Source organism: Schistocerca piceifrons, chromosome 11, assembly GCF_021461385.2.
Source record: "Schistocerca piceifrons isolate TAMUIC-IGC-003096 chromosome 11, iqSchPice1.1, whole genome shotgun sequence".
Taxonomy (NCBI): Eukaryota; Metazoa; Arthropoda; class Insecta; order Orthoptera; family Acrididae; genus Schistocerca; species Schistocerca piceifrons.
Window position 1 is genome coordinate 167,441,642 of NC_060148.1, and position 144,179 is coordinate 167,585,820.

Consider the following 144,179-nt stretch of genomic DNA (forward strand, 5'->3'; position numbering starts at 1 on the left):
TCCATTCGTCCCTCCATTCACGCCTGTCGCGACACCACTGGAGGCTGGCTGCACGATGTTGGGGCGTGAGCGGAAGACGGCCTAACGGTGTGCGGGACCGTAGCCCAGCTTCATGGAGACGGTTGCGAATGGTCCTCGCCGATACTCCAGGAGCAACAGTGTCCCTAATTTGCTGGGAAGTGGCGGTGCGGTCTCCTACGGCACTGCGTAGGATCCTACGGTCTTGGCGTGCATCCGTGCGTCGCTGCGGTCCGGTCCCAGGTCGACGGGCACGTGCACCATCCGCCGACCACTGGCGACAACATCGATGTACTGTGGAGACCTCACGCCCCACGTGTTGAGCAATTCGGCGGTACGTCCACCCGGCCTCCCGCATGCCCACTATACGCCCTCGCTCAAAGTCCGTCAACTGCACATACGTTTCACGTCCACGCTGTCGCGGCATGCTACCAGTGTTAAAGACTGCGATGGAGCTCCGTATGCCACGGCAAACTGGCTGACACTGACGGCGGCGGTGCACAAATGCAGCGCAGCTAGCGCCATTCGACGGCCAACACCGCGGTTCCTGGTGTGTCCGCTGTGCCGTGCGTGTGATCATTGCTTGTACAGCCCTCTCGCAGTGTCCGGAGCAAGTATGGTGGGTCTGACACACCGGTGTCAATGTGTTCTTTTTTCAATTTCCAGGAGTGTATTAGAACGTTGTATCTTTGTAATTGCGTAGAGTAGTATTTTGGTTATTATTTTCTTTCCATTGTCTTGTACCCTTATCTGATTTCTGCCACCACAAGAATTGTTCTACTTCTTGTTGTTCTTGCGTTTGGAAAGTATTATAACTAAAATGCCTTCTTGGCCTGCACTAAAGGGTGTTCAAACTTGATCGTTAGTTCTTTCCTGCCGATCGCAGAACACATCACAGCGGTGGGACCAGAATATTTGTACAGTGTTTGAGTTGGAGGACACTGAAACAGAGGTCGGCGATACTGTCGTTCAGTTCTGCGCACGCCACCTTTTAGTCATTCTGTAAACATGAGTAGCCTGTGGTCTTTTCCGAGCCACAAAGGATTTCTCGCTCCACAAGCGACTCCCGATATATTTGAGCTAGGAAAGCACTTAACTGCGCTGCATATTTAGTGTAAAATCCAGCTGGAGTTTCGCCACAGCCTGTGTTGACACCTTGTTGCCTTAAAGTAATCTTAAATGGTTTCGAACATCCGGGGTGCTAATAAGGATACATCTCGTTTGAGACACTGTGCGGTGGTCAAACACAGCTACGATCATATTCTCTCACATGAACACGGTTTTTAAATGCAGAATTTAAACTTCAGCTTTCTGTAAATAAGGATCAAGTATCAGAGCTTTCTTCCACACTAGCCACACCGTCCGCATTAGGACAATAAACTGTCGTAACTGTGTTACACATGTGCCTCGCTAATATTTCCACAGTGTGAGAAGTCTACTGCGAAACCGTACCATGTTTTCATGGAACCAACCATGTCATTGCCTACGAAGATAATACGTTATTATATTTTGACTAACGTTCAGTCTTGATCACACCATTTATGTTTCAATGATATAGGTAACCGGTTTCAGTTATTTTTACATAACCATCATCAGACCCATGGCTCCCTTAGGATGGTAGGCGGAGCTCTACTCAGCTGCTACGAAGTCAACTTCCGCCTACCATCCTAAGGGAGCCATGGGTCTGATGATCGTTATGTAAAAATAACCGAAACCGGTTACCTATATCATTGAAACACAAATGGTGTGATCAAGACTGAACTTTAGTCAAAATATAATAATCTATTGATCACTGTATTCCAAAAATGTTTACCAAAATAATACATTATTCTTGAGACGCAGTTTGAAACAGGAACAATTGCCTGTAGAACCACGTTGACTATCTGTGGGAACATCTTCCACAGATATAATATCTGTCAAATTATTGAAAATTTTGAATATTTTTTTCAGAAAATATAATAGGACAAATCTGTGTGAGTACATTTCTAGACATTAAATTAAAAATTACTTGCGTCATGTATACAATTTCTATTTAATTCTTGAAAAAACTGGTGTAATACCGTTTTACTCTAACAGTTTGAGAGGTTTTTACTCCACAAAGTTGCAAATGTTAAAGACACATCTCTTCCTCTGGCCAGGATTAGTGAATTGTTTGTCATCGACCACTGCGTACCTCAGGTGGTTTCCACAAAAATAGGAAGAGTGTGTGAAGAATTTTACGAATTAGACACATGAGTGTAATACGGGACTGTTTACAGTCCGATTTAGGAAATACATGCGTATAAGAGTTTTTTCCGGTAATAAATGACAAAGAAAATGAGTAACATTTTGATACGTCCATAATTTCCTCTTTTATTTCACTTCAGCTTGATCCAATACTTTAAAAACAAAATAGCAGTCTGAAAATCCAAGCGTAAGCCAAATGCTCTGCAGTGTTTGGGACGGCAGAACATCGATTGAAACTTCCTGGCAGATTAAAACTGTGTGAAGGACCGAGACTCGAACTCGGGGCCTTTGCCTTTGGTGGACAAGTGCTCTACCATCTGAGCTGCAGAGTGAAAATCTCATTCTGTGAACATCGATTGTTGGAGCTGAACCATCGACCGCAACGCCTGGCATCCCCACACTAGAGACACACTCGCACCTCCTGCTCACTGCACGTCCACTAAGGCGGCAGAAGGGACGGAACAGCGATGTGTACGTATACAGATGGCGGTGGTAGTGCGTGCTCAAGGTATACAAGGGCAATGCATTGGCAGAAGTATCATTTGTACTCAGGTCATTCGTGTGGAATGGTTTCCCCACATGTCTGCACGCCGAGAATTGACAGACCCTGAACATCTACATCTACATCTAGATGACTACTCCGCAATTCAAATTTAAGTGATTGGCAGAGGGTTCATCGAACCACAATCATACTATCTCTCTACCATTCCACTCCCGAACAGCGCGCGGGAAAAACGAACACCCAAACCTTTCTGTCCGAGCTCTGATTTCTCTTATTTTGTTTTCATGATCATTCCTAACTATGTAGGTTGCGCTCAACAAAGTATTTTCGCATTCGGAAGAGAGAGTTGGTGACTGAAATTTCGTAAATAGATCTCGCCGCGACGAAAAACGTCTTTGCTTTAATGACTTCCATCCCAACTCGCGTATCATATCTGCCACACTCTCTCCCCTATTACGTGATAATACAAAACGAGCTACCCTTTTTTGCACCCTTTCGATGACGTCAGTCAATCCCACCTGGTAAGGATCCCACACCGCGCAGCAATATTCTAACAGAGGACGAACGAGTGTAGTGTAAGCTGTCTCTTTAGTGGACTTGTTGCATCTTCCAAGTGTCCTGCCAATGAAACGCAACCTTTGGCTCGCCTTCCCCACAATATTATCTATGTGGTCTTTCCAACTGAAGTTGTTGGTAATTTTAACACCCAGGTACTTAGTTGAATTGACAGCCTCGAGAGTTGTACTATTTATCGAGTAATCGAATTCCAACGGATTTCTTTTGGAACTCGTGTGGATCACCTCACACTTTTCGTTATTTAACGTCAACTGCCACCTGCCACACCATACAGAAATCTTTTCTAAATCGCTTTGCAACTGATACTGGTCTTCGGACGACCTTACTAGACGGTAAATTACAGCATCATCTGCGAACAACCTAAGAGAAGTGCTCAGATTGTCACCCAGGTCATTTATATAGATCAGGAACAGCAGAGGTCCCAGGACGCTTCCCTGGGGAACACCTGATATCACTTCAGTTTTACTCGATGATTTGCCGTCTATTACTACGAACTGCGACCTTCCTGACAGGAAATCACGAATCCAGTCGCACAACTGAGACGACACCCCGTAGGCCCGCAGCCTGATTAGAAGTCGCTTGTGAGGAACGGTGTCAAAAGCTTCCCGGAAATCTAGAAATACGGAATCAACTTGAGATCCCCTGTCGACAGCGGCCAACGCGGAATGGTAGTTGGAATGTCCCGAGCGTCAAGCTCCATTTCGGAAATTTTTGGTCAGTTCAAGATACTGGCAATCCACAGTGTCAGCAGTGAGCCTAGAACACCAAATTTCGGGCCTCACCTCTCACCACGGCCAACGCAGTGGCCGACAGCCTTCACTTAACGACCGAGAGCAGCGCCGTTTGCTTACATTTGAAGGTGCTAGCAGGCAAGCAACAGTGTTTGAAATAACCGCAGAAATCAATGTTGGACATATGACGAAGGTATCCGATGGGACAGTGCAGCGAAATTTGGCGTTATTGGGCTATGGCAGCAGACGACCGACACGAATGCCTTTGCTAACAGCTCGACATCACCTGCAGCGCCTCTCTTGTCCTTGTGACCATATCGGTTGGACCTTAGATGACTGGAAACCCGTGGCCTGGTCCGATGTCTCCCGATTTCTGTTCTTAAGAGTCGACAGTAGGGTTAGAGTGTGGTGCAGATCCAACGGGGCAGTGGACCCAAGTTACAAGCGATGGTGACTCCGTAATGGTGTATTGGGTTGGTTGGTTGGTTTGTTTGGGGAAGGAGACCAGACAGCGAGGTCATCGGTCTCATCGGATTAGGGAAGGACGGGGAAGGAAGTCGGCCGTGCCCTTTGAAAGGAACCTTCCCGGCATTTGCCTGGAGCAATTTAGGGAAATCACCGGAAACCTAAATCGGGATGGCCGGACGCGGGATTGAACCGTCGTCCTCGCGAATGCGAGTCCAGTGTCTAACCACTGCGCCACCTCGCTCGGTGTCGTGGTGTGTGTTGTATGGGATGAACCGAGTCTTCTGGTCGAACTGAACAGATCATTAACTGGAAATGGTAATTTTTGGCTACATGGAGACTATTTGCAGCCACTCCTGGACTTTATGTTCCCAAACAACAACGGAATTTTTATGGCTGACAGTGCGCCACGTAACCGGTTCGAAGAACTTTCTGGAGAATGCGAGCGAATAAGTTGGAGAGTTATATCGCCGACGTGACTCCTAACGAATGTTTATGGGACATACTTGAGAGATCAGTCCGTTCACAAAATTCTGCACTGGCAACAAGTTCGTAGTTACGGACGGCTGTGGAGGCAGCAGGCTCAAATGGCTCTGAGCACTATGGGACTTAAGTTCTGAAGTCATCAGTCCCCTAGAACTTAGAACTACTTAAACCTAACTAACCTATGGACATCACACACATCCATGCCCGAGGCAGGATTCGAACCTGCGACCGTAGCGGTCTCGCGGTTCCAGACTGTAGCGCCTAGAACCGCACGGCCATCCCGGCCGGCAAGGCAGCATGCCTCAATATTTCTGTGGGGAACTTCCAACGGTTTGTTGACTCCTTCCCACGTTGAGTGCTGCGCTAAGCCGGGCAAAAGATCGCACACGATGTTAGGAGGTGTGTCGTGGCTTTGGTCACCTCAGTGTATTAAAATCTTCTGAGGTGGCAAAATCGTTCATCCAAAATTGTCCAATTGGTCGTATGGCTCTGGTCAACTCGGATTTTCTTCGGACTGGCAATCTTTCGTCTGTCGTAGTCCTGCAGACCACTTTCTTAGCCGGCCATTGTGGCCGTGCGGTTCTAGGCGCTTCGGTCTGGAAACGCGTGACCGCTACGGTCGCAGGTTCGAATCCTGCCTTGGCCATGGATGTGCGTGATGTCCTTAGGTTAGTTAGGTTTAATTAGTTCTAAGTTCTAGGCGACTGATGACCTCAGAACTTAAGTCCCATAGTGCTCAGCGCCATTTTTGAACCACTTTCTTATTAATCTCATCCACGTCAGAGCAATCACTTATCACATACGCCACATAAGGGATGGAAATGGGAAACACCCCTAGCCTCTGAATAATTTATGAAAGCATCAGAGTACGTTGCACTATTCCCGCCGAGACTGAGTACTTCTGTTTGTTTCTGTACTTGGACAAAGTCGACCAAAAACTATTAGCAGGACCAAAAACTATTATGCAGAGTAAGGTGGCAAATTTTTCACCTCAAACAACTTTTTGCTCGTTAAGGATATTTGTAATCTCCATGTATACCATTTTTTTTCATAGTGTAAAGACGATATCGATTTTGATCTGGTGATCACACATGTCACCTGGGAGATGTAAATGTACTGATTATTTCAATATCGTCTGCCGTAAGCCACATCGCGCTCTGGTAGCTATGCCACTACGCTGTGTCTACCCTCTGAAATTTCTGGTTCTCTATTAGAGTGGTGCAAACGTGTGAAGCAAGCAGGCAGCCAGCCAGCCATGCCACAATGCACTCGTGCTTCCTACAGCCAACTGAGCGAGGCTGAAAGGTTTGAGACTGTGGCCTTCCGAGTGGCAGTGGGTTCCTTTCGGAGAATTACGACGAAGGTTGATTGTGCTGCATCAGATATCCAACGATGCTGGGATCAGTGGTTCCATGAACATTCTCATCTGTAAATGAGGTTCTGGACTTCACTGCAGCGTAGACACCCTCCAGGTTCGTCGTAAAGGCAGCAGTGGTCGGACGTACAGCTACTGCATCACAGATAAGAGTGCATGAGAGCCCAAACGTGTCAACACAAATTGTTGCGAACTGTTTGCTAGAAGTACGGCTGCAGGCATGCACACATCTCGCCCGTCTTCTGCTCATGCCAAAGCATCGAGGTGCAGGCCTAGACTGGTGCCGTCAGAGGAACATTTGGCTGATGGAAAGGCACACTATGCTATTCAGCGATGAAGACAGACTGTGTCTGCATGCAAGTGGTGGTCGTTCAAATGTTCAAATGTGTATGAAATCTTAAGGGACTCAACTGCTAAGGTCATCAGTCCCTAAGCTTACACACTACTTGTTGTTGTTGTTGTTGTTTTCAGTCCTGAGACTGGTTTGATGCAGCTCTCCATGCTACTCTATCCTGTGCAAGCTTCTTCATCTCCCAGTACCTACTGCAACCTACATCATTCTGAATCTGCTTAGTGTATTGACCTCTTGGTCTCCCTCTACCATTTTTACCCTCCACACTGCCCTCCAATGCTAAATTTGTGATCCCTTGATGCCTCAAAACATGTCCTACCAACCGATCCCTTCTTCTAGTCAAGTTGTGCCACAAACTTCTCTTCTCCCCAATCCTACTCAATACCTCCTCATTAGTTATATGATCTACCCATCTAATCTTCAGCATTCTTCTGTAGCACCACATTTCGAAAGCTTCTATTCTCTTCTTGTCCAAAATGATTATCGTCCATGTTTCACTTCCATACATGGCTACACTCCATACAAATACTTTCAGAAACGACTTCCTGACACTTAAATCTATACTCGATGTTAACAAATTTCTCTTCTTCAGAAACGATTTCCTTGCTATTGCCAGTCTACATTTTATATCCTCTCTACTTCGACCATCATCAGTTATTTTGCTCCCCAAATAGCAAAACTCCTTTACTACTTTAAGTGTCTCATTTCCTAATCTAATCCCCTCAGCATCACCCGATTTAATTTGACTACATTCGATTATCTTCGTTTTGCTTTTGTTGAACACACTACTTAACCTAAATTATCCTAAGGACAAACACACACACACCCATGCCCGAGGGAGGACTCGAGCCTCTGCCGAGAGTGATGGTCGCCTGCACATACGACAGACCCTGGTGAGCACTTGCCCCGCCAGAGGCCTTATGGTGTGGGGTGCGATAAGCTATGCGAGCTCTCTATAAAACATTCTCTGTATGTGAGAAAACTGAATATATAGATATCAAAAACTTTCTTCTTATGTAACTTTAGATATCTTACAAAATTTTTAAGGCTTTCGTGGCCACTTGTTGACAAACTGCCTATTGACTTCTGTCTCAGGTTCTTCGGCCGACGTTCATCTAATGATTTTTCCGACGTTTCGCCAGCACGAGTGGCTGGCATTGTCAAGGCTTCAAAGCTTCACCCTCCATTGCCCAAGTCTCTAGCAAAACTGACTGTTGGTTGGCCCTGTATTGCCCATGTGAGCAGTGTAATGGAATAAAACTAAGTGGAATGCAAAATCTGAAATAAAGGAAAATGAATCTGATTAAATGCCAATTGTGTGCTCAGTGAAAACCATACAACTAACTCAGTACTGAAGTACATAATGAATGTTGCATAATATGAAGTGCAATGTTTGACTTGTGATCGTTTAGACTTAGTAGCTCTACCTGTACCTGTTCATCCCACAGTCATATTGTCTTTTCACCAGTATGAGAACAAAGTTTTGTTGTGGCAAGAATTTTCATAATCAAGAAGTGGCGATAAAGCTTTATTAAACCAAGGAAGCTGGAACTTGTATTTTGGTGGTAGGAACAGTAATGGCTCTGACTACCTCTAGTCTTTTGGGATCAGGCTCTATGCCTCCAGACAAGATGACGTATCCTAGAAATTGAACTCTAGTGTTGCCAGATTCTCATTTTTCCAGATGGACAGTGGTATAGATTTTTGAACGATCAGGAATTAAACTATTGAGTATACAGGTATGTTGTGACCAAGACTTTTCAGCTATGAGGATGTCATCAACATATGAGAGAGTGTTGCTGCAAGTATTCAGGTAAGACAGGGTTTAAACTGCGAGTGAAGGTGGAAGAAGAAATGTTAAGACTAAACGATAACTTGGGAAATATAGCATACTCCAAAACAGGGAAACGCAATATATTTTCTACACTCTGGGTGTAACTCTACTTGCCAGAAACTTTTTCTGAAGTCCACCACAGAGAGATGTGTACACCGCAAAAATTCTGAAGCAATTCATCTAAAGTTTGCGGTCTGTCTGTCTGAGGTAAGTTAACGGTGTTCGTCTGCAGTCCATCTTCCTTCGCTATTATGTGCAGCAGGCTATTATATGAACTAAGTGCCGGTTCGATGACACTTTGGTGCAGCAAAGACTGAATTTCAGCTTTTACTTTCTCTCCGCGGCAAGCAGGATTAATATACAGATTAATGAAAAATTTGTCGTGATCTTTGACTTGAAACCTGTGCTGGAACTATAAAGTCATTGAGCGTGAATGCAAAATGTCAAAAAGATTCCTTCTGTCAGTATCAATATACTTCTCAAATTATATACAGTCTTATCGTAGAGAAAATAGACAATCTATTTTCTGAGCAGTGTCATCACAACAAGTACGTAAACAACTTCTGTCATCAAAAAAGAATTTAGGTGGAAAATGAGTTGATTGGTCTGACATAAAGCACAGGCGATTCATCTCTTCATCCTGTCTTTATTCCAATCTACAAATTTCAGAGTAATTGACTTACCTCAAGCTTCTATGGTTATTTCAGCATTATTAAAGTTTTTAAATGACAACAAAGCAATTTTAAAGTACGCTACTAATATCATTTCTGTTGACAAAAGCGTTACAATTAAAAGCTAAGCGCTACCAATAAAAGATAAGCGCTACAATTACATATTGCAGATGCGAAGACAGTTTTGTTAAGGTTCTCCAGAAAGATCCAAAATCACGAAATGTTCTATTTTACTTTTTCACATTTTAAAACTTTACAGACTTTTCCCTTTCAATTGATACACAATTTATTCAGTTCAGAAGATTACAACAGTTATTAAAATATTTTTGAAATACGTTCTGCAAGGGTGTGGTGTGCTGTTAAGCCGTTAGTGCAATTTTTTTTAATTTATCCCCTAATATTTTAGCATTAACGGTGCCTCTAGGAGATCACTTTAGTCATATGAGAATTATCGAATTCTACTGCGGCGGCACAAACGAGCAGATGGTTGCAGAATTACAGGCCCATATCACTAACGTCGATTTGAAGTAGGGTTTTGGAACATATACTGTGTTTGAACGTTATGAATTACCTCGAAGAAAACGATTTGTTGACACATATTTAGAAAATATCGTTCTTGTGAATTAATAAGTGCTATTGGCAGGGGGTGTCAAATTGATTCCATTTTTTTTAGATTTCCAGAAGGCTTTCGGCGCCGTTCCTCGCAAGCGTCTTCTAATCAGACTGCGTGCCTACTGAATTGCGCCTCAGTCGTGCGACTGGATTCGTGTTTTCCTGGCAGAAAGGTCACAGTTCGTGATAATAGACGGAAAGTCATCGAGTAAAACAAAAATAATATCCGGCTTTCCCCAAGGGTGTGTTATAGGCCCTCAGTTGTTCCTGAGTAGCCATCTTAGACTGTTTGCAGATGACGCTGTCATTTACCATCTTGTAAAGTCATCAGATGACCAAAGCGAATTGCAAAACTATTTAGATAAGATATCTGTATGGTGTGAAAAGTGGCAATTGGCCGCGAATAAAGAAGAGTGTGAAGTTATTCACATGCATACTAAAAGAAATCCGCTAAATTTCGATTACGCGATAATTCACACAAATCTGAAGGCTGTCTATTCAGCTAAAGACTTAGAGATTACAATTACAAATAACCCAAATTGGAACGATTACATAGGTGATGTTGTGGGTAGAGCAAGGCAAAGACTGCGATTCATTGGCAGAACAATTAAAGCTGGAACAGGTCTACTAAAGAGACTGCTTACAGCACCTTTGTCCACCTTATTCTGGAGTATTGCTGTGCGGTGTGGGATCCGCATCAGATGGGATTGACAGATGATATCGAAAGAGTTCAAAGAACGGCTGCTCGTTTTGTATTATCGCGAAATAGGGGAGATAGTGCCACAGACATGATACGTGAATTGGATTGGCAATAATTAAAACAAAGGCGTTTTTCGTTGCGACGGGATCTTCTCATGAAATTTCGATCACCAGTTTTCTCCTCCAATTGCGTAAACATTCTGCTGTCACCCATCTACATAGGGAGAAATGATCATCTCGTTCAAGGTGGTTCATTGAACCCTCTGCCAGACACTTTATTGTGAATAGCAGAGTAATCACGAAGATGTAGATATGCTGTTAAATCATAACGCTGAACTACCGCTGATTATAGGCCATATTCAATTTCCAATTATCACAGATTTCCACAACAGTATGTGAATAGCATCGACACCACTAACTCGTCACCCAGTACACCATGCGGTCTATAACGGTCGCCTAGTCGTAGACATTGCTATAATCGCACTACTTCACTCCCATTTACGGAGCTTGTTAGCACTTGATGTTAGGTTGGCGCCATTAAAATGCATTGTGGTAACCGCTGCTGCTTGCTGGATCACTGCTGTGTCTCGATGCTAATGCTGGCTCTAAATCTGGTTGTCTAGGGGTAAAAAGATGAGGTCCCGTGTTTTTTATGTGCTTTTGATGATAAATAATGAGCGAAACCTACAAATATTTAAACTTCAAATATTTATTACTCTGGTGGCCATCTTAATTCCACTGTCCACCAAAGACAATGACACAACACAAAGTAGCACTTCTTTTACATGTTCTTTGTAATGTTTATCCACCTCGAACAATAACACACATACGCTTTACCAAAGTGACATTCAGACTCCGCTCCTGACCCTTCTTGCTGCTTGTATTTATAACCTTGTCAAAGAACTACTAAAAAGAGATATAGTTTATAAGTCACATGTACATCTGTTATCGTAATTTGTGCAGAAAAGTTATTAATTTATATCGAGTGACATAATTTAACAGGTTATTAAAATGACAGACAGATTTGTTGACTTGACAGAATAATTCTTTGTTACAAAAAGGGCGTTTTTTAGAAGTTTGTCAATTGACTTCTCTAATTTGCATAAATAAGTAAATAACTTTAATTATTAAGAATTACATTGGTTTTCGTCTAAAATAGGGGTGTTTACGTGAATACTGAGTGAAAAACGGTCCTACTGAACAAATTGGTTTCACTGGGTGCTTTTTATTTAAGAAGATCCAAAATACGTAAGTTGGCCACTATTTTTCGTACTTAATATTAATTATTTAAGATGAACTTATTGTTTTTACATGAAGACATTTGCTGTATCAGTGATCAAGTGATATTAACTTTTGTGTGGGTCAGTTATTCAGTATAATTTAATGGGCTGACTGTTTATGGAGACATGTTATGCAATCATTGTTAACATACACAATAACTTTTCTATAATCATAAATACTCGTTGAACTGGTTGAATTTGGAGGGTATCGCATACTTCGGTAAAGTAAAGCCTTTAATAGGTTCCGTTACAAGTCCCAGTATAGGCCATTTAATCGCTGAAAAATGCTCCACGCTCGCATCTTTAAAAAGCCAGCGACTTAATTTCTACCGCACTTGTAACCGAGCCAATAAACGAGTGTTATGTCCTACCACACCATCGTTGTTGCTTGTCTGTCATCAATGACAACCCAACGCAAACGCAGCTGCTCTCATTAGTTACGTATCGGCTACTTCGTTGTCCGTGTTGAAAGAGAATGCCTGAAATAATGTCTTCACAGCCCACTCTTGACTCTATGGATCTCGAAATATTGATTTCCCTAATGATTTCCGATGCGGAATGTCGCCTGCAACTAGCTGCAACTGCCATTCCGCGTTCAAAGTCATTATTATTATCCCGTCGAGCGGTAATTATGACGTCGGGAATATTTTCGCATGAATCACTTGTGTAGTAACGAGAGCTCTGCCGATGCACTTCACTTTTATACGTCGTGTACGCGATGTATGTGTACATACCGCTGTCCCGTGTCTTTTGTCATCTCAGTGTATTTTATTGTTGGATGCGTTCGCAGTGCAGAGCTCACAGCCGTTTCGCAGTTGTCTGCGAGTCCCGGTTCGGCCGCTTGGCGGCAGCACTGCAGCGCTAGCTGTTCTGCGTCGCAGTTCGTTACCGGCATGTCTGCAGGGAGCGTAATAAAATCGCGCATTGAACTGCGGAAGCACTTCACAAAACAGACGGCGGTAAGTCAGCTGTGCATGTATGTAACCTCCACACGCGTTTGTGTCTCGCTCAGAGCCTAGTTAGTAATTTGCGAATTAACGGACTAGGCAATAATTGCTTTGGTAGAGATGCCTTACTTCAAAAATGTAGTTACTCACTAGCCTGATATTTAGTTCGATCATTCGGCACTTATGCAGTATAGTGGGTACATGCGCTGATCACGAGTAAAGCACCTACTGATCACGAGAAAAGTACCTATTTTTGAAGGAAAAGCGTATTTTTAAAGTTATAAGCAAGACGAGAGCTTTTATTTCAAAAATTGTGTGTTATAGTCATATCTGATGCACAGTATTTCAAAAACATTTTTTTTTTTTTTTTTGCAAAAAAGATGAAATTAATAACAAATTTTTTTCAAAAAATCATATTTGTTTATTTTGCACAGACATAGCTATTCAGCATAGCACGGTCAGTTCCGAAACGCCTTTTGTTCTATTCTTTAGCTTTTTGCCAGACTGACTCCACGTGATTTGTGGTTGCCTTTGTAAAGGGATCGACAAAATAAAGCAAATGATTAACAGTCAGATGATTGTAGCCCAAATTACCTATGGTGTTGTAAGCTTGCCACAAATCGGAAGCTACTGTGGTTCCAGGCAAAAACGCTGTTGCAAAATTGGCAGCAAACTGGCAGCATCGCGTTGTGGCACAGCAACCATAAAGCTTTGCCTTGTCTGAACGTCATAACCACCATAGACCCATTGCCCCCGCACCGTATGACCTCGATGGTACTTTCTCCTGACGAAGCAGCTGTCGTCTTGCTTATATCTTCAGAAATACGCGTTTCCTTCAAAAATAGGTACTTTTCTCGTGATCAATAGGTGCTTTCATCGTGATCAGCGCATGTATCCCCTAAACTGCACAAGTGCCATTCTTTGTAACGGAAACGCACTATGTGCTTTTGCTGGAAGCATTATTGTCAAAATTGCTTTTGTGTGTAACCTTCACACGCGTTTGTGTCTGGCTCAGAGCCTAGTTTACTGATTTGCGAATTAGTGGACTAGACAAAAAATGCTTTGGTACAGATATCTTTCTGCAAAAATGTAGTTACTTACTAGCTTGATATTTAGTTCGATGATTCTTTGTAATGTAAACTCACTCTGTGTTTTTGTTGGAAGTATTATTGTCAAATTTGCATTTGTTCCTTTCAATTCTCTGTTATGTTTGAGCAACTACGTGCTTGATGTTGCAGTATCCCATTGGAAAATACATTGCCATTTTTAAAACTATAGACAGACAATCGATTATTGCATAAAACTGGCCATTATTGAAACTGTTTATTCTGTTTCAGAAGTCGAAATATTGTATTCGCATTTAAAGGGGAGGAGGCTTCTTTTAATTGCTTCACCCTTTACGTAATGACTGTTACTGTACTTTGGAATGAGATGTTTGTGTCACAGTACCGTTACTGTGTGCTGTTGAACGGTCTGCAGGTACGGAGTGTTAAATGTAGCACACTTCAGTGCCTCTAAAAGTTGAGAGCTTGTGTTGTTGCCTTTCTCGACTTCTGACCCACATACACTGATATACGGAAGTAGCAATAGAACCCATACGTTCAGCGTCGTCATTGTCGACGTACGTATCTGACGTTTCCTTCCTTTATTCTGTGGTGACCTGCTTGGTCTGTATTCTGCTGAAACCTACGAATGCAAAATTTTAGAGCGACATCCCACAAGAGCTAGCTGATTGTTTTGTCTGCATGCATTGTTCGCAAAACATGCAGCTTATTTTGAGCGTATCAGACACTCAATACTACGTAGGTGCCAGTTGCCATTTAGTGTAAACGGAAGATATTTTCGAGCCACGTCTCTGAAGCGGGATTCACTACAAAGTACTGTGACACGGTAGTTAGATCACCGTCTCTAAACATCATTAGCGTCAAAACTTTCGTGCACCCCTAGTTGGGTATCTTTGTCACATAAAAAAAGCATTTCTTTTTAACTCCTATAAACATCCTAAAATTACGTATATGATGATGTTTACACCGTGTTTATTTACTCGCTAGTATGTGGCCTCGGCCGTGTTGTATCATTCGTACCATTCCTCGTGACAATAATAGTTTGATTCGGATTTTGTCATTCTACAGTTGGCAGTTTGTGTCGTATATCCGTTTTGAAATTAGGTGACAAAGGTGATTTAATTTCCTTGTTTCGTTTTCCGTTGGGGTACGCTCTGAAGCTGTATTTGTTACCTATTTATGGTGCTTTACTTACTATTGTTTCTTCCGCGTTATTGTTACAGGCTGTATACGATCCGGCAGAAACCATCGATTTTTTCATCCGGGAGAAAATCGGGAAAAATCCCGGAATTTTTTAGAATTTCGGGAATTTTTCATTGTTTTAGTTTTCAATTAAGTTTTTTTAAATTTTGACTGGTAAGAACCGATACTCTAACAGAAGATATTACTGTATTCCGCTACTGCAGAATACTTCTGCAGCAATAAACATGAACTAGAGAAAAAAACGGAAATAAAACTTAAATTGCAAAGGAAATGCGCCATATACAGCAACAAAACAGTGCTCATACAAGCGTCTGCCAACGGCAAAATGTGCAAAGGCTTTAGGGCGACTATGCAATGCTTCATAACAACAAATTGCCTCCGATGAGCGTAACGTCACAACTGTTTACATTTAGATTCATTTTAGCTGTTACGTGCGGGCTCATGCGCATGCGCAGTTGAGTCGCGGATGAGTAGTACCTTTTCCCGCTTCTGGCTACAGAAATGTTGTTGGCTGTGTAAGCAGTCGCAGCTAGATGCAGCCGGGAATAATTTTACTCCCGCACCCTTCCTGCCAGATCCACGCATGTGCATCAGGCCCAGATCTAGGGTGGAGGGGGGGGGAGATTCATATTCTTGAGGGAAAAAACCTTGTTTCACAAAGCGCCTAGCATGCAGCGCATATCGGTCTATCGATTACTCATATGATTTTGAAACGCATCCCTGTTGGTTTTTGAACAAATTCTAAGCTGATTTCTTAATGAATCGTAAGTTGATTTTTGAATGCGTGCATAGTGTACGTGATGTACGTCAGGGGAATCCTCGTCTCATTTAGAGATAAACTTCCCTGCAGGCTAAAGGGGATGGAGCTATACGAGCTGAGTAGAATAAAGCCGAACAGGTTAATGCCAACTGCTGCATGTTTATGTGGTTGTTTGGGTTTGCGAATGACCAGCGCTGTTATAATTACTAGTGAAAGCCATAGATTCAGATTACCAGAGTGGAAATAAACGACTAACCGGAATAACAGGTAAGAAAGATTACGTATTATCTCCTCGGTGTATAAGAGAAAATGAAATTTCGACAGAAAATTTTTGGTCAGATCGCTACACTAGTAAGGGCCAGTTGCACTCGATTAAGTTCTACTCTGGAAGTAGCGCGGAAGACGCGTTGTACGCACATGTAAAAACGCCTAACCTGAACATAATCGCGTGATAACTAAACCGGTGATTTTGGCAAGGTTAGTGAAGTTAACCGGCGAATAAGTTTTGACAGTGACAGGAATGGTTCCGGAATTAGTGATGACAAGATTGTTTTTTAAAATGAGAAAGGAGAAGAAACAGGGACATCACAGAAATTATGGAAGAGTATGACGATTCCAAATTTATAAAAATTTCGTGCTACTACGTTCCCATCTCATGCTTGAGAAACTGGAGCGTATGAATGAAATGTGAAACTAACATAAATCTCTTCGCTTGCAGTAAGCGTAATAGGCATTTGATATTGGCACTTCGTGAATTATATACTGTCGTGTTATAAAAATGACCATTTGTGCCAAAACAGCCTGGTTTATTTGATGTGTGTTAAAATTGCTGCTGTATTAGAAAGCCTACTTTCTTTTATCTAGCAGACAGTGACAAAATAGACGTAATCAGTTCGAGAAACCACACCAGTCTTGGGTACTATTTGTATTAACAGCCTTTGCAGTATTACACATTTCGATTTTTCGTGTAGCAAAATGTTTGACGAACTTTTTGAGGTAATAGATTATTTCGCAGAAAGGGAAGCACGCCATCTAAAGCTGTAGCAAGATTGGAGAGAAAAAATGCTTGGAGCTAAGGATTGAAAAAAGTGTACGGTCTTGCTTGTCTCTTGTCTCTACTGGTTTTATGTATCCTATATTTAGTTTTATGCCAAGCAAAAGAGATAATCATGGCCTAATAGTCAATAAAGAGCGCAAATTTTCTGAGCTCTTGTTCTCCCGATTACAAATAATCCCACAACTAATATTTGCGGTTTTTTTTTTTTAAAAAAGCGGTCGAGGATGTCAAACTGGCCGTCTGGGAGCAGGAGAGACTACAGGACATTTTAATTTCCACAGTCCTGAATATAGTTTGATGGCATCCATTACAAGATATACGCGTTTTTTCAACTACACAGAGCGAAATACAGTGACGTGCTGTGTGAAGAGGCGTGGCACTGCACCTTGGCACACTTAAGACCAAATAACATGCCTTACATTTCCTCGAGCACATTTGCTTTGTGTGTCACTCTTCAGGTGTGCGGTACAAATGAACATATTTTTGAAAATCCGATTTTTTAAATTTTTGACATCCTATCTCAAACCCTCGATGGGGGAGGGTCACTATCTAGTGTTGCCCAGGTGCGGAAATATCGTAGATACGGAGCCGGTTCGCACAGCAGTCTGAATTACATCTACATCATTACTCTGCAATTCACATTTAAGTGCTTGGCAGAGGGTTCATCGAACCACAATCACACTATCTCCCTACCATTCCACTCCCGAACAGCGCGCGGGAAAAACGAACACCTAAACCTTTCTGTTCGAGCTCTGATTTCTCTTATTTTATTTTGATGATCATTCCTACCTATGTAGGTTGGGCTCAACAAAATATTTTCGCATTCGGAAGAGAAAGTTGGTGACTGAAATTTCGTAAATAGATCTCGCCGCGACGAAAAACGTCTTTGCTTTAATGACTTCCATCCCAACTCGCGTATCATATCTGCCACACTCTCTCCCCTATTACGTGATAATACAAAACGAGCTGCCCTTTTTTGCACCCTTCCGATGTCCTCCGTCAATGCCACCTGGTAAGGATCCCACACCGCGCAGCAATATTCTAACAGAGGACGACCGAGTGTAGTGTAAGCTGTCTCTTTAGTGGACTTGTTGCATCTTCCAAGTGTCCTGCCAATGAAACGCAACCTTTGGCTCGCCTTCCCCACAATATTATCTATGTGGTCTTTCCAACTGACGTTGTTCGTAATTTTAACACCCAGGTACTTAGTTGAATTGACAGCCTTGAGAATTTTACTATTATCGAGTAATCGAATTCCAACGGATTTCTTTCGGAAATCGTGTGGATCACCTCACACTTTTCGTTATTTAGCGTCAACTGCCACCTGCCACACCATACAGCAATCTTTTCTAAATCACTTTGCAACTGATACTGGTTTTCGGATGACCTTACTAGACGGTAAATTACAGCATCATCTGCGAACAACCTAAGAGAACTGCTCAGATTGTCACCCAGGTCATTTATATAGATCAGGAACAGCAGAGGTCCCAGGACGCTTCCCTGGGGAACAATTGATATCACTTCAGTTTTACTCGACGATTTGACGTCTATTACTACGAACTGCAACCTTCCTGACAGGAAATCACGAATCCAGCGCACAACTGAGACGATACCCCATCGGCCCGCAGCTTGATTAGAAGTCGCTTGTGAGGAACGGTGTCAAAAGCTTTCCGGAAATCTAGAAATACGGAATCAACTTGATCCCCTTTCGATAGCGGCCATTAGTTTGTGCGAATAAAGGGCTAGCTGCGTTGCACAAGAACGATGTTTTCTGAAACCATGCTGATTACGTATCAATAGATCGTTCCCTTCGAGGTGATGCATAATGTTTGAATACAGTATATGCTCCAAAACCCTACTGCAAACCGACGTCAATGATATGAGTCTGTAGTTCGATGGATTACTCCTATTACCCTTCCTAAACACTGGTGCGACCTGCGCAATTTTCCAATCTGTAGGTAACAGATCTAACGGTGAGCGAGCGGTTGTATATGACTGCTAAGTAGGGAGCTATTGTATCAGCGTAATCTGAAAGGAACGCATTAGTGGGGAAGTGTGTAGTCTCCACGTGACCCGTGTTTACATTTAGTGATTTTGCTGTTTTTTCTTCGTTTACTGCTCTCGCGTCAAATGAAAAGGAAACGGATTTCTGTGGCCGGGAGCTAACGAGTGAATTAAAATACATTCACATAGTTACGCAAGGCTAAAATATGTTATTAGTGTGAGATTTTATTTTTATTTCCATCTTTCTGACAGTCAAGCATTATTATTTATTTATTTAGCGTATGGCAAGTACAAATCACGTATGAAAAATCTAAAAGTACAAAACACGCAGAACAGTTACAATATCACAAACAAACATCTAGGTTAGAAATATAATCGATTGCACTGTTAGTCGCATCCATGAAGTCCCTTGTTGGCCCAGGGTAGGCCCTCAGAGGGCATTCTACCATGATATGGTGAATTGTCTGCCTGTCAGCGCCGCAGTCGCACTGTGGTGATGGCACTATGCTCCATTTGTACAAGGAGTCCGCACAACGGCCGTGGCTCGTCCTGATCCTGTTAAGGGTAGACCAGATTTTGCGGGGCAAGTCAAAGCCCCGAGGTCTGTTAGATGTTCCCAATAAGGTGTTAACCTGAGGCGGTGTCTTTTCCTCCCATTCTTCTCTCCAGCGGTCCTCAAGAATAAAAGCGTTCTTTACCAGATCTTTGGCACTTGCGAGAGGGGGGTGTCTGGATTTCAATCTATTTTGCTCAGTTCCATTACTCAGGGTGTGGATAGGAAGATCTGGGCTATTTTGGATTTTTCGACACTCCCTGACAAGTGCGTGTTCTCTGCGCAAATGTGGCGGCGGGATATGGCTCAATACAGGCAGCCATTGGACAGGAGTTGACCTGATGGTTCCAGAGATAATCCTCATCGTTTGGTTCAAGACTGCGTCCACCTTCTTGATGTGAGCACTATTTAACCATATTGGGGAACAGTACTCTGCTGCAGAATAGACAAGTCCTAGTGCAGAGCTACGCAGAACGGAGGCAGTGGACCCCCAACTAGTGCCACAAAGCTTTTGGACAATGTTGTTTCTAGTTCTGACTTTTTCAGCAGTGTTTACAAGGTGTTGTTTATAGCTCAATGTTCTATCGAGTGTCACGCCCAGATACTTTGGTGTTCTATTATATGGAAGAATGCCGCCATCAAAGCGGATCTTGAGCTCTTTGTTTGCTAATTTGTTATTCAGGTGGAAACAAGTGGCCTCTGTTTTGGATGGGCTGGGTTGGAGCCTCCAGTCACGGAACTATTTTCCTAGAGTGGTCAAATCGCTGGATAGTGTGATCTCAGTTTCCTCCATCACTCGGTGTTGTGTGGCCAAGGCCCAGTCGTCCGCATATCCGAACATTTTGGATCTCGTCCTAGGCATATCGGCTATATACATGCTGAAAAGCAGTGGAGCCAGTACTGAACCTTGGGGCAGGCCATTATTAAGTTTCATGAATTTACTTCTGTTGTTACCGATGACAACCTGGAATGGTCTATTGCAGAGCATTTCGTTGATAAGGTTAGCCGTTTTTAGACATGGCACGATGCGGAGGAGCTTATAAATCAGGCCCTGTCTCCAGACAGTGTCGAACGCCGCCGGCAGGTCAACAAATACCACTGATGTTTTTTGCTGTCTTTGGAAGCCCGCCTCGATGTAGGTTGTTAGAGCGAGGACCTGATCCGTGCAGCTTCTTTTCGGCCGGAAGCCCTCCTGTTCTACCGGTGCAGCCTCCAGGATGACTTCGCTCATTCTGTTGTACATAAGTCTCTCCAGTAATTTATAGATCATGCTGAGTAAGGCGATTGGGCGGTAGCTCTGAGGTTGGTCGCTCGGTTTGCCCGGTTTTAATATGGCAACAATTTTAGCCTTTTTGAGAGTGTGCGGAATTTTTCCAGTTTGCAACACGTTAGAGAAGAATCGCGCAAGCCATAATCTTGCAAATTTACCACAGTGGAGCAGAAATTCTGGGTGGATCCCATCAAACCCTGGGGCCTTACCTGGTTTTATATCGTTCAGGGCATTAATCGCCATGCAGAACAATGAAGTTATTTTTGTCGGTTTGCTAAAGAAATTTGGCTGTTATTAAATTTTGCCGCTGAGACAGTCAATGTATTTGAAACGAAGTGTTTAATTTCACACTACTGGCTAGTTTCAACTCCTCGCTGCATTTCAAGTGCACATCTTCTAGTACATATGGCATTGTGCCATAATAAAGAACCAAACATGAGACAATATAGTTCTGGTACTCCAAGGAAATTTACATCCCGAAAACCACACTGAAAAACTTAGTAAGGTCGAGGCCTACTTCGTTGGGAATCTGGACATACGAATGTGCACTTTAAGTATGCAGTTTAAATGTGCACATTCTAGTATGGTTCACGAAATTCCGATGCTCTTGAAGTATCCTGTGATGTCTTGTTTCTTTTATGACATAATGTAAGATCTTTTAGTGTTTTACACGTACGAACATCCGGGCTTCCTGCGTCATGGTAGCTGCGCAAGCGTGGTGTCGCCTGTTATTTGGCGCTCTCTGACAACTGCAGGAACGAACCTGTTTCTAACACGTCGTGGGAAAATATAGCGAATGGTGGTGTGAAAAGAACTACTTCAAAAGTAAATTTCCTTTTACGCAAGCTGGACTATGTGCGAGAATGTACAATGAATTTCTTAAATCACAGAGCGTTTGACTCTCATTTAAAAATTAACTCTTTGGTGACGAGCCATTTAGAGGAATTTCGAGCCCAGAAGACCAGACACCTATGTCGTTATTACGAGCAAATTGATGTAGTATTATGGGATGCCCTGTCTCCTCTCTGGTAACTAATTTGTGGAACACTTTGATGATAAGTCACTGGACTCGGCTAAAAATTTTGCTGGCACAAAAAAATGGCTCTGAGCACTATGGGACTCAACTTTTGAGGTCATCAGTCCCCTAGAACTTTAAAACTAACTAACCTAAAGACATCACACACATCCATGCCCTAATCAGGGCTCGAACCTGCGACCGTAGCGGTCGCGCGGTTGCAGACTGTAGTGCCTAGAACCGTTCGGCCATCCCGGCCGGCTTGCTGGCATATATGTGTGATATATCCTAAGGTGTAACACTCGGAAAAAAGATCGTTATATGTGAAAGCTTAGCTCCTGTTGCAGTCTGTGAAAGCTTTGCTTTTCTAGTAGCAACACTACGTTTATTAATTTAAAACATTAACTCTTCCTGTTTGTGTATTTGTGCTGCTTAAATGTGATGTTGCTATTGGCTGAGTACATCACGTCTCCTATGGTTTGAATATCTGCTGTCATCGGCTGGCGAGGTCACGTGACATGAGCTATGACTGGCTTGCAAAGGCGCATTGCAATCCTGATTTCAATGCTTCGGAAAGTAACCTGTTGTTTTTGGTGGAATCCGAATTTATACTTTCGTAATACGAAAATAAGCAGCGTACATGTTGCTGCCCATCAAAGATCTTTCCAAAACATGTTTTTTTACCCCGAGTGTCGTTTTCTAAAGTGCCGAGAAATTCTATTCCCTTATATAAAAACATAACCATTCAAGGGATTGATAAGTTTTACAATTATGAGGGAAAATCTGCTGTCATTTAAGATCGAAAAAGTGTTTTCACGCGGAAGAAACTGTATTTTTAACCAGGAAATCCGGAATTTGTTTCCCTTGTCCATGTTTACACCCTGTGTTAGGAACAGTTTCCATGTTTATAATACCCAAGTCATTCGTGTGTGTTGAAAGCCATATTACCTCTCTGCTTTCATGAGCAACATCACAGTTGGAGATTGTGATAACAGACTGAAAGGAGTCAGACACAGGTAAACCTGCATTCAACAACCTGCTAGAGGCTATTAAATGCTGTGTACATAATATCATGGAGTTTAAAACATGTAAGGAGCTTTGTGTTGGGTATCTCGTCCTATTCTGTTGAGTATCTACACAGAAAATGTTTTAAATTTAGAATTTAATGTTCCATGCACATGCACTTAATACAAAATGTACATCTTTCACCTCTTGCTCATGACAGGGACGACGAATGTAGCGTTGCATAAGGTCTCTATGAGGCGGGTCATAGCGTGGTTGTGAATTGGTGAAGCCAGCGACTGAGTCGAAATTATTTTATTTATGTGTATACACATTCGTGCATTCCGTACTTATATATACGCCCTGACGAAAACATCTATTTCCTATGGTTGTTTGACCTTTTCAAATTTTTCATATACTTTAAAATTGAAACTTCCTGGCAGATTAAAACTGTGTGCACATCTGAGACTCGAACTCGGGACCTTTCCCTTCGCGGGCAAGTGCTCTACCATCTGAGCTTCCGAAGCACGACTCACGCCTGGTCCTCACGTCTTTACTTCTGCCAGAGGCAAAGGTCCCGAGTTCGAGTCTCGGTCGTGCACACAGTTTTAATCTGCCAGGAAGTTTCATATCAGTGCACACTCTGCTGCAGAGTGAAAATCTCATTCTGGATACTTTAAAATTGTTAATAACAAGAATATCGCCAGCCAAAGCCTCATAGTTGATCTACATCTACGTCTACACGGATTCTCTGCAAATCACATTTAAGTGCCTGGCAGAGGGTTCATCGAGCCACCTTCACATTTCTGTTATTCCAATCTCGTATAGTGCGCGGAGAGAATGAAAACCTATATCTTTCCGTAAGAGCTCTGATTTTCCTTATTTTATCGTGGTGATCGTTCCTCCCTATGTAGGTCGGTGCCAACAAAATATTTTCGCATTCGGAAGAGAAAGTTGGTGATTGGAATTTCGTGAGAAGATTCCGTCGTAACGAAAAACGCCTTTGTTTTAATGATTTCCAGCCCAAATCCTGTATCATTTCTGTGACACTCGCTCCCATATTTCGCGAAAATACAAAACGTTCTGCCTTTCTTTGAACTTTTTGATTGTACTCCGTCAGTCCTATCTGGTAAGGATCCCACACCGCGCAGCAGTATTCTATAAGAGGACGAACAAGCGTAGTGTAGGCAGTCTCCTTAGTAGGTCTGTTATATCTTCTAAGTGTCCTGCCAATAAAACGCAGTCTTTGGTTAGCCTTCTCCACAACATTTTCTGTGTGTTCCTTCCAATTTAAGTTGTTCGTAATTGTAATACGTAGGTATTTAGTTGAATTTACGGCTTTTAGATAAGACTGATTTATCGTGTAATCGAAGTTTGAGTTTCTTTTAGCACTCATGTTTAGCACTCATGTGAATGACCTCACACTTTCCGTTATTTGGGGTCAACTGCCACTTTTCGCATCATTGAGATATCTTTTCTAAATCGTTTTGCAGTTTGTTTTGATCTTCTGATGACTCTATTAGTCGATAAACGACAGCGTCATCTGCAAACAACCGAAGACGGCTGCTCAGATATAGTTCACACAACTACGTCGTGTTGTTGAAATACGCGCGATTTAAGACGCCATGGCCGCCATACTGGCTTTTGGTATCACTGGTCACAGATGGGTTGTATAGCGTTATTCAATGCTTCCAGTAAATCTGTACAATTAGATTATTTCTGTAGTGGATGTCTGAACAGACGCTTGCATTCCTTTTGCATATCGACATTTCCTTCCTGTTCCATTTGTATGCCCGAAAATTTGGTTTATTCTCTGCTTTTGTGTCAAAGGTGTAGTGAACTGGGAGTTGGTTTCCCTTCAGGATGTATATCAATCGTCATGTCAGGACGTTTGCTGGGTGTTTCGCCGCCTTAAGCGAAAACGGAAAAATGATCCCCCTCGTTTTCACTTCCATCACTGAGCGAGGTGACGCAGTGGTTATCACACTGGACTCGCATTTAGGACGACGACGGTTGAAATCCGTGTCCGGTCATCTAGTTTCAGGTTTCCCCTGATTTGGCTAAATGGCTCCAGTGCACAGTCGGTTTGCTTCCCCATCCCTGACACAATCAGAGCTTGCGCTCAGTCTCTGATGACCTCGATGTCGACAGGACGTGAAACCCAATCGCCTTCCTTCCTTCCTTCCTTCGATACCATCCACCTCCCCCCCCCCCCCCCCCCTCCATCACCAGCAACATCCAACGGCACAACATTGCAAATCTCGTATTATAGATATATACACTACTAGCCATTAAAATTGCTACACCACGAAGATGACGTGCTACGGACGCGAAATTTAACCGACAGGAATAAGATGCCGTGATATGCAAATGATTAGCTTTTCAGAGCATTCACACAAGGTTGGCGCCAGAGGCGACACCTACAACGTGCTGACATGAGGAAACTTACCAATAAACAAACAGCAGTTGACCGGCGTTGCCTGGTGAAACGTTGTTGTGATGCCTCGTGTAAGGAGAAGAAATGCGTACCATCACGTTTCCGACTTTGATAAAGGTCGGATTATAGCCTATCGAGATTGCGGTTTATCATATGGCGACATTGCTGTTCACATTGGTCGAGATACAATGACTGTTACCAGAATATGGAATCGGTCAGTTCAGGAGGGTAATACGGAACGCCGTGCTGGATCCCAACGGCCTCGTATCACTAGCAGTCGAGATGACAGGCATCTTATCCACATGGCTGTAACGGATCCTGCAGCCACTTCTCGATCCCTGAGTCAACAGATGGGGACGTTTGCAAGACAACAGCCACCTGCACGAACAGTTCTACGACGTTTGCAGCAGCACGGACTATCAGCTCGGAGACCACGGCTGCGGTTATCCTTGACACTGCATCACAGACAGGAGCGCCTGCGATGGTGTACTCGACGACGAACCTGGGTGCACGAATGGCAAAACGTCATTTTTTGGGATGAATCCAGGTTCTGTTTACACCATCGTGGTGGTCGCATCCGTGTTTGGCGACATCGCGGTGAACGCGCATTGGAAGCGTGTATTCGTCATCGCCATACTGGCGTATCACCCGACGTGATGGTATGGGGTGCCATTGGTTACACGTCTCGGTCACCTCTTGTTCGCATTGACGGCACTTTGAACAGTGGACGTTACGACCCGTGGCTCTACCCTTCATTCGATCCCTGCGAAACCCTACATTTCAGCAGGATAATGCACGACCGCATGTTGCAGGTCCTGTACGGGCCTTTCTGGATACAGAAAATGTTCGACTGCTGCCCTGGCCAGCACATTCTCCAGATCTCTCACCAATTGAAAACGGCTGGTCAATGGTGGCCGAGCAACTGGCCCGCTCGTCAGAATACGCCAGTCACTACTGTTGATGAACTGTGGTATCGTGTTGAAGCTGCATGGGCAGCTGTACCTGTACACGCCACCCGAGCTCTGTTTGATTCAGTACCCAGGCGTATCAAGGCAGTTATTACGGCCAGAGGCGGTTGTTCTGCGTACTCATTTCTCAGGATCTATGCACCCAAATTGCGTGAAAATGTAATCACATGGTTGTTGTACTATAATATTTTGGTACAATGAATACCCGTTTATCTGTATTTCTTCTTAGTGTAGCATGTTAATGGCAGTAGTGTACTTTCAGTTATTAAACTAAGGTGACCAGCTGCCCACATTTTCTGCTAACGATCCTCAATTTTCATGCCTTGTTCTCAATCTTTAACTGTCTGAGGATAAAAAAATGTCTTCAGTGTCTAATTTTTTGTGCTCAATTTTTGTAATTTCCCAAAATAACTGAAATAGGAAGGATCGGCTGAACATTTTGAACTAGAAAACTGAGTGTACCAGTGAAACCAAATTTACTTCAGATGTTTATTTAATTGAAAGAAAATGGACTAATAAAGCTTTGGAACTATTTTCTGGTGCGAATGAATTTTTCCTTGAATATTTAAAATTTGTGGTAATTTCCTATGGGACCAAACTGCTGCAGTTATCGCTCCCTGGGCTTACACTCTACTTTATCTAAATTACAATAGCTTACACTAAGGACAACACACACACACATGCCCGAGGGAGGACTCGAACCTCCGACGGGGGTTAAATTTTGAAATTATGCTACACTGATGGGAGACATGCTGAAGCATCGGACTAGGTCATCTCGATAGTCGTGATGTTATTTCGTTCCTGTTTTAATTGAAAAATTTTTAGAATGGAGAATTAATCCCTTTTTAGTATCTTTCTTACTGTCAAATGAATAAATGACATCTCCTTGTTTGTATTTTCTATTGTGAGTTCTACATCTTTTGTTAGTCGCAATGGTGGCACATTGATCTAAGCGACTGCCTTCTGATCATTCGTCAGAGATGAGTCCGGGTTCGAATCCCGGTGAGACATGGATGTTGTGTTTGTCTAAAGACACTGGCCCTTTCCCCCTGGAGTCATTGGCCCTAAATTAGGGACGGCTGACTGCTTTTAGTCCATTGAATTGCTCACAGTAGTCGTTAAATCCCAATTTCAAACACTTTTCTTAAGTACATTTTTCCGTTAAACTGTTTGTTCAAGCGTAGTTACTGGACCTGGAATATTCCTTTTTCTGTACCGTAAACTTCTGGCTTGATTTTTTTTTTTTTTTTTCGTGCACAACAAAACATCGAAATTTCTGTACGAAATCAGAATGTAGGTTTGTTTTTGTGTGTTGCCCCCTATGAGCAACATTTAATATTTACCAGAAGTAATACTACGAATGATAGTACTTTATTCATATTTTTATACTTATTTCACGTGAAAAGTATCATATTCATCGTACATTTACTGGACAGTCACGATATAGCTTATAAACTCTTTGCTAATCTGCTGCTTTACCATAACACATGCCGCGCAGGATTAGCCGAGAGTCTTAGGCACCACAGTCATGGACTGTGCGGCTGGTCCCGGCGGAGGTTCGAGTCCTCCCTCGGGCATTGGTGTGTGTGTTTGTCCTTAGGATAATTTAGGTTGAGTAGTGCATAAGCTTAGGGACTGATGACCTTAGCAGTTAAGTCCCATAAGATTTCACATACATATGAACATTTTCTACCATAACACGCCAAATGTTGTCAGCAACTGAGACGGCTTGCAGACGCAGTCCGAGAACAACGAATGGTGCTACAGTACGACACGATAGCGCCCGCCCGCATTCTGCTAGACCAGGGCTCGGCAAGTAGTTTTCAGTGGGGTCCGGATTCGGTGTAAAATTTTTTACGGAGGTCCAGGAAAAAACTAATTAAAAGCTACTGTTCTTTATTTTGTTTTCAAGTCGAGTTAGTTTCGAAACAAAGGACAAACCAAGTAAAAACAGGAATTCTCAGTTAATATTGTAACATATTCAATGTGAGAAATTACATCGACGGTCTTGAGCCAGTTCTTTAAAGTTCGGTGTCCGAGGGGTACAGATGTCTACGAGGTGGGCGTCCATCAACCTTGACCGATCTGTCTTCTTCGAAAAATTCATTTTCGAGAACGACGATTGGCATATACTTGTCGAACCAAACATAGTGGCCAGATTGATAACTTCTTTCTTACAATTTTTATATTTTTCTGAAACATGTTTGAACCGCTGGACTGCTACGGTCGCAGGTTCGAATCCTGCCTCGGGCATGGATGTGTGTGATGTCATTAGGTTAGCTAAGTTTAAGTAGTTCTAAGTTCTAGGGGACTGATGAACTCAGATGTTAAGTCTCATAGTGCTCAGAGCCATTTGATCCTTTTTTTAAACATGTTTACCCCAAAATTCTTCAGCGGATACAGTTCCACACATTTGCAAAGAAATATCTTCTTGCAAGTCGATTATCTCCACTTCAAGTGAAGACTTTGAAACGCTGAACAACTCAGCAGCCACATCAGTCCATTCTGCCGATGCTTCTACTTCGTAAGGAAATTTTAGGAACTGAGACAGCTTTCCAATTTCTGCAAAGCCTCGAAATCTTGTAGCAAATTCGTCCCTTAGATCTGACAGAAATCTTACAAACACTGCAATGTCTTCTTCAGAGTTCTCTTCTTTATACTCGAGAGTTGTTGGGAAATGAATAAATTCGTTCCTTGCAATAATACCTTTTTCAAAAATATCCAGCTTACGACGGAAAGCAGACTCGCTTTGTATCAGATCCCATATTAATTTCCCATTCCCTTGTAACTGTATGTTGAGTGCATTTAAATATTTCAGAATATCCTTGAGAACTGCCAGAGCTAGCATATTGCGCTCGTTTGTTATGAACTCTAAGTGCTTCTTTGCTCCCTGCGTTTCCAAGATTTGCAAGGAGCAGCTTACTTCTTCCTTTATTAACCAACGAACATTGTTGTATTGCAATGAGTTAGAATACGCTGCGTCACATTCTGAAAGAAACTTCTTGAACTTTCGGTGTTGAAGAGAAGAATGAAATCTCATAAAATTAATCAACTGCACCAAGCTGTCCATTTCTTCTTTCAGTGTAGCACTGAGTTTTCTACAAAGGGCAGTCTGATGAATTATACACTGATACGATATTAGACCGGGATTCTGATCTCTGATTTTCTTCACTACACCTTTTTCTTTGCCAACCATCGCCGGGGCGCCGACAGTTGAAAGCGACACCATTTTATCATAACGAATGTTGGACTTATTAATAAATTCGTCAATAGCTTTGAACAAATCTTCTCCTCGAGTGTTACCTTTCAAAGGCAATATTGCGAGCAATTCTTCCGTGAATATCTTATTTTCAATGTCGAAAAATCTCACGAAAATAGATATTTGTTCATCATCAACAATGTCACATGATTCGTCAAGTGCAATGGCGTAGCACGGTGCATTTTCCAGAAGTTCAAGCAGTGCTTTTAATGTCAGTAGCTAAATATTTCCGTTCTTCTTGTATTACTTCTTGCCGACATTGGAATACTTTGAATTGCAGCGGCAACGTCCGTTTTTTTTCTTCAAAAAGTGCCGAGGCTACTTCTAACATACATTCTTTCATTATTTCAGAATCTGAAAATGGTTTTTGGTGTTTGCTAAGCGTCCAACACACACGTAACGCTGCTTCTGCCAATTTTTCTTGCTCACTCATGCAGCGAACCAGCAATTTCGTGCTAAGAAGTGAGATATTCCTGTAATTTAAATTTAAATTTTATCGTGATAAGTTTACAAAGCGGCTATACATATCACATTTGTACATCATATAATAGAATTATATTACCTGTAGTTTTTCTTTACGAGCCTCACTGCCAAGAGGAAAGTGTCTGTGGAATTGCTGATGAGTTGTTTCATAGTGTCGCTTTAATTTGCCACTTTTAATAACAGCGACAGTTTTATTACATATTAAGCAAACTGGAACCGGTTGAGTGCTATCAGGCAGCGTAAAACAATATTGTTCAGTCCATTCAGTCAAAAATCTCCTATTTCCAGTGTCCACTTTTCGCTTTTTAGGACCCATTGTTAATGTAGGTATGTATGTACGAAAAGGTTTTTCACACGACAAATTGTACAACAAATGAATAATTGCTCTGTGGCCTGCGTGCGATTGACGAAACGAAGACCGACCGCCCACTTGCTCTCTTTGACTAAAACGGCAGGTTCGGAGTTTTATAATTATCCCGCCTGTTATGCCGTGGTCGGTTGATGATTTGTGTGTCAATTCCCAACGTTTCGTCCCCTTCTGCGAAGGACATCTTAAGGGGGTCCGTAGCTCGATGGAAGGTCCAACACACCCACTGGCTCGCTACTGTCTGCCGCTAAATTCCGTGGCCGAGGCGTGACGTCACGTGTTTTGAAAACGTCAGTGCAGTTGGCCGCTGTCCGCTGCCATCACCCAGAGGTGGACGGGTGGTGCACATCTTCTGTAACACCGGCATCCATATACCGTTTAATATCACGCCCTCCTCCTTTCGATTGAAATTATTAGGGTGTTTGGCGGTTTCGATTGCCTCCCTGTAGAGCCTTTCGATATATCCGCTTGTGGGCGCTTGTACTTGCGTCTGCTCGAAACGGATATGGTGGTTCCCTGGCTGGAAAGCGTGCTCCGCAACAGCTGATCGTTCCGTTTCTCCTCTTCTACAATTGCCCCTGTGTTCTTCCAAACCATTTGAAACAGTTCTTTTAGTGGTACCCACATAAACATCTCCTCAGCTGCATGGGATCCTATAGACTCCTGCCGTTTGTTAAAAATGTAACGGTAACAACAGGGAGGTTCTTGACGAAGCGGAATATTGCCGTAATTTACAAGCCCAGCAGGAAGGTACAGGGAAACCTTAAGCCTGCCAAGGACGCTCGCAAACCATTGGAAAAAGTTGCAGTGTATAGGGTCCCATGCAGCTCTGGAGATGTACCACTAAAAGAACTGTTTCAAAACGTCTGGAAGATCTGACGTCCGTGGGCATTCTTTACGTCACATACAGAAAGTTACTACATATATTTTATATATTTTTATTTTTAATTTATCAGCATGATTCTTTCTCTCAGGGATATTGTCTTTTCTTATCACTTTCACTTACGTGCATAAGTAAATACGAAACATGTTCTTGAAGGGCCGCTGTTATCCATGTACCAACTTTAGATTTTCAACGTGATGACTAAAATATAGTTGCCGTTAACTGAATTGACTGTAATTCTGTTAATTTCTATTTATTGATTCCGAAGCAAGGCTTGAGAGAATTTCGATTGCTGCCGTGACGTGGCCGAGATAAAACTTACTGAACTCATGGAATCTGTATAGTTTAAAAACATGAACTTTAACGTACATTAATTATCTGTTGCAATTTACAAAGGTTCTTATAACGAAATCTCTCGCGTTTACAGTTACTGTTAACACTTTGAAAAATAAATTAAAACTTCGGCGCGTAATGGGCGACCAGAGGCTGCATCGGAAGATGAGCTTCTCGCAGCGCAAATTACTGAAAAAATGCTTATTAAAAATAATTAGCCACTGCGAGCACTTGAGGTGACAACTATTACAAAGAAATTCATTTTGTAATAACAATAACAAGTTTATTTTAGCAATAAATACGAATAACTTACATAAAATATGTGTACCCGCTCAATGGCTGCCTTCCGTGTAGCGAAACAAAGCAGTGTGTGTGTGTGTGTACCACAAAATACGTCCTTCCTCCTCGGCCGTACAATCGCGTCTCTTTCGATCCTTTTTTATTTTCATAGACATTGAATAAAGATGCTATCGCTGCATATCAGTTGTTCCAAGAACATTAACTATATCCTTTACACTAATTATATTCATAAAATACGTGAACTACGATTTACAACCGCTAAAAATGTCAATATTTATGTGACGTACCGTCACAAAGAGCACAAGGGCAATTGTAGAAGAGGAGAAACGGAACGATCAGCTGTTGCGGAGCACGCTTTCCAGCCAGGGAACCACCATATCCGTTTCGAGCAGACGCAAGTACTAGCGCCCACAAGCGGATATATCGAAAGGCGCTACAGGGAGGCAATCGAAACCGCCAAACACCCTAATAATTTCAATCGAAAGGAGGGCGTGATATTAAACGGTATATGGATGCCGGTGTTGAAGATGTGTACCACCCGTCCGTCCACCACTGGGTGATGGCAGCGGACAGCGGCCAATTGCACTGACGTTTTCAAAACACCTGACGTCACGCCGCGGCCACGGAATTTAGCGGCAGACAGTAGCGAACCAGTGGGTGTGTTGGACCTTCCATCGAGCTACGGACCCCCTTGAAGATGTCTCCCGCAGTCGGAGACGAAACGTTGGGAATTGACACAAAGATCATGATCCGACCACGGCATAACAGCCCGGATAATTATAATGGACATGACATTTCCGGCCGGGAAAGTCTACATTTTAGTATCAGGTTCGGAGTTGTTTATCAAATGAACGAGTGAGTAGTTACTCTTTGCGGGAGGCGCTTCACGCCGAGAAAAATGGAATGAAATGGATCGACTCGACTAAATCATTTGCTAATGTGCTCGACTAAATTGTTGTTTTTCAGACGCGTTTAGTTACTAAAATATTCAGTATCGACTAAATTACTAGGCGCCGGGATACTTAGTTGGACGTCGGACTGTATTTAAGAATATTTGGCGGTCCGAGGTTCGACCTTCCACGGGCTACCTATTGCCGATCTCTCTGCTAGACTGACAAATGCTACATAGGAGTTACGTTTGGAAGTTAGTCCTCACCCTCCTTATTCACCCGATGTCGCGCCCTCAGATTTTCACCTTTTCCGCTCTATCGAACAACCTTCAAGGAACTTCTTTTCCGGATGAGAATGCTCTCCGAACATGGCTCGGGGAGTTGGTCGCCTCAAAACCACGTCCTTTCTACACAGTTGCCAAACCGAAAAGTTACCCCAGCGTTTGCAGTTGCAAATAGTAAAGGAGAATACGTTATCGATGACTAAAGCCTCTGATACGTGTCTGTTGTGATGGAAATACCCTACAAACTTACGCATGAACCCAATAGATCGCGGCAAATAAACTGAGACTTTAGTTTCAATAAAATTTTTCTGGGTTTGTGACCGCGTTGTCAAAATACTTGTATAAAACCAGCGACGTTTCGGTCTATATTGCAAGCGACATTTTTTGGGTGATTTTTGTTTAACCGAAAACAAAAACACCCTGAAGAAGGTTGCTTGCAACGGGAACCGGAACGTCGCTAGTTTATACACTGCTGGCCATTAAAATTGCTACACCAAGAAGATGACGTGCTGCAGACGCGAAATTTATCCGACAGGAGGAAGATGCTGTGATATGCAAATGATTAGCTTTTCAGAGCATTCACACAAGGTTGGCGCCGGTGGCGACACCTACAACGTGCTGACATGAGGAAAGTTTCCGACCGATTTCTCATACACAAACAGCAGTTGACCGGCGTTGCCCGGTGAAACGTTGTTGTGATGCCTCGTGTAAGGAGAAGAAATGTGTACCATCATGTTTCCGACTTTGGTGAAGGTTGGATTCTAGCCTATCGGCATTGAGGTTTATCGTATCGCGACATTGCTGCTCGCGTTGGTCGACATCCAATGACTGTTAGCAGAATATGGAATCGGTGGGTTCCGGAGGGTAATACGGAACGCCGTGCCGGATCCCAACGGCCTCGTATCACTAGCAGTCGAGATGACAGGCATCTTATCCGCATGGCTATAACGGATCCTGCAGCCACTTCTCGATCCCTGAGTCAACAGGTGGGGACGTTTGCAAGACAACAGCCACCTGCACGAACAGTTCTACGACGTTTGCAGCAGCACGGACTATCAGCTGGGAGACCATGGCTGCGGTTACCCTTGACGCTGCATCACAGACAGGAGCGCCTGCGATGGTGTACTCGACGACGAACCTGGGTGCACGAATTGCAAAACGTCATTTTTTCCGATGAATCGAGGTTCTGTTTACAGCATCGTGATGGTCGCATCCGTGTTTGGCGACATCGCGGTGAACGCACATTGGAAGCGTGTATTCGTCATCGCCATACTGGCGTATCACCCGGCGTGATGGTATGGGGTGCCATTGGTCACACGTCTCGGTCACCTCTTGTTCGCATTGACGGCACTTTGAACAGTGGACGTTACATTTCAGATGTGTTACGACCCGTGGCTCTACCCTTCATTCGATCCCTGCGAAACCCTACATTTCAGCAGGATAATGCACGACCGCATGTTGCAGGTCCTGTACGGGCCTTTCTGGATACAGAAAAAGTTAGACTGCTGCGCTGGCCAGCAGATTCTCCAGGTCTCTCAAAATTGAAAACGTCTGGTCAATAGTGGCTCGTCACAATACGCCAGTCAGTACTCTTGATGATGAACTGTGATATCGTGTTGAAGCTGCATGGGCAGCTGTACCTGTACACGCCATCCAAGCTCTGTTTCACTGAATGCCCAGGCGTATCAAGGTCGTTATTACGGCCAGAGGTGGTTGTTCTTGGTACTGATTTCTCAGGACGTATACACCCAAATTCCGTGAATATGTAATCACATGTCATGTCTAGTAAAATACATGTGTCCAATGAATAGCCGTTTATCATCTGTATTTCTTCTTGGTGTAGCAATTTTGCCAGTAGTGTATATTGACATGCGGTCACAAACCCAGAAAAACTTACGGAATGTGAAATTTTAGGTTAGAGGGTTCGGGAAAACACAAGAAGGGCTTCAGTCACGAAGGATGCAGGGTGAACACAGGAAAAACGTAGATACAGGAACCAGCGGTATAACAGGAGTAAATTGTCGTAGCTGTGTTGGGAAAGTACCAGAACTCCAAGCACTAATAGAAAGTACTGATGCCCAAATCGTTATAGGCACTGAAACCTGGCTAAAGTCGGATATAAGCAGGGCCGAAATTTTTGCGAAGAACCTAACCGTGTTCCGAAAAGATAGGCTAAACACGGTTTGCGGTGGCGTGTTTGTTGCTGTCAGAAGTAGTTTAACTTGTCGCGAAATTTAAGTAGGTACTTCCTGTGAGTTAGTATTGGCAGACGTCATTGTTGGAAACCGGAACAAAATAACTGGATCCTTTTACTGACCTTCCAATTCAGATGTACCCGACTCATACGATAAAAGTTAGTAGTAACTTTAATTTACCCTCGATATGTTGGCGAAAATACATGTTTACTGCCAGAGGTACGCATAAAATATCATCCGAAATTGTGCTAAACGCATTCTCTGAAATTTATTTCGAGCAGTTAGTTCATGAACCCACGATAATAATAAACGGTTGTGAAAACACACTTTAACTCTTAGCAACAAATAATCCTGAGTTAATAACGAGCATCAAAACCGATTCAGGCATTAGTGAACGCAGGGTTGTCATAGCGAGATTGAACACTGTAATCCCCAAATCCTCGAAAAATATACCTATTCAAAAAAGCAGATAAAAATTCACTTGACGCCTTCCTGAGAGACAATCTCCACTCATTCCGAATTAATAATATAAGTGTAGACCAGATGTGGCTTAGATTCAAAGAAATAGTATCAGTAGCAATTGAGAGATTTATACCAAATAATTCAACAAACGACGGAGCTGATCCTCCTTGGTACACAAAACGGATTAGAACAATGTTGCGGAAACAGCGAAACAAACATGCCAAATTTAAACAGACGCAAAATCCCCAAGATTGGCGATCTTTTACAGAAGCTCGAAATTTAGCGCGGACTTCAATGCGAGATGCCTATAATAGTTTCCACAAGGAAACTTTGTCTCGAAACCTGGCAGAAAATCCAAAGAGATTCTGGTCGTATGAGAAGTATGTTAGCGGCAAGAAACAATCGATGCCTTCTCTGTGCGATAGCAGTGGAGATACTATCGAAGACAGTGCTGCCAAAGCTGAATTACTAAACACAGCCTTCCGAAATGCCTTCACAAAAGACGAAGTAAATATTCCAGAATTCGAATCGAGAACAGCTGCCAACATGAGTAACGTAGAAGTAAATACCCTCGGAGTATTGAAATAACTTAAGTCACTTAATAAAAGCAAGTCTTCTGGTCAAATTAGGTTCCTTTCGGAGTATGCTGATGCATTAGCTCCGTACTTATCATATACAACCGTTCGCTCGACGGAAGATCCGTACCCAAAGACTGGAAAGTTGCACAGGTCACACCAATATTCAAGAAAGGTAGTAGGAGCAATCCACTAAATTACAGGCCCAAACCGTTAACGTCCATATGCAGCAGGATTTTAGAACATATATTGTGTTCGAACATCATGAATTACGTCGAAGAAAACGGTCTATTGACACACAGTCAACATTGGTTTAGAAAACATCGTTCCTCTGAAATACAACTAGCTCTTTATTCACATGAATAGTTGAGTGCTATTGACAGCGGATTTCAGATCGATTCCGAATTTCTGGATTTCCGGAAGGCTTTTGGCACTGTACCACACAATCGGCTCTTAGTGAAATTGTGTGCTTGTGGAATATCGTCTGTTATGCGACTGAGTTTGTGATCTCCTGTCAGAGAGGTCACATTTCGTAGTAACTGACGGAAAGTCATCGAGTAAAACAGAAGTGATTTCTGGCGTTCCCCCAGGTAGTGTTATAGGCTCTTTCCTGTTCCTTATCTATATACACGATTTTGGAGACAATCTGAGCAGCCGTCTTCGGTTGTTTGCAGATGACGCTGTCGTTTATCTACTAATAAAGTCATCACAAGATCAAAACAAACTGAAAAACGATTTAGAAAATATACCTGACTGGTGCGAAAAGTGGCAGTTGACCTTGAATGGTTCAAATGGCTCTAAGCACTATGAGACTTAACTTCTGAGGTCATCGGTCCCCTAGAACTTAGAACTACTTAAACCTAACTAACCTAAGGACATCACACACATCCATGCCCGAGGCAGGATTCGAACCTGCGACCGTAGCGGTCGCACGGTTCCAGACTGTAGCGCCTAGAACCGGCCGGCCGCAGTTCACCTTGAATAACGAAAAGTGTGAGGTCATCCAGATGAGTGCTAAAAGGACCTCGTTAAACTTCGGTTACACGATAAATCAGTCTAATCTAAAGGCCGGAAATTCAACTAAATACCTAGGTATTACAATTACGAACATTTAAATTGGAAGGCACACATAGAAAATGTTGTGTGGAAGGGTTACCAAAGACTGCGTTTTATTGGCGGGACACTTAGAAAATGTAACAGACCTACTAAGGAGACTGCCTACACTACGCTTGTCCGTCCCCTTTTAGAATACTGCTGCGCGGCGTGGGATCTTTAGCAGATAGGACTGTCGGAGTACATCGGAAAAGTTCAAAGAAAGGCAGCACGTTTTGTATTATCGCAAAATATGGGAGTGTCACAGATATGATACAGGATTTGGGCTGGACATCATTAAAAGAATGGCGATTTTCGTTGCGACGGAATCTTCTAACGAACTTCGAATCACCAACTTTTTCCTCGGGATGGGAAAATATTTTGTTGACACCGACCTACATAGGGAAGAACAATCACCACGATAAAATGAGGGAAATCAGAGATCGTAGAGAAAGATACAGGTGTTCGTTCTTTCCGCGCGCTATACAAGATTGGAATAATAGAGAATTGTGAAGGTGGTTCGATGAACCCTCTGCCAGGCACTTGAATGTGATTTGCCGAGTATCGATGTAGATGTAGATGTAGAAAATGGCCGCGGAAGCGTACGTTTGTGAGAATTTATTATCGCGCAATGGACATGCGGGAGGAATTTTCAATTGCCATACTGAAAGCATGCTGTGATTTATATATTTGGGAGCCAGAAAGAGATGGCTCTAGGCTCGAGGACTGTACGTCCCTCCGGAACTGAGAATTCCCCCGAGTTCCCCAGTAGCAGCTGTCGTCGCGAATTTGGTTTCGGGGTGCGGACGAAGTCTGACCGCTTCAACACGCGCTCGGCGGCACGAAGGCAGCCACGTACGTTCTCCACGAGACAACCTGTTCACAACTGCATGCTGACGCATTCCAATTAGGGCTGATGATAAAATATCTATACTTTTTCCAAAAAATATCGATATATATATATATATATATATATATATATATATATATATATATATATATATATATACTACTGGAAATGGAAAAAGAACACATTGACACCGGTGTGTCAGACCCACCATACTTGCTCCGGACACTGCGAGAGGGCTGTACAAGCAATGATCACACGCACGGCACAGCGGACGCACCAGGAACCGCGGTGTTGGCCGTCGAATGGCGCTAGCTGCGCAGCATTTGTGCACCGCCGCCGTCAGTGTCGGCCAGTTTGCCGTGGCATACGGAGCTCCATCGCAGTCTTTAACACTGGTAGCATGCCGCGACAGCGTGGACGTGAACCGTATGTGCAGTTGACGGACTTTGAGCGAGGGCGTATAGTGGGCATGCGGGAGGCCGGGTGGACGTACCGCCGAATTGCTCAACACGTGGGGCGTGAGGTCTCCACAGTACATCGATGTTGTCGCCAGTGGTCGGCGGAAGGTGCACGTGCCCGTCGACCTGGGACCGGGCCGCAGCGACGCACGGGTGCACGCCAAGACCGTAGGATCCTACGCAGTGCCGTAGGGGACCGCACCGCCACTTCCCAGCAAATTAGGGACACTGTTGCTCCTGGGGTATCGGCGAGGACCATTCGCAACCGTCTCCATGAAGGTGGGCTACGGTCCCGCACACCGTTAGGCCGTCTTCCGCTCACGCCCCAACATCGTGCAGCCCGCCTCCAGTGGTGTCGCGACAGGCGTGAATGGAGGGACGAATGGAGACGTGTCGTCTTCAGCGATGAGTCGCTTCTGCCTTGGTGCCAATGATGGTCGTATGCGTGTTTGGCGCCGTGCAGGTGAGCGCCACAATCAGGACTGCATACGATCGAGGCACACAGGGCCAACACCCGGCATCTTGGTGTGGGGAGCGATCTCCTACACTGGCCGTACACCACTGGTGATCGTCGAGGGGACACTGAATAGTGCACGGTACATCCAAACCGTCATCGAACCCATCGTTCTACCATTCCTAGACCGGCAAGGGAACTTGCTGTTCCAACAGGACAATGCACGTCCGCATGTATCCCGTGCCACCCAACGTGCTCTAGAAGGTGTAAGTCAACTACCCTGGCCAGCAAGATCTCCGGATCCGTCCCTCATTGAGCATGTTTGGGACTGAATGAAGCGTCGTCTCACGCGGTCTGCACGTCCAGCACGAACGCTGGTCCAACTGAGGCGCCAGGTGGAAATGGCGTGGCAAGCCGTTCCACAGGACTACATCCAGCATCTCTACGATCGTCTCCATGGGAGAATAGCAGCCTGCATTGCTGCGAAAGGTGGATATACACTGTACTAGTGCCGACATTGTGCATGCTCTGTTGCCTGTGTCTATGTGCCTGTGGTTCTGTCAGTGTGATCATGCGATGTATCTGACCCCAGGAATGTGTCAATAAAGTTTCCCCTCCCTGGGACAATGAATTCACGGTGTTCTTATTTCAATTTCCAGGAGTGATATATATATATATATATATATATATATATATATATATATATATATATAATCTCGGCGATAGTCTTTCCCCCGAAATGTCCGTATCAAAATGGCAATATCGAGTGCCGATATTTTGATTTTATATTATATTTTTTCCCAATTCTCGATAAATATGTGTTGTTTTGAAACTGTTGTAGCACATAATTTTACTTTCACTGTGTGAACGAGTGTTCCTACTTTTTGAACTTTCTTCACGTCGAATGTCTCTCATTGACTGTGTAATGCGGGCTCATTGACTGTGTAAAGCGGGTATACAGGGTGGTGCATTGAACGTGACCGGGCCAAATATCTCACGAAATAAGCATCAAACGAAAAAACTACAAAGAGCGATACTCGTCTAGCTTGAAGGGGGAAACCAGATGGCACTATGGTTGGCTTGCTAAATGGAGCTGCCATAGCTCAGACGGATATCAACGGCGTTTTTTCTAAGAGGAACCCCCATTTTTATTACATATTCGTGTAGTACGTAAAGAAATATGAATGTTTTAGGTGGGCCACTTTTTCCGCTTTGTCATGGATGGCGCTGTAATAGTCACAAACGTATAAGTACGTGGTACCACGTAACATTCCGCCAGTGCGGACGGTATTTGCTTCGTGATACATTACCCGTGTTAAAATGGAGCGTTTACCAATTGCAGAAAAGGTCGATATCGTGTTGATGTATGGCTATTGTGATCAAAATGCCCAACGGGCGTATGCTATGTATGCTGCTCGGTATCCTGACATCATCCCAGTGTCCGGACCGTTCGCTGGATAGTTATCTTATTTAAGGAAACAGGAAGTGTTCAGCCACATGTGAAACGTCAACCATGACCTGCAACAAATGATGATGCCCAAGTAGGTGTTTTAGCTCCTGTCGCGGCTAATCCGCACATCAGTAGCAGACAAATTGCGGATCATGCTGTGGTATACCGAGACATTGTAACAATGGAAAATTGTACTGAAATGCAGGAGGATCTGCAGCGAATTGACGCATGGCGCAGGGAATGGCAATTGAATCTCAATGTAGACAAGTGTAAAGTGTTGCGAATACATAGAGAGAAAGATCCTTTATCATTTAGCTATAATATAGCAGGTCAGCAACTGGAAGCAGTTAATTCCATAAATTATCTGGGAGTACGCATTAGGAGTGATTCAAAATGGAATGATCACATAAAGTTGATCGTCGGTAAAGCAGATGCCAGACTGAGATTCACTGGAAGAATCCTAAGGAGATACAATCCGAAAACGAAGGAAGTAGGTTACAGTGCGCTTGTTCGCCCACTGCTTGAATAGTGCTCAGCAGTGTGGGATCCCTACCAGATAGGGTTGATCGAAGAGAGAGAGAAGATCCAACGGAGAGCAGCGCGCTTCGTTACAGGATCATTTAGTAATCGCGAAAGCGTTACGGAGATGATAGATAAACTCCAGTGGAAGACTCTACAGGAGAGACGCTCAGTAGCTCTGTACGGGCTTTTGTTAAAGTTTCGACAACATACCTTCACTGAGGAGTCAAGCAGTATATTGCTCCCTCCTACGTATATCTCGCGAAGAGACCATGAGGATAGAATCAGAGAGATTAGATCCCACACAGAAGCATACCGACAATCCTTCTTTCCACGAACAATACGAGACTGGGATAGAAGGGAGAACCGTCAGGTGGCTTGCGGAGTATGGATGTAGATGTAGAATCTCAAAAACGTCGGTGTTGAGAATGCTACATCAACATCGATTGCACCCGTACCATATTTCTATGCACCAGGAATTGCATGGCGACGACTTTGAACGTCGTTTACAGTTCTGCTACTGGGCACAAGAGAAATTACGGGACGATGACAGGTTTTTTGCACGCGTTCTATTTATCGATGAAGCGTCATTCACCAACAACGGTAACGTAAACCGGCATAATATGCACTATTGGGCAACGGAAAATCCACTATGGCTGCGACAAGTGGAACATCAGCGACCTCGGCGGGTTAATATATGGTTCGGCATTATGGGAGGAAGGATGATTGGCCCCCATTTTATCGATGGCAATCTAAATGGTGCAATGTATTCTGATTTCCTACGTAATGTTCTACCGATGTTGCTACAAGATGTTTCACTGCATGACAGAACGGCGATGTTCTTCCAACACGATGACCGAGCGTGTGGTTAGACACTGGACTCGCATTCGGGAGGACGACGGCTCAATCCCGCGACCGGCCTTCCTGATTTAGGTTTTCCGTGATTTCTCTAAATCGCTCCAAGCAAATGCCGGGATGTTTCCTTCCCTAATCCGACGAGACGGATGACCTCGCTGTCTGGTCTCCTTCCCCAAACAACCGAACCAACTCCAACACGATGGATGTCCGGCACATAGCTCGCGTGCGGTTGAAGCGGTATTGAATAGCATATTTCGAGACAGGTGGATTGGTCGTCGTAGCACCCTACCATGGCGTGCACGTTCACCGGATCTGACTTCTCCGGATTTCTTTCTGTGGGGAAAGTTGAAGGATATTTACGATCGTGATCCACCGACAACGCCTGACAACATGCGAGCAAGACTCCTGTAGCCGGCTTGGGTTGGGCACAGCTTGGCTTGGATGGGAGCAGAGCAGCCTGCCCTTGCTGTTGATAACGTGGGGCAGTGTGGCTGCCTGGCTGACAGGCAAGCATGGCCAGCTGACAGCGGAATGCGTACACCCCTGGCCGCTGCCCAGGGAGCGCCATACTGTCAACCTGACGTCACTTTTTTTTTGTGGCTGCTGCAACCAGACTGCCTTTTCCGTTAGAGGCAGTCTATGAAAACCTCTCATAGCCAGTTTCTGAAACAACCACTTTCGGTTTCTTAAGTCTACATCCTCACCTACATGTACGTGGCTACTCCTCAAATCACACTTAAGTGCCTGGCAGAGGATTCGTGGAACCACCTTCACAATAATTCTGTTGCTCGAACCTCAAACAGCACGCGGAGAAAACGAACACACATATCTTTCCGTGCGAGCTCAGATTTCCCTTGTTATATTATTATGATCGTTTCTCCCTATGCAGGTTGGAGTGAACAAATTTTTTCGCACTCCCAGGAGAAAGTTGGTGACTGAAATTTCGTTAGAAGATCCCTCCGCAAATCCTGTACCATTTCTGTGACACTCTCCCCCCATATTTCGCGATAGTGCAAAACGTGCTGCCCTTCTTTGAACTTTCTCGATGTTCTCCGTTAGTACTATCTGGTAAAGCCGTCGCCACACGGACCGTGCTGTCGAACGTGAACGTTGAGCGTGCCAAGTTCAACGTGCTGCTGAAGGCTCAGGAACGATGCGACTTGTGCACACGGTACGTGGGCCCCAACGTGGTACACGCGATCGCAACGCACTCCAGCGGCAGTTTGAGGGATGTTTCTAGTTCGTAAATCACACTGTTTACTCAATGGGAGCGCGTAAAATTCACACGTTAGCTCTCTGTTAAAACACACATTTCCTCCATCGTCCACGAAAAGGACGGTACCATGTCCAGTCACTAAGGACACAGGCTTATAAAAGTTCCATTACAAACAGTGCGCTACAAATATGGAATACTTCTCCGCATAAAATAAACATTATTTCATCATTCCCACATTTTAGTAAAACCGCAAGGTCAGTCTTACTTGATCACTGTTCCTACCCAGTAGCAGAATCTTTGAAACATATGAATTACGAAGCGTAAAAGAAAAAGCAGCAAAATATCTTTATACAAGTAGCGCAAGCTGTCCTGTAGGTTAAGCCAATCGAACAAAGTCACCCATCTAAAAAAGGTGAACTTATATTTACATAACATCAAATATTATAGCATATACTTACATTAAACTAATAATAAAGTATCAGAAACTAATAAAAACGCGAATGATAGGAAAAAATTGAAAATGTTAAGCCGCGAACCACCACCTCAGCCGGCCGCTGTGGCAGAGCGGTTCTAGGCGCTTCAGTCCGGAACCGCGCTGCTGCTACGGTCGCAGGTTCGAATCCTGCCTCGGGCATGGATGTGTGTGATGTCCGTAGGTTAGCTAGGTTTAAGTAGTTCTAAGTTCTAGAGGACTGATGACCTAAGATGTTAAGTCCCATAGTGCTCAGAACCATTTGAACCATTTTTGAACCACCGCCTCATGAGTGGACACAGAAGCAACTTTTTTTATCTTATTTTGTTCTGTATTGTTCGTTGAATTTGTTCGTGGAGGGCGTCCGATGCCACCCGTTCAGGTTCTTCGTTGATCCGTTCACTCAGTTTTTTTTTATTACAGAGGGTAGCTACACCCTCTCAATGAACACGCTGAGCTAGCGTGCCGGCAAAAATTTGGAAGTGTTAAGACGAGAACACCACCGCCCCAACAAAACCTCATGAGTACACACAGACGCTACTCATTTCGCTAAACCAACAACACGGGCTTTGAACTTAATCATATCGTATTACGCCTTGCTAAAAACGTTAATCGTAGATAATAATGTTACTAATTGAAATTTAACTATAACAAATTGTACCAAGAACAACGCGTTTTGGGTGGATCTTCAGTGTGTCGCTGCCTTCAAATAGCCTACTCTCATAATACGGAAGCTACAATAATTCTTTTGCCACGAATATGATGTTTCTCATTATTTTATTGGAACGAATTAGACAACTAACAAGGGGTTTTCCAGTGATTCTCAATTTGCTGGTGCTCAGAAACGGCATATATACATACAGGCATGAAATGAATGCCAATATGGCGACTCCCAACTCTGTAGTGAATGGAGATGGCGTGCGTGTGACGTAGGTGGCGTTGTGCCATCTCATTGGTCAACGCTCAGACGCACGCTCAGAATATCCGACATGCCAGATATTGCTCTGCACGTTCGGAAAGACTCCCGAACGTGCTATCCCACGCTATGGCGTCAGAAACTCGGCACGCTCAACGTTCGGATGCACGGTCCGTGTGCCGAAGGCTTAAGGACGGGTTATAAAAGAGGGCGGACAAGCGTAGTGCAGGCAGTCTCCTTAGCAGACCTGTTACACTTTCTAAGTGTCCTGCCAATAAACCACAGTCTTTGGTTTGCCTTCCCCAGAACATTTTCAACGTGGTATTTCCAATTTAAGTTGTTCGTAACTGTAATTCCTAGGTATCCGAATAAAATTACATATGTCACTTATAAACTCACATGGGAAATATTTTAGTTTATTTTTTAAAAATGTGACACTTGTTGAAAATGTAAATATTTTGGCGTACATTGCTTAAAGATCTAAGCTGTGAACTGCTATGTTATAAAGGTTAACAGTGTTGGTCATGTCCAGAAGAGGATGGGCATCAGGTTGAGGAAGTTGAGACAAAGTTGGAGAGACAAGAAACTTTGTGACGGTAAAACCATAAGAGGGAGACGGACAGACAAAATGATTGATGAACTACAGCAGTGTTGTGGGATGGCCATTAGAAATAATACTGAGGATTTGTTCAAAATGAAGCAGGCAGTACGGGGCTACCTTCTTCCATAGACTGTCAACTGATGAAAAACCAGTACACCACCTTTCCCTTCCTGGACGTGATTCATGGTGCAGTTACCGCAATGGCCAGTACTCAAACAGTTCGTACAGCCATAAACATTCCATCCCAGCAGCAGTCATGGATATCATAAAACCTATTTACAGAGACTTGCCAAATTCTGAATTACTGAAGAAGTGTGTGCATGGTCAGACTCAAAATCCCAGTGAGTCGTTCAATAATGTTGCATGGACTCGCATACCAAAAAAGTTTTGGTTGGAATGAAGACATTAAAGTGGGGGGGGGGGGGGGGGCAGTGATGCTGTTATAGCTTTTAATGATGGGAACATTGGTAGGACGAAAGTGCTACAGCATATGGGAATTAACCCTGGAGCAGACTGCATCAGAGAACTTGAACGGATGGACAAGGTTCGCATTGATAAAGCAAAGTATGCAGCACAGTTGGCCACTAAGGAGTCCAGAAAGAAGAGAAGAAGAAAAAACTTGGAAAAAGATCAAGAGGATTATATTCAGTATGGTGCAGGGTGCCTCTGAGTGACTGAAAATAAAAAATGAAGCGTATATTGGGTTACAGTCTTCTTAAATTTTAGGAGCCGTTCCTGCAAATTTACATTTTCTGTTGCATTTTTCCCTAAATCTCAGAAACAACTTCGAGTAAAGTATTCAAATTTTCAGGGAGTAATAACAAACATCCTGTGTCTACTGAACCAAAAGAAGAACATAATAGTATGTACAATTAAAATTATTTAGGATAACGTACAAAAGTACACATAATTTTAACCTTGTAATTAAAAAATTGTATTTCCGAAAGCAGCGGCTGAAATGCAATTATTGTAGTTCATTAGACTGAGAACACACAGTGTAATGTCCTGTAAAATTTTCATGTCAGTGGCTACAGTGGTTCCTGAAATACAGGGAAGCCAAGTCAGTAAATCTGACATTGTCGGGCTAGGGCGATCCAAGTCCCCATAAACTAAGCTGCGGCCTCTGACAGTTCAGTACGGAGTGAGTGGAGGGAAGCGTAGTTGCCAGCGGGTGCTGGGCGTATCAAGCGTGAACACCAAGCCGGCCGAGCTGCTGTCTTTCTCAAACGATTTCAAAGCAACTATTCGGTAATAAACTCTGTCTCGCGCATCTTTTAGTTTAATTCGTCAGCTTCATGATGAACCGTCTATCATTTCGTTAATGGTCATTGTTACTATACTACTGGCCATTAAAATTGCTACACCACGAAGATGACGTGCTACAGACGCATAATTCACCCGACAGGAAGAAGATGCTGTCATGTGCAAATGATCAGCGTTTCAGAGCATTCAGACAAGGTTGACGCTGGTGGCGACACCTACAACGTGCTGAGAAGAGGAAAATTTGCAATCGATTTCTCATACACAAACAGCAGTTGACCGGCGTTGCCTGGTGAAACGTTGTTGTGATGCCTCGTGTAAGGAGGAGAAATACGTACCATCACGTTTCCGACTTTGATAATGGTCGGATTGTAGCCTATCGCGATTGCGGTTTATCGTATCGCGACATTGCTGCTCGCGTCGGTCGACATCCAGTGACTGTTAACAGAATACGGAATCGGTGGGTTCAGGAGGGTAATACGGAACGTCGTGCTGGATCCCAACGGCCTCGTATCACTAGCAGTCGAGATGACACGCATCTTATCCGCATGCCTGTAATGGATCGTGCAGCCACGTCTCCATCCCTGAGTCAACAGATGGGGACGTTTGCAAGACAACAACCATCTGCACGAACTGTTAGACGACGTTTGCAGCAGCACGGACTATCAGCTCGGAGACCGTGACTGCGGTTACCCTTGACTCTGCATCACAGACAGGAGCGTCTGCGATGGTGTACTCGACGACGAACCTGGGTGCACGAATGGCAAAACGCCATTTAATTCGGATGAATCCAGGTTCTGTTTACAGAATCGTGGTGGACGCATCCGTGTTCGGCGACATCGCGGTGAACGCGCATTGGAAGCGTGTATTCGTTATCGCCATACTAGCGTATCACCCGGGTGCCATTGGTTACACATCTCGGTCACCTCTTGTTCGCATCGACGGCACTTTGAACAGTGGACGTTACATTTGAGACGTGTTAAGACCCGTGGCTCTACCCTTCATTCGATCCCTGCGAAACCCTATATTTCAGCAGCATAATGCATGACCGCATGTTGCAGGTCCTGTACGGGCCTTTCTGGATACAGAACATGTTCGACTGCTGCTCTGGCCAGCACATTCTCCACATCTCTCACCAATTGAAAACGTCTGGTCAATGGTGGCCGAGTAACTGGCTCGTCACAATACGGCAGCCACTACTCTTGAACTGTGGTATCGTGTTGAAGCTGCATGGGCAGCTGTAGCTGTACACGCCATCCGAGCTCTGTTTGACTCAACGCCCAGGCGTATCAAGGCCGTTATTACGGCCAGAGGTGGTTGTTCTTGGTACTGATTTCTCAGGATGTGTACACCCAAATTGCGCGAAAATGTAATCACATGTCAGTTCTAGTATAATACACTCCTGGAAATTGAAATAAGAACACCGTGAATTCATTGTCCCAGGAAGGGGAAACTTTATTGACACATTCCTGGGGTCAGATACATCACATGATCACACTGACAGAACCACAGGCACATAGACACAGGCAACAGAGCATGCACAATGTCGGCACTAGTACAGTGTATATCCACCTTTCGCAGCAATGCAGGCTGCTATTCTCCCATGGAGACGATCGTAGAGATGCTGGATGTAGTCCTGTGGAACGGCTTGCCATGCCATTTCCACCTGGCGCCTCAGTTGGACCAGCGTTCGTGCTGGACGTGCAGACCGCGTGAGACGACGCTTCATCCAGTCCCAAACATGCTCAATGGGGGACAGATCCGGAGATCTTGCTGGCCAGGGTAGTTGACTTACACCTTCTAGAGCACGTTGGGTGGCACGGGATACATGCGGACGTGCATTGTCCTGTTGGAACAGCAAGTTCCCTTGCCGGTCTAGGAATGGTAGAACGATGGGTTCGTTGACGGTTTGGATGTACCGTGCACTATTCAGTGTCCCCTCGACGATCACCAGTGGTGTACGGCCAGTGTAGGAGATCGCTCCCCACACCATGATGCCGGGTGTTGGCCCTGTGTGCCTCGGTCGTATGCAGTCCTGATTGTGGCGCTCACCTGCACGGCGCCAAACACGCATACGACCATCATTGGCACGAAGGCAGAAGCGACTCTCATCGCTGAAGACGACACGTCTCCATTCGTCCCTCCATTCACGCCTGTCGCGACACCACTGGAGGCGGGCTGCACGATGTTGGGGCGTGAGCGGAAGACGGCCTAACGGTGTGCGGGACCGTAGCCCAGCTTCATGGAGACGGTTGCGAATGGTCCTCGCCGATACCCCAGGAGCAACAGTGTCCCTAATTTGCTGGGAAGTGGCGGTGCGGTCCCCTACGGCACTGCGTAGGATCCTACGGTCTTGGCGTGTATCCGTGCGTCGCTGCGGTCCGGTCCCAGGTCGACGGGCACGTGCACTTTCCGCCGACCACTGGCGACAACATCGATGTACTGTGGAGACCTCACGCCCCACGTGTTGAGCAATTCGGCGGTACGTCCACCCGGCCTCCCGCATGCCCACTATACGCCCTCGCTCAAAGTCCGTCAACTGCACATACGGTTCACGTCCACGCTGTCGCGGCATGCTACCAGTGTTAAAGACTGCGATGGAGCTCCGTATGCCACGGCAAACTGGCTGACACTGACGGCGGCGGTGCACAAATGCTGCGCAGCTAGCGCCATTCGACGGCCAACACCGCGGTTCCTGGCGTGTCCGCTGTGCCGTGCGTGTGATCATTGCTTGTACAGCCCTCTCGCAGTGTCCGGAGCAAGTATGGTGGGTCTGACACACCGGTGTCAATGTGTTCTTTTTTCCATTTCCAGGAGTGTATATTTGTCCAATGAATACCCGTTTATCATCTGTATTTCTTCTTGGTGTAGCAATTTTAATGGTCAGTAGTGCATGATATTTCGATAATAGGTATATTACTGCAGGAAATCCTTAGTTTGCAGTGAAAAATACGGGTCGCTGTGACTTTGTGTTTGGTGCATGTTCGGTTACATTCTGCTGCGTGTTAAATGTAGATAATAAATTGAATTATTCCTTGAACTTCGAGGGATATCGCTGTTTCCAATCTGGAAATAATGGAATGTGTGTAAAGCCTCCCGTCGCGAACTCGTGAGTCAGTGAAAAACCTAGAGTGAAATATTCATAAACTCCTCGTCTCTCATAAACGATTTGAGATATCGAAACAAGATTTTGGCAAATGACAGCTCGCAAAGACGAGAGCGTTTTTCCATATGATTAATATGCGAAACTTCCATATCTACCGCGATATTCAATCGACTTCCGGTTTTTCTTCAATGCAGTGATGTAATTATTTATGGCCATCGATAGCTGGTGAGACGAGAACTGCTGTGGGTTTTGTAACTATATAAGTGAGGAAGCTACACATTTATTTTTCGAGAATGGGTCGTTTCATAAAGTATTGTCCTGGCTTGCACGGAGTTGTTTGTTTAGTAATAAACTATTCCAGGATTCTGACGCAATTTCACCTCCATTATAATGATAGGGAGATGAATATTTCTAAAACCTGCTGACATGGCATCAGGACAAGTTACATAATGCTCAAAACTCGTCACACTCTTTTCTGAACAATGTCTCCTCAACTACCTTCTTAGTATGGCTGACAATTCGCAGTGGGTTCTTTTCTCAGTATTTCAAAATCATTGAGCTTCAAGTGGTTGCTGTTTTTTGCCACACCATTTTTCACCGAGGCCCATATGCTCTCAGTCGCATTTAAATGAATATGATGCGGAGGAAGCACGGCTGAGCTCTGCCCTTTCACTTCAGCCAGTTCGTCGATCGGGGAGCGTGAAGTTTTGGTTTGTACAGCACTGAAAGTTCCATTAACATCGCTTTGTATGTGCTAGATCTCGTGGAACATTTCTTTGTACCCAGAGCAAAACATCAGCTTTCCTCAACTCCATTGCTGGAGATTTATGCATCCCAACAGAGTGGTAATGCGCTTTGTCCACAACTATTGTCGCATTCCGAGGAATGTTTTGTAGCAGAGCGTTATCTAAGCAACCGGCGAACGTGTTCTTGGGCGGCTCTCGTATCCACATGTATTTCACTGTTGTTAATGCAACGCCAACACACAACCCTTGTTCACAATACCTGACGACTGCAGAACACTTCAACGCCACAGAGTACGACTTTACAATGAGAGCTGGCAAACGTTGGTGAATGTAATTCGTGACACCTCGTGGTTTCAGGGTGTGGCAGCAGGGGCGCTTCGCCAGCCGAACGGGTGGCGGCGTGGTAGGGAATGCTGGTCAGCCAAACATCAAAAAATTTTAAACGCACTAAACGAATAACATCGCGAAGTTGCGTAATCCAATTCTGGCTAGAAATATGTTTAAAAAAAAGTTTGTTTGGGCACCTGCCACGCCCACTCTTTCTAAGCTGAGATACGCAGAAAATCTTTGTGGGTTAATTTATCGATCACATAATCGAAACTAACTGCAGATGTCTCTAGAAGGCTGTGAGAAAGATTATCTTTGCTTGTTCGTTTGTTTTTAGAAGATGGAAAGCCACAGGGAGGTGTTTGACAGACGAGGAAATTCACACTTTACAAAAAAATCCGCCTTTTTGATCTGCAGCTCCTTGTATTGGCCGTGTTTGCAGTTAAGATTTTTGGATGTGAGGTCCGCCAGTTACGCAAAACACCGTTTCTCTCAGAACCCAAGCATGTTTCGGCACCACTGTGCCATCATCAGTGGGTTTTCGTTTTTATTTATTCTGCTATGTGAACATTTTTGTTTTTTTGTTAAATGATTACAAAACTATGTGCATTTTTAGGCAAACAACAGATCGTTTCTTTTTGTAAATACGTTTACATTTGGTGAGCATAAATTTTCTGGCTCACTTTTGTGTTAGTTCGAATGGTTCAAATGGCTCTGAGCACTATGGGGCTTATCTATGGTCATCAGTCCCCTAGAACTTAGAACTACTTAAACTTCACTAACCTAAGGACAGCACACAACACCCAATCATCACGAGGCAGAGAAAATCCCTGACCCCGCCGGGAATCGAACCCGGGAACCCGGGCGCGGGAAGCGAGAACGCTACCGCACGACCACGAGCTGCGGACTTTGTGTTAGTCATTACAGGTAGCTTGTGATCTGCAACCAAACGATGTTGATGAGAAAAGTTTTTTGCTGTGAGTTAACCTATCTTCTAGAATGTAATTTAGTTTTTCGTGATGTTTTCGCGCCTGTTTTCGTATTTACTTACGTTTTCGTGTGGCAAGCACTTCCATTCTCCGCAGCCACAACCTACACAGCAAACTGACCATTGAGGAAAACTTCCATATACGGAAGGCAACAGCAGAAGGAAAACAGGTCTTAAACGTTTTTTCTTTTTGTTTTTATGTGTGAAATCTTATGGGACTTAACTGCTAAGGTTATCAGTCCCTAAGCTTGCCCACTACTTAACCTCAATTATCCTAAGGACAAACACACAAACACACCCATGCCCGAGAGAGGACTCGAACCTCCGCCGCGAACAGCCGCACAGTCCTTGACTGCAGCGCCTCAGACCGCGCGGCAGCTCTTAAACGAATACACTACACTCTGCAAGGGCACACTGTTTAACACATTAAAGGAACTTTACAAATAAAAACAGCACAAACAGATGTAATCTACACGATGACTGGGTGTTGTGTGATGTCCATAGGTTAGTTAGATTTAAGTAGTTCTAAGTTCTAGGGGACTGATGAGCATAGATGTTAAGTCTCATAGTGCTCGGAGCCATTTTTTGCAATCTACACACACACGCCCCCACACACACACGCACACACGCACACACGCACACACGCACACACGCACACACGCACACACGCACACACGCACACACGCACACACGCACACACGCACACACGCACACACGCACACACGCACACACGCACACACGCACACACGCACACACGCACACACGCACACACGCACACACGCACACACGCACACACGCACACACGCACACACGCACACACGCACACACGCACACACGCACACACGCACACACGCCCACGCCCACGCCCACGCAGACAAAATGCAAATAAAATTCAAATTTGGCGCCGAACTCTCTGGTGAACAAATAGACACTGACTGGGCTAGGACACACAACAAACCAGTCACACTGTGTTCTGGTGTAGTGAAAAGTGTTTTACTACGTTATTTGTGGAAAATGCTTGTTATTGTTACGTATGCATCACAACATCTCAGCATGATGCGGAGAATGGAAGTGCTTGCCACACGAAAACGAAAGTAAATACGAAAATAGGCGTGAAAACATCACGAAAAACCAAATTACATTCTAGAAGATAGGTTAACTCAGAGCAAAAAATTTTTCTCATCAACATCGTTTGGTTGTAGATGACAACCTACCTATGATAATTAACACAAAAGTGATCCAGAAAATTTATGCTCACCAAATGTAAACGTGTTTACAAAAAGAAACGATCTGTTGTTTGAACAAAGAATATACATAGTTTTGTAATCATTTAACAAAAATGTTCACATTGCAGAATAAGTAAAGACGAAAACCCACTGATGAAGGCAAGTGGTGCCGAAACATGTTTGGGTACTGAGAAAAACGGTGTTTTGCGTAACTGGCGGACCTCACATCCAAAAATTTTACAAACATAATATGGAAAAGCTATCAGGGATGAATTACATAGTGTGAAAACATTGAAGTAAGCCGTGTGGGCAATATTTTTTCACAAACCGTGGTGCAAATATCGCTCTTCGTGCTCGTATTGTGCTGCGTCAGCGCATCAGGGATTCCGCGCGACGGAGGGTGGATGCATGTATCCTCGCTAACGGAGGATATTTTGAACATTTCCTGTAAAAAATGTTTGAAGTCACGCTGGTACGTTCTGTTGCTGTGTGTTTCGATTCCATGATTAATGTGATTTGAAGAGAAGTAATAAAATAAGCTCTAACATGGAAAGTAAGCGTTTCCGGACACATGCCCACATAACATATTTTCTTTTTTTGTGTGAGAGGAATGTTTCCTGAAAGTTTGGCAGTACCTTTTTGTAACACTATATATATATATATATATATATATATATATATATATATATATATATATATATATATGTGTGTGTGTGTGTGTGATACGCTGACCTGACCGCTCCGCCCTCTGTGTGTTGCAGAGAGACTAGAGCTGGACCTGAACAACTCGGCGGCGCCGACGCCCGGGCTGGTGGGCGTCTCCCAGTGGGTCGGCAGCGGCGGCGTCGCGACGCTGGATGACGTCAGCAGGTAACTATCAAAGCTAACATCCTGAAATCTGGCTTAGTTCTTAAGAATTACCTACTGCAGAGTACTGTGTAGCACTTTCCCGTTATCTTTTCTGAGAGAAAACTTCTCATTTAAAATTTGAGAAAAATCTAGCAGTCCTGGGTAACACAAAACAGAAAAATTAATTTCAAAGCAACTGTGGCCTTAAAGAAAAATCTGTTCCACACGTTTTATGAGCCTTTTATGCAGATGTAAACTGTGAAATTCCAGTTTTATCGCCTGATTAGTTTAAGATAAAAACATTATAGAAATAATAGTACTTACAAATAAATTCCTTATAAAATGTATGTCGACGCGCATTTTCAAACAAAAATTGCACAAAATGTCAAGTGTTACGCTGTACGTAATAATGTCAGGTTTTACCATTCTAGCTGCAATATATATATAATGTTCAGCGTTCTGTGCGATATCGCTTGTCAACGTGTGCTTCCAGCGTTCCGCGTGATGGCGCACTGGCGTTATGTTTCGTAGTGTAGGAGCGAGGGCCCACGTGTGACTTCAATCCAGTCGGTCTGCGTTAAGGGCGAAAAGGCATTCGGAAACGATCTAAAATTGTCGTATCGAATGCACTGAAGTTTTTCACTGATCCGGCTATCAGTGAAGAAATCAGGAATAATATAAATTTTGCACAGGTTCATTACATGACAAGGAAACCTTGTGGTATTCCAGGGTCGACTGTATTCCGCATTAACAGTTCGGTAACACCGGCAGTCGATTCTACAAGGAAGGGATAAAAACGAAACAGAAATTTACGGAATTGCAAGAGAGTGGCAAAAGGTTTGGTGATGCTACGACAGGAGAGAGTATTCAACGGCTAGAACAAGTGTTTTCTCGGTGAAAAAATTAAGCGTTCTGGCTCAGAGGCGTCTGTCCTCTATCTTGTCCGTCCACTTGTTTTCTGATACAGGAAGTGTAATGGTGGACGAAAATTTTTAATGGAATGCAGATACATTGCAGCAGCAAGAACGAAATTTTGTGTAAAGTGCACGTATTGCGAGCTGAGGACAGTAGTTTTGTAGTACACTTCGATGCAACTTGGGCTTCACAAAACCATTAGCACTATGTGATCAAAAGTATCCGGACACCTGGCTGAAATTACTTAGAAGCTCGTGGTTCATGGCGCCCTCCATCGGTAATGCTGGAATTTAGTATGGTGTTGGCCCACCCTTAGCCTTGATGACAGCTTCCACTCTAGCAGGCATACCTTCAATCAGGTGCTGGAAGGTTTCTCGAAGAATGGCAGCCCATTCTGCACGGAGTGCTGCGTTGAGGCGAGGTATCGATGTCGGTCAGTGAGGCCTGACACGAAGTCGGCGTTCCAAAACATCCCAAAGGCCTTCTATAGTATTCAGGTCAAGACTCTGTGCAGGCCAGTCCATTGCAGGGATGTTGTTGTCGCGCAACGATAGGCCGTGCATTATGAACAGGTGCTCGATCGCTGTCCGCAAATTGCTCTTCAACAGTTGGAAGCAGGAATGTGCTTAAAACATCAACATTGGCTGGTACTGTGATAGTGCCACGCAAAACAAAAAGGAGTGCAACCCCCTCCATGAAAAACACGACCACACCGTAACACCGCCGCCTCCTAATTTTACTGTCTGCACTACACACGCTGGCAGGCGACGTTCACCGGGCATTCGCCATACCCACACCCTGCCACCGGATCGCCACATTGTGTATCGTGATTCGTCACTCCACATAACGTTTTTCTACTCTTCAGTCGTCCAATGTTTACGCTCCTTACACCGAGCGAGGCGTCGTTTGGCATTTACCGGCGTGATGTGTGGCTTATGAGCAGCCCCCCACCATGAAATCCAACTTTTCTCAGCTCCCGCCTAAGTATTGTAGTACTTGCAGTGGAACCTGATGCAATCTGGAAATCCTGTGTGATGGTCTGGACAGATGTCTGCCTGTTACACATCACGACCTCCTTCAACTGTCGGCGGTCTCTGACACAACAGAAGAGGTAGGCCTGTACGCTTTTGAGCTGGACGTATCCCTTCACGTTTCCTCTTCAGTGTCACATCGGAAACAGTGGACCTAGGGATGTTTAGGAGTGTGGAAATCTCGTGTGCGGACGTATGACCCAAGTGGCACCCAGAACCCTGACGACGTTCGAAGATTGCTCTCTGACGATGTCTAATGACTACTGAGGTCACTGATATGGAGTAGCTGGCAGTAGGTGGCAGCACAGTGCTCCTAATACGAAAAACGTATGTGTTTGGGGGTGTCCGGATACTTTCGGTGGCATAGTGTATGTTTTACGCGACCTCAACACAAATATTGGCCTGAAAGTACAAAGAGATACTTTTGTATGACGTATATCGGCGATATGAGTGATGGGTGCCGTGATGAAGTCAATTAGAGCTGCAAATTAAAAATTTTCGGGAGGCAGCGAATATTCTTGAACGTATCAAGCCGAGCCATCGGAACTAAAAGGCGCCGGTGGGATGCAAGTGCTGGCACGCATATGGTCTCTCACAAGTGAAATGCTTTCATAGGTGACGCGATACACTAATGATGATGTCCATAATGTTACAGAAATTACTTTCATATTATTCACCGAGCAAGGCGCGGAAGTCCTTCCGACAAATTGACATCCGGCACCTGCGCGATACAATGCATCAGCATTTGCAAGCTTGCATTCAACATTTTGGCGGTTACACCGGTTATTAATGTGCCACGACTTCACTTCTGGAATGGTTTATCTCGCGCTTACATTGTCCAGCAATCTTTCAATGCTAATCACTTCAAATATGTTACCTAAATGACTGTTTGTTGTTGTCGTCTTCAGTCCTGAGACTGGTTTTATGCAGCTCTCCATGCTACTCTATCCTGTGCAAGCTTCTTAATCTCTACTGCAACCTACATCCTTCTGAATCTGCTTAGTGTATTCATCTCTTGGTCTCCCTCTACGATTTTTACCCTCAACGCTGCCCTCCAATGCTACATTTGGTATCCCCCGATGCCTCAGAACATGTCCTACCAACCGGTCCCGTCTTCTTGTCAAGTTGTGCCACTAACTCCTCTTTTCCCCAAATCTATTCAATACCTCCTCATTAGTTATGTGATCTACCCATCTAATCTTCAGCATTCTTCTGTAGCACCACATTTCGAAGGCTTCTATTCTCTTCTTGTCCAAACTATTTATCGTCCACTTTTCACTTCCATACATGCATACACTCCATACAAATACTTTCAGAAACGACTTCCTGACACTTAAATCTATACTCGATGTTAACAAATTTCTCTTCTTCAGAAACGCTTTCCTTGCCATTGCCAGTCTACATTTTATATCCTCTCTACTTCGACCATTATCAGTTATTTTACTCCCCAAATAGCAAAACTCCTTTACAACTTAAAGTGTCTCATTTCCTAATCTAATTCCCTCAGCATCACCCGATTTAATTCTACTACATTCCATTAACCTCGTTTTTGTAGTGACGTAACAAGACTGTTGCGCCACACGGTAGTAGCCGAAAGAAAGGCACGCGTACACACACGCCGACGGGCGTCAAGTCTGGAACAGGATAACTATTGAATGATAGCAAGAAAAGTACGTAGCTGCTTTATACTTAACTTTAATGTCTGGGACTTGTGATACATCTCTCTTGACTATACAAATGCGACTCGTAAGATACATGCACTGTTACAATTGGCGCCTTGCTAGGTCGTAGCCATGGACTTAGCAGAAGGCTATTCTAACTGTCTCTCGGCAAATGAGAGGAAGGCCACGTCCATATTGTCGCTAGCAATGTCGTCGTACAACTGGGGCGAGTGCTCGTCCGTATCTCGAGACCTGCCTTGTGGTGGCGCTAGGTCTGCGATCACACAGTGGCGACACGCGGGTCCGACATGTACTAATTGGACCGCGGCCGATTTAAGCTACCACCTAGGAAGTGTGGTGTCTGGCGGTGACACCACAGTTTTGCTTTTGTTGATGTTCATCTTATATCCTCCCTTCAAGACACTGTCCATTCCGTTCAGCTGCTCTTCCAGGTCCTTTGCCGTCTCTGACAGAATTACAATGTCATCGGGGAACCTCAAAGTTTTAATTTCTTCTCCATGAATTTTAATACCTACTCCAAATTTTTCTTTTGTTTCCTTTACTGCTTGCTCATTATACAGATTGAATAATTTCGGGGAGAGGCTACAACCCTGTCTCACTCCCTTCCCAACCACTGCTTCCCTTTCGTGTCCCTCGACTCTTATAACTGCCATTTGGTTTCTGTACAAATTGTAAATAGCCTTTCGTTGCCTGTATTTTACCCCTGCCACCTTCAGAATTTGAAAGAGAGTATTCCAGTCAACATTGTCGAAAGCTTTCTCTAAGTCTACAAATGCTAGAAACGTAGGTTTGCATTTCCTTAATCTTTCTTCTAAGATAAGTCGTAGGGTCAGTATTGCCTTACGTATTCCAACATTTCTACGGAATCCAAACTGATCTTCCCCGAGATCGGCTTCTACCAGTTTTTCCATTGTTCTGCAAAGAATTCGCGTTTGTATTTTTCAGCCGTGACTTGTTAAACTGATAGTTCGGTTATTTTCACATGAGTCAACACCTGCTTTCTTTGGGATTGGAATTATTATATTCTTCTTGAAGTCTGAGGGTATTTCGCCTGTCTCGAACATCTTGCTCACCAGATGGTAGAGATTTGTCAGGACTGGCTCTCCCAAGGCCGTCAGTAGTTCTAATGGAATGTTCTCTAGTCCCAGGACCTTGTTTCGATTTAGGTCTTTCAGTGCTCTGTCAAACTCTTCACGCAGTATCATATCGCCCATTTCATCTTCATCTACATTCTCTTCCATTTCCATAATATTGTCCTCAAGTACATCGCCTTTGCATAGACCCTCTATATACTCCTTCCACCTTTCTGCTTTCTATTCTTTGCTTAGAAATGGGTTTCCATATGAGCTCTTGATATTCATATAAGTGGCTCTTTTTTCTCCAAATGTCTCTTTAATTTTCCTGTAGACCGTATCTATCTTACCCCTAGTGAGATAAGCCTCTATATCGTGACATTTGTCCTCTGGCCATTCCTGCTTAGCCATTTTGCACTTCCTGTCGATCTCGTTTTTGAGACGTTTGTGTTCCGTTTTGCCTGCTTCATTTACTGCAATTTTATATTTTCTCCTTTCATCAATTAAATTCAATATTTCTTCTGTTACCCAAGGATTTCTACTAGCCCTCGTCTTTTTACCTACTTGATTCTCTGCTGCCTTCACTACTTCATCCCTCAGAGCTACCCATTCTTCTGCAGTATTTCTTTCCCCCATTCCTGTCAATCGTTCCCTTATGCTCTGTCTGAAACTCTGTACAACCTCTGGTTTAGTCAGTTTATCCAGGTCCCATCTCCTTAAATTGCCACCTTTTTGCAGTTTCTTCAGTTTTAATCTACAGTTCATAAGCAATAGATTGTCGTCAGAGTCCACATCTGCCCCTGGAAATGTCTTACAATTTAAAACCTGGTTCCTAAATCTCTGTCTTACCATTATATAATCTATCTGATACCTTTTAGTATCTCCAGGCTTCTTCCATGTATACAACCTTCTTTTATGATTCTTGAACCGTGTTAGCTATTATTAAGTTATGCTCTGTGCAAAATTCTACAAGGCGGCTTCCTCTTTCATTTCTTCCCCCCAATCCATATTCACCTACTATGTTTCCTTCTCTCGCTTTTCCTACTCTCGAATTCCAGTCGCTAATGACTATTAAATTTTCGTCTCCCTTCACTGTCTGAATAATTTCTTTTATCTCACCTTACATTTCATCAATTTCTTCATCTGCAGAGCTAGTTGGCATATAAACTTGTACTACTGTAGTAGGCATGGGCTTCGTGTCTATCTTGACCACAATAATGTGTTCATTATGTTGTTTGTAGTACGTTACCCGCACTCCAATTTTTTTTATTCATTATTAAACCTACTCCTGCATTACCCGTATTTGACTTTGTATTTATAACCCTGTATTCACCTGACCAAAAGTCTTGTTCCTCCTGCCACCGAACTTCACTAATTCCCACTGTATCTAACATTAACCTACCCATTTCCCTTTTTAAATTTTCTAACCTATCTGCCCGATTAAGGGATCTGACATTCCACGCTCCGATCCGTAGAACGCCAGTTTTCTTTCTCCTGATAATGACGTCCTCTTGAGTAGTCCCCGCCCGGAGATCCGAATGGAGGACTATTTTACCTCCGGAATATTTTACGCAAGAGGACGCCATCATCATTTAACCGTACAGTAAAACTGCATGCCCTCGGGAAAAATTATGGCCGTAGTTTCCCCTTGCTTTCAGCTGTTCGCAGTACCAGCACAGCAAGGCCGGTTTGGTTAGTTTTACAAGGCCAGATCAGTCAATCATCCAGACTGTTGCCCCTGCAACTACTGAAAAGGCTGCTGCCCCTCTTCAGGAACCACATGTTTGTCTGGCCTCTCAACAGATACCCCTCCGTTGTGGTTGCACCTACGGTACGGCCATCTGTATTGCTGAGGCACGCAAGCCTCCCCACCAACGGCAGGGTCCATGGTATATTCCCGAAATTTCATTACTCTCCGTTAATTGTTTGTTGGTGCTGCGATTTTTTTTCCGTCGGTGTAGTTACACAAAGGATTATTAGAGAATGTGTTCCTGATAACGAGAGCCTCTTGTGGCCTTCGGCTGTCCATTACTTACGCGGCTTAGTGGTAGACTGATACGGTCGTATCTGAAGGAGAGCACTTGAGATACAGCTGAGCTGGTGGGCGTCACGAGCGGCGCAGATTGCATTACTGGGTGTGGTCAGGCGATGCTTTGTCCCTGTCGCCAGGTGGAAGCAGGTCTCTCTGGCAGGTGTATGAGTGGGTGGTGTGGGACAGAGGAGTGGTGGGGAGGAGGGAGGGGGGGTACAGAGGTCAGGCTGCACGTGGGTCTGTCCAGCGAGCTGCACCTCACCTGTTGTCCTGTCCTGCCCAGTCTTCTTCTGACCACACTGGGCTGCAGTCTGTCTTGAGGTGAGTGCCGCCTACTCGGGATCTACAGCTACTTGATTACTCTGCTATTCACAATAAGGTGCCTGGCAGCGGGTTCAATGAACCACCTTCAAGCTGTCTCTCTACCGTTCCACTCTCGAACGGCGCGCGGGAAAAACGAGCACTTAAATTTTTCTGTGCGAGCCCTGATTTCTCTTATTTTATCGTGATGAGAATTTCTCGCTATGTAGGTGGGTGCCAGCAGAATGTTTACGCAATTGGGGGAGAAAACTGGTGATTGAAATTTCGTGAGAAGACCCCGTCGCAACGAAAAATGCCTTTGTTTTAATGATTGCCACTCCAACTCATGTATCCTGTCCATTGCACTACTTCCCCAATTTCGCGATAGTATAAAACGAGCTGCCCTTCTTTGTACTTTTTCGATGATGTCCGTCAGTCCCACCTGATGCGGATCCCACACTGCACAGCAATACTCCAGGATAGGGCGGACAAGCGTAGTGTAAGCAGTCTCTTTAGTAGACCTGTTGCACATTCTAAGTGTCCTGCCAATGAATCGCAGTCTTTGGTTTGCTCTACACACAACATTATCTATGTAATCGTTCCAATTTAGGTTATTTCTAATTGTAATCCCTAAGTATTTAGTTAAATTTACAGCCTTCATATTTGTGTGACTTATCGCGTCATCGAAATTTAGCGGGATTCTTTTAGTACTCACGCGAATAACTTCACACTTTTCTTTATTCAGGGTCAATTGCCACTTTTCGCACCATACAGATATCTTATCTAAATCATTTTTCCAGTCGTTTTGATTATCTGATGACTTTACAAGACGGTAAACAAACGGTAAACAAACAATCTAAGACAGCTACTCAGATTGTCTCCTACATCGTTAATATAGATCAGGAACAACAGAGAGCCTATAACACTTTCTTGGAGAAAGCCGGATATTACTTCTGTTTTACTCGATGACTTTCCGTCTATTACTACGAACTGTGACGTTTCTGACAAGAAATCACGAATCCAGTCGCGCAATTTGTGGGGCGGCTGGTGGAAATTAAGTTATTATAATGTTGAATTGTAGAAATTATGCAATTCCCTGCCGTTTAACCATATGTGGGGCGGCTGGTGGAATTTGTTGTTATATAAATGTTCCTATTATTTATGCTGTTGTTTTTGCCGTTCTCAACACTGGCTCTCTAACTACAATTTTGGCAACCAGAAAGTGATTAGCAAAACGTGAAGCCTGTAATTAGAATTCCTAGTGCCCACTTCATCTGAGAAATACACTTATAGCTGCAGCTTATAGCTCTGAGGAATTAGGAGATTGTCTGGGATTCATAATCAAAAACGATCGTGTAAAAACGTTCGCTATATTCTGAAAGTCAAAGATGAAAAAAAAAAAAGAATCCACGCAATCTGACTAACAGAGCAGTTCAGAGTCTAATGCGCTGATGCAACTATAACTGTCCAAATTAAATGTTTAAGTGAATGCTCGCCATAATTTGATGATTAGGTTCATCAAACGCCACGCTAAATAATGGTAGAATGTCTGTCCCGCGACGGCACGTGAAAATACGACATACGGAAACTGAAGATAGATAATTAAAGTCATCCCAGAATTAACACTTCTCTCGAAAATGATTTCATGGTTACGCGTATCCCGAGTAACTTAATACGGCATCCGAGGCCGTTTATAGCAATGATACCGACGGGACGCGACTTCCGACACAGATGATGTGTTATTCAGCGTCTGGAGAGAACTGGGGCCTTGCTTCCTCGCGCAGCGTTCTTATATATAAAGCCGCGGTGCGGACGGCTAAGGGAACGCCTGATCAAATCGGCTCTCCCGACTAGCCGCTGGGCTAGTAATGCACCACATTAAGTTACCGAATAAATCATAGTTTCTTTTGCTGATGGCCGATGAAGTTCTCAATTTAAATGTGCAATCAGCACACAGGTAAGTAATCATAATAAAAGTCTGACGTGGCTAAGTCAAATATTTTGGGCGAGAGAATTAATTTAATTACACTACACGCAGTAGACGAGCTCTGAATTTGCCCTTTGGAGATACGCTATCGCTGTAGTTTTATAGTTATTCGATTGAAACTTCTCACATCTTTATGATTATAGCGGATCTCCATTTTACTTAAATTTAGACATCCTAGCCTTATTTATTCGCCTACTTAATCTATCTTGCTTCCTTAATTCTTAAGACAAAAACCAGAAAAATCATGAATTTCAACTAAAATTTTAATTTGTGAGATCCAAAGTACTGTTTCTATTAAATAATTATGAAAAAGGAATCTAAATATAAATTTTTAAGTCTCTAGCTCTTTTCTGTTGCGCCAATGATTTTTACAGAAAAACGTCCAAATTTCGAAAATGGTTAAAGTTATTGAACTGACATTCAACACATACTGATTTAGTATTACTCCTGATATGCTAGAACCGTTTCAGGTTATTTACTTGATTTTTAAAGTATTGCGCAACATTTATGACGTCAGAGCTACTTACAGCGGACTGGCTGGCACACAATGGAAAGACTGAGAATTTTATACGGGGTGAGTAGGCTACTTCCCTACAAAGTGAGGCGCAAATCAAAAGGCACGCAGTTTGGGTAGAAGACGTTTGTGAGGAACGGTGTCGAAAGCCTTCTGAAAATCTGAAATGATGTAGTCAATTTGACGTCCCCTGTCGACAACACTTATCCTTCATGAGCATAAAGAGCTGCTTGTGTTCCGTAAGAACGATATTTTCTGAACCCGTGCTGACTGCACGTCAGTAAATAGTTTTCTTCGATGTACTACATAATGTTAAGAGTACAGTATATGTTCCAAAACCCTACTGCAAATCGACGTTAGTGATATGGACTTGTAATTCAGCGGATTACTCCTATTTCCCTTTTTGGGTATTGGTGTGACTTGGGGAACTTTCCAGTCTTTAGGTACGGAACTTTCTATGACCGAGCGGTTGTATATAATTGCTAAATACGGAGCTATTGCATCTGCATACTCTGAAAGGAACCTGACTGGTATACCTTCTGGATCGGAAGCCTTGCCTTAAGTGATTTAAGCTGCTTTGTTACACCGAGGATATCTACTTCTATGTTTCTCACCTGCGCAGTTGTTCTAGATGGGAATTCGGGAATAGTTACTTCGTCTTCTTTGGTGGAGTAGTTTCGGAAAACCGTGTTCAATAACTGTGCTTTGGTGGCACTGTCATCAGTGACTTCACGGTTGTTATCGCGCAGTGGAGGTATTGATTGCGTCTGGCCACTGGTGTGCTTTATATGTGAACAGTATCTGTTTGGGTTTTCTGCTAGATTCCGAGACAAGAGTTTCCGTGCGGAAATTATTAAAAGCATTTCGCATTGAGGCACAGCGCTATATTTCGAACTTCTGCAAAACTTTGCCAATCTTCGGGATTTTGCGTTCTTTTAAATTTGGTATCCGTTTTTCGTTGCTTCTGCAACAACGATCTGACCCGTTTTGTGCACCATGGTGGATCAGTACCATCGCTTATTAATTTATGCGGTATATATCTCTCAATTGCTGTTGATACTGTCTCTTTGAAAACATTCCACAACTCTTCTACGCTTACGTGATCAGATGGGAAGGAGTGGAGACTGTCTCTTACAAAGACGATAAGAGCATTTTTATCATCTTTTTTAAATACGTGTACTTTGCTTTTCTTTCTGATGGTTGTGGACGTTACGGTATTCAGCCTAGCAGCTATTGCCTTGTGGTCGGTAATCCCTATATTCGTCACGATACTCCTTATTTGTCCACGATTATTTGTTGCTAAGAATTGGGGAGAAGAGGAGTTTGTGTCACAACTTGACTAGAATAAGGGATCGGTTGGTAGGACATGTTCTGAGGCATCAAGGGATCACAAATGTAGCAGCGTGGGGGGTAAAAATCGTAGAGGGAGAGCAAGAGATGAATACACTAAGCAGATTCAGAAGGATGTAGGCTGCAGTAGGTACTGGGAGATGAAGAAGCTTGCACAGGATAGAGTAGCATGGAGAGCTGCATCAAACCATTCTCTGGACTGAAGACCACAACAACAAACGAAGTGATGGGCACATCTTAATGCATCTGACATATAAAGCTACAAGTAAAGAAAAAATGAAGCTCTTTTGCCAGATAGTTGCTGTAAAATCGTTTCCAGAAGATTGCAGGGCGTGCGCGTCGGTAGAGAGCCTGTATAGGGAGAGAGTGGCCATAGGTGAGGTTGCCCGTGATTGGTTGATTAGCTTTGGCAGAAAAATGGCGCCAAACGTCTCTCGAGCTTCCTACTTTCACCGTGCTTTTGAGTTGAAGTTCAGAGGACTTTTAAACGGTTAAAAGATATCTGAATTATTGAAAGACTTGTTATGCGTTGTGCATGCATGTTCGATTTAGTTGTATATCGTTTTTAGTACGTAATTAGCGTTTGCGATCTTAAATACGAGTTGAAATAATGAAGCGTTTTGTGATGAAGTCGGTAGGCCTACATGTTTGAAGTAAACACGTTAGTAATTGTACAGTATTGTTTTGACCTCTGTAATTCGTTCTGCAGACGTTCGTAAACGATGCCAGGTTGTGCTGCTTTTGGTTGTTCCAGTAGAGGCGAAGGTGGATTTGGCATGTTAGCATTTCCTCGCATTTTCCGCAGCAGTTGTGGTTGCTAAAACATTATTCGCACTAAATAATTGTAGGTACTCTTGAAGACAGTTTTTAATAGGCCCACTTACTGTGGGGTAGAAGGGATACGATAGTTTTCTTGTTATATTTGGTCGTTGTTACAGTAGCCTACATTTAACATTACCTGATTTTTGTAATCTTTTTCGTTTGTTATCTACGAGATATATGAAAGAAAGTCGTAAGCAGTTGTTTACTTGCGATTTGCAAAACGTTTGAAGACGTGACAAGAAGTACTAATACGTCTCACACTTTTTGTATGTCACAAGTAAACAACTGCTTACGAGTTTCATCCATCTGACGTAATACAGGTACGTTAAATCTTTAGTGTTATGCACTTCCGATACGAAACAAATGTTATACACTACATTTTTTTTATTTACGTTACTTTCATTGTAAATATGTCTAGTAAACGAACTTTAAAGGAGACAAATGCAAGTAACGAATAATTTTTATAGCCACTGTATCAAATTTTCCTGTGCTGTACGTAGTAGGCTACTGTACTATAGCTGTAAAGAAAGGCATTTAACGAAAGATTTCGCCATATTGTCTTATGCTTTTGATTCGGTGGGTGTGTACTCCACTACTCCACTACTGGCCATTCAAAAATCCCGCCCGCAGTTTGTCAGAAAAATGGCTACTCTGTCCCTATACAGGCTCTCTAGGCCCCCACTTCTGAGCAAACGAATGATCTCGCCCGGCGCTTTGGACGAAAACTACGTCACTGCGCGTCGACGGCCGTATCCTAACTGACGTATACAGGGTGTTGCAAAAAGGTACGGCCAAACTTTCAGGAAACATTCCTCACACATAAAGGAAGATAATATGTTATGTGGACATGTCGGGAAACGCTTACTTTCCATGTTAGAGCTCATTTTATTATTTCTCTTCAAATCACATTAATAATGGAATGGAAACACACAGCAACGGAACGTACCAGCGTGACTCCAAACACTTTGTTACAGGAAATGTTCAAAATGTCCTCCTTTAGCGAGGATACATGCATCCACCCTCCGTCGCATGGAATCCCTGATGCGCTGATGCAGCCCTGGAGAGTGGCGTATTGTATCACAGCCGTCCACGAAGAGTCTCTACATTTGGTACCGGGGTTGCGTAGACAAGAGCTTTCAAATGCCTCCATAAATGAAAGTCAAGAGGGTTGAGGTCAGGAGAGCGTGGAGGCCACGGAATTGGTTCGCCTCTACCAATCCATCGGTCACCGAATCTGTTGTTGAGAAGCGTACGAACACTTCGACTGAAATGCGCAGGAGCTCCATCTTGCGTGAACCACATGTTGTGTCGTACTTGTAAAGGCACATGTTCTAGCAGCACAGGTAGAGTATCCCGTATGAAATCATGATAACGTGCTCCATTGAGCGTAGGTGGAAGAACATGGGGCCCAAACGTTCACAGAACATCTGCATTGATGATCTAATTGCACAAATGCGTGCGGATTCTCGTCAGCCCACACATGTTGATTGTGAAAATTTACAATTTGATCACGTCGGAATGAAGCCTCATCCGTAAAGAGAACATTTGCACTGAAATGAGGATTGACACATTGTCGGATGAACCATTCGCAGAAGTGTACCCGTGGAGGCCAATCAGCTGCTGACAGTGCCTGCACACGTTGTACACGGTACGGAAACAACTGGTTCTCCCGTAGCACTCTCCATACAGTGACGTGGTCAACGTTACCTTGTACAGCAGCAACTTCTCTGACGCTGACACTAGGGTTATCGTCAACTGCACGAAAAGTTGCCTCGTCCATTGCAGGTGTCCTCGTCGTTCTAGGTCTTCCCCAGTCGCGAGTCATAGGCTGGAATGTTCCGTGCTCCCTAAGACGCCGATCAATTGCTTCGAGCGTCTTCCTGTCGGGACACCTTCGTTCTGGAAATCTGTCTCCATACAAACGTACTGCGCCACAGCTATTGCCCCGTGCTAATCCGTACTTTAATGGACATCGGCCAACTCCGCATTTGTAAACATTGCACTGACTGCAAAACCACGTTCGTGATGAACACTAACCTGTTGATGCTTGATGCTAGTACTGTAGAGCAATGAGTCGCATGTCAACACAAGCACCGAAGTCAACATTACCTTCCTTCAATTGGGCCAACTGGCGGTGAATCAAGGAAGTACAGTACATAGTGACGAAACTAAAATGAGCTCTAACATGGAAATTAAGCGTTTCCGGACACATGTCCACATAACATCTTTTCTTTATTTGTGTGTGAGTAATGTTTCCTGAAAGTTTGGTCGTACCTTTTTGTAACACCCTGTATATTCTTTTTCATCAGGTCATGCAGCTCGATTTCTACCTCCCTGAATTCACATGCAGGAGCCCTTCTTGACTGCCTTTTCCTAGCAAATCTGAGGCAAGCCTCTGCTTTGGTGGCGTCTTATTGATAGGGAAACAACAGTGTGGGAAACAACAGTGTGGGAAACAACAGTGTGGGAAACAACAGTGTGGGAAACAACAGTGTGGGAAACAACAGTGTGGGAAACAACAGTGTGGGAAACAACAGTGTGGGAAACAACAGTGTGGGAAACAACAGTGTGGGAAACAACAGTGTGGGAAACAACAGTGTGGGAAACAACAGTGTGGGAAACAACAGTGTGGGAAACAACAGTGTGGGAAACAACAGTGTGGGAAACAACAGTGTGGGAAACAACAGTGTGGGAAACAACAGTGTGGGAAACAACAGTGTGGGAAACAACAGTGTGGGAAACAACAGTGTGGGAAACAACAGTGTGGGAAACAACAGTGTGGGAAACAACAGTGTGGGAAACAACAGTGTGGGAAACAACAGTGTGGGAAACAACAGTGTGGGAAACAACAGTGTGGGAAACAACAGTGTGGGAAACAACAGTGTGGGAAACAACAGTGTGGGAAACAACAGTGTGGGAAACAACAGTGTGGGAAACAACAGTGTGGGAAACAACAGTGTGGGAAACAACAGTGTGGGAAACAACAGTGTGGGAAACAACAGTGTGGGAAACAACAGTGTGGGAAACAACAGTGTGGGAAACAACAGTGTGGGAAACAACAGTGTGGGAAACAACAGTGTGGGAAACAACAGTGTGGGAAACAACAGTGTGGGAAACAACAGTGTGGGAAACAACAGTGTGGGAAACAACAGTGTGGGAAACAACAGTGTGGGAAACAACAGTGTGGGAAACAACAGTGTGGGAAACAACAGTGTGGGAAACAACAGTGTGGGAAACAACAGTGTGGGAAACAACAGTGTGGGAAACAACAGTGTGGGAAACAACAGTGTGGGAAACAACAGTGTGGGAAACAACAGTGTGGGAAACAACCGCGCTGACGAGTGGCCCGAGGCCGACCAAAGTCGCCGCTACAGCGTGAACTGAGTCGACAGACTGGATGCACACTTGGTGCCCAAAGCAGCTGGCTGTCTCGTAGCAAACTTACTCCACCCAGTACCAATGCATGAGACGTACAGAGCAGAGAGAGGTGTCAGGTCGTCCTCTGCCGGTCAGGAAACTCGCTGAGTTGCACGACTCAAGGCCACTTTACTGGGAGACCTTCCCTCCAACCGCCTCGGCTGGCCATCCTGTGGCGCAGAGACGCCACAGTTGGCCAGCGTCCTGAAAGCGGCACACGCCCCACCACTAGCACACCTTCTCCACAGACTGTGAGTCTGAGCGCAGGACTGCTGCGGCAGCTCACGTCGGCTGCATGAGCTGGACTCGGACCTGGCGTAACTCAGCATTTCTCACATTAATAGACGTTGCCAGATGCGAAAGAACTGATTAGGGACAGGCAGGATGAAGCTATGTGCAAATACGTCCTTCAGAAAACTGTCTCACTGAAGGTGAGAGAAAGTAGACAGGGGAAGTGTGCGGAACAGAAACAGAAAAATGTTGACTGGGAACCCCGAAGAGCAGACCCAGACCAGGAAAAAGACTCCTTTGCGTGCCCTTGGCGTCAGTGGCGATGAAGCTGTGAAATACACTACTGAGTTTCGTAACTTCCAGAGGAAGACACTATAGCCATATCTGTTCCCTTATTTACAAGCAGGCGACACACGAATGCCGCCAGCCACATACCTTCCACACCAGGGAGGTCTCATTATCATTTCTGCTGTTTCCATCACATGGAGGCAGACGCAAGGCTGAAATTTGAGAAACATTTCTGCGAGCTAGTTGGGAGAAAAATTTCAGTGATGTAGGTGGGAGAAAAATTTCTGTGATGTAGGTGGGAGGAACCTTTCTGTGAGTTGGGTGGGAGAAATGTATCTTCATTCTAGAAACAACCACCAGGCTGTGGCTAAGCCATGTTTCCGCAATATCCTTTCTTTCAGGAGTGCTAGTTCTGCAAGGCTCGCAGGAGAGCTTCTGCGAAGTTTGGAAGGTAGGAGGCGAGGTACTGGCGGAATTAAAGCTGTGAGGACGGGCCGTGAGTCGTACTTGGGTAGCTCTGTTGGTAGAGCACTTGCCCAAGAAAGGCAAAGGTCCCGAGTTCGAGTCTCGGTCCGGCACACAGTTTTAATCTGCCAGTAAGTTTTTTTGTATCTGCGAGTTAGCTCAGAAAATCATTTCTGGGGGTTATGTGAGAGAAATGTACCTGTGAGTTAGCTCGGAAAATCGTTTCTGTGAGTTAGCTTGGAAAATCGTTTCTTTTAGCTTGGAAAATCGTTTCTGCGAGTTAGCTCGGAAAATCATTTCTGCGAGTTAGCTCGGAAAATCATTTCTGCGAGTTAGGAAAAATATACCTCTGAGTTAGATGCGAGAAGCATTTCTGCGAGTTAGGCCGTGTCCTATGTGAGCCACAGTGCGCGACAGCTTCAAGAGACGAAATGCCATCACTTTTGTAGTTCCAGAAGTGTCCTACGTGAACGACATCTGTGTCGCTGCCTGTCTCCCGCTGCGACTGGCGACATTTGAATTCAAACGTGTATGAATCTTGTGGCTGCAGCACGCGTGACACAGAGTGACAGCTACGTGTCTTCTTGGCAAATGAGTGGAGCGGACGCGACGGCAGCTATGAATTACTTAACAACCGATTTTAAGAAAACTATTTGGTGAAAAAGTTTCATTCTTCCGCATCTTATAAGCTTGATATCTTTGCTCGATAAAGGTCTGAATTTATTTTCGTTATTCATCATAGTTACTGTGCTACACGAAATTTTTAAGAATTTGCAGAGGTAAACTCACATGCTGTAGACTTTCCGTATAGTTCATTTAAGGCCATTCATTATTGCGTATGAAACGTAACCAATATATCTAACTTGTATTTAAAAGTTGAGATCGGAATGATATCTCTCTTCACTCTTGAAATATTGGTTGTGATATCCGCGGACGGGTCGCTCGCGGCGCGTCCCAACCTTTCCTGCGCTTAGGGAATCAAGTGGTCGTAAAAATCGTCGTATCTCATAAATGGTTCGAGATATCGAAAAGATGAATTTTTGAAATGACAGGACGCAGAAAGGGCTATTTTATCATGTGATTAACACTCTATACGTTTTTGTAAACGCGTGAGCGGAGCGAAAACAAGACTCCCTATAACTTACACTGTGAGGTTTTGTCCAAATTTTCATATCCAAACAAAGGGAGAGAAACAGGTAAAGGGGGAATCAAAGTGACCAGCATGAGGTCTAGTTTGGCATGAAAATATTTAACTGCCTGAAAGTAATTAGGGTAATGAACGAAAATTTAATTAATAAGCTGAGGAAAAATTGAAATGTTTCACGAAAAGCTGCTGCAAATGAAGTGTCAAAAATGTCATCTGTTCAAGACCTAGCTACACTCCTGGAAATGGAAAAAAGAACACATTGACACCGGTGTGTCAGACCCACCATACTTGCTCCGGACACTGCGAGAGGGCTGTACAAGCAACGATCACACGCACGGCACAGCGGACACACCAGGAACCGCGGTGTTGGCCGTCGAATGGCGCTAGCTGCACAGCATTTGTGCACCGCCGCCGTCAGTGTCAGCCAGTTTGCCGTGGCATACGGAGCTCCATCGCAGTCTTTAACACTGGTAGCATGCCGCGACAGCGTGGACGTGAACCGTATGTGCAGTTGACGGACTTTGAGCGAGGGCGTATAGTGGGCATGCGGGAGGCCGGGTGGACGTACCGCCGAATTGCTCAACACGTGGGGCGTGAGGTCTCCACAGTACATCGATGTTGTCGCCAGTGGTCGGCGGAAGGTGCACGTGCCCGTCGACCTGGGACCGGACCGCAGCGACGCACGGATGCACGCCAAGACCGTAGGATCCTACGCAGTGCCGTAGGGGACCGCACCGCCACTTCCCAGCAAATTAGGGACACTGTTGCTCCTGGGGTATCGGCGAGGACCATTCGCAACCGTCTCCATGAAGCTGGGCTACGGTCCCGCACACCGTTAGGCGGTCTTCCGCTCACGCCCCAACATCGTGCAGCCCGCCTCCAGTGGTATCCCGTGCCACCCAACGTGCTCTAGAAGGTGTAAGTCAACTACCCTGGCCAGCAAGATCTCCGGATCTGTCCCCCATTGAGCATGTTTGGGACTGGATGAGGCGTCGTCTCACGCGGTCTGCACGTCCAGCATGAACGCTGGTCCAACTGAGGCGCCAGGTGGAAATGGCATGGCAAGCCGTTCCACAGGACTACATCCAGCATCTCTACGATCGTCTCCATGGGAGAATAGCAGCCTGCATTGCTGCGAAAGGTGGATATACACTGTACTAGTGCCGACATTGTGCATGCTCTGTTGCCTGTGTCTATGTGCCTGTGGTTCTGTCAGTGTGATCATGTGATGTATCTGACCCCAGGAATGTGTCAATAAAGTTTCCCCTTCCTGGGACAATGAATTCACCGTGTTCTTATTTCAATTTCCAGGAGTGTATTTTGGCTCAAATCGTTCAAATGGCTCTGAGCACTATCGGACTTAACATCTGAGATAATCAGTCCCCTAGAACTTAGAACTACTTAAACCTAACTAACCTAAGACCATCACACACATCCATGCCCGAGACAGGATTTGAACCTGCGACCGCAGCAGTCGTGCGGTTCCGGCCTGAAGCGCCTAGAACCGCTAGACCACCACGGCCGGCACCTAGCTATTTTGCACATAAAAGTATACATTGGTGCGGTATTTAAATGTCGAAAATGGAAGAAATTAGCGAAATATTTTATAACATTATTTGTGTAAAAGAAATAAGTAGATCAGAGAAACGTACGCTCTACGCGCCTTTGAATGATGCTCGAAATCATGAACAGAAAATGAGGTGCACCAAACGGTTATCTAATATTTTTTAGTTGATACTTTTAGACAAATTATTACACAAAACGTTTTTACTTTCTTTTCAAAAATTTTGTAATCTTTCCTTTTACAGATTGTTTAGAGTAAATGAAACGCTTGGCCTTCACATTGACTGCTGATGAATTACGTTCGCAACATCAAATATATGTAAAATTAAATGTGTGTGATATACTGCGATAGGTGTGAAGATCAAGTTCTTTGGCAAGACCTTCAAAATAGTGATGCAATGTAAACAGTATACATAAAACTTAATATACAGAATCGTAGCTGAGTCGGTAAAAATATAAGAACTGGCGGGAATCGAACCCAGGACCCTTTTCCTCACACATACTTATGAACTGCATATGCTACCCCTCCACCACAGCTAGCTACTACTCGATCTTATCAAACTGTATCCTTACGTTTGTATTTAGCGCAGTTAGTCATGTAAAAGTCATTCCTCCGCATTTATTGGCTGTTAAAAGTTCTTGATCATGTAAAAAAACATTCGTATTTAATTTATTGATGACACAGTCGAATGCTCCTCCGCACATTCACATGTATTCGAAGAACATGTCTGGTGATCTTTGTAGTTGACGATACTTACGAAATTCTCCATGGAGACTCCTCTTTTTGTAAATTTCATGCACAGCATTCCTTTTCGCTTTATTTTCTTATGTAAACCTAATTCTGTAGCGTTACTCCCCAGCTACAGTATTCTACAGGTTAAGGACGCCGTTTTATAGTAACAGCTGGTTGGCTCTACGCAGCCATCTTGTAGCGCGACATCGTCGTTCGCAAGCAGGACACCCAAGGTTTTCGCCCGTTGTTGCTGCTTGTCGCTGGACTGTCGCGTATCCAGAAGTCGCCCACTGTCGCTCACTTCTGTCGCTCACGTAGGACACTGCCTTAGATGGGAGAACCGTTTCTGCAAGTTACATGGGAGAAGCATTTCCATGAGTTAGGTGGGAGAAGCGTTACTGTGAGTTAGGTGGGAGAAGCGTTACTGTGAGTTAGGTGGGAGAAGCGTTACTGTGAGTTAGGTGGGAGAAGCGTTACTGTGAGTTAGGTGGGAGAAGCGTTACTGTGAGTTAGGTGGGAGAAGCGTTACTGTGAGTTAGGTGGGAGAAGCGTTACTGTGAGTTAGGTGGGAGAAGCGTTACTGTGAGTTAGGTGGGAGAAGCGTTACTGTGAGTTAGGTGGGAGAAGCGTTACTGTGAGTTAGGTGGGAGAAGCGTTACTGTGAGTTAGGTGGGAGAAGCGTTACTGTGAGTTAGGTGGGAGAAGCGTTACTGTGAGTTAGGTGGGAGAAGCGTTACTGTGAGTTAGGTGGGAGAAGCGTTACTGTGAGTTAGGTGGGAGAAGCGTTACTGTGAGTTAGGTGGGAGAAGCGTTACTGTGAGTTAGGTGGGAGAAGCGTTACTGTGAGTTAGGTGGGAGAAGCGTTACTGTGAGTTAGGTGGGAGAAGCGTTACTGTGAGTTAGGTGGGAGAAGCGTTACTGTGAGTTAGGTGGGAGAAGCGTTACTGTGAGTTAGGTGGGAGAAGCGTTTCTGTGAGTTAGGTGGGAGAAATGTTTCTGCAGATGTGAGAAGCACTTACGCGAGTTAGTTGGTATGCCTGTGTACAGTCAGACGCTTTCTGCTCGAGCATTGGCTGTCGATGCAGAGTACCCTGCCACTGCTCTGCCACACCTCCTGTCTGGCACAACCTATTTTGCTGCTCTCACTGTGGCGAATATTTATTATTTAATTACTTTCCCCTCTCCCGTACAGCCCCCTTTCCCCTCCCCCGTACAGCCCCCTTTCCCCTCCCCCTGTACAGCCCTTTTCCCCTCCCCCGTACAGTCCCCTTTCCCCTCCCCCGTACAGTCCCCTTTCTCCTCCCCCGTACAGCCCCCTTTCCCCTCCCCCTGTACAGCCCCCTTTCCCCTCCCCCTGTACAGCCCCCTTTCCCCTCCCCCGTACAGCCCCCTTTCCCCTCCCCCTGTACAACCACCTTTTCCCTCCGTTAAGTCATCAGTCTACTGACTGGTTTGATGCGGCCTGCCACGAATTTCTTTTCTGTGCTAACCTCTTCATCTCAGAGTAGCACTTGCAACCTACGTCCTCAATTATTTGCTTGACGTATTCCAATCTCTGTCTTCCTCTACAGTTTTTGCCCTCTACAGCTCCCTCTAGTACCATGGAAGTCATTCCCTCATGTCTTAGCAGATGTCCTATCATCCTGTCCCTTCTCCTTATCAGTGTTTTCCACATGTTCCTTTCCTCTCTGATTCTGCGTAGAACCTCCTCATTCTTTACCTTATCAGTCCACCTAATTTTCAACATTCATCTATAGCACCACATCTCAAATGCTTCGATTCTCTTCTGTTCCGGTTTCCCCCCCCCCCCCCTCCCCCCCACAGTCCATGTTTCACTACCATACAATGCTGTACTCCAGACGTACATCCTCAGAAATTTCTTCCTCAAATTAAGGCCGGTATTTGATATTACCCCCCCCCCCCCATGAACCATGAACCATGAACCATGGACCTTGCCGTTGGTGGGGAGGCTTGCGTGCCTCAGCGATACAGATAGCCGTACCGTAGGTGCAACCACAACGGAGGGGTATCTGTTGAGAGGCCAGACAAACGTGTGGTTCCTGAAGAGGGGCAGCAGCCTTTTCAGTAGTTGCAAGGGCAAGAGTCTGGATGATTGACTGATCTGGCCTTGTAACAATAACCAAAACGGCCTTGCTGTGCTGGTACTGGGAACGGCTGAAAGCAAGGGGAAACTACAGCCGTAATTTTTCCCGAGGGCATGCAGCTTTACTGTATGATTACATGATGATGGCGTCCTCTTGGGTAAAATATTCCGGAGGTAAAATAGTCCCCCATTCGGATCTCCGGGCGGAGACTACTCAAGAGGATGTCGTTATCAGGAGAAAGAAAACTGGCGTTCTACGGATCGGAGCGTGGAATGTCAGATCCCTTAATCGGGCAGGTAGGTTACAAAATTTAAAAAGGGAAATGGATAGGTTGAAGTTAGATATAGTGGGAATTAGTGAAGTTCGGTGGCAGGAGGAACAAGACTTCTGGTCAGGTGACTACAGGGTTATAAACACAAAATCAAATAGGGGTAATGCAGGAGTAGGTTTAATAATGAATAGGAAAATAGAAATGCGGGTAAGCTACTACAAACAGCATAGTGAACGCATTATTGTGGCCAAGATAGATACGAAGCCCACACCTACTACAGTAGTACAAGTTCATATGCCAACTAGCTCTGCAGATGACGAAGAAATTGAAGAAATGTATGATGAAATAAAAGAAATTATGCAGATTGTCAAGGGAGACGAAAATTTAATAGTCATGGGTGACTGGAATTCGAGTGTAGGAAAAGGAAGAGAAGAAAACATAGTAGGTGAATATGGATTGGGGGACAGAAATGAAAGAGGAAGCCGCCTGGTAAAATTTTGCACAGAGCACAACATAATCATAACTAACACTTGGTTTAAGAATCATGAAAGAAGGTTGTATACATGGAAGAACCCTGGAGATACTAAAAGGTATCAGATAGATTATATAATGGTAAGACAGAGATTTAGGAACCAGGTTTTAAATTGTAAGACATTTCCAGGGGCAGATGTGGACTCTGACCACAATCTATTGGTTATGACCTGTAGATTAAAACTGAAGAAACTGCAAAAAGGTGGGAATTTAAGGAGATGGGACCTGGATAAACTAAAAGAACCAGAGGTTGTACACAGATTCAGGGAGAGCATAAGGGAGCAATTGACTGGAATGGGGGAAATAAATACAGTAGAAGAAGAATGGGTAGCTTTGAGGGATGAAGTAGTGAAGGCAGCAGAGGATCAAGTAGGTAAAAAGACGAGGGCTAGTAGAAATCCTTGGGTAACAGAAGAAATATTGAATTTAATTGATGAAAGGAGAAAATATAAAAATGCAGTAATTGAAACAGGCAAAAAGGAATACAAACGTCTCAAAAATGAGATCGACAGGAAGTGCAAAATGGCTAAGCAGGGATGGCTAGAGGACAAATGTAAGGATGTAGAGGCCTATCTCACTAGGGGTAAGATAGATACCGCCTACAGGAAAATTAAAGAGACCTTTGGAGATAAGAGAACGACTTGTATGAATATCAAGAGCTCAGATGGAAACCCAGTTCTAAGCAAAGAAGGGAAAGCAGAAAGGTGGAAGGAGTATATAGAGGGTCTATACAAGGGCGATGTACTTGAGGACAATATTATGGAAATGGAAGAGGATGTAGATGAAGATGAAATGGGAGATATGATACTGCGTGAAGAGTTTGACAGAGCACTGAAAGACCTGAGTCGAAACAAGGCCCCCGGAGTAGACAATATTCCATTGGAACTACTGACGGCCGTGGGAGAGCCAGTCCTGACAAAACTCTACCATCTGGTGAGCAAGATGTATGAAACAGGCGAAATACCCTCAGACTTCAAGAAGAATATAATAATTCCAATCCCAAAGAAAGCAGGTGTTGACAGATGTGAAAATTACCGAACTATCAGCTTAATAAGTCACAGCTGCAAAATACTAACACGAATTCTTTACAGACGAATGGAAAAACTAGTAGAAGCCAACCTCGGGGAAGATCAGTTTGGATTCCGTAGAAACACTGGAACACGTGAGGCAATACTGACCTTACGACTTATCTTAGAAGAAAGATTAAGAAAAGGCAAACCTACGTTTCTAGCATTTGTAGACTTAGAGAAAGCTTGTGACAATGTTGACTGGAATACTCTCTTTCAAATTCTAAAGGTGGCAGGGGTAAAATACAGGGAGCGAAAGGCTACTTACAATTTGTACAGAAACCAGATAGCAGTTATAAGAGTCGAGGGACATGAAAGGGAAGCAGTGGTTGGGAAGGGAGTAAGACAGGATTGTAGCCTCTCCCCGATGTTGTTCAATCTGTATATTGAGCAAGCAGTAAAGGAAACAAAAGAAAAATTCGGAGTAGGTATTAAAATTCATGGAGAAGAAAGAAAAACTTTGAGGTTCGCCGATGACATTGTAATTCTGTCAGAGATAGCAAAGGACTTGGAAGATCAGTTGAATGGAATGGACAGTGTCTTGAAAGGATGATATAAGATGAACATCAACAAAAGCAAAACAAGGATAATGGAATGTAGTCTAATTAAGTCGAGTGATGCTGAGGGAATTAGATTAGGAAATGAGGCACTTAAAGTAGTAAAGGAGTTTTGCTATTTGGGGAGCAAAATAACTGATGATGGTCGAAGTAGAGAGGATATAAAATGTAGGCTGGCAATGGCAAGGAAAGCGTTTCTGAAGAAGAGAAGTTTGTTAACATCCACTATTGATTTAAGTGTCAGGAAGTCATTTCTGAAAGTATTCGTATGGAGTGTAGCCATGTATGGAAGTGAAACATGGACGATAAATAGTTTGGACAAGAAGAGAATAGAAGCTTTCGAAATGTGGTGCTACAGAAGAATGCAGAAGATTAGATGGGTAGATCACATAACTAATGAGGAAGTATTGAATAGGATTGGGGAGAAGAGAAGTTTGTGGCACAACTTGACCAGAAGAAGGGATCGGTTGGTAGGACATGTTCTGAGGCATCAAGGGATCACCAATTTAGTATTGGAGGGCAGCGTGGAGGGTAAAAATCGTAGAGGGAGACCAAGAGATGAATACACTAAGCAGATTCAGAAGGATGTAGGTTGCAGTAGGTACTGGGAGATGAAAAAGCTTGCACAGGATAGAGTAGCATGGAGAGCTGCATCAAACCAGTCTCAGGACTGAAGACCACAACAACAACATTTGATATTAATATACTTCTCTTGGCCAGAAATGCCTTTTTTTCCATAGCGAGTCTGCTTTTGATGTCCTCCTTGCTCCATCCGTCATTGGTTATTTCACTGCCTAGGTAGCAGAATTCCTTAACTTCATTGACTTCGTGACCATCAATCCTGATGTTAAGTTTCTCGTTGTACTCATTTCTGCTACTTCTCATTACCTTCATCTTTCTCCGATTTACTCTCAAATCATACTGTGTACTCATTAGACTGTTCATTCCGTTCAGTAGATCATTTAATTCTTCTTCACTTTCACTCAGGATAGCAATGTCATCAGCGAATCGTATCATTGATATCCTTTCACCTTGTATTTTAATTCCACTCCTGAACCTTTCTTTTATTTCCATCATTGCTTCCTCGATGTACAGATTGAAGAGTAGGGGCGAAAGGCTACAGCCTTGTCTTACACCCTTCTTAATACGAGCACTTCGTTCTTGATCGTCCACTCTTATTATTCTCTCTTGGTTGTTGTACATATTGTATATGACCCGTCTCTCCCTATAGCGTACCCCTACTTTTTTCAGAATCTCGGACAGCTTGTACCATTTTTATATTGTCGAACGCTTTTTCCAGGTCGACAAATCCTATGAAAGTGTCTTGATTTTGCTTTAGCCTTGCTTCCATTATTAGCCGTAACGTCAGAATTGCCTCTCTCGTCTCTTTACTTTTCCTAAAGCCAAACTGATCGTCACCTAGCGCATTCTCAATTTTCTTTTCCACTCTTCTGTATATTATTCTTGTAAGCAGCTTCGATGCATGAGCTGTTAAACTGATTGTCCGATAATTCTCGCACATGTCAGCTCTTGCTGTATTCAGAATTGTGTGGATGATGCTTTTCCGAAAGTCAGATGGTATGTCGCCAGACTCATATATTCTACACACCAACATGAATAGTCGTTTTGTTACCACTTCCCCAAATGATTTTAGAAATTCTGATGGAATGTTATCTATCCGTTCTGCCGTATTTGACCGTAAGTGCTCCAAAGCCCTTTTAAATTCCGAATCTAATACTGGATCCCCTATCTCTTCTAAATCGACTCCTGTTTCTTCTTCTATCACAGCAGACAAATCTTCACCCTCATAGAGGCTTTCAGTGTACTCTTTCCACCTATCTGCTCTGTCCTCTGCATTTAACAGTGGAATTCCCGTTGCACTCTTAATGTTACCACCGTTGCTTTTAATGTCACCAAAGGTTGTTCCTGCAGCCATTTCGTCTTAGCTTCCCTGCACTTCCTATTTATTTCATTCCTCAGCGACTTGCATTTCTGTATTCCTGATTTTCCCGGAACATGTTTGTACTTCCTCCTTTCATCAGTGAACTGAAGTATTTCTTCTCTTACCCATGGTTTCTTCGCAGCTACCTTGTTTGTACCTATGTTTTACTTCCCAACTTCTGTGATGGCCCTTTTTATTGATGTCCATTCCACTACAACTGTACTGCCGACTGCGCTGTTCCTAATTGCTGTATCTATAGCGTTAGAGAACTTCAAACGTATCTCGTCATTCCTTAGTACTTCCGTATCCCACTTCTTTGCGTATTGATTCTTCCTGACTAATGTCTTGAACTTCAGCCTACTCTTCATCACTACTATATTGTGATCTGAGTCTATATCTGCTCCTGGGTACGCCTTACAGTCCAGCATCTGATTTCGGAATCTCTGTCTGACCATGATGTAATCTAATTGAAATCATCCCGTATCTCCCGGCCTTATCCAAGTATACCACCTCCTCTTGTGATTCTTGAACAGGGTATTCGCTATTACTAGCTGAAACTTGTTACAGAACTCAATTAGTCTTTCTCCTCTCTCATTCCTTGTCCCAAGCCCATATTCTCCTGTAATCTTTTCTTCTACTCCTTCCCCTACAACTGCATTCCAGTCGTCCATGACTATTAGATTTTCGTCCCCCTTTAAATACTACATTACCCTTTCAATATCCTCATACACTTTCTCTATCTGTTCATCTTCAGCTAGCGACGTCGGCATGTATACCTGAACTATCGTTGTCGGTGTTGGTCTGCTGTCGATTCTGATTAGGACAACCCGGTCACTGAACTGTTCACAGTAACACACCCTCTGCCCTACCTTCCTATTTATAACGAATCCTACACCTGTTATACCATTTTCTGCTGCTCTTGATATTACCCGATACTCATCTGACCAGAAATCCTTGTCTTCCTTCCACTTCACTTCACTGACTCCTACTATATCTAGATTGAGCCTTTGCATTTCCCTTTTCGGATTTTCTATTTTCCCTACCACATTCAAGCTTCTGAGATTCCATGCCCCGACTCATAGAACGTTATCCTTTCGTTGATTATTCAATCTTTTTCTCATGGTAACCTCCCCCTTGGCAGTCCCCTTCTGGAGATCCGAATGGGGGACTATTCCAGAATCTTTTGCCAACGGAGAGATCATCATGACACTTCTTCAAATACAGGCCACACATCCTGTGGATACACGTTACGTGTCTTTAATGCAGTGGTTTCCATTGCCTTCTGCATCCTCATGTCGTTGATCATTGCTGATTCTTCCGCCTGTAGCGGCAATTTCCCACCCCTAGGACAAGAGTGCCCTGAACCTCTGTCCGCTCCTCCGCCCTCTTTGACAAGGCCGTTGGCAGAATGAGGGTGACTTCTTATGCCGGAAGTCTTTGGCCGCCAATGCTGATTATTTATCAAAATTTAGGCAGTGGCAGGGATCGAACCCGTTTTGATTATGAATCAAAGACGCTACCCCTAGACCACGGTACAGCCCCCTTTCCTCTATCCTGTACAGCCCCCTTTTCTCTTTCTGTACTGTTTGTCTCCTCTTTTCCTGTCCTTTTCCCCTCTCTTCGGGCGATGTCTCATGCCTTCATGGGCTCTTAAGGCTCTTTTGCATTGGTTTGCTTGTAGGACTATTCTCCCCTGTACTGCCCCCTTTCCCCTCCCCTGTACTGCCCCCTTTCCCCTCCCCTGTACTGCCCCCTTTCCCCTCCCCTGTACTGCCCCCTTTCCCCTCCCCTGTACTGCCCCCTTTCCCCTCCCCTGTATTGCCCCCTTTCCCCTCCCCTGTATTGCCCCCTTTCCCCTCCCCTGTATTGCCCCCTTTCCCCTCCCCTGTATTGCCCCCTTTCCCCTCCCCTGTATTGCCCCCTTTCCCCTCCCCTGTATTGCCCCCTTTCCCCTCCCCTGTATTGCCCCCTTTCCCCTCCACTGTACTGCCCCCTTTCCCCTCCACTGTACTACCCCCCTTTCCCCTCCCCTGTACTGCCCCCTTTCCCCTGCCCTGTACAGCCCCCCCCCTTTCCCCTGCCCTGTACAGCCCCCCCCCTTTCCCCTGCCCTGTACAGCCCCCCGCCCTTTCCCCTGCCCTGTACAGCCCCCCCCCCTTTCCCCTGCCCTGTACAGCCCCCCCCTTTCCCCTGCCCTGTACAGCCCCCCCCCTTTCCCCTGCCCTGTACAGCCCCCGCCCCCTTTCCCCTGCCCTGTACAGCCCCCGCCCCCTTTCCCCTGCCCTGTACAGCCCCCGCCCCCTTTCCCCTGCCCTGTACAGCCCCGCCCCCTTTCCCCTGCCCTGTACAGCCCCGCCCCCTTTCCCCTGCCCTGTACAGCCCCGCCCCCTTTCCCCTGCCCTGTACAGCCCCGCCCCCTTTCCCCTGCCCTGTACAGCCCCGCCCCCTTTCCCCTGCCCTGTACAGCCCCGCCCCCTTTCCCCTGCCCTGTACAGCCCCGCCCCCTTTCCCCTGCCCTGTACAGCCCCGCCCCCTTTCCCCTGCCCTGTACAGCCCCGCCCCCTTTCCCCTGCCCTGTACAGCCCCGCCCCCTTTCCCCTGCCCTGTACAGCCCCGCCCCCTTTCCCCTGCCCTGTACAGCCCCGCCCCCTTTCCCCTGCCCTGTACAGCCCCGCCCCCTTTCCCCTGCCCTGTACAGCCCCGCCCCCTTTCCCCTGCCCTGTACAGCCCCGCCCCCTTTCCCCTGCCCTGTACAGCCCCGCCCCCTTTCCCCTGCCCTGTACAGCCCCGCCCCCTTTCCCCTGCCCTGTACAGCCCCGCCCCCTTTCCCCTGCCCTGTACAGCCCCGCCCCCTTTCCCCTGCCCTGTACAGCCCCGCCCCCTTTCCCCTGCCCTGTACAGCCCCGCCCCCTTTCCCCTGCCCTGTACAGCCCCGCCCCCTTTCCCCTGCCCTGTACAGCCCCGCCCCCTTTCCCCTGCCCTGTACAGCCCCGCCCCCTTTCCCCTGCCCTGTACAGCCCCGCCCCCTTTCCCCTGCCCTGTACAGCCCCGCCCCCTTTCCCCTGCCCTGTACAGCCCCGCCCCCTTTCCCCTGCCCTGTACAGCCCCGCCCCCTTTCCCCTGCCCTGTACAGCCCCGCCCCCTTTCCCCTGCCCTGTACAGCCCCGCCCCCTTTCCCCTGCCCTGTACAGCCCCGCCCCCTTTCCCCTGCCCTGTACAGCCCCGCCCCCTTTCCCCTGCCCTGTACAGCCCCGCCCCCTTTCCCCTGCCCTGTACAGCCCCGCCCCCTTTCCCCTGCCCTGTACAGCCCCGCCCCCTTTCCCCTGCCCTGTACAGCCCCGCCCCCTTTCCCCTGCCCTGTACAGCCCCGCCCCCTTTCCCCTGCCCTGTACAGCCCCGCCCCCTTTCCCCTGCCCTGTACTGCCCCGCCCCCTTTCCCCTGCCCTGTACTGCCCCGCCCCCTTTCCCCTGCCCTGTACTGCCCCGCCCCCTTTCCCCTGCCCTGTACTGCCCCGCCCCCTTTCCCCTGCCCTGTACTGCCCCGCCCCCTTTCCCCTGCCCTGTACTGCCCCGCCCCCTTTCCCCTGCCCTGTACTGCCCCGCCCCCTTTTCCCTGCCCTGTACTGGCCCCCCCCTTTCCCCTACCTTGTACTGCCCACTTTCCCCTGTACTGCCCCCTTTCCCCCTCTGCTGTGGTGTTTGGGGCCATCATTTATTTCTTCTTATCTTTTCTTCTCCTCCCTGTGTGTGTGCACATGACGGCCACTCACACATTTGACGTGTGGCAGGTGACTGTAACGGGTAACTCCCAGCTCCAGTTTGGGATGTAGGGCCCGCACATACACTCTGATATAGGCCAGGCCCAGGGAGGGCTGATTGCCTGAGCTGTTACCTTCCTCTCCTGCTGATTGGTCCTTCTGCCTGTCGTTCAGGTGTGACCTGAGCTGAGGACAATCACCTAAGTTGGGGGGGGGGCTCCCCTTTAGAGGTCCTCTGCCTGGAAGGAGCGTGCCATGGGAGACAATGGCAATCATCGGGGACTTCATCACAATGACTGGTTTTCCTTCTCTTTCTGCCTCAATGTTTCTTCATGTCCCACGGTGTTATGACACCTGGCTGTTAGATGGTTTGACGTAGGACGAAATAACTATTGGATCAGGGCGTTACTGCTGTTCATCGAGTTATGAAGAAGGAAGTGTCGATTTGGTGCCCTCTCACATATTGTTCCTGACTTTCAATCAATTAACACTTCCTACTAGGATAAAGGCAGGCTATGAGGTCATCTGTGTGCGACCTTACATTCCCAATGCATTGCGGTGTTATAAATGCCACCAGTTCAGTCCTACCAGCAGGTCATGTAAAATCGCAGCAAAGTGTGTCTCCTGTAGCAGGGGTGCACAGGAGGGCGCCTGTCCACGTCCTTCTCCCCACTGCATTGTCATTTGAGGATCCGCCTCGCCACTGGTGCCTTCTGTACTAGCCCAGTTGAGAGTCTCCACGCAGAAGCCGGTGAACAACCACTGTCATACTGGCGCGAAATCCCACTCAGTAGGTATGCATGTTGACTTTCTTCCATGTGAGGCCACCCAACGTTTGACCTTTTTCTGATGACATTCTTGACCGCCAATACGAGATGTACGTACGTTTCTTCTCTGTGGCCTCCGACATCTGTTTTCGTCACCTGCTTCAGCAGCCGCAGTTCACACTTAATGCCACTTTCAGAATGGGTGAGAGCCCTTCACCACCTTGGCTTCAGGCACAGGTTGGTGTTCATATTGACCTCAGCTCGTTCCCGAAGGATTCTACTCCAGAGTTGACCTATCGCTGCAAATTTCTCGAACTTCGCTCACAACTTGCCGATAGCATATTCTTGTACACTGGTGGTTCATAGTCCGTCAGCGGTGTTGGCTGCGCTTTTGTCATCGAGAATGATAAGTTTCAATACTGCCTTCTCGACCAGTGCACAATTTTTACAGCTTTTTGCCCTCTATCAGGCTGTTCACTACTTCCAGAGGCACCAGCTCACTCACTGTGTGATCTGCTCCTACTCCCTCAGTGCCCTTCAGAGTCTGGATGATCCAGATCCAGTCCACCCCATCGTTCGACGGATCCAGGACTTCCCCCATTTGTTCCTGGATGGGGGAGCCCAAGTGATGTTCATGTGGGTTCCTGGCCATGTTGGTGTGACTGGGAATGATGTTGCTGATGCTGCAGCCAACGCCGCAGTCCATATCTGTCGGCCCGCCCCTTACTCTGTTCCATCGCAATATATTCGTACTTTCCTCTATCGGCGTGTCACGTCACTTTCGCATGACCATTGGTGCTCCCTTCATGGGAACAAACTCAGAAATGAAACCTCTCCCAACAGCCTGGTCGACTTCCTCCCATCCATCTCGCCATGAGGAAGTAATGTTAGCTCGGTTGTGAATCCGGCACTGCCGCTTTAGCCGCCGCCACTTGTTGAGTGGCGACCCTGCACCCAGCTGTCCTCTGTGTAGCCAGCCATTAACAGTCAGAAATTTCCTGATCCTCTGCCCCTATTTTAGCCACTTACGTCTCAGGGTCGGGCTGCCGCTCGCTTTGCCAGACATGCTAGCTGTGGCTCGCGTTTTAAGTTTTTTTAAAAGCAGTAATATGACGAAGAGATTTGACTTCTACCTCGTGATTCTGGTCTCTTGCCGACGTCTTTTAGATACTCTTCCGTAACGTCTTGACGTTTTAGATTTGTTTTCTCTTCCTTTCTGTACTGGACCTCGAAACAGTTTTCTACCCTCGCGGTCCCAGTATTCTATGGTTCTATACTGGGCGCTTATGACCTTATATATTTTACGCCGTAAAACCCCTAAAAAACCACACGTGTTCATCATTTATTCTTGTTTAGAGAGTTATTTTGTTGTTTTATAGATACACTATATTTCCAGCGAAAGTGATATTGTAGGGGATACTGAAGAAATGCTACGAATTCTAGCGGAAATTTCGGAAGATGAGTTGACTTGTGACGAATCTGAAGATGATTTTGATATGGAAGAGGAAATTGTTGAAGCTGACAATCACAGTAGTGAATCTGAACAGTCACAGGAACAAGACAGCCAGAAAACAGCGGCACATGTTACATTTTATACTGGAAAAGACGGTGAAACTCTTTGTATTAGGCAGCCCATAACTACAGGGAAAACAAATGCTAAAATATTATCAGGACTTTACCGGGCCAAAAACTGATTGCCAAAAGTGCAGATGCATTTTGTCTTTTTGTTATTAAAAATATAATAGAAGAAATTGTAGCTCATACCAACAGATGGATTGGGAGAAACGTAGTGATACCAACTATTCTAGACCTCGCGATTGCAAAGACACTTCAGTAGAAGAAATTCATGCTCTTTTCGGAGCACTTTATATATTATAAATGTTTCCGTTTTGTTCTTAGAGCGATAGGTTTGACAAATATAGAAACAAGAATTGAACGAAGGTCTGCAGATAAACTGGCACCTCTTGGTGAGTTTCACCAAGAATTTGTAAATAAACGTATTGCTCACTGTAATGTCAGTGAATTTGAGACAATTAATGAAATACTGAAGGCTTTTAGAGGCCGTTGTGGGTTTGTACAGTACATTCCAAATAATCCTGCAAAGTACGGTATCATATACGCCCTTAGTGACGCAAAAACATTTTATACCCTCAATTCCGAAGTGTACTGTGGCAAAGAGATCGCTGGGGCATATCTAAAATCAAATAAACCTGAAGATGTCGAAAGGCAGGTAACTCCCATAGAGGGCACGACAGAAATGTTACGACTGATAACTATTACACCTGTTACAGTCTAGCTCAGAATCTACCAGATAAAAAGTCGACCACCATCAGCACTTTCAAAAATAAATTAAGTTTCACCCGAATTTCAGGCTGGGAACACAAGGGAAAGTAAATCGACACTCAGTGGCTTTCAGTAAGATTTCTGTTTATCTTCAACTGTGACTAAAAAAAAAGTTGTGCATGATATAAGTGAAATTAAGAGAGTGGGGAATCGGCAGTAAATTTGGGCTATAACAGAATGAGGGAGGAGTGGATACTGTGGATCAGATGTGAGCAGTCAGAACAACCAGGAGATGGCCACTGGTATTATTCGATCGACATCTGGATATCGCGAGAATAAATTGGAACGTCATCTTTAGTCACAACAACCCAGACAGTAAAGACAGACGATGGCTTATTTCTAAAAAAAACTATCGTATAGTCTTATGAACGCTCATCTAGGACAATCAGCGAAACTAACGAACCTTCCGAAAGATGTAAAAATATTTCTCGAAAAAACTCAGAAAAGGAGGTCCAGTTCATGACGAACCTCCGCCTGGAATATGTCAAAAATGTGCACGACACAAAATAAAAATGTCAGGACGAAGACATCGTGAAACAATTGTGGAAACAATGTCTGCAAGAAGCATTCTCGTCATAATGTTGTGTGTTTCTCTTGTGATGCTAATGACCAGAGGATGGTAATTTGTTCTGACTGAAGATGTTTATTTATGGAACCTATTATAATAGTGGGCTTATTTTTTTTCTTTTACTTCTATCTGAAATAAATAATTAATGCAATGACAATCTGTTTTATTTCAGTTTTTACCCTTTGGTCTGCTTGAAAACGATAAGTGTGAAGACAAAATTGTGGTGTAAATGCGGTGGTGCGCCCAGTCGCATGAAATCAGAAGGTTATGTGGAAAAGTTAAGATTGTCAAGGAAATGTCTGTTAAAGACTAAAACTCATTTCTTTGTCTTGATTTTTCAGTGCCTTGCGTCACAACAACAAGCGGATGGAGAAAAGTTACAGTTCTTGATGGTGTGGCACAACCAATTCTTTTTTATTTTAATTTTTTTTATTTCTTGGCAGGTATGGATGGCAGAGCGCCGCCTAGCAATCGCCGCCACAGGGACCGCGGCAGGACTTCTGCCGCAGCAGCGCCGCCCGCGGCAGTCCGCCAAACTACCTCGCCTGGTGATGCCGCCATCTCCCACACACAGTGAGTTCCGTCACTACATGAGCACATTTTCTAAACTCCCAGCACAAAAACTACCGGTCTGATGCATTCTGTTGCGCTGCATAGCGCAGCCCATCATCCCCATAGGGTACAGGCAATGCTGGTTGGTCCCAGTGCTAAAAAGTATTCACGAAGGTGCGTCAAGTATAGTTTCCAAATGATGCATATTGTTACCCTCAAATACTACACAGTTGGCCCCTGGGTCGTTTCCTTCCCCAAACCTAACAAGTCTCCATCTGATGTCTCTTCCTGTCGCCCTATATGTCTCACCACAGTGATCGGTAAGCTTTTAGAATCCATCCTTACCTGGCGCATCAACCACCACCTCCTCCTCCTCCTCCTCCTCCTCCTCCTCAACACCCAATGTTGCTTTCACCCTTCATTCTCTGCCGACGACCAACTCCTATGCCTCACCCATCTCCTTTCCCTCCAGCTTAACTCCCGTCGCTCCGCCATTTTTGTATTCCTAGACCTCGAAAAGGCCTATGACTGCATATGGCATAACGATCTTGTGTTTAAACTCTGAACTTACACCCTTCCTATCGTCTATGTCCGTCTGATTGCCTCCTTCCTCTCCCACTGCTCCTCCTACATCACCATCCATAATACCAATTCCCGCACTTTCTACCCCTCCATGGGTGTGCCTCAGGGCTCCGTCCTCTCCCCTCTCACCTGCCTCTTGTACACAGCAGATATGCCCCAACCCCCCCTCCCCCTCCAGTCCACCTCCTGCAGTATGCTGATGACACCACCTTCCTTGCCCTTGCTCCTACCCTGCAATGATCCCAATGCCTCCTCCATAATCACCTTGACAGTTTCGCCACATTGTGTAACCAGTGGCTCCTAAAAATGAATTCTTCCAACACCCAGGTACTCATTGTAGGTCATACCACTCCCTCCTTGTGGCTCCTTGTGTTTTCCATCTGCACCCATCCTGTCCACCTCTCCCACACCCTCATCTCCCTTGGACTCAACACTGACCGTCACCTTATCTGGACCCCTCATCTCCGCTTTATCCAATCCAAAGCCCACAACCATGTCCACCTCCTTAAACTCCTCTCAGGTTGGACTTAGGGGTTGAACCCCTGTACCGTCCTCCACACCTACAAATCCTTGAACTGTCCCATACTCTCCTATGTCAGTCCCACCTGGCTCTCTGCCCCTCTCCCAAATTCTATAAGTCCCTCCAGATTCTCAAGCACCATGCATCCCGCCTCGCCTTTCGTATACACCTCCTGTCCCCCATGTGTGGATGCTCTATGACCTGATTTCTTTTCTCCATCTGCTCCTTTTCCTCGAACATATCCGAGTCATCTACACTTCCTGCAGACTTGATGCAACCCCCTCCCATCCTCTTGTTGCTCTTCTCCAACCCCTACACACTGCTGTGCCTTCACTGTTGTGTCCCACCTACCCTCCACCTCTACAACTGTTGTCTCCTTTCCAAAGGTGGCTTCTGTCAACTCCCCCTCTCAGATGATGCCCTCTCTCTCTCTCTCTCCATTTATTTCTCCTATCAACTCTGATCCTTGTCTCTACTTCTCTACCTCTGTCCTTTTCCCAGGTTCCCTCTTCTCCCCCCTCCCATCCTATTTATCCCTTTTCCCCATTTACTCTCTCTTGGACTCCTCTCCCTGAGTCCTTTAGCATTCTCGTTCTCTGCCTTTCCCCACTACCTCTCATGTCCACCTTGCCCCTCCCATGAGTCCCTCCATAAACTCCTCCCCCTTGTTTATTCCTCTCCTGCGCCCTTACTTCCTATCATCTGTGTGGGTCCCCCCCCCCCTCCCCTCTACCCTAGGCTGTGGTGTGTCATCTCCATGCCAACTTTTTAGTGCAGTATTTTAAGTAAGTGTTGTGCGTCTTTTCCGAAGTGTAGCAAAGAGAACCCATACTGTTGCTACGTGTTTTTTTTTCTTCTCTTGCGAACAGAAACCAGACTTTCGCAATGTTTCTTAATTGTCTGTTTACTATTGTACCTGTCTGATTGCTGTGTTTTTTATCATCCCCAACTCTAGTTTTATATTTTGTTGTTGTTGTGGTCTTCAGTCCTGAGACTGGTTTGATGCAGCTCTCCATGCTACTCTATCCTGTGCAAGCTTCATCATCTCCCAGTACCTACTGCAACCTACATCCTTCTGAATCTGCTTAGTGTATTCATCTCTTGGTCTACCATCCACGCTGCCCTCCAATACTAAATTGGTGATCCGGTGATGCCTCAGAACATGTCCTACAGGGTGTATACGACCAGGGACAACCGGGAGATCCGGAAAAAACCCGGGAATTTTTTCATCCGGGAGAAAACCGGGAAAAAGTCGAGAATTGTTCAGAATTCCGGGAACTTTTCATTGTTTTAGTTTTCAGTTAAATTTTTGTGATTTTGACTGGTAAGAACCAAAACTCTAACAAACGATATTACTGTATCACGTAACTGCAGAATAATACTGCAGCAACAAAACGTGAACGAGACAAAGGAAAAAAACAATAAAACTTAAGTTGCAAAGGAAATGCTCCGTATACAACAACAAAACAGTGCTCATTCAAGCGTCTGCCAGTAGCAAAGTGTGTCAAAGGCTTTAGGAAGACTATGCTATGCTTTATAAGAAGTTCAAATTTCGAGAGGCCGGCGTAACGGTGAAACAGCCCTTTAGTTGGAGGAGGAAGATGAGAGAGGCTAAAGAAAGATCAAGGCGACCCGACAACATGAATAGAGAAGCGCCTAGGCTGTCAGCTGTGACAGTTTAGCGGAAGGACAGCTCTCGCAGAGCAACAGGCGCGCGGTGGGGGAACACAGAGTGATGACGCGGCCTGGCCGATACTGGGCAGTTAGTGACCAGCGCTACGCTACAGTCGCCGCTCAGTCTCCTATTCGCCGATTTCCATCAATGGCAAGCGGTAGAGGAAACTCCAATGCAAAACGCCCATATCCACCAATGACAACACGCAATGCAAAGACCATTAACATCAACTAATACACTTCTTCCTCACCCTCACACCCAATGACAGCACTCCCCCATAGTATACAAGTATCCAAACTAGTGCAGCCAGCCGGTGTGGCCGAGCGGTTCTAGGCGCTTCGGTCTGGAACCGCGTGACCGCTACGGTCGCAGGTTCGAATCCTGCCTCGGGCATGGATGTGTGTGATGTCCTTAGGTTAGTTAGGTTTAAGTAGTTCTCAGTTCTAGGGGACTAATGACCTCAGCAGTTGAGTCCCATAGTGCTCAGAGCCATTTGAACCATTTTTGATTGTTCAAAGATGTCATTAAACCCGCCCAAAGATGTAAACAACCGTTCATGAGCAGCGCCTAATAGATGGAGGGGGTCCGATAGTCAATCAGTTCCAGTCATTCCACCAGGAAGGAGGTACACGGCTCGTGATGTCTGTGCTTCAACCATACCTACACGGTAATACCGTGGTTCGATGGCGTCTGCATTATTACTTTGTACCAGGAAGGGCTCTCAACAAGGCAAGTGTCCAGGTGTCTCGGAGTGAACCAGGGCGATGTTGTTCGGACATGGAGGAGATACAGAGACACAGCAACTGTCGATGACATGCCTCGCTCAGGCCGCCCAAGGGCCACTACTGCAGTGGATGACCGCTACCTACGGATTATGGCTCGGAGGAACCCTGACAGTAACGCCACCACGTTGAATAATGCTTAAGCCCCACAGGACGTCGTGTTAAGTCTCAAACTGTGCGCAGTAGGCTGCATGATTGTCGGCTTCACTCCTGACGCCCATGGCGAGGTCCATCTTTGCAACCACGACACCATGCAGCGCTGTACAGGTGGGCCCAACAACATGCCGAATGGACCGCTCAGGATTGGCATCACGTTCTCTTCACAGATGAGTGTCGCATATGCCTTTAACCAGCCAATCGTCGGAGACGTGTTTGTAGGCAACACGGTCAGGCAGACCTTACACACACTGCCCAGCGAGTGCAACAAGGTGGAGGTTCCCCGATGTTTTTCGGGTGGCATTATGTGGGGCCGACGTACGCCGCTGCATATGGGCGAGGCATTGGTCTTTATGGACGGCAATTCGTGCCACCATCGTGCACATCTTGTGAATGACTTCCTTCAGGATAACGACATCGCTCGACTGGTTGCCAGAATGTTCTCCAGTCATGAACCTTATCGAACACGCCTTGGATAGATTGAAAAGAGCTGTTTATGGACGACGTGATCCACCAACCACTCTGAGGGATCTATGCCGAATCGCCGTTGAGGAGTGGGACAGCCTGGACCAACAGTGCCTTGATGAACCTGTGGCTACTATTCCATGACGAATACAGGAAGCATCAATGCAAGAGGACGTGCTGCTGGGTATTAGAGGTACCGGTGTGTACAGCAGTCTGGACCACCACCGCTGAAGGTCTCGCTGCATGGAGGTACAACATGCAATGTGTGGTTTCATGAGCAATAAAAAGGGCGGAAATGATGTTTATGTTGATCTTTATCCCAATTTTCTGTACATGTCCTGGAACTCTCGGAACTTAGCTGATGCAAAACTTTTTTTGATGTGTGTATTTAGGTTTCAAGTGTAATTCCACTTATATCATTCCAGCTGTCACCGTATACTTTTCGACCTTCAATGTTAGTCATGTCTTTGCAAGACTTTCACGATTATCGTTAATAAGAGCTTATGAAGAGGGTTTTGTATTAATCATTCAAGATATAGTAGGGGAAGGTGGGGGAATCACACGCATGTGGGTAATCCCACGCAGGCTGATTTACGAAGTTTGAATGGCGCGATCTGTTCCCAGTTGATGCTACACCCTGCCGGCGGGAGTAACAACTACTATACGGCTTATGCCAGCCATTTTCCAGTGGCATTGTTGGAGTAGTGAAGTATTGTTTATTTTCGGCGTGTCTCATGTAATTTTGGTCAGCTGTATTTTGCAAGGTAAGTGCTACTATAAGTTGCTTTAATGTAATTCTTGCGTATCAACTATTAACCCTAGATGAAACCTTTAATTTAATTGTAGATTTGTCCTGCTATTTGAATTAGGTGCCGAGTTATGCTTAGGTTAGTCATCGAACTTACGGTGGGGTAATTCCACGCAGCTGTTGAAGTGCGTGGTATTCCCCCTTGCAGGTTATATTTTCAATACTAACGAGTTTTTTTTAAATCTCAGATGGGTAGATATTATAAAAGAAAAACCCAGAAAGCAAAATGGACGCACGAGGAACTTTGTAAGGCTCTTGATGCCATCAAATCTGGAAGAAAAATAAGATAAGTATCAAGAGCTTTCTGGATTGATGAAGCTACTCTGCGAACGAGAATGAACGTTAAGTCCAAAACTTGGAAGATACCCAACATTTTCGACAGAACAGGAAAATGAGATTAGGGATCATGTCATTACAATGGCATTACATGCATGCAGCTGCGAAAGATTGCATTTGAGTGTGCAGAGGCTAACAACATTGCAAACAATTTTGATAAGTCATCTAGGTTAGCTGTAAAGGATTGGCTAGCTCTGTTTTTAAAAAGAAACCCAAATATTAGCATAAGAAAACCTGAAGTAACTAGCATTAACTGAATACAGGCATTTAATGAAGAAGAGGTTAATGCATATTTTAAAAACTTAGAACATCTCTTTGATAAATATAAATTTAAAGAGGGGCGAGTGTTCAACGTCGATGAAACAGGCATAAATACAAAAGCCCGAGAGAATTTCGGCTCCTAAAGGTGTTAAACAAATAGGTGGGGCCACGTCTTGGGAAAGGGGTAAAAACGTGGAGATTTCAGATGATGTCTGTTTAGTTTGTAGAGTGTTTGGGAAGGATGGAGAACTATGGTACCGATGTATTTCTTGTAGCAGATGGAGTGATGAAGAATGTAGTGGCTGGAACACTCCAAAAGGTTACATGTGCGATCTTTGCTGTATGGTATGAGAAAATGAGCTCTTTCCACATAAAAAAAAATAAAAAATGTAAAAAAACCAAAATTATAAGATATCTTTCTAGAATTACATTAATTCGTTCTTAAATATACTGTTTACTATTTGTAGTAACTAATAAACAAATAAAAAAAGGAAGTATTGTACATTTTTATGGTTTGTTTTACGTGTTATTACCCAACACTTTGCGTGTCATTACCCTCAGGGGTGGGGAATACCATGCATTTGCACTTTTTTTATTTTAATGTTCAAAATTAAAGTACAGTTTATAACTATTTACAGACGATTGGAATATGTGGAGAAATGTCCATTGTATGGTATGTACTTATTTTCGTAGGTTTTAATGACGTAACGAATGGTTCACATCGATTTTTCCTTAGGTGCGTGTATTTCCCCCACTCTCCCCCATGTCTTTTTGCACCAGGTGTCCGTTTTCACTGGACGCCTTCCTTGATTGAAGTGAAGTGTCTTCTGATTTGAATGCAGGCTGAATACTGAGGTCACTGGCGTGAACTACTTCTTCAGAAAAATTCCCCTTACTGTCAGTTCAATTTCTAATGCTTCCAACTGCTCGTTAGAAAGAAATAGTTTCGTCATGAGTCACACAGAATTTGTTAATTTAGATACATGATCTGTACCCTCACCGAAGCGTTGATGAAACTTTACTGTTAGCGATAATATTTTGGTAATTTGAACGTGATAAGCGACCTGCATTGCCCTGTTTCCTCACGCATTTCAGCAGTAACCAAGCAGAGATAGCGTTATAAACAACCCTTATGCTTGTATTTTAGACACGTCGAAATACGATTTTACTACTGATATTAGTACATATTGTGAATTTTTAAGCACCCAAGGAACAAAAGTGTCACAAAGCTAAAACAAGGGGGAGAGAACCTTTATTTGAGCCCTAATCAATGTAGAATGCGCAGGAAGACAGTCATTAAGTCCCAGGAGGTTTGTTTAACCCTCGAGTTGGCGCCATTCAAAAATAACATTGTTTTGTGCCATCCCATTGCTGTTTCAAAATCTTGAACACACAGCTATTCCTTCATTATTGCTTCAGCCAACACTGCAATAGGTTGTGTAGTCGTATGTCGAACATCGTACGTCCAAATGAGCAGCATAATGTGAAATAAACAGCAATGTAGGTGAGAAATTTACGATCCGTGCAAGAAAATGGCCAAGATTCCGAGGTAGCAGCACAATCCCTCAAGGAGGCAGTTACCTACAAGATACTACAGAGGACTTGCATTTAAACACAACTGGTAGTAATTGAGCGTACTCAGATTTTTATTTTGATGTCTTAATCGTCAATAAAATCGGCCTTGGAGTAACTTCAAATTATTGACAAGACCATGAGAATTAAAAAATTGCAATAATGGCTCGGGTTTTACTGGTACCATAACAATGACATTGTGTCACCATTGCAGAAGATGCCGCCTCAGCTCAAGGTGGCCAGATTCCAGTGGAGTCTGGGGAGCAACAGCAGAGTGGCAGGAATTTTGAACAGCTACAACTCTATATCATTTCAGATGGAGCTGTAATACACCTACAAGACATTGAACCAGGTTGACAGGGGACGAATGACTAAAACATGCAGAAATAATACTCACTGTGATAATATAAACATTGAACAGTGTGTGGTTGTTGTGTATATCAATTGACTGGGTTTGGTTAAGACAGTACAAGTATGAAAATGTCAATGTACTCTCAGGTAAGGAGCGTGTTTGAACTTATTTTGTAGGTCTTTTTCTTTTCCTCCCAACATCTCTCCTTGTCCTACACTTTCTTTTTCATTTACATTCCTCAGCTTTTCTGAAAATTTACTTTCCTAGTTAGTCATTGGTTTTGTTTTGGGGATGTACCAAAACTTATCTGGGCTCCACACATGTAATGAGCAACAGCTTCCACAAGTGTTGTTATGCCACGCTTTTCCCTTTTCTGATATAGATTTTTGTTGTACTTGTTTCAGGTGACTTTATATGCCCTTTGCAGTTTTACAAGTCTTTGTGAGGTTCCCTATTACACTCATTGAATATTTAGTCTTAGTTACCTAAATACGTCTGCTTGATAGATTTTGTTGAATTTGTCCATAAAAGATAATTGTTGGACACTGATGTGGTTCCTTATGTCTTCTCATTATTTAATATTAATATTAATCCATTGATTAATGCTAATTAAGCTGTTAATAAGGTAAGCCAAGCAAATAATAAAAGGTTTTATTTCAAAATTATAGATTAGCCTACAGAGTGAAATTACTCAGGGAAAGGAATTGGCAGGTGTCGTAGGCACATACACAAAAATTTTATCATACATATCATAGTAGGTCCTTACCTATAACAAATGTTAGTGATTTCGGGTAAAATTTCTAAACGGGAAATCTAAAGTAAAAAATTTCAGTTACACAATGAGAGCTGGCAGATTAAATATAATTAAAGTGACTTGTGTACAAAAACAAATAATTTAAAACAATTTTGTATTGTAGCCATCATTCTTAGTTATGTTACATCACAACCAGATTTTATTACCTGAAAATATGTGTTGTAATGAAGAAAAAGCGGACCATCTTATGTAGACTGAGTACTCACAGTCCATCTTAGATTAGTCAACAATTCAACAGAAATATTCCAAAAATTTTACGCATATTATGTAGAGGAGTCTGACAATATTCTGATATAATTCCACTAACCCAAAGGATGGTCGTTCATGTCCTGCACTGTTTCATACTATGTGACTAGTTCCATAAACTTGATGAATCATCTCATCAAATGAAAGAAAATTGCTTGGTGTTCCTTTTCACATCAAACAAACCGAAATGAGTCTAACAAACGGTTATAAAATAAGATACATAAAGCTTTCAGCCACAACCTTCAATTTTAAGAAACACACCATTCATACACGCAGGCAAGCACAACTCACGTACACATGATTGCCAACTCCAGCCGGAATGCAACTACACTATGTGATCAAAAGTATCTGGACACCTGGCTGAAAATAACTTAAAAGTTCTGCAAGGTTCGCAGGAGAGCTTCTGTGAAGTTTGGAAGGTAGGAGACGAGGTACTGGCGGAATTAAAGCTGTGGGGGTGGGTCGTGAGTCGTGCTTGGGTAGCTCAGCTGGTAGAGCACTTGCCCGCGAAAGGCAAAGATCCCGAGTTCGAGTCTCGGTCCGGCACACAGTTCTCCCACGAAGTTTCAACTTAAAAGTTCGTGGCACACTACATCGGTAATGCTGGAATTCAACAGTGGCAAGCAAGAAGGTGCTTAAAACATCAATGTAGGCCTGTGCTGTGACAGTTCTGTGCAAAACAACTAGGGGTGCAACTCCTTCCATGATGAATACGACCACACCATAACACCACCGCCTCAGAATTGTACTGTTGGCACTACATATGCTGGCAGATGACATTCACCGGGCATTTGCCATACCCACACCCTGCCATCGGATCGCCACATTATGTACCATGATTCGTCACTCAACACAACATTTTCACCGTTCAATCGTCCAATGTTTACGCTCCTTACACCAAGTGAGGCATCGTTTGGCATTTACCGGTGTGATTTGTGACTTATGAGCAGCCGCTCGACCATGAAATACAAATTTTCTCGCCTCCCTGCTAACTGTTAATAGTACTTGAATTGGATCCTGATGCAGTTTGGAATTCCTGTGTGATGGTTTGGATAGATATCTGCCTATAATGCAATACAACCCTCTTCAACTGTCATCGGTCTCTGTCAGTCAACAGACGAGGTCGGCCTGTACGCTTTTGTGCTGTACGTGTCCCTTCACGTTTCCACTTCACTGTGGCATTGGAAACAGTGAACGTAGGGACGTTTTGAAGTGTGGAAATCACACGTACAGACGTATGACACAAGTGACATCCAGTCACCTGACCACGTTCGAAGTCTGTGAGTTCCGTGGAGCGCCCCATCCTGCTATCTCACGATGTCTAATGACTACTCAGGTCACTGGTATGGAGTACCTGGCAGTAGGTGGCAGCACACTGCACGTAATATGAAAAAGGTATGTTTGTGGGGGTGTCGGGATACTTTTGATCACGCAGTTTAAAAAAATAGGTTTGCCCTTGAATTTAGGAAACCCACACTAACAAACTGCACTACTGAAATGAACTTTGTCCCACTACTTATGTGGACTTCCTGTACACAGCGCCTCGTCTTTGATTTCGTTTTAACTTGCTGCACAACACATGGTGATTTGTATCCGTCTCTGTTAACCATCTTACACTCAAGGGACTTAAGGTTTCTCTCATTCGCGAATGCGCTTCTAGACTGCTAGTCAAGTTATTTTGTTTGTAGTTTTGCGATATGTTCAGAAGGGATGTTAAATGTTGTGACTATATGTCTGTTCGTAAGCACAAAAGATAATATGTCTAAGTTCATGTAGTATATTCCGTTTTCCATACATTTGGACTGCTGCAATTCGTTATCTTACACCTTCTCCTTCATTCCCCTATTTTATCACGTATTCTTTGTCTCAATGTTTGAATACGTGATACTGGTTTCATGCGAAACGTGCTCCATTCCCTAACGTTGCATTTTGCTCAAGCGCTAAACTGCACATGCAGCTATTTTTCGTAAGAAATTTCAGTGATGCAGGTAAGGTGGTGGTCACTCTGTGCTTCGAAATATACAGTGTCTTTATGAATTTGAGGGCTATTCAGACAGTAAGGTGCAATCTGCCGCAAAATGGAAACCACGGTGAAAAACAAAATTGTTTTATGTTCAACAGTTTGCTACACCTTCAAACTTTTTCTCTACGCAGTTACTGTTCCGACTTAGACGTTAGTCGTAGCATTGTACCAGCTTTCCAATACCCTCGTCATAGAAGGCAGCCTCCTGTGCTTTCCGCCACTTCTATATGCTGGTCTGCACCTCGTTGTCTGTGTCAGAATGTTGTCACCATAGCCTGCGATTCATGTGACCATAGATGAGTATCAGAGGCATCCAAATCCGGGCTCTCTGGAGTGGGCAGTGAAAGGAAGAGATAGTAGTGTATGGTGGGGAGAGAGACGAACGCTGTCTGATGGTGTGTGCACAGACTAGACTGCCAACAGACACAGTGTCAGGAGGTTGTGGGGCAGGGAGTTGGGGGGGGGGGGGGGGGGGAACGATGCGGCGAGAGAGGGGTGGATGTATTGGCAGGGGGCTGCAAGTAAATAGGGTGGGTGATGAGAATGCGGAGGTGAGGGTAGAACAAAGGGGGTGGAAACTGTTGATGGAATGTGTGGGAACAGTGTTACCAGAGATTGAGGCTAGGATAATTATGGGACTAGAGAATGCGTTGTAAGAGTAACTCCCATTTGTGCGGTTTTAAAGTGTTGGAGGGACGGATGTAGATGGCTTGGGTAGTGAAGCAGCCATTGAAATCAACTGTGTTATGTTCAGCTGCATGTTGTCGCACAGGGTGGTCTACTTTGCTCTACTGGGTGACGAAGGGAACACTCCTTTGTGGGTGGTGGGACAATTGGGGTTGAGTAGAAATAGCATGGGAGATCTGGTTGCACACTGGGTCTGGGGTTTAGTGGCTGCCTGTGAAGGTCTTGGTGAGAGTCTCAGCATTCTGAGGAAGAGAGCTTTCGTCACTGCAGACATGTCGTGTCCAGGCTGCGTGGGATGGATTTTTTGGTGGGGAAGAGATAACTGTCAAAGTGCAGATACTGTTGGTCGTTAGAGGCAGGTTATTTTGCCCCCACTGGGAGAATTTCAGCCCTAATTGACCAACACCTTCCGGTAGAACACCTTCCGGTAGTCGTGTGTACGTGAGGTGTGGTTGCTTTTGTGTTGAGTGGTGTGTGTTTCTCTCTTACTGATGAAAATCTTTTGGCCGAAAGTTTTATGTAAGTGTCTTAATCGTGTCTGTCTGCAACTTGATGTGTCTTCTTTACGGGCAGTAGCATTCTGTCTTTTCCTACATTGTTGATATTTCTACCTGATGCTTCCATTGTTGGTTATAAAATAAAAGACTTGAGTGGCGGCCATAATCAAAACACCAATACGAATTTGGTTTGATCATCCACATTCGGTGCTGTACACTGGACAGCCGAGTCACCGATGTAAAAGCGACATATAAGTGTTACATATAACTTATGAATCTTGTAGCATTCAGTAACGCTTGTGGTGGTCAAATCTCGAGCCTATATTGCGTGAACCGCTAATTGTCGCAAAAAAGCTGTTTTTTTTTCCTCCAGGTCGCAGCAATTTTTCGGCTATCAGGTTGGTTATTAATTGCGACATTAAGTCAGATTCGATATTATAACATATGCATGTTCCAAACAAAAGTTACTGACGACAGATGTATGCGTTATATGTACACTACTGGCCATTAAAATTGCTGCACCAAGAAGAAATACATATGATAAACGGGTATTCATTGGACAAATATATTATACTAGAACTGACATGTGATTACATTTCACGCAATTTGGGTGCATACATCCTGAGAAATCAGTACCCAGAACAACCACCTCTGGCCGTAATAACTGGCTTGATACGCCTGGGCATTGAGTCAAACAGAGCTTGGATGGCGTGTACAGGTACAGCTGCCCATGCAGCTTCAACACGATACCACAGTTCATCACGAGTAGTGACTGGCGTATTGTGAGGAGCCAGTTGCTCGGCCACCATTGACCAGACGTTTTCAATTGCTGAGAGATCTGAAGAATGTGCTGGCCAGGGCAGCAGTCGAACATTTTCTGTATCCAGAACGGCCCGTACAGGACCTGCAAGATGCGGTCGTGCATTATCCTGCTGAAATATAGGGTTTCGCAGGGATCGAATGAACGGTAGAGCCACTGGTCCTAACACATCTGAAATGTAACGTCCACTGTTCGAAGTGCCGTCAATGGGAACACGAGGTAACCGAGACGTGTAACCAATGGCACCCCATACCATCACGCCAGGTGATACGCCAGTATGGCGATGACGAATACACGCTTCCAATGTGCGTTCACCGAGATGTCGCCAAACACGGATACGACCATCACGATGCTGTAAACAGAACCTGGATTCATCCGAAAAAATGAAGTTTTGCCATTCGTGCACCCAGGTTCGTCGTCGAGTACACCATCGCAGACGCTCCTGTCTGTGATGCAGCGTCAAGGGTAACCGCAGCAACGGTCTCCGAGCTGATAGTCCATGCTGCTGCAGACGTCGTCGAACTGTTCGTGCAGATGGTTGTCGTCATGCAAACGTCCCCATCTGTTGACACAGGGATCGAGACGTGGCTGCACGATCCGTTACAGCCGTGCCGATAAGATGCCTGTCATCTCGACTACTAGTGATACGAGGCCGTTGGGATCCAGCACGGCATTCCGTATTACCCTCCTGAACCCACCGATTCCATATTCTGCTAACAGTCATTGGATCTCGACCAACGCGAGCAGCAATGTCGCGATACTATAAACCGCAATCGCGATAGGCTACAATCCGACCTTTATCAAAGTCGGAAACGTGATGGTACGCATTTCTCCTCCTTACACGAGGCATCACAACAACGTTTCACCAGGCAACGCCGGTCAACTGCTGTTTGTGAATGAGAAATCGGTTGGAAACTTTCCTCAAGTCAGCACATTGAAGGTGTCGCCACCGGCGCGAACCTTGTGTGAATGTTCTGAAAAGCTAATCATTTGCATATCACAGCATCTTCTTCCTGTCGGTTAAATTTCGCGTCTGTAGCACGTCATCTTCGTGGTGTAGCAATTTTAATGGCCAGAAGTGTAGATAGCTGTCACTTTGTTCCCTGCTGTGCCACACAAAAAATAGGCTGGGTTACAGACATTTCACTCTCTTTGGCTTCCTCTGGTCTCCCTCACATCCGGTCATAGCAGATGAAACTGTCATTAAAAAGAAAAACATGCTACGTTAATACTTGTACTCCAGCGTTAGCCAGAGCTCTGAGCTCACTGCTTTAGCATCTCTGCTGAAAGGCGACACTCGACTTCATGGAAGATGCTGGAAAAATAAATGTCCCTTCTTAATGTTACTACTGAGATGTACATGAAGGAAAAGTAGTAATTTACATTCCAGCAACAAGCCACATCAGTGACAGAGTTAAGCAGACACATCGTAATTGAGGCAGTTAAGTGTATTTGAAGTTATACTACACTTAGTTCATCATAATAATGAAGCTGATGTAAACAAACAGAAATGTGATGATTGGTCAGCAGTCATGGCACGCAGAGACAGATGCTGTTCCACTCATAGTGCAGGTCCTGCTTATGATTAAATGTCTTATTACTGTGTTATCGCAAGTGAAACTTTGACATTTTAATGCATTAGCAGCCACCGATGTTTTTCTTAATCATATTTTAGCTCTGTAGCTGTTATTACAAAAATCGTGTACCTTCACAATCTATGCACTGTTATACTCTTACTGTAGCACTGTAGTGTGAAAATGGCTGAGGCTCCATAGTGAAACATGCGCGTAAAACACCGTTAAAAAGTGGTGAGAAACAGATTGTTCTTAATGTTTTTTCCATAAGTTTACAAGAAAAATCGGCTTTGAAGTTTTCTGAGGAACTGTTTTTCCCAAAGTTAACGAATTTCTCGATGTGGGCTTCATAACTTGAGCTGAATCAGTGGCGTCGTACAGTGGTAATCCACTGATCTGGCTTTTGTCGTTCATTTTTTTTTCGTCCAATTTCGAATACCTACCTCTCCTTTAAACGTAAAATTCATCAAACATATGCTAAGTCACACGTATTTAATCATGATTTTAAATTAAAAATGCGTCTTATTCTTAAATTACATATTGCACGCAGAATTCCAGTTTTCGTTACAAATATGTATTCGTAATTATCACTATGTTACAAAAGATCTTTAATAAAGGCTGTTTAAATGAAGACAACATAAGAAATTAAATTTGTAGGACAAAAATGAAAAATCAAATACTCTTTATTTGGACTTTAGCACAGATGTGGTCTCTCACAAGCCACAGTGGTAAGCGCCATGGGAACATGGACAACAATAGTTGTCACAGCATCTGTAGGAAGTACGTAATCTATGGTCACACGTCAAACCGATTGTGAGGGGCATATCAGTCGGTCTACAGCCATTGTGCAGGAGAGACTGGGACCAGGGAGAACTGGGGGAATTACACTCATACCCCTGACCAAAAAGTTTGAGGTGCTGTCTTCCACTGAAACTGAGCTAGCAATAGAGGCTTTGCATGTAAGGAAAGAAAGACAAAAGTATCAGAGGACTGTTAATGGTCTACATTTCAAATTTACGGTGAATAATAGTACCTGTTAAGGAAATGGAACAGTCACCACCTACATGTAGTGTGTATAGCTGAGAGCCTCACGCAACATATTGAAGAGGCTATTCCAACAGTCACTGAGGGAACAAGGTGCAACTAGCGGCAGAATGTGACACATGTTGGCACAAATAGTGCCTGTCGCCTAGAGTCTGATGTCATAGTTGGATCATTCCAATGACAGGCTAAAAATGTTGAGAAGGCAAGCCTCGTCCACGAAGCTGTAATGAAATTTACCGATTTCCCACACTGTCCCCCGAACTGACTATGGCGGTCTGGTTGTGCACCTAATGAATGACCTGAACTGGAGACTTCGAACATACTGTGACAAGCGAGACTGAGACTCCCTGCATTTAATCTTCAGGGTTGAGAACAGTACAGTGCCCTTAAATGGGTCAGATGTGCACTGCACATCACCATTTGCGACCCCACAGCTGGTTGTATGTTAACTGTATCGAAGCGTCGTTTAGGTTATACAACTTACCACCATCCAGTCCAGTAATGGTAACTGTTCCAGATCGTGAAGTATTAGTGCAAACCCAAAGAAATGCTCCCATTGATGAAGCAGTTAAAATCCTAACAATCAACTGCTGAACCATTCACAACAAACTCTCAAAATCTGGTTCAAAAAATGGCTCTGAGCACTATGCGACTCAACTGCTGAGGTCATCAGTCGCCTAGAACTTAGAACTAATTAAACCTAACTAACCTAAGGACAGCACACAACACCCAGCCATCACGAGGCAGAGAAAATCCCTGACCCCGCCGGGAATCGAACCCGGGAACCTGGGCGTGGGAAGCGAGAACGCTACCGCACGACCACGAGATGCGGGCCTCAAAATCTGAAGCAGTGCTGAAAAAAATAATGCTCTTCACATAGTCAAGAAACTCAGATTCGCGAGGTCAGAAACTCAAGCTGAATGCACGAATGTTTGGAAAAGGCTCAGTATCAGATGCGGGCATTAGTTTACAATTGATAGTATCAGCCAACACAGTCACACCCAGATGTAAGTGGGAGCGACAAGATACCTTGCGAAATAATAATAAATGCTTCCTCTCGACACTGCTTTAACAAACAATTCAGAAGCCCACATATGTTGAAAATAGATCTAATGGCAACAAACAGACCTGAGCTCTTTGAAGATGTTTACATATCGGCGGCCTCAAGGTGTCATAGCAGTAGTGACTGTCGAAGTACGAAGGACAGTAAAATCAAGTAGAAAATTACAGGTTCAGTAACTAATATAAAGATACAGTGGCATCATATTGTAAGAGATCTTTAAAAGGATTGGTTGGCCAAGCACTGGGTAGGTATGTACGCAGCAGAGCAGCTCAAGATGGGAACGACCCTCTGTGGTACATATAAAGAAACGTCTAAAGAAAGAGTAGCGCTGCATAGTAGATAGATGTTAAATGAAATGAATTCAGCAGTCAAAAGGAAAACGCAAGGTCCCTTCACTGACTACCGTACCAAATGTTATTGGCATGTACATCACAAAACACAAAGGAATATTCCTCATATTTGAAGACTATAGTGCACCAGAGATAGTGCTCGGAAGTTCATTCGTGACATGGAAGCTGAAATAGTGCAACAAAGAAAAGACAAGAATGTTTAACTCCATTTTCAAATGTTCCTTTACGAAGGATGATCCAGAAGTCCTGCTTCAGTTTAATTCTCACGCCACTGGAAAGATGATTAGTGGACATATTAATGTCAGTGGCGTTGACAGTCAGCTCGAGTCGCTAAAATCCCTGTCAGGTTCTATACAAAAAATGCAGCTGAGATTGCTCTCATTTTAACTAATACCTTTTAAGTTAAGCTGGTAAATTAATGGGTGACTGTTAACATTAAGTTGCTGTGAAAATGTGTTGCAATCCAAGTTCCTGTAGATTTCTCAATTTAATATCAACATATGCTAGTTGTTGGTCGGCTTCAGTATTTGTTTCGTTTAGCCTATATATTACAGTTTTCTCACTATAAATATTGCTGCGATGTAGCATTCCCGTTAAAAAGAATTAGTCAGTGAGAAGACAAATACATGGGTAACACAAGGGATTAAAGAATCAGCAACTACCCTTAGAAACCTAAACAAACATGCTAAAATAAATACAACAAAAAAACCATACTATAGGAAATATAGAAGGGTCTATAGGAAAGTTTTACAGGCAGCAAAAAGGCTAAGCAATGATTCATACATTAATAATGGAAGCAATAAATCAAAATCGATTTCGAAAGTTATAAACAATAGGATAGGAAAATGTAAAACCAAGACCTATAATTTAAAAATTAAAAATGAGGGTAAAGTGTAGAAGATGCTCAACAGGTAGCCAATATATTCAATGAACATTATGTGAACGTAGCACCGAACCTAATTAAAAGCCTATGCAATTCAAACAACAAAAATACAAAAATACCAACTTGTGAAAAGACAATGTTTCTGCACCCATTAACAGAATGTGAAGTTACAAATGCTATTAATAAACTAAAAAATAAAATGTCTTGTGGTATTGACAGAATTCCAGACAAACATAGTTCTACGAGTATAGATACTGACCTAACAGACATTATTAATACTTCTTTCAGGACAGGGGTGTTCCCATCAAAACTAAAACTCTCCATAATAAAGCCACTTCACAAAAAGAGTACAGCTGACATAAATATTTATAGGCCAGTGTCATTATTGTCGGGTTTCTCTAAAGTAATTGAAAGAGTAATGTATGAAAGGCTGGCTGACTTCCTGAATAAAAATAAAATACTGACTAATGCTCAAAATGGGTTTAGAAAGAACAGATCCACAGAAACGGCAGTCTTCCAATTCATGAAAATGGTTCTAAATGCCATGGACAAGAACGAATTAAACTGTGGAATATTCTTAGATTTATCTAAAGCATTTGATTTAATCAGCCACGACTTATTGCTTATGAAACTAGAATGTTATGGGGTGCGTGGACTTGCCTTCAAATGGTTCGTCTTATCTCTCTGATAGACAACAGAAAGTACAAATATGTCATGAAGGCAAAGAGTATCTTCCAGTTAAAAAAAAAAAAAAAAAAAAAAAAACTAGCTATGGAGTGCCCCAGGGTTCTGTGTTAGGACCTCTGTTGTTCTTGGTGTACATAAACGATTTGCCAAACCATCTGACAGTTGCAGAAACAGTGATGAACAGGCACGTGGTTCACGAGACACGGTCTAGGAGACTCCAACACCTATCAGTAACACGTGTCAACAATAAACACAGAAGGCAGTAACGCAACCGACAACAAAACATAGTGGGCTTCGCAATTTAAGGAGGGTATGGGGAGGATAGAAGCACTCCACCACAACTGGCCTTGGAGAGTGAGTTCGAAAATATTCGCCCAGTCTGAGAATATCCTGTTAGTAAATATCCAAATCAACAGTTCCAGAGGAAGTATAGATCTCAGTTGATGTCGTTTTGTTCCAAGATACAGGTCCAGGCTTCAATTTCAGTAGGAGGTTCTACTGGGGTTTGAATTAAAGTGTACAGAATATCCGCTTATTATCCACATTCAGGACAGAGAAAATTATGTATATGAATCAACAGGTTACATGAGAACATAAAGATCGCGCTAGAAACGGAAAACAATGGAGTAACTCCTTTTCTTGGATGTGGGGGATTACGGAACACCTCGTGGCAGTCTGGGACGTAAAGCCTATACGAATCCGATGCAAACCAACAGATACCTACATTCGGATTCGCACCGCCGTCCAGCACAAAAGAACGCCGCGCTAAGCAGCCTGACAGCGTTAGCTCACTGGGTTAGTGGCGTCAACCACATACAACATGAACTGAACGCGCTAAAGACAATGTTCTGTACGAATGGATAAAACAGTGGAGACGTACGTGCTATGAGGTACAGCGAAGACAATACCGACAAAGGTACACAATAAACTCTTCCTGTTGGTACATACACCATGTGATCAAACGTATCCGGACACCCAGTTGAAAATAACTTACAAGTTCCTGGCGCCCTCCATCGGTAACGCTGGAATTCAGTATGCCGTCGCCTTCATGATAGCTTCCACTCTCGCAGGTATACTTTAAATCTGGTGCTGGAAGGTTTCTTGGGGAATGGCAGCCCCATTGTTCACGGAGTGCTGCACTGAGGAGAGTTCGGTGAGACCTGGCACGAAGTCGGCGTTCCAAAACATCCCAGAGGTTTTCTGTACGATTCAAGTCAGGACACTCTACAGACCAGTCCATTACAGGGACGTTATTGTCGTGTAACCACTCAGTCACAGGCCGTGCATTATGAACAGTTGCTTGATCGTGTTGAAAGATGCAATTGTCATAACCCAATTGCTCTTCAACAGTGGGAAGCAAGGTGTTTAAAACATCAATATAGGCCTGTGCTGTGATAGTGCCACGCAATACAAGAAGGGGGGCAAGCCCACTCCATGAAAAACACGACCACACCATAATACCACCGCCTCCGAATTTTACTGTCGGCACTACACACGCTGGCAGATGACGTTAACCGGGGGATTCGCCATACCCACACCCTGCCATCGGATCGCCACATTGTGTACCGTGATTCGTCACTCCACAAAACGTTTTTCCACTGTTCAATCGTCTAATGTTTACGCTCCTTACACCAAGCGAGACGTCGTTTGGCATTTATCGGTGTGATGTGTGGTTTATGAGCAGCCGCTCGAGCATGAACTCATAGTTTTCTCACCTCCCGCCTAACTGTCATAGTACTTGCAGTGGATCCTGATGCAGTCTGGAAATCCTGTGTGATGGTCTGGATAGATGTCTGCCTATTATACATTACGACCTCCTTCAACTGTCGGCGGTCTCTGTCAGTCAACAGACGATGTCGGCCTGTACGCTTTTGAGCTGTACGTGTCCCTTCACGTTTCCTCTTCAGTGTCACATCGGAAACAGTGGACCTAGGGATGTTTAGGAGTGTGGAAATCTCGTGTGCGGACGTATGACCCAAGTGGCACTCAGAACCCTGACGACGTTCGAAGATTGCTCTCTGACGATGTCTAATGACTACTGAGGTCACTGATGTGGAGTACCTGGCAGTAGGTGGCAGCACAATGCACCTAATATGAAAGTTTGTTTTTTGGGGTGGCCGGATACTTTTGGCTCAAATGGCTCTGAGCACTATGCGACTTCTGAGGTCATCAGTCGCCTAGAACTTAGAACTACTTAAACCTAACTAACCTAAGGACATCACACACATCCATGCCCGAGGCAGGATTCCAACCTGCGACCGTAGCAGTCGCGCGGTTCCGGACTGCGCGCCTAGAACTGCTAGACTTTATTACATATTCTTGTAGTATGTAAAGAAATATCAATGTTGGACCACTTTTTTCGCTTTGTGATAGATGGCGCTGTAATAGCCACAAACGTATAAGTACGTGGTATCACGTAACACTCCGCCAGTGCGGACGGTATTTGCTTCGTGATACATTACCCGTGTTAAAATGGACCGTTTACCAATTGCGGAAAAGGTCGATATCGTGTTGATGTATGGCTATTGTGATCAAAAGTGTCCGGACCGTTGGCCGGATAGTTACGTTATTTAAGGATACAGGAAGTGTTCAGCCACATGTGAAACGTCAACCACGACCTGCAACAAATGATGATGCCCAAGTAAGTGTTTTAGCTGCTGTCGCGGCTAAGCCGCACATCAGTAGCAGACAAATTGCGCGAGGATCGGGAGTCTCAAAAACGTCGGTGTTGAGAATGCTACATCAACATCGATTGCACCCGTACCATATTTCTATGCAGCAGGAGCTGCATGCCGACGACTTTGAACGTCGTGTACAGTTCTGCCACTGGGCACAAAAGAAATTACGGGACGATGACAGGTTTTTTGCACAGTTTCCATTTGGCGACGAAGCGTCATTCACCAACAGTGGTAACGTAAACCGGCATAATATTCACTATTGGGCAACGGAAAATCCACGATGGCTGCGACAAGTGGAACATCAGCGACCTCGGCGGGTTAATGTTGTTGTTGTTGTGGTCTTCAGTCCAGACACTGGTTTGATGCAGCTCTCCATGCTACTCTATCCTGTGCAAGCCTCATCATCTCCCAGTACATACTGCAACCTACATCCTTCTCAATCTGCTTAGTGTATTCATCTCTTGGTCTCCCTACGATTTTTACCCTCCACGCTGCCCTCCAATACCAAATTGGTAATCCCTTGATGCCTCGGAATATGCCCTACCAACCGATCCCTTCTTCTAGTCAAGTTGTGCCACAAACTCCTCTTCTCCCCAATCCTATTCAATACTTCCTCATTAGTTATTTGATCTACCCATCTAATCTTCAGCATTCTTCTGTAGCACCACATTTCGAAAGCTTCTATTCTCTTCTTGTCCAAACTATTTATCGTCCATGTTTCACTTCCATACATGGCTACACTCCATACAAATACTTTCAGGAATGACCTCTGGACACACAAATCTATACTCGATGTTAACAAATTTCTCTTCTTCAGAAACGCTTTCCTTGCCATTGCCAGTCTACATTTTATATCCTCTCTACTTCGACCATCATCAGTTATTTTTCTCCCCAAATAGCAAAACTCCTTTACTACTTTAAGTGTCTCATTTCCTAATCTAATTCCCTCAGCATCACCCGACTTGATTCGACTACATTCCATTATCCTCGTTTTGCTTTTGTTGATGTTCATCTTATATCCTCCTTTCAAGACACTGTCCATTCCATTCAACTGCTCTTCCAAGTCCTTTGCTGTCTCTGACAGAATTACAATGTCATCGGCGAACCTCAAAGTTTTTATTTCTTCTCCATGGGTTTTAATACCTACCCCGAATTTTTCTTTTGTTTCCTTTACTGCTTGCTCAATATACGGATTGAATAACATCGGGGAGAGGCTACAACCCTGTCTTACTCCCTTCCCAACCACTGCTTCCCTTTCATGTCCCTCGACTCTTATAACTGCCATCTGGTTTCTGTACAAATTGTAAATAGCCATTCGCTGCCTGTATTTTACCCCTGCCACCTTTAGAATTTGAAAGAGAGTATTCCAGTCAACATTGTCAAACGCTTTCTCTAAGTCTACAAATGCTAGAAACGTAGCAGTATTGCCTCACGTGTTCCAGTGTTTCTACGGAATCGAAACTGATCTTCCCCGAGGTCGGCTTCTACTAGTTTTTCCATTTGTCTGTAAAGAATTCGTGTTAGTATTTTGCAGCTGTGGCTTATTAAACTGATTGTTCGGTAATTTTCACATCTGTTAATGTATGGTGCGGCATTATGGGAGGAAGGATAATTGGCCCCCATTTTATCGATGGCAATCTAAATGGGGCATTGTATGCTGATTTCCTACGTAATGTTCTACCGATGTTACTACAAGATTTTTCGCTGCATGACAGAATGGCGATGTACTTCCAACAAAATGGATGTCCCGCACATAGCTCGCGTGCGGTTGAAGCGGTATTGAATATCATATTTCATGACAGGTGGATTGGTCGTCGAAGCACCATACTGGCCCGCACGTTCACCGGATCTGACGTCCCAGTCTTTCTTTCTGTGGGGAAAGTTGAAGGATATTTGCTATCGTGATCCACCGACAACGCCTGACAACATGCGTCAGCTCATTGTCAATGCATGTGCGAACATTACGGAAGGCGAACTACTCGCTGTTTAGAGGAATGTCGTTACACGTGTTGCCAAATGCATTGAGGTTGACGGACATAATTTTGAGCATTTATTGCATTTATATGGTATTTACAGGTAATCACGCTGTAACAGCATGCGTTCTCAGAAATGATAATTTCACAAAGGTACATGTATCACATTGGAACAACCGAAATAAAATGTTCAAACGTACCTGCGTTCTGCATTTTAATTTAAAAAACCTACCTGTTACCAACTGTTGGTCTAAAATTGTGAGCCATATGTTTGTGACTATTACGGCGCCATCTATCACAAAGCGAAAAAAGTAGTCCAACTAAAACATACATATTTATTTACGTACTAAACGAATATGTAATGAAAAATGGGGGTTCCTATCTAAAAAAAAAACACAGTTGATATCATCTGACCCATGGCAGCGGCATCTAGCGGGACAACCATAGCGCCATCTGGTTTCCCCCTTCAAGCTAGACGAGTTTCGTTCTTTGTAGTTTTTTCGTGTAACGCTTATTTGGTGAGATATTTGTCGCGGTGACGTTCAATGGACCACCCTGTACACACATACCGGTATGTAAGACCAACTTGCGGCTTCTAGCATTCTACTGATACTCTCCAATACTCTGTTAGGTTTTGCCTACCTTGAGCTGAGACAGCATGTGCTGACGTCATTGCTATGGTGTCAGCCATGTGATACATCTTAATTACAAAGTTTGGCTGGTCAAACTATGACTTATGTAGTTTCAAATTACTGAGGTCAAGTTTATTGAAGATTGAGTGCACAAAAAGAAAAATTGGAGTCCGTTACAAATTGCTGGTAGTGTTGAGACGTAAATCACGTTTATAATATGTTTTTTGAACATGGTTCACATGAGGGTAGAAGAGCTAAAATCACACCAGAATAAAGCCTACCGCAAAAATGAAAAGCGTGCAGAACTTGGTTGTCAGATTAAATGCTCCTGTTTGACAAGGAGAGTACGCATTTTTAATTGGATTTTACCAACGTAAAATATATTGCAAGTTATTAGCGAAGTTTGTATTATTGTTATTCGAAACATAATCTTTTAGGTGAAACTATTTATCTCAACTGAGGTACTTTGTCTTTGAACATCGACTGAGATATGTAAATGGTTCGAAATGATATGTAAGGAAACGTGCAGAAAATTTAAGAGTGCTTTTGTATCAGGTTTGGTGAGATTATTTAAAGTACAGTGTCAGACCCCAAATCTGTTGTCACTGGGAATCTAAGGTGCTTCAATCTTCTTCCACTGAAGAGCCAAAGAAGCTGATACACCTGTCTAATATCGTTTAGGGCCCTCACGACCACGCAGAAGTTCCGCAACACGATATGGCACGGACTCGACTGATGTCTAAAGTAGTGCTGGAGGGAACTGACACCATGAATCCTGCAGGGCTGTCCGTAAACCTGTAAGAATTCGAGGGAGTGGACATCTCTTCTGAACAGCACGTTGCAAGCCATCCCAGATATGCTCAATAATGTTCATGTCCGGGGAGTTTGGTGGCCAGCGGAACTGTTTATACTCGGAAGAGTGTTCCTGGGGCCAGGCGAAGCTTAAAGCTTTGTGTGTGTGTGTGTGTGTGTGTGTGTGTGTGTGTGTGTGTGTGTGTGTGTGTGTGTGTGTGTGTGTGTGGGCGCAGCATTGAAATCTGGAGCAATTAGCGGAAGGTTGCACTTCTGTCACGTTGAACGATTCTCTTCAGTCGTTGTTGGCCCCACTCTTGCAGGATCTTTTTCCCCCTGGAGCCATTTGATGTTTAACCTGATTCCTGATATTCACGGTGCACTTGTGAAAAGGTCGTACGGGAAAATCTCCACTTCACAGCTACCTCGGAGATGCTGTGTCCCATCGCTCGTGCGCCGACTATAACACGACGTTCAAGCTCACTTAAATCTTGATAAGCTGCCATTGTAGCAGCAGTAACTGAACTAACAAATGCGCCAGACACTTGTTGCCTTACATAGACATTGCCGATTGCAACGCCGTATTCTGCCTGTTTGCATATCTCAGTATTTGAATACACATGCGTATACCAGTTTGTTTGGTGCTGCATTATATATTGTCCGTAATTAAGAACATAATTTCTAAAAAGCAAAATGTTGAATCACGTGGTGGGAGCAACATAGCACTTACAAGGAAACTCACTAATATGAAATAAGATCCACAATACTAAACAAATGTATGTTGCAATGCTAAACGCTACAACAGAAATGTAAGTTACGGTGAACAAAGAGCCATTAATCGGTACAAGTGGATTTGATGTGGACCGAGTACAAGTAGTTGACCCTAGTTTGATAAAAGTGCCAAAGAAATACGTGTACACCGGTGAGCCAAATCGTCGTGACCACTACACCGCGAGACTGAATGCCACCTGGTGACGTCATGGGCACATGACGTTCTAAAGAATGTATACAAGCTGAACAGAGACGAATTGTACACACATCAAAAAAAGTTTTGCATCACATCGGTTCAGAGAGATCCGGAATCTCTACACAAGTTTGGAATAGAAATCAACATAAACATCATTTCCGCCCTTTTTATTTCTCTTGAAAACCACACATGGCATGTTGTACCACCATACAGCGAGACATTGACAGGTGGTGGTCCAGATTGCTGTACACACCGGTACCTCTAATACCCAGTAGCACGCCCTCTTGCATTGATGTATGCCTGTATTCGTCATGGCGTACTATCTACAAGTTCATCAAGGCACTGTTGGTCCAGATTGTCCCATCCTCAATGGCGATTCGATGTAGAAACCTGAGTGGTTGTCGGGTCACGTGGTCCATAAACAGCCCTTTTCAATGTCTTACAGGCATGTTCGATAGTGTTCACGTCTGGAGAACATGCTGGCCACTCTAGTCGAGCGATGTCGTTATCCTGAAGGGAGTCATTCACAAGATGTGCACGATGGGGGCGCGAATTGTCCACGCAGACGAATGCCTCGCTAATATTCTGCCGATATGGTTGCATTTACGACGCCTTCCGTCACCACCAGCGGCGTACGTCGGCCCAACACAATGCTGCTCCAAAACATCAGGGAACCGCCACCTTGCTACACTCGCTTGGCCGTGTGGTTAAGGCGTTCAGCCTGACTGGGTTGCCTCCAAACTCGCTCCTGAAGGAGTATGCGACACTCATTGGTGAAGCGAACGTGATGCCAAGCCTGAGCGGTCCATTCAGGATGTTGTTCGGCCCATCTGCACCGCGCTGCATGGTGTCGTGGTCGCAAATATGGGCCTCGCCATGGACGTCGGCAGTGAAGTTGCTCATCACACAGCCTACTGTACACGATTTGAGTCATAACATGACGTCCTGTGGCTGCACAAAAAGCATTATTCAACATGGTGGCGTTGCTGTCAGGGTTCCTCCGAGCCATAATCCGTAGGTAGCGGTCATCCACTGCAGTAGTAGCCCTTGGGGGCCCGAGCGAGGCATGTTATTGACGGTTCCTGTCTCTCTCTACCTCCGCCGTGTCCGAACAACATCGCTTTGGTTCACTCCGAGACACCTAGACACTTCCCTTGTTGAGAGCCCTTCCTGGCACAAAGTAACAATGCGAACACGATCGAAACGCGGTATTGACGGTCTAGGCATGGTTGAACAACAAACATCACGAGCCATGTAACTCCTTTCTGGTGGAATGACTGGAACTGATCGGCTGTCGGACGCCATCCGTTTAATACGTGTTACTCATGCACGGTTGTTTACATCTTCGGGCGAGTTTAGAGACATCTCTGAACACTCAAAGGGACTGTGTCTGTGATACAATATCCACAGTCAACGTCTATCTTCAGGAGTTCTGGGAAGTGGGGTGATGCACAACTTTTTCCGATAAGTATTAATTTTATTCTCGATATGTACTGCCATGAGTTATTTTAAAAAAGGGCATCTGGGAACAACCATCTCGGAAATGGCAAGGTTTTTGAGCTGTTTTACATGCTACTTTCATGAGCATATATGAACAGTGGTTCAAGGACAGTGAAACATCGAGCAGGCAGCAAGGTGCTGGACGTGACTGTGAAGTTTGGGGGCTTCCCCACTCTAGTCAAGCAGGATAAGCGGCGATTGTGGCAGATCTGATGGAGTATAGTACTGGTGCAGGGGCAAGTTTGCCATTCAGCACTCTTTGCTAAAGAAGGGACCTTGCAGCATTTGATCCCTGTGTTTTTTCATTCTTGCCCAGTGACATTGCAGTGCACACAGGATCATAGAGAGCAAACCGTGGGTCGATGAAAACGTGGAGCCTGGTCCGATGAAACACCTCTCTTGATGCAACAGGTCGATGTCATTGTTTGGATAAGCTGTCATCTAGGGCAATGCCTCCTCGAAACACATGCCACACTACATATATTGGCAGGTGGAGGTAATATTATGTTACCAGGAACAATCACCTGGTCTTTCATTTGACCTGTGATACTAATGAGAGGCACCATGACAGCTACAGATGGTGTGAACATTATTCCACACCATCTGCATCCCTTCTAACTTGCAGCTTCCCCAACGTCGATGACATCTTACAAAGGATAACTGTCCATAATGTAAGGCCAGATTGCCCCTACAGAGGTGTGAGGAGCATGATAATGAACTTTTGTCTATATCAGGGCCAAATTGCACATGTGTGTGTGTGTGTGTGTGTGTGTGTGTGTGTGTGTGTGTGTGTGTGTGTGTGTGTGTCACTTCCATGCCCACAAACCACTGACCCATAATTTATGGGAATTGTGTAACCTGAATGTAGAAACATGGTGCCATAAACACTATGTGATCAAAAGTATCCAGACACCCCCAAAACATTCGTTTTTATATTAGGTGCATTGTGCTGGCACCTACTGACAGGTACTCCATATCAGTGGCAGCCTTAGTAGTCATTAGTCATTGTGGGAGAGCAGAAAGGGGCGCTCCACAGAGGTCACTGACTTCTAACGTGGTCAGGTGATTGTCACTTGTGTCATACGTCTGTACGACGTATTTCCACACTCCTAAACGTCCCTAGGTCCACTGTTCCGATGTGATAGTGGAGTAGAAACATGAAGAGACACCTACAGCACAAAAGCATACAGGTCGACCTCGTATGTTGACAGGCAGCCGACAGTTTAAGAGGGTCGTAAAGTGTAATAGGCGGACATCTATCCAGACCATCACACACGAATTCCAAACTGCATCAGGATCCATTGGAAGTACTATTACAGTTGTGCGGTAGGTGAGGAAACTTGGATTACATGGTCGAGTGCTGGTAAATGCCAAACGACGCCTCGCTTGGTGTAAGGAGCGTGAACATTTGACAATTGAACAGTGGAAAAACTTTGTATGGAGTGACGAATCACGGTACACAATGTGGCGATCTGATGGCAGGGTGTGGGTATATCGAATTCCCAGTGAACGTCGTCTGCCAGTGTGTGTAGTGCCAACAGTGAAATTCGGTGGCACTGGTGTTATGGTGTGGTCGTGTTTTGTGTGGCACTATCACAGCACAAGCCTACATTGATGTTTTAAACGCCTTCTTGCTTCCCTCTGTTGAAGAGCTGTTTGCGGATGGCGATTGCATCATTAAACACGATCGACCACCCGTTCACAATGCACGGCCTGTGGCGGAGTGGTTACACGACAATAACATCCCTGTAATGGACGGGCCTGCACAGAGTCCTAACATGAGTCTATAGAACACCTTTGGGATGTTTTGGAACGCCAACTTCGTGCCAGGCCTCACCGATCGACATTGATACCTCCTGAGTGCAGCACTCCATGAAGAATGGGCTGCCATTCCCCAAGAAACCTTCCAGCAGCTGATTGAACAAATGCTTGCGAGAGTGGAAGCTGTCATGAAGTATTACCGATGGTGGGCGCCACCAACTTGTAAGTCATTTTCAGCCAGGTGTCTGGCTGACTTTTGATCACATAGTTGCATCCAGATAACTGTCAGACTTGTCGAATCCATGCTACTGAGAACTGCACGCATTCCAAAGGAAGACCAATGTGGTATTAAGCCAGTAGTCATAATCCTTTAGCTTGTAAGTGTGTGCGTGGGTGCGAGTGGGTATGTGTGTGTGTGGGTGGGGGGGGGGTGGGGGGGGGGAGGGGAGCGCAATTGACTTAGCATCATTGTAACATCCTAATTATTTTGACTAGGTGGTTTCTACCCAAACAGTAACGTTCAATATTATTTGGAGACTCTGTCACAAGGTTTTTCAAAAACTGGACTCAACTTCGTTGCTGTCGTATAAGGAAATAATCTTTAAATTCGTAGAGGTATAATTGTTTTTGTCTGTCGGTTTGGCAAGTCTGTGGAAGTATTGGTGCACGCATACAGGGTGAGTCACTGGTTAACAACAGTATTCTGCCAGGAAACAAAATAAAAATTGAATTTCTTGAAGAAAGGAGTGAAAATGTTTAGAGTGGTTAGTGAATGAAGAGTGCAGCCATGTTGCACAACTATTTATATTGGCTTTAATGTAAAGACTTCTCCACAGTTCAGTTACACAGAAAAAAGGGAAATGTAGATTTATGTTTTATTTTTACGAAATTGTGTATTTGTGACAGTCCTCAGTTTTACTTTTCGAATTTTTATGTTTGTGAGATGTGCATGTTTTCAGTAGAATGACAGAATTTCATTGTTTTGCGCAGGAGGTGGTCTCGCTACGAGAACGACAATCGCCTGATCCGTGCAGCTCAGAAGGGGGCGGTGGTTGAACTTCAGACGCTGCTGGCAGCAGGTGCAGATGTGAATGCAAAAGATGAGGACGAGAGGACTGCCCTACACTGGGCAGCAGGAAGAGGATACCTCGATGCTGTGAGGTGTCTGCTGGACAGTGGAGCACAGGTGGATGCCATGGACAGGTGGCAGACTGTTCCTCTCCACTGGGCTGCCCGGAAGGGCCACGTGTCTGTTGTACGGCTGCTGGTGACATCTTGTTCTCACCCCAATGTGAAGGGCCAACGTGGGTGGACGCCACTGCACTGGGCAGCTGGATGTGGCTACACAGGTGTGGCGACTGTGCTGCTGGAGACGGGGGCGGATGAGGAGCTCAGGGACGATGAGGGGGACACGCCTCTGCACCTGGCTGCACAGAGGGGCCACACGGCCGTGTTGCAGCTGCTGCTGGCGTCCTCTCCTCAACCCGACGCGAAGGGGCGGCGCGGACGGACGCTACTACACTGTGCTGCGGCAAGTGGCCACACGGAGGTGGTGACTGTGTTGTTGGCAGCGGGTGCAGATGTAAGTGCCAAAGACGAGGACGAGAGGACTGCCCTGCATTGGGCAGCAGGCAGGGGGAACGTGGAGGTTGTGAAATGTCTCCTGGACAGAGGAGCAAAGGTGCGAGAAGTGGATAAGTACAATACTGTACCTCTGCACTGGGCTGCACGGGAGGGCCACACGGCTGTGGTGCAGCTACTGCTGGCGTCCTCCCGCCGCCCCAATAGGAGAGGGGCAAATGAATGGACACCGTTACACTGGGCGGCAGCAGGTGGCCACACAGATGTGGTGACTATTCTGTTGAAGGCAAGAGCAGACAGAGAGCTCAGAAATGATGTGGGAGACATACCTTTGCACTTGGCTGCACAGAAGGGCCACACAGCTGTTGTGCAGCTACTGCTGTCACCTTCTAATCCCAACGTGAGAGGACAGCACCAGTGGACGCCACTACACTGTGCTGCAGCAAATGGCCACGCAGAAGTGGTGAGTGTGCTGCTGGCGGCAGGTGCAGATGTGAAGGCCAAGGATGAGGACAAGAGAACTGCCTTACACTGGGCAGCCGGAAGGGGGTACCTGGATGTGGTGAGGTGCCTACTGGACAGTGGGGCACGGGTGGAAGCAATGGACAAGTGGAAAACTGTGCCTCTACACTGGGCTGCACGAAAGGGCCACACTGCTGTGGTGCAGCTCCTGATGTTGTCCTCCCCTCACCCCAATGTAAGGGGAGGAAATGGATGGACACCATTGCACTGGGCGGCAGCAGATGGCCACGCAGGTGTGGTGACAGCGCTGCTGGAGGCAGGCGCAGATAGAGAGCTCAGAGATGATAAGGGGGACCTACCTCTGCACTTGGCTGCACAGAAAGGCCACGTGGCAGTGGTGCAGCTACTGTTGGCGTCGTCCCCTAACCCCAATGTGAGGGGCCAGCGAGGGTGGACGCCACTGCACTGTGCAGCAGCAAATGGCCACGAAGAGGTGGCGGCTATGCTGGTCGAGTCTGGCGCAGACAAGGGGCTCGAGGATGACAACGGGGACACTGCCCTAGACCTTGCTAGGCTGTCGAACTACCTGGAGTCGATAGAGATGTCAAAATAAAACTCACAACAGTATCACATAAAAATGTTTTTTTTAATAAGTATTGTTAAATTACTTTAAAGTCAGTACCGCCATTAGACTTTTTTATTTGCAGTGTTACATTTACTCGATCACGATTTCGGCTTTAAAGTGCCATTATCAAGTGATTTAACGTTATACAGTCCCTAAGATGGCATACTGTCGTATTTAAAATACACACCGCCAATAAAAAACAGCCTAATGGCGGTACTGACTTAGCAGAAATATATTATGACTGTGGCCCCACATTATGAAAAACTTGTTAAATTAATTCTGCTGGTATTCATTTGTACATACCTAAATGTAACTAGTCTAGTAATGCTCCCAGCAAAGAGAGATGAAGCGATATATCTGAACACTAAAGTAAGCTGGAAGAGATAAACTTCGTTCTGAGAAAATAGTCTGAATATATTTCTCATCCAAAGCTTTCAAAAATAAGTAGGATTTATAAACACACCATTAGCAAGAAGCATTTCTGCTATTTGATTACTTTAAACCATGTGGGCTTACATAGTGCTGAGCCTTTTTTTTTAATTCTCACTTTACATATACTATTGCTAAATCAGTTCTATAGTTGATTGCATATTTAGCTCTGAGCCCAGACAGAATTCACTTCTGCACATGCAGCACATGTTTATGTTGTACCAGAATGTGACACCGCTATTCACATCACATTATCAGACCATTATGTGGTATCGTGCTGAGTGCACATTTAATTAAATAATGCTCCAAATAATGAGAAAGATTGGTCCAAAATATACATTCATGACTGGTGATATTCCCAGCACTATACAGAATGTTTCAACATCTTTTTGTCATCTGTGTGTGGGTTACAGATTACAGTATAAAGAACAGATTTTGATAGGGACCAGAATATTCACTGACACTTCCAGAAGATTTTGATAGGGACCATAATATTCACTGACACTTCCAGGCGACTCTAAATGTCCTTTTGTGTCGGTTATGACCCTGAGAAGCGGCAGGGTATAGGAACGCAGAGTTGCCAGTAATCCAGTCATGTGCCCTGCATAAAAGGGAGTAGCTACAGCAAAATTAAATTTCCCAATTCACTTTTGAAATACCTTTCTCTGCCTACTCATTCTTAAGCTTTTCTTGTTAAAAATCACTCTAGGTGTTTGAGTTAGGTAGTATGGTTCACACCTGGTTACAGTAGACCCTTCTAGTTTCGTGAAGTGACATTGTCCCTGGACTAGTAAAGACCTCCCAGTGACATCTGGCGTCAGAGTCAGTAAAGATTTCATGTTACACTAAAGTAGTTACCCATGGGGTGAGCATCACACTTACAGCTTTGATGTAATGACTTTTAAACGCCCTGCAGTGTGAGAGACCAGCAGGGTGAGAGACCCAGTGAGTCGCAGTCGTCAGTAACGATGCGATCATCCGCTCTCCAGCGACTGTGTACATGTGCCATATCACTAGTGTGGCACCTATGTTAAAATATCTGAGATAGCACCTCTGTACATGAGCATGTAGAAATGATATTTCACCTTGGTCAGTAACAAGCAGTATTACTTTTGAATGCATTACGGGAACAGCAGTGATCAATGTCTTATTCTCCAACAGAAAGAGGTACCTACACAATGGTCTGAAGATGACCACAGTAGTGGTCGAAACCGGTCACCTTGATAAATAAATCGTGATCAAGACTGTTTTTAATAGTAAATATTAACAAGCAGTATGTTTATTATACATTCATTTTTTTGAGTCATCAATCTGATACTTTTAATGTGGGCCACCACAAATTCCTTTCCGATGCAAACCTCTTCATCTCAGAGTAGCACTTGCAATCTACATCTTCAATTATTTGCTGGATGTATTCCAGTCTCTGTTTTTACTCTCTGCAGCTCCCTCTAGTACCACGGAAGTCAGTCCCTGATGTCTCAGCACACGCGCTATCATCCATCCGCTTCTTTTTGTCGGTGTTTTCCATATGTTCCTTTCTTCCTCATTCGTTACCTTATCAGTCCACCTAATTTTCAACATCGTTCTGTAGAAACACATCTCAAATGCTCAGATTCTCTGATTTTTCCACAGTCCATGATTCACTACTGTACAACGCTGTTCTTCAGATGTACATCCTCGGACAGTTCTTTGTCAAATAAAGGACTATGTTTGATGCCACTAGACTTCTGGCTAGGAATACTCTCTTTATCTGTTCTACTGATTTTTATGCCCTATTGGCTTTGTCTGCCTTGGGTTATTTTGTTTCCAAGGTAGCAGAATTCCCTACTTTTTGCTACTTTGTACACTACTAGCCAGTAAAATTGCTGCACCACGAAGATGACGTGCTACAGACGCGAAATTTAACCTACAGGAAGATGATGCTGTGATACGCAAATGATTAGTTTTCAGAGCATTCACGCAAGGTTGGCGCAGGTGGTGACACCTACAACGTGCTGACATGAGGAAAGTTTCCAACCGATTTCTCATACACAAACAGCAGTTGACCGGCGTTGCCTGGTGAACCATTGTTGTGATGCCTCGTGTAAGGAGGAGAAATGCGTACCACCACGTTTCCGACTTTGATAAAGGTCGGATTGTAGCCTATCGCGATTGCGGTTTATAGTATCGCGACACTGTTGCTCGCGTCGGTCGATCCAATGACTGTTAGCAGAATATGGAATTGGTGGGTTCAGGAGGGTAATACGGAACGCCATGCTGCATCCCAACGGGTTCGTCTCACTAGCAGTCGAGATGACAGGCATCTTATCCGTACGGCTGTAATGGATCGTGCAGCCACGTCTCGATCCCTGAGTCAACAGATGGGGACGTTTGCAAGATAACAACCATCTGCACAAACAGTTCGATGACGTTTTCAGCAGCATGGACTATCAGTTCGGAGACCGTGACTGCGGTTACCCTTGACGCTGCATCACAGACAGGAACCCTTGCGATGGTGTACTCAACGACGAACCTGGGTGCACGAAAGGCAAAACGTCATTTTTTCGGATGAATCCAGGTTTTGTTTACAGCATCGTGATGGTCGCATCCGTGTTTGGCGACATCGTGTTGAATTCACATTGGAAGCGTGTATTCGTTATCGCCATACTGGCGTATCGCCCGGCGTGATGGTATGGGTGCAATTGGTTACCCTTCTCGGTCACCTCTTGTTCGCATTGACGGCAGCTTGAACAGTGGACGTTACAGTTCAGATGTGTTACGACCCGTGGCTCTACCCTACATTCGATCCCTGCGAAACCCTACATGTCAGCAGGATAATGCACGACCGCATGTTGCAGGTCCTGTAAGGGACTTTCTGGATACAGGATACGTTCGACTCGTGCCCTGGCCAGCACATTCTCCAGATCTCTCAGCAATTGAAAACGTCTGGTCAATGGTGGCCGAGCAACTGGCTCGTCACAATACGCCAGTCACTACTCTCGATGAACTGTGGTATCGTATTGAAGCTGCATTGGCAGCTGTACCCGTACACGCCATCCAAGCTCTGTTTGACTCAATACCCAGGTGTATCAAGGCCATTATTACGGCCAGAGGTGCATGTTCTGGGTTCTGATTTCTCAGGATCTATGCACCCAAATTGCGTGAAATGTAATCACATGTCAGTTCTAGTGTATTTGTCCAATGAATACCTGTTTACCATCTGCATTTCTTCTTGGTGTAGCAATTTTAATGGCCAGTAGTGTAATAACCAGATTTGGTATTAAGTGTCTTGTGACTCTCATTTCTGCTGCTTCTTATTATTTTTGTATTTTTCCTGTGTAGTTTGTCCATATTCTGTTCTCTTTAGAATGTTCATTCCATATTCACAGAGGACAGGAATATCAGCAGCGAATCTTATCATTGGAATCATTAGAATTCCAATCCCTCTTTTGAACCTTTCTATTATTTCCGTCATTGCTTCATCGATGTATATACTCAACAGCAGGGGTGAAAGACTGCATCCCTGTAGCGAATTTTATCGTGTAAATCACATGCAAGTAAAGATGAAATGATAGATTGCATTATGATGATGTTTGGTTTTTGGGGCGATCAACCGCACAGTCATGAGCGCATGTACAAAGTCCCAATTTTTTACAAGTCCAATTTTTTTACAATCCAATCTAGCCACACTCACGGATGGTGGTGGTGGTGGTGGTGGTGGTGGTGGTGGTGGTGGTGGTGGTGGTGGCAACACAAACACCCAGTCCCAAGGCAGAGAGAATTCGCAACCTGGTCGGAAATCTAACCCGGGACCTTGTGATCCAGAGGCAGCAATGCTAGCCACCAGACCATGAACTATGGACAGATTGCATTGTGCCTCAGAATACTGGTTCGTTTGAGGTGGGATGAATCACAAAGGCTGCAGCAAGTGATGACGGAAAAAGATCACACTAGACGGTAATTAATGTGGAGTGATGAAATTCTGGGAAAAGCATATTACGAGATCACAGGTTAGTGAAAGTGCGAAATAGCATGCCAAATGTGAAATGCTGGTACATTAACAACCGGTTTAACCGGCAGAATGTTGAATGCAAATATGGAAACATGGATTCACTGTGTTGTACAGATGCTGGATGTCAATTTGTGGGATGGTGTTCCATGCTTGTTGAACATGATCAGTCAATACAGGGTGTTACAAAACGTACGGCCAGACTTTCAGGAAACATTCCTCACACACAAAGAAAGAAAATATGTTATGTGGACATGTGTCCGGAAACGCTTACTTTCCATGTTAGAGGTCATTTTATTACTTCTCTTCAAATCACATTAATCATGGAATGGAAACACACAGCAACAGAACGTACGAGAGTGACTTCAAACAGATTGTTACAGGAAATGTTCAAAATGTCCTCCGTTAGTGAGGATACGTGCATCCACCCTCCGTCGCACGGAATCCCTGATGCGCTGATGCAGCCCTGGAGAATGGCGTATTGTACCACAGTCGTCCACAATACGAGCACGAAGAGTCCCTACATTTGGTACCGTGGTTGCGTAGGCAAGAACTTTCAAATGCCCCCATTAATGAAAGTCAAGGCGGTTGAGGTCAGGTGAGCGTGGAGGCCATGGAATTGGTCCATCTCTACCAATCCATCGGTCACCGAATCTGCTGTCGAGAAGCGTACGAACACTTGGACTGAAATGTGCAGGAGCTCCATCGCGCATGAACCACATGTTGTGTCGTACTTATGAAGGCACTTGTTCTAGCAGCACAGGTAGAGTATCCCGTGTGAAATCATAACGTGCTCCATTGAACGTAGGTGGACGAAACTAAAATGAGCTCTAACATGGAAATTAAGCGTTTCCGGACACATGTCCACATAACATCTTTTCTTTATTTGTGTGTGTTAATGGTGGTTGTAGATGACACTGGAGTTGTCGTCCAACGAGGTCGCATTGTGCTCTATTGGATTCAGATCTGGTAATCCAGCAGACCAAGATAACATGTGGACTCTCTGTAGAGCACGCTGGGTTACAACAGCGGTATGTGGGCGAGCGTTATCCTGTTGGAAAACACCCTCATGAATGGCAGCACAGCAGGTCCAGTCACCAGACGGACGTTCAGTTTCTCAGTCAGGGTGCGTGCGATAACCGCGAGAGTGCTCCCGGTGTCGTATGGATCCGCGCCCCAGGCCGTGACTCCAGGAGTAGGTCCAGTGTGTCCAGCACGCAGACAGCTTGTTTGCAGGCGCTCACCTGGACGCCTACCGACCAGAACACTGCCGTCGCTGGCACCGTGGCAGAACCCGCTTCCGTCAGGATTCCCAACAGACTCCTACTGTGCCCTCCAATGAGCTCTCGCTTGGCACTACTGAAGTCGCAAATGGCGGTGGTTTGGGGTCAGTAAAGTGCGCGCAACAGGGTGTCTGCCCTCGAAGTAACCATTCCGTAAGTGTTCGTTGTATCACGGTGGTGGCAACTGGTGCTCGAATTGCTGCTGCAGATGCACTACGATGTGCCAGAACCATTCGCTGAACGCGATGGTCTTTTCTCTCGGTAATGTCATGTGACCGTCCATAACCTGGTCATTCCTGTGACAGCTGCTGCCAACAGCTACGTACAGTTGCTACATTCCTGCCACATCATTCTCTATTTCAGGCAGGTAACAATTTGTCCATTTTATTTGGGCTGTTGATCTCCGTGGCAGGGGATAATAATATTTTACTATAAAAATACAGCGAGCAGCCACTTTTTTTAAATGCGTTTTATGTATGCCACTGTGCATTTCGTGTTTGCACCCATCTTCAGCTGGCAAATTACACGTATCTTCAGTTTCCACAGTGGTGCAATCTCGACAGCAGTTTGGATGCTGCAGCTGGCCTGTGCAATGATTCCAATCATTTACTTCAGTGTCGCGAGTAATGATTGGAATCGTTGCTCTTGCACACGCCAGCTGCAGCATCCAAACTGCTGTCGATATTGCACCACTGTAGAAACTGAAGATACGTGTAATTTGCCAGCTGAAGATGGGTGCAAACACGAAATGCACAGTGGCATACATAAAACGCATTTTAAAAAAAAGTGGCTGCTCGCTGTATTTTTATAGTAAAATTTCAGGCGGAACATCCAGCTTGTCGTAGCTCTATTACACAATCTCGTTCAAACTCAGTGAGTTGTTGGTAATGGCATCTCTCTCGCCTTAAAGGCATTCTTGACTCTCATCAACTCACGTCATCTGATCCTAAATTTAAGTAACCATCACGACCGTTACTGCGTGTATTTAAAGCAAACCTGATTTGCTTCGTCACAGAGGTGCTACCAGCGCCACTCTCAGGCGGCTGGTGCGAAAAGTGAACAGGCGTCATCTCTCAGATGTAAAAATGCCTGCCAGCTATCACTGATGTCGCGCAACTCCATCTTGCTGTTGTGATTACTTTTCCTGTAAGTGTACTTAATTTTTCAGGTAAGCCACCACTATTTTCCCCATATTATAACACCAGGCACAGATATACGTGTAGGAGAGCGAGAAGTTGGCTGGTGGTTGACCGTGCTAAACTGCAGCACAGTGCGATGAAATATGTTGCAGCGCACAGCAAGAATAATCTGACATCGTATAAAAAAACAGTTCGACTGCAGGTTCTTATTGTTAGAGAAAGGATGCAAATGTGTATATAATGGTACGCTGATTGCGCGTAATCGTCACATCGCCAAAGTTTTCGCTTTCCAGCGGTATTTAGATTAGATTAGATTTATTTTCATCCCAATTGATCTGTAGTGAGGAGATCCTCCAGGATGTAGAACATTCAGGAAAACAACGATACATGACAAATATTTACAACTAAAATAAATAAGCTAATGTACCATTCCACAGGTCGCAAGTGGAATGATCGTCATTTTTTAATGAACACTATATGAAAGATTTCACAAGCTGCGACATCGTCGCGATAAAACACAGTGACCCATATATGTAATAAATTTCTTTAATTCACGTCTATGCTCACAATCATTTTTGTTTAACGGATTACCGGTTTCGGTCTTTAATGACTATCATCAGATCTGTTTTTATGAACAGATCTGATGATGGTCATTAAAGACCGAAACCGGTAATCTGTTAAACAAAAATGATTGTGAGCATAGACGTAAATTAAAGAAACGTACTACATGAAAGAGCCATTTTAAAAATACTAATGCACTGAATTAAAAAAAAGTTTTTTATTTATAAGGTAATAAACGTCTAATACAACTACTGTAATACTTATTTACAATCAACACACTACTGCACTGAAATTGTGCAGAAGTTTATATATATATATTTCATTGGTTGTTAAGCTTTTTATGGCTGCTGGCAAGTTATTGAAAATGTGTGTTCCTGAATAATGCACACCTTTTTGTACAAGACTACGTGACTTTAAATCCTTTTGAAGATTACTCTTATTTCTAGTATTTATTCCATGAATTGTGCTGTTGGTTTGAAAAAGTGATATATTTTTAACGATAAATTTCATTAGGGAATAAATATATTGGGAAGCGGTAGTTAGTATCCCTAGTTCCCTAAACAGGCTTCTGCAGGATATTCTAGAGTTCACACCACATATAACTCTTACTTCACGTTTTTGTGCCCATAAAACTTAAGCTTGGCTTGATGTATTACACCAAAAAATAATCCCATATGACACAGTGGAATGAAAGTAGGCATAGTATGCCAGCTTTTTCATTTTTATATCCCTTATGTCTTTACAATTCGCATTGCAAATAGAGATTTGTTAAGACACTTCAGCAGTTCTGTGGTGTGCTCCTCCCAGTTGAATTTATTATCAAGCTGTAATCCCAAGAATTTAACACTGTCCACTTCTATCTGCACTTAAACCGCTGAAACTGGTAACAAACTTTTTTAGACAATTAGTGGTATTTAAGGTAGGTATTCAATAAATAGTAAGTCATTTTAAGTAAAAAGCAAGAGTAGTTTTCATACTTAACTTACAGGTACAAACATGTCGATCTTACATGAACCTAGCGTGTGTAGGAGAGACTACTCTGAGGAGCTTCGTTTGTTCCATATAAAAGAATAACGAAATTATTCCGAGAACTAGGACACATCGAGTTCAAGGGCATACATATTTTTGTGCATGCTACTTAAACGACAAAATTTAATTTGTTATATCGATACCCTGAACGGCTATAAGAATGTGTGGAACAACTTGGAGTAGCCATTCAAGTGCACCTTCAGGAGTCTGGTCTTGAGACACAGATCGTTACATTTTATTTAGAGTATCAAAGCTAGAATTACTTTGAAAGTACTTATGTTGTTCTACAAGCGTTTCTTAATGGTTAGGTTTCATCTTTATATTACCATTTCAAGCATTTGGAATGCACAATGCATGGTTGAAGCTCTACCATAGTCAGTCAGATAGAAAAGTCACATTTTGGTTTTCGAAACAGTAGGCTGCGAAAAATTCAATTCTCTGATCGCAGTTGGTGTTGGAGAATGTTTTATTGTGAACGATGTAATACAGCGCTCTGCACTTCACAGCTTAATATTCCTACTATCAGTTTTGTTGTTTTCAAATCCTCGAAATATTTTGTTATTGCTTTTAGTGTCTTTCACTTTTAAGTTCATAGCGATTTAACACAAAGTGATCAATTCTCTTGTGGTACTGATAATAGCTGTTCCAGTTGACGAGGTTTAGGATTTCGCGACCGGACATACGTTGCGGCAGAGAGAGACTATAGTTGAATTCTTTTATCTTGGCGGCTCGCGCATGCCCGCCCAGACGCGGTAGATTGCTGCGTTGCCAGTTGCACACGACGCACGCGCCGAGACAAGCAGCGCCATAGTATAGTATAGTTCGCAAACTTACGTTTAGGGGGGAGCGCGCAGTTCATGAAGTAAAGCCACCACGGCCGCATTAACCCTTTCGCTGCTACAAAGACGTGCTCCCTGCACGCCTGTGCAGACACACGGTGTTCCGACTGCTTTGACACTCTTGTCATTCGATTCCACAAAAACTATTTGGCCCAAAAATTAGATTGTTACATGTCTTCTTGACTGATACCTTCCCCCCCATAAATGACTTACTTTTGTTTCGATGTTCAACGCAGTTATTATGCAGCATTAAATGAAGTAAACCATTCCACGAAATTTTGAAGAGTTTGCAGAGGTAAAAGTCCATAGAGTATACTTTCCGTATGGTCGATTTTAGTTGCCACAATGTTGAGAATGAAATGTGGACAAGATACCTAAATTTCATATAAAATTACTACACGTAAAGCTGCATAATAACTGCGTTGAACATCGAAACAAAATTAAGTCATTTATGGGGGGAAGGTATCAGTCAAGAAGACGTGTAAAAATCAAATTTTTGGGCCAAATAGTTTTTGCCAAATCGAATGATAAAGTGTGTCAAAGCAGTGGGAACACCGTGTGTCTGCACAGGCGAGCAGTGCAGTGATGACAAAATCGCGCACAGCGCGGTATGCAGGGAGCACGTGTCTGCAGCAGCGAAAGGGTTAATGAAGAGACAAAGCACTAGGAATTTCAAAAAAATTGCATTCAAACGAATATAATTCGTGAAGTAAGGCACTTCGATATTGTTTTTAAATAATGAAAATATTAAGCAGCGCACAAGGTCTGAACTCATAACCTTTCGTGTAGAAGCCCAACACCTTAACCGTTACGCTAATGCAGCTCGTCTGACTACAGAACCCCATGAGGACTGTAACAAGTCACGCAAAATACTGACAAACAATGTTGGTATGACTATGAATTACTCACGCTTCGTCGAAGTACAATAGGAAATAAACATTTTCCACTGTTCTTTATTGCGAATAAGCGGTTCGTGAGATTGATACAAACACCTTTCCTTGCTATCGCCCGAATTAGGAGTCTTATTGATTGTTTGGTTTAATTAATTAATAGAATACGAAGCAATTGGTATAAAGAATGCTTTTTCCAAACTTTCTATAAAAGAAAGTCTGCTATCAAGACATTGCTTTTGTTCTATTACTTTATTTATCACTGAAAGTTTCTAAAACTGAAGACACTCGTCCATGCTATGCACTGCAGTCAAGATCTGGCAACGTCGTTCTCTGTTCATTGGCTGACTGTGTTTTGTGACGTCAGATGCGCAGAACGAACCTAAACTCGGCCGCCAACATAAATGACGCGCACTTTAGCAGTGTTGGAGACAAAATAGTTGCGCAGGTGATGTCATTCCGTTGTGTAAGGACGCCCCCTGGTACTCAGCCTCTTGACAGAAACTGATCGGCCAGAGTAGTAGGCGGGAAGAATCTGTTCACTTCGCTGGCCATCCCGAAGCTACCTTAGTCAGTTCAGCGTTTTCTGCGTCCATGAAACAACTGTACAATAAAGTTAGTTATACGTAATACACTACTGGCCATTAAAATTGCTACACCACGAAGATGACGTGCTACAGACGCGAAATGTAACCGACAGGAAGAAGATGCTGTGATATGCAAATGATTAGCTTTTCAGAGCCTTCACACAAGGTTGGCGCCGGTGGTGACACCTACAACGTGCTGACATGACGAAAGTTTCCAACCAGTTTCTCATACACAAACAGCAGTTGACCGGCGTTGCCTGGTGAAACGTTGTTGTGATGCCTCGTGTAAGGAGGAGAAATGCGTACCATCACGTTTCCCACTTTGATAAAGGTCGGATTGTAGCCTATCGAGGTTGTGGTTTACCGTATCGCGACGTTGCTGCTCGCGTTGGTCGAGATCCAAAGACTGTTAGCAGAATATGGAATCAGTGGGTTCAGGAGGGTAATACGGAACGCCGTGCTGGGTCCCAACGACCTCGCAACACTAGCAGTCGAGATGACAGGCATCTTATCCGAATGGCTGTAACGGATCGTGCAGCCACGTCTCGATCCCTGAGTGAACAGATGGGGACGTTTGCAAGACAACAATCGTCTGCACGAACAGTTCGACGACGTTTGCAGCAGCACAGACTATCAGCTCGGAGACCGTGACTGCGGTTACCCTTGACGCTGCATCAGAGACAGGAGCGCCTGTGATGGTGTACTCGACGACGAACGTGGATGCACAAATGGCAAAACGTCATTTTTTCGGATGAATCCAGGTTCTGTTTACAGCATCGTGATGGTCGCATCCGTGTTTGGCGTCATCGCGGTGAACGTACATTGGAAGCGTGTATTTGTCATCGCCATACTTGCATATCACCTGGCGTGATGGTATGGGTGCAATTGGTTACCCTTCTCGGTCACCTCTTGTTCGCATTGACGGCAGCTTGAACAGTGGACGTTAGATTTCAGATGTGTTACGACCAGTGGCTCTACCCTTCATTTGATCCCTGCGAAACCCTACATTTCAGCAGGATAATGCACGACCGCATGTTGCAGGTCCTGTACGGGCCTTTCTGGATACAGAAAACGTTCGACTCGTGCCCTGGCCAGCACATCCTCCAGATCTCTCACGAATTGAAAACGTCTGGTCAATGGTGGCCGAGCAACTGGCTCGTCACAATACGCCAGTCACTACTCTCGATGAACTGTGGTATCGTGTTGAAGCTGCATGGGCAGCTGTACCTGTGCACGCCATCCAAGCTCTGTTTGACTCAATACCCAGGCGTATCAAGGCCGTTATTATGGCCAGAGGTGGTTGTTCTGGGTACTGATTTCTCAGGATCTATGCACCCAAATTGCGTGAAAATGTAATGACATGTCAGTTCTAGCATAATATATCTGTCCGAAGAATACCCGTTTATCATCAGCATTTCTTCTTGGTGTAGCAGTTTTAATGGCCAGTAGTGTAGTTACAACTTTGAATGCACACGTACATATCTCACTTACTAAATGCCTGGTTGTCTCGTTTGTCCACCTCTACGTTCCTGTACGCAGACAAACAGACCAAGTGCCTGTACGTATGCACTGGACAACTTTCGGACTGAATCGATATAATGCTGATTCGCGCGATTCTCCTCCGCAGTGCTCTCGTCGGGAAGCAGGAAGTGAGGCTGGCAGAGAGGGGAGCGTTCACAGCTGAGGACAGAGAGGGATATGGCCCGGCCGTGTCACATACTCTCCACACCTCGACCAGCAGCAGCTCGGCAGCACATCAACAACCTGCAGTAGCCTGCTCTGTGAACAATATGCGGGGCTACAACGCAACGCTGACGTGCATCGGAGCCACACTGCAGGAATGTGAACTACAACACTGTTGCAACCACACATTGCCGTAAAATATAGCCTGCGAAAAGCCATCTTGAGAGTTTTGACAGGTGATGCCGTCCTTCACCCCCAATTTAAGATTGATTTATTTACCTGTAAACAGCTGTGAAACACACCATATGTCATAATATTCCTCCTCTTCCTCTTCTTTTTCTTTTTGTACCCTTCTTTCTGTCCTAAAACATTTTCATCTTTAATGGGACTAGCCATTCGTTCTCTGGTTTGGGGGGGAAGAGTATTGTAAAGAAATTGACAGTATAGAGGACAGGAGTCTGGGGACAAACATCTCGATATTGATTAACAATGCACAGAATAAATTAGATTTTAATGGTTACTTTCTTTTATTTATATATCTGTTCTCGCAGGTATGTGACTGATTGATACACTACTGGCCATTAGAATTACTACACCAAGAAGTAATGCAGATGATAAACGGGTATTCATTGGACAAATATATTAACTACAACTGGCAGGTGATTGCATTTTCACGCAGCTTGGGTGCACAGATCCTGAGAAATCAGTACCCAGAACAACCACCTCTGGCCGTAATAACGGCCTTAATACGCCTGGGCATTGAGTCAAACAGAGCTCGGATGGCGTGCACAGGTACAGCTGCCCATGCAGCTTCAACACGATACCACAGTTCATCGAGAGTAGTGACTGGCGTATTGTGACGAGCCAGTTGTTCGGGCACCATTGACCAGACGTTTTCAATTCGTGAGAGATCTGGAGAATGCGCTGGCCAGGGCAGCAGTCGAACATTTTCTGTATCCAGAAAGGCCCGTACAGGACCTGCAACATGCGGTCGTGCATTATCCTGCTGAAATGTAGGGTTTCGCAGGGATCGAATGAAGGGTAGAGCCACTGGTCGTAACACATCTGAAATGTAACGTCCACTGTTCAAAGTGCCGTCAATGAGAACAAGAGGTGACCGACACGTGTAACCAATGTCACCCCATACCATCACGCCAGGTGATACGCCAGTATGGCGATGACGAATACACGCTTCCAATGTACGTTCACCGCGATGACGCCAAACACGGATGCGACCATCACGATGCTGTAAACAAAACCTGGCTTCATCCGAAAAAATGACGTTTCGCCATTCGTGCACCCACGTTCGTCGTCGAATACACCATCGCAGGCGCTCCTGTCTGTGATGCAGCGTCAAGGGTAACCGCAGCCACGGTCTCCGAGCTGATAGTCTGTGCTGCTGCAAACGTCGTCGAACTGTTCGTGCAGATGGCTGTTGTCTCGCAAACGTCCCCATCTGTTGACTCAGGGATCGAGACTCGGCTGCACGATCTGTTACAGCCATGTGGATAAGATGCCTGTCATCTCGACTGCTAGTGATACAAGATTGTTGGGATCCAGCACGGCATTTCATATTACCCTCCTTAACCCACCGTTTCCATATTTTGCTAACAGTCATGGGATCTCGACCAATGCGAGCAGCAATGTCGCGATACGATAAGCCTCAATGGCGATAGGCTACAATCCGACCTTTATCAAAGTCGGAAACGTGATGGTACGCATTTCTCCTCCTTACACGAGACATCACAACAACGTTCCACCAGGCAACGCCGGTCAACTGCTGTTTGTGAATGAGAAATCGGTTGGAAACTTTCCTCATGTCAGCACATTGTAGGTGTCACCACCGGCGCCAACCTTGTGTGAATGCTCTGAAAAGCTAATCGTTTGCATATCACAGCATCATCTTCCTGTGGGTTAAATTTCGCGTCTGTAGCACGTCATCTTCGTGGTGTAGCAATTTTAATGGCCAGTAGTGTAATAATTTCATTTGAATATTCATTTTACGTGCTGCTGTGCCTATAAAATTTCACATAATGGCCAATTACACTCTCCATAAATTGAATTAGCGTTAATGACGATGAAGGAGTAGGCTAATGCGTGTTACCTGCTTCAATGATGTACCAGAAGAAACTGACTTTGCTCCTTTCTCTGTTTTCGGAAACAGGTGTGAGGTGACGGGCGAGTTGTGGCGCCCTGAAGATATTCTGGGTCCGGGGTTGGTGTGGCTGCACAGAGGTCGGGGCTCGTCACCGGCCGTGTGGCGCCGAACGTTGGTGGGGGAAAGAGAGGGGGGGTTGCCCCAGCGCATGGTCTGGGCCAACCGCGTGACTGGGAGTTCTACATCTACATCTACATGATTGCTCTGCAATTCACATTTAAGTGCTTGGCAGAGTTTTCATCGAACCACGATCATACTATCTCTCTACCACTCCACTCCCGAACAGCGCACCGGAAAAACGAACACCTAAACCTTTCTGTTCGAGCTCTGATTTCTCTTATTTTATTTTGATGATCATTCCTACCGATGTAGGCTGGGCTCAACAAAATATTTTCGCATTCGGAAGACAAAGTTGGTGACTGAAATTTCGTAAATAGATCTCGCCGCGACGAAAAACGTCTTTGAATTAATCACTTCCATCCCAACTCGCGTATCATATCTGCCACACTCTCTCCCCTGTTACGTGATAATACAAAACGAGCTGCCCTTTTTTGCACCCTTTCGATCTCCTCCGTCAATCCCACCTGGTAAGGATCCCACACCGCGCAGCAATATTCTAACAGAGGACGAACGAGTGTAGTGTAAGCTGTCTCTTTAGTGGACTTGTTGCATCTTCCAAGTGTCCTGCCAATGTAAAGCAACCTTTGGCTCGCCTTCCCCACAATATTATCTATGTGGTCTTTCCAACTGAAGTTGTTCGTAATTTTTACACCCAGGTACTTAGTTGAATTGACAGCCTCGAGAATTGTACTATTTATCGAGTAATCGAATTCCGACGGATTTCTTTTGGAACTCGTCTGGATCACCTCACACTTTTCATTATTTAGCGTCAACTGCCACCTGCCACACCATACAGGAATCTTTTCTGAATCGCTTTGCAACTGATACTGGTCTTCGGATGACCTTACTAGACGGTAAATTACAGCATCATCTGCGAACAACCAAAGAGAACTGCTGAGATTGTCACCCAGGTCATTTATATAGATCAGGAACAGCAGAGGTCCCAGGACGCTTCCCTGGGGAACACCTGATATCACTTCAGTTTTACTCGATGATTTGCCGTCTATTACTGCGAACTGCGACCTTCCTGACAGGAAATCACGAATCCAGTCGCACAACTGAGACGATACCCCGTAGGCCCGCAGCTTGATTAGAAGTCGCTTGTGAGGAACGGTGTCAAAAGCTTTCCGGAAATCTAGAAATACGGAATCAACTTGAGATCCCCTGTCGATAGCGGCCATTCCTTCGTGCGAATAAAGAGCTAGCTGCGTTGCACAAGAACGATGTTTTCTGAAGCCGTGCTGATTACGTATCAATAGATCGTTCCCTTCGAGGTGATTCATAATGTTTGAATACAGTATGTGCTCTAAAACTCTACTGTAAACCAACGTCAATGATATGGGTCTGTAGTTCGATGGATTCCGTGGCTTCTGCAGTGAGCACACAGTATGTGTTTAGAAGTGAGTATCTCGCGAGATGTGTTGTTGTTCATAAGTAATTACGTGCGCAGTAGGAATATATTGTTTCTATATTATTAAACTTATTTTACTTAACTGCTGGACTATCGACACCAACAAGCGTTTCGCCGCAATAAGCGGCATTCTTAAAGGTACTTCTGATATCGTACTCATCATTTATAACCGTTAAAATTAGCGCCTGCAGAGTTCATTTAAGTGCAATCTTCCATACATAAATTTCTATGTTACATACAAAATTCGCAATTGCCGAGCGACACGAACCTTCAACCACTCGATTCGTGTGTATATTCATATTGTATACTGTAGACTCAGCAGTATTTGGCCTGTAATGCGGCAAGTACGTATCCCAACCCCTAGACAACGGAACCAGCCAAAACTTCCAATATTTCAACTCTGAGTCGGAGGGTACGTAGTTGAGGGTCACACCAGCACATTTTTCATGAAAGCCCGCAGAGGGAAAGGAATCCACAGATAAGTTATTACTATTACTTATAGATGTAATCGTAGGTTCAATTCAGTCATTGCTAATAGTTTTCTATGTATCAAAATTAGTGATCTAATTCATAGGCATGTTTGAGTCGCGAAATAAAGAGGTATTAAACACTTTATTCTTAATTATACAAATGGTTCTCATGTATAAATAGTGTTACCTAGATGCTAACTTTTTTGTACTACCTCATAGAAGATTTTGTTCCACAGAGTTTGCAGCCTGTAAACTGAACTACGCACCATTCCTTACGACTTTGTTTGTTGACAGTCAGATTTGTAATTAGACACCAATTTTCTTGCCTTCCTCGCTAAAGACATTTGTTTTATGTAACACTTTCTCTCTCAACCTAGATTTTGTCACCATCCTAAAATTTATTTTCACGCAGTTCCCTTGTATCACGTAGTATACTGTAAAACGAAATATTTTGGCAACACGTAATCAACTAGTTTTCACTTAATTGGCACGAGGAAATGCTCCTGTTTCCGGATCCATATTAGTGCACATGTCATCCAATTTCACACACGTGTATATCTGTTCGGCATGCGTAAGTACATAGATTATGTATTAGAGTGGCAATTATGAGTATTTTGTGTTCGCGAAATTGTTTGCGAGTAGCCGAATTACGTAAACAACAGAATCATCTATTGGCTTTCTTCCGCCAGATGATGAGTTCTTTTGTCCCACACAAGTATTTCATAGTGTAAGTGTGTTTGTAAACAGGCATAGTATGCTGTACACATGTCCTCTTTACTCACACAAATCCAACACTGTCTATGGTTATATGTGATTATATGAGGTATAGCAGCCTTGCTGTACATTGAACCGCGATTTATTTTCAAACAATATTCTTAATAATTTATTTTATTTACTAGCGATTCATCAAGAACATTAACACACTATGTAAGCATGGAAGTTGTCGCCAGGGAGTAATTGATGAAATCATAACCAAATTCCTTTACACAAATGGGAGTTTTATTCACTTTAATAGTGCCTAAAAGCATTTATGAAAAGAAACAGATTTGAAATTATAATCAGAAAGCACCCTCTAAATATCAAGTTACGATTTATTCAGAGGCACAAAGAAACATGTTTTGAGTGTATGAGCTTTCGGGCTGAGAACCTTGCCGCTCCCTTTTGACACGGCCGTAGTTACGACCGCTCACAACAGCCTCTGAGAGACTACACTGGTGCAAATCTGCAACACACCAGATTACTTTAAACTAAGAGTTTTAACAATTTACACAAGCACACAAACTACGCACCCCCCGCAGGATGGATGGAAATGATACAAAACACTAACAATTAAAATATTAACCTTGCCACCGAAGGTGCAACTTGATTTTAACTTCTAAGAAAAGTGTTATGGTGAAAGGGTGGCAACTTTAAATACTAAAATGATCATTTAAATAAAAGCCCCTGAAATGCAATTTTATATAAAATTCTACAAGTTTGGCCAAACAAGTTAAGATGCTCTATAGTACATAGATACCGCCTCTCAAGATGATAGACAAGATCAAAACGTATTTCAGGCATTAGGCCGTTACACTCCAAGCAATAAATTTGTTAACACACCAAATCCGACAAACATGACAGAGGCAGTTACTAACGTACGGTATATCGATAGGGAGATTACCGAACAACCCCGACTGCAGGTTGTTCTAACCCGCCCCTAGTCCACAAGGGAAAAATGGATCACCCAAGTTATAAACAACCACCTTCCCACGGGTGGGCAAACGGAGAAGAATGGTGGGACGACCCCAAAGCAAAACGGCTGGTGACCTCACCAAGAAAACAAGTAGAATTTAACAACAGTAAATCAAACAACATATCACCAATCACTTAACTTCTAATAAACTCCGTAAGACCTGCCGCAGAACCCCCCATATCGGTCTCCCGAACCGTCCGCTGCCAGCCGCTCCAACGGACGCAGGAAGGCGCGCCGACCTCCCGCCTCACGGCGTCGCAGCTCGCACCGGCCAGACAGACGTCGTGGGTTGACTCCTGCTGCTCTCGTGTCGACCGCGAAGCCACTACCCCTCGCTATACGGCGCGGCCCACTGGACTCACGTGGCGACCTCACACGCGCCGACGCTCAAGGCGGACCAGTCGTCTCGTGTCTCAGTGCGCGACCGACCAACCGATCGATCCGACCGGCAATGACCGTTGCCCGAGCAACGAGGGCGGCCTAGCGCGCAGACTCAGATGCAGGAACTCAGCCCAGACTGGGCGACCACTCGCCGAGTTCTCTTACTGGCGGAGTGGAAAGACTCTCATTTTGCAGGCTTTAAAGGTTGATCCGAAGGACATACATACTAGCACTCCGAACGACAGGCAGACACTAACTGACTAACAAATGTGAACGAGAGACAGACTAGCAAGCTGGGAACGAGAGACTGACCCAGACTGACCGACTGGCGAGCTCGTAGCGCGCCTTAAATGCACGTGAACAGGCAACCTTTCCCCTTTTCCCACCAGAGGGAGACACCGAAGCTGCGACTGCCACAGCGGCGCCACCGCCAGAAACGGAGGGCGACTGCTTCACACTACACGTTGCGGCGCGCTCTTCAAGACAGCAGTTTTTACCACGGCTCAGCCTATGGGGTGTGTGTGTGTGTGTGTGTGTGTGTGTGTGTGTGTGTGTGTGTGTGTGTGTGTGTGTGTGTGAGAAGAAATCGAAGGGTAGTCTCCGTATTTGCGCTGACTTTAAGTCTACAGAAAATCCCCAGACCGTGATAGCTACATTTCCCGTACCGTGTCCTGAAGACATTTTTGATAAGCTTGGTGTGGGAAAATTCTTTCCCACGATTGACTTGCGGCACGCATGCGTTCAGATCCCACTCGACGAATAGTCACAGCGCTATTTTGTTATCGACACCCACCTAGGATTGTTCAAGTTTCTGCACCTTCCGTTCGGTTGCGCTTCGGCTCCTGCTATTTTTCAGTCTTACTTGCGCCAATTGTGTGCCATTGTCCCTGGTTGTTCCAATTATCTGGACGATACAGTTGTATCGGGTCGCACCCCTGACAAGCACTTGCAGAATTTGCCTGCCTTATTTACTGTGCTTCTGCAGGCAGGACTAAAGTGTAACAGAGACCAGTGCAAATTTTTTCAAACTCGGGTTCAGTATTTAGGACATATGACTAACGGACAGGGTATCCACCCCCGGCCGTCACGCCTCAGTGCGATTAGAGACTTGCCAGCACCCAGGAACTTGAAACAACTCCAGTCTGTGTTGGGCAAAATCGCATATTATATTCGGTTTATACCAAATGCAGCGCAGGTTGCAGCGCCTTTGCATCGCCTTCAGGGTAAGAACGTTGGTTTTGTTTCGTCTTCAGAATGTGAGGCTACTTTCCACAAGCTCAAATCGTTTTGGCTGTCGATGCATCTTCTCACGGCATCAGAGGGATTCTCTCGCACCGCATTAATTCTGTATATCGTCCGATCTCTTTTGCATCTGAGTTGCTCATTTATGCCCAGAAAAACTACTCTCAAATCGAGAAAGAAGCTTTAGCTGTTGTATGTGGAGTGACAAAGTTTCATGATTTCTTGTACGGTCGCAGGTACTATTTGATAACCGACCATAAGCCTCTGACTTTGTTGTTTCACCCGTCAAAGCCAGTTTCGGCCCGTACGGCACAAAAGTTGCAACGTTGGTCTTTGTTTTTGTCTAACTACAATTACGAATTGTTGTTTCGGCCTACAGCCCGGCGTGGCAATACTGATGCTTTGTCTCGTCTACCTATCGGTCCTGACGAAGTGTTCGATTCTTCCCAATTGTGTTGCATTTTTATGATTCGCAAGACAAGGAACTGGGTGATGGTTTTCCGGTGGATTTTCGTCGCTTCGCTTCCGCGACAGCAGCCGATGCTTCTTTGCACATTCTTTTGCATTATATTCAAACTCAACGGCCTCCATCTGCGACGCACGTTCGTGATCTGCTTGTTCGACGTTACTTTGCGCGTCACAACCTGTCTGTACACCACGGTGTTATCTTGTTACGAACTGACAATGATCAGTCTCGTGTGGTTGTACCTCGTCCGTTGCAGTCGGAAATTCTCCGACTGCTGCACGCTGGTCTTTGGGGTATAGTGCGGACGAAGCAATTAGCGCGCCGTCACTGCACTTGCGTTGGCATTGATAAACAAAATGAGAATTTGCTTGCCAACTGTCGCTCTAGCGTGGAGCATCAATCGGCTCTCCGCCAGCGCTTCTTTGCGTGGCCGACTCCTACTGCGCCTTGGCAGCGCTTTCATGTTGATTTTGCGGGTCCTTTCTGGGACACCCGCTGGTTGATAGTTATTGATGCGTACAGCAACTTCCCCATTGTTGTACCTATGTCTTCTACTACATCTGGCAGTACTATTCGGGCTTTGACATCTATTTTTTGCACTGAGGGCCTTCCTGAAGTTATTGTCTCGGCCGATGGCCCCCCATTGGTGTCCTCAGAGTTTGAAGCGTTCTGTGCTGCTAATGGCATTCGCCATCTGACCTCAGCCCCATTCCACCCCCAGCCGAGCGTGCGTTTAAGTCGCAGGTGAGCCCGTAGCGCGCCACGCACTCTCGCCAGCGCACACTCTGGGCTTCGTATCGCTCTCAGCCGCGCGGCACCCGTTCCCCGGCGGAACTGCCACACGGCCGCGCCCGTCGGTCGCTCCCGCGGCTATTGCACCCTCCGCCACGCGCTCCCGCTGCTTCGCCTCGTTCTGGCTCGGCGCCACACGATTTGGTTTTCTGGCGGTCACCGCTGGGAGCAGGGCCGCATTCTTCGCGCCTCATTTGTCATTTCTGGTCCCTCCGGCACTGTCAGGCGACCCCGGAACCAGATCCGCTCGTGCCGTCCTCGGTTTTCCGGCAGAGCTGGAGGCTCCGCGGCTTCCGCGCCTGCAGCCGTCGCCGCTGCCAGCCCGGTCACCTGCACGGCAAGAACGCCTCTATCCAACATTCCCGAAATGCACAAATGCCAGTTTTCGTAACAAGTACACCCTGTCCTCCCTCGAATATCCGTAGTTTTTTTTTTACCCACTACACGGTCATATTGCTGCAGCCTCATTCGAAAACTGTTCATAATTGTTTTTTACTGTGCTTCGGACTACTTTCTGTGTCATGATCATGTTTAGTACCCGCTCCTTGGACAACGATTGTCCCTCACTACGTCTCACCAGATGCAAGCTGTCTGGTAAGAATGATGAACTACATGGCCCGACGCCTGTTTCCACATTACTTTCAGTCATTGAGCACGTATCGTCATCACTCAACTCCTCACACACATGGCCCACATAGTAGACCATATGGGACACCACACACTCCACTGACTCATCTTGCAGAAATGATAATATGTCACCGGCATCTTCTTTCTCACTCTACGAAGTTCACTGGGTTCCTTTCTGATGAACTGTCAACTTCAACATCTGTTGTTGTTGTCGTCGTTTTTGATACAATGCAATGTTAGCTTTGTTTATCGTTGAAATCACTCTGCTTTGTATCAACACTCCTAGCAATGTACACTCTCGTGAGTTACTCGTCGACTAAGCAGTTTGACTACGCTCCGTAGCCTCGTGCTGTGCCCACTAATCGATTCCTCCAGACCTGCCCCCCCCCCCCTCCCCCTTCCCTGTTGCCATTAACAGTCAATATTGCGGTCGCATGGCAGACAATATGTGCGCCATCAAATGCATTAAACATTATTGGCCTTTTGCGACCTTGCACTCAAGGAATTACTTGTTATGCTCTCTTCCCAAAATTATATAATATTTTTATATTATTTCTTTATAAATCTTAAATTACTATTTACTGAAGCGATGAGTAGTGAAGATAATACTGTTTTAGAAGTTTTTGTTGGTGTGGTATACTCAAAAACATTCTGGCATGTGCAATGCCATGAGACATTTCTTATAGATATACCACGTGTCAGTTTTCTTCTTCCTCGCTTTGGACACGACAGAATTTTTGCAGTGTGTTTTCTTGATGGCATTTGGAGGCTAAACTCAACAAAATGTTTCCAATTTGCTGCTTGCAGTCTAATAGGGGAAACCCCAGACTAAGATAGTGACCAGCTCCATTGTATTCCAGCCAGCTGAATTCTAAACTGATTGAAACCAGATTTTTTCTGACACTTTGTTTAATAGCATATAGTAATTGAAAATCCAACTTGTTCATCAGATAAAAGAAAATATCCTTGTATCTTCCGACATATATTCTCACAAGAAGGAAAGATGACAACCACCAGTCCTGTGTGTCAACTGCATTCATTGGCCTGCTGTATTCTGTAATTGCTCGGGTCTTCTGGACTGGAGTTTTGGTTTTCCCATCAGGTTCTCCTGTTTCTGTCACACTGACATCTACATAGATAGTAGACAGAATATTCCCTTCTTTTTTGTTCATCTGCTTCAGAGCTATGAGCTTGTGTGAAAATAATACAAGGCTCTCCTTTTTTTAGTTTATATTTTTGTATCTGGTCTGGAATATTTTACATTGTGGATCTATCTGTTCCTATGGTGTTTGTGCCCCTTTGAGTGAACCTCACGAATAAAGACAGGAATGTGTTGTCAACGTGTACTGTCTGACCATTGTCAAAATACAGTTGCACGAGGTCCATAATGCAACAACTTGACCAATTCAGATTTCTTTCTTGCCTGTCTCAGGTTTTCTTCACGTAAAAAATCAAATGTGGAATGCTAACCACTATTTGACTCACAAATTTTGAAGAACTTTATTCGGAAATGTGTCTTTTTTGGGGCATTGAATTGGATGTAGCAGAGTCTACCTCTGAATTTCATGAGGCTTTCATCAATTACAATAGCTTCTTCAGAATAATAAACACTTTGGAAATTTTGTTTGAGATGGTCAATAAGACTGTGCAACTTGTTCAGATGATTTGCACGGTGCACATTTTCATTGTCTGCAAAATGAAGGAAACTAGAAATATGTAAGATTCTTCTATAAATCATGACATCAGAAAAGAAAGGAGTATGGATCGATTTTTTTGTGGACCAGCTGATGAAGTGTTGGCTCCTTCACTTGTGTCGTAAGAACACATACAGCAAAATATGCTTGAATTTCATCAGATGTATTAGAAAAACAAGCACTGTTGGATTTCAAAGTAGGACCTTGTTTATAACAGTCTGTTGCATATCTGTTTCTACTGTTACATTCTCCCTGAAAGACATGAAAGACACATGATCTATTTTTGTGTACATATCTAAGGGGGCTAGCTGTTGAGGGAGTTGTCTTTGAACTCTCGAATTGATGCCACTAAAACCAGAAAATGAAATGTTGGGAGGTTATCCTTATTTATTCCTCACTTTCATTTTTCTACCTTCCATTTTTTCAGCAATACTTGCAACTGTTGCTGCAACATCAGTGTCCGTTCAGTTTTGTTTGTCTCACTGTCTCCGTTATTGGAGCTGTGAGAAATGTCACTCGGCTTAGCATCACTGTCACTTTTATTCAACAGATTTTAGATTTCCTCAACTGAAAAAAAGAACTTTTTACTGTACGGCATTGCTCGCTACTAAACAGCTGGTGAGAAAACCTGGTAAGGATTGCTTATAACTTGAAAAATATTAAAAGAAATTAAATGTGTTGTACACCACTAAATAGTTCGATTTCTGAGCTTTCCATTTGTGTGTAACATGTCATACCATCCATTAGCAGAGAAGAAGGAATGCCCAGGAGTCGGTATACCAGTAGCTGTTAGACGCGCTCACAGTTGGCAGTGTACGAGTAACTGACTCGAAATCTGCGACCGGCTGTGAGCCGGCTGTATAAGCAAGCGGGTTAACAGCTTCTATTGCCGATGATAAAAATTGGCTTCAGCTGATTGTGATGCACACTGTCACAGGATGAGAGATAAAAGTAATTTTCATGTAGGATTTGCCTCATTGTTTATGGTCCAAAGTGGAGTTATGTCTCTGGTTGGAAGATTTTCAACAAGCTCCTGTCTAACACAGCAAAAAATTGGGAATCTGTGGCAGTTCAGGATTAAATTAAAAGGACACCTCACCAGGCACTCTTTCTGTTAGGTACTCAGCAAGCAGCAGTTACTGACGAGGGTTTGTGGCGTCGCAACTAGTGCGCGACCGCCCATTTGTCTGCTAAAAGCTTCACTTCAGAATGTATGCGGGCTGCGATGTAAGCCGGTGGAGTGGTACACGGTCAGTAACGGACGAGTTGTGACCTGCAGACTGACGTCACGACCATCTGTTGCAGCTGCGCGTGTGAAAGCGGTGGAGTAGCGCTGGCAGGCCACCCACATTATACGAAACTAAAAAAGGAATAACCTGAGGAAGATCATATTTGATGTACAACCTTCTGTTGTGAAAACAAACAATATGTCAAAGTCTGACAAGGAGAGGCCGCCAATTGTGAAATTCAGATTCAGTTCATACTGCGCATAATAAAAGCTCATGGCCAGAGGTGTAATGTGGCAAAGCACCGAGATGCACTTCTCAGCCGTTGTCGAGAAAATCGACAGTTGAAAGAAACCGTTGCGGTGAAATACTCTCTACGATTAATAATTTTCCACAGCGTCTTGGCGCAGCGGTAAGCGCTCGGGTTCGTAATCCGAAGGTCACCGGATCGAATCTCGCGCCATGCAACCTCTTTTTTAGTATTTGTTTTTTGTAATTCAAATGTATATGCATCAAACCTGACGAAGGATAGAACAATTTTTCAGAATCTCAATCAGGTGTGTTTCCCAACAGATAATTTAAAAAACAATTGTTTTTGTAAAAACGCATCGTTTATCAGATGTGCTCGATGTGGTGCTGTTTCCTGCTTTCCATGTTTCTGTGATAACTGTCAGTCTGGTTGGTGCGATACTCCGGCTACTTCTGGTCACTAATTGTCAATTATGTG

General features: G+C 44.6%; 2 protein-coding genes across 2 annotated transcripts; one reads left to right on the forward strand and one right to left on the reverse strand.

Moving 5' to 3' along the window:
- Positions 1 to 12,690: 12,690 nt before the first annotated feature.
- On the forward strand, positions 12,691 to 118,784 carry LOC124720288 (ankyrin-1-like). The gene is made up of 3 exons (XM_047245600.1): positions 12,691 to 12,786; positions 87,429 to 87,558; positions 117,028 to 118,784. The coding sequence occupies exons 2-3, from the start codon at positions 87,431 to 87,433 to the stop codon at positions 118,691 to 118,693; spliced, it is 1,794 nt and encodes a 597-aa protein (XP_047101556.1). The 5' UTR covers positions 12,691 to 12,786; positions 87,429 to 87,430; the 3' UTR covers positions 118,694 to 118,784.
- LOC124719864 (glycine-rich cell wall structural protein 1.8-like) lies at positions 68,742 to 85,789 on the reverse strand. Its single transcript, XM_047245047.1, has 3 exons — positions 85,754 to 85,789; positions 81,772 to 83,138; positions 68,742 to 68,853 (listed from the first exon to the last, which is right to left on the reverse strand). Exons 1-3 carry the CDS (start codon positions 85,787 to 85,789, stop codon positions 68,742 to 68,744), a joined length of 1,515 nt encoding a protein of 504 aa, XP_047101003.1.
- Positions 118,785 to 144,179: the final 25,395 nt, after the last annotated feature.

What these genes read in the sequence shown, in the direction of transcription:
- LOC124719864 (XM_047245047.1), bottom strand. Translation starts at nt 85,789, where the DNA reads ATGCATCTGCACTTTTGGCAATCAGTTTTTGGCCCG. An exon ending in GGCAATCAGTTTTTGGCCCG is followed by an intron (nt 83,139 to 85,753) that starts GTAAAGTCCTGA and finishes GGGGCAGTACAG; the next exon opens with GGCAGGGGAAAGGGGGCGGG. An exon ending in GGGGGCGGGGGCTGTACAGG is followed by an intron (nt 68,854 to 81,771) that starts GCAGGGGAAAGG and finishes TGCCGCTTTCAG; the next exon opens with GACGCTGGCCAACTGTGGCG.
- LOC124720288 (XM_047245600.1), top strand. Translation starts at nt 87,431, where the DNA reads ATGGATGGCAGAGCGCCGCCTAGCAATCGCCGCCACAGGGACCGCGGC. An exon ending in GCCGCCATCTCCCACACACA is followed by an intron (nt 87,559 to 117,027) that starts GTGAGTTCCGTC and finishes TGTTTTGCGCAG; the next exon opens with GAGGTGGTCTCGCTACGAGA.